Source organism: Vanellus vanellus (assembly GCF_965231255.1).
Source record: "Vanellus vanellus genome assembly, chromosome: 15".
Lineage (NCBI taxonomy): Eukaryota > Metazoa > Chordata > Aves > Charadriiformes > Charadriidae > Vanellus > Vanellus vanellus.
The window spans coordinates 7,444,380-7,586,856 of NC_138920.1; the positions used below are offsets into that span (position 1 = coordinate 7,444,380).

General features: G+C 48.9%; 5 protein-coding genes across 7 annotated transcripts; 2 read left to right on the top strand and 3 right to left on the bottom strand.

The window, feature by feature from the left end:
- Positions 1 to 9,681: 9,681 nt before the first annotated feature.
- On the top strand, positions 9,682 to 21,239 carry KCNS1 (potassium voltage-gated channel modifier subfamily S member 1; the record flags this gene model as incomplete). Its single annotated transcript, XM_082490947.1, has 3 exons — positions 9,682 to 9,714; positions 14,077 to 15,069; positions 20,784 to 21,239. 3 exons carry the CDS (start codon positions 9,682 to 9,684, stop codon positions 21,237 to 21,239), a joined length of 1,482 nt encoding a protein of 493 aa, XP_082347073.1.
- A 7,259-nt stretch (positions 21,240 to 28,498) lies between these two features.
- STK4 (serine/threonine kinase 4) lies at positions 28,499 to 77,100 on the bottom strand (the record flags this gene model as incomplete). Its single annotated transcript, XM_082490910.1, has 11 exons — positions 28,499 to 31,814; positions 52,313 to 52,470; positions 66,068 to 66,254; positions 68,560 to 68,688; positions 69,322 to 69,459; positions 70,022 to 70,189; positions 70,573 to 70,737; positions 71,303 to 71,417; positions 73,352 to 73,480; positions 74,326 to 74,406; positions 77,069 to 77,100. The coding sequence occupies 11 exons, from the start codon at positions 77,098 to 77,100 to the stop codon at positions 31,656 to 31,658; spliced, it is 1,461 nt and encodes a 486-aa protein (XP_082347036.1). The 3' UTR covers positions 28,499 to 31,655.
- Positions 77,101 to 77,358: 258 nt separating this feature from the next.
- On the top strand, positions 77,359 to 81,812 carry TOMM34 (translocase of outer mitochondrial membrane 34; the record flags this gene model as incomplete). Its single annotated transcript, XM_082491051.1, has 7 exons — positions 77,359 to 77,473; positions 77,561 to 77,660; positions 77,845 to 77,997; positions 78,619 to 78,779; positions 79,048 to 79,192; positions 79,836 to 79,962; positions 80,479 to 81,812. 7 exons carry the CDS (start codon positions 77,359 to 77,361, stop codon positions 80,575 to 80,577), a joined length of 900 nt encoding a protein of 299 aa, XP_082347177.1. The 3' UTR covers positions 80,578 to 81,812.
- Positions 81,813 to 85,298: 3,486 nt separating this feature from the next.
- PABPC1L (poly(A) binding protein cytoplasmic 1 like) lies at positions 85,299 to 96,221 on the bottom strand (the record flags this gene model as incomplete). 2 transcript variants are annotated; one of them, XM_082491157.1, is made up of 14 exons in its annotated part: positions 85,299 to 85,388; positions 86,232 to 86,362; positions 87,229 to 87,322; positions 87,781 to 87,920; positions 89,269 to 89,394; positions 89,690 to 89,780; positions 90,317 to 90,583; positions 91,498 to 91,593; positions 92,160 to 92,297; positions 92,549 to 92,643; positions 93,496 to 93,635; positions 94,410 to 94,525; positions 95,048 to 95,241; positions 96,029 to 96,221. In XM_082491157.1, 14 exons carry the CDS (start codon positions 96,219 to 96,221, stop codon positions 85,305 to 85,307), a joined length of 1,905 nt encoding a protein of 634 aa, XP_082347283.1. In that variant the 3' UTR covers positions 85,299 to 85,304. The 2 variants fall into 2 exon arrangements, with proteins under 2 accessions (XP_082347283.1, XP_082347282.1); XM_082491156.1 differs by having other exon boundaries at positions 89,269 to 89,397.
- Positions 96,222 to 100,146: 3,925 nt separating this feature from the next.
- On the bottom strand, positions 100,147 to 114,361 carry YWHAB (tyrosine 3-monooxygenase/tryptophan 5-monooxygenase activation protein beta). 2 transcript variants are annotated; one of them, XM_082491308.1, is made up of 6 exons: positions 114,258 to 114,361; positions 106,198 to 106,498; positions 105,064 to 105,187; positions 103,932 to 104,095; positions 102,517 to 102,612; positions 100,147 to 102,043 (listed from the first exon to the last, which is right to left on the bottom strand). In XM_082491308.1, exons 2-6 carry the CDS (start codon positions 106,489 to 106,491, stop codon positions 101,987 to 101,989), a joined length of 735 nt encoding a protein of 244 aa, XP_082347434.1. In that variant the 5' UTR covers positions 106,492 to 106,498; positions 114,258 to 114,361; the 3' UTR covers positions 100,147 to 101,986. The 2 variants fall into 2 exon arrangements, with proteins under 2 accessions (XP_082347434.1, XP_082347435.1); XM_082491309.1 differs by lacking the exon at positions 114,258 to 114,361 and adding an exon at positions 109,872 to 109,919.
- Positions 114,362 to 142,477: the final 28,116 nt, after the last annotated feature.

Genomic DNA, 142,477 nt, shown 5'->3' on the forward strand with positions numbered 1-142,477 from the left:
ACATGGGCAAAGGCTGCACACAAGGACCCAACTTTGGGTTAGAAACATCCATCATGGCACGTCACAGCAGCAGCACCATTGAAGGGCAGGAAACCATTCAGTCCCTTTTGCATGTAGCAGGTCTGGCTTTCTCCATCTTCACTCAGAACAGGGGTTTGGGGGTCAGTCCCTCTTGGACCCATCCAAAGGAGACGTCCAACGCTTCCTGACATCCCAGAGGGTGGAATTCAGAGGGGCTCTCCAGGGATCCATTGGAAATGCACTTAGATCCACTCAGAGATGGAGACAGGGCAGAGGATGGAGAAGGTCTCACCCACAGCACACCCCTTGCCTACATCAATATCTTTTTAATATTTTCTCAGTGCCTTCTCCCTGCATATTTTATGCTCTGGCTCAGGAGACACGGTGACCAGGATCTGAATACAGAACACTTTGGTGCTCAAGAGTGATGTGAGACCTTTTCAAGAGATGATTCAAACCAGTCTAATAAGAATTAATACAGCTTTGAAAACCTTTGAAAAGGGAAGGGTTATTTAACTAGCCTGGCCCAGGAGCGGGAAGCCGTAGTCCCAGCAGGATGCAGCAATCGCATCAAATCCAGAGGAGAAAATACCCCGGGCTGAGCAGATCCGCCTGGCAGCAGCTCTGCCCATGGTCGGCTGCTGCACACAGTCCTCATCTCCTCTGCAGAGAAGCAGCAGTATTTCAGATGGGAAAAGGAGTCAATACCATTCTGGTCCCCACCATAAAATAAATATATATACACCTCTGCAGAAAAATAAACCATCCTCACACTGCTGAAGGTCAACAGATGTATGAATTCACTCTGTGCTCTCTGCTGTGGGATTATTTATATAAACTCAGCTCCTCACCTGGACCAAGTCACCCTCCAGCCACAGGGAGAGGGTGGTCAGGGCCAGAGCTGTCTCACATCAGCTGATGTCCTCTAGCATTTTCCTTCTGAAGACACAGGGATGCCTTTTTCCTGCTCTGGAGTCCTGCCATGAGTGTGCCTCAGCTCTCCTGGCCAGGATGCACTGCTGACCTTTCCCAGTGCCCTCCCACCATCCCCAAATGCAGTGAGGGGCAACGCACAGCACCAGCTCCCACAGCACTGGGAGGGCAGAGAGAGGGAGCCAGGTCCCAGGCTGGCATGGCACAGGGAGGCTGCAGCTGCCACTGGGAAGCCTTTGGGACAGCCAGGGTGAAAGCTGTCCCTTCTGTCTGGCTCTGGCATGTCACCCCGGCTGTGCATTACCCCCAACCTCGGCGTGGTGGGGAGCCCCAGAGCCACGGGGTCTGGCAGAGGACAGGGCTGTGGTCCCAGGGATGCCAGAGCATCCCGCTGCAACTTCTCTCCTGCCTAAAGTGCCACCAAGCCTCGCAAGCAGCTTGGGACAAGGTCCTTCAATCTGGCACAGAAACCACGTTCTACACGATGGCCAAGAGGCAGCAGAGCTGTGCCCTGCTCAGCTGAGACACTTGGCTCCATCCCTCCCTTCATCCCACCAGGAATCCTCACCAGGCAGCTCTCCGCTTGCAGCTGCACACCCAGGAAGCCTGGCAGAAGCTGGCAGGACTCCCCTGAGCCGAGGAACCAAAAGGAAAGGAAGCCAAAATATCTCAAGGCGCTGGCAGCACCCTGGAGCTGGGGGAGACAGATCCCTGCATGCCAGCAGTCCCTTGTCCCCACGCAGAAAGAGGGCAAAAGATATAGAAAACTCTTTTCTCTGCCGTAAGCATGCGAGGGCTCAGCGGGAGGCTGGGCAGCGGTGCAGGCAGAGCTGGGGCTGCCCAGATGCCTCTCCCACACCCCCCAGTTCCCCGCTCCAGGGCCTGACCCACAGCCCCTCGGGCAGGCTGGTGTCTGCATGCAGCCAAGTAGGTGGGATGTTACGGAAATAACAGCTTTGGCAACGGCTGGCAAAGCACTCGAGGAGGATTCTCCCAGGAAACAGTGTGCAAAGAAGAAAGCACCAGCAGCGAGCGAAGCACCTCCCATGGGCACCTGCCCTGCAACAGCCCCCGCGCACCCACCGAACCGAGGCACCGGTCCCAACTCACAGCCAACACAGGCGCCCCGGGCAAGGTCAGGGTCATAAACCCACCATCACCCCCAAACCCACCAGCACAGGTGCCAGAGTACCTACACACCCCCTCCCAAATGGAGCCACTCACCTGCAGAAAGGCCCTTCCCACTAACACCAGTGCCTCCCCATAGCAAAGTACTGGGAGGGGGAGGGGGGGGCTATTTATGCGGTAGGGCAGCCCAGACGAGCTCCGGCTGCTCCCTGGCTCCAGCTGCAGTGGGGAAGCCATTTCCCAGCTCGTTTGGGTTCCGGCACCGGCTCTCTGTTAGTGCCAGCAGCGTCGCATGGGGGAATTCCTGCCTCTTCAGCCCTGCCTGTGCCAAGGCGCACACAGATGCTCCTTTCCCCGACAACTATGTAGGTTAATAACATGCAATGTGATTGCAAGACACAGGGAACCGCAAAGCTATATCAATATTTAGCTTTTACACATTTGGCTAATTAGAGAGCAACCTGTGATTCCCTCCGAAGAAGGCACGGATGCTTCGCCCCTCTCCCTCCCCTTCTGTACATTCCCTGTTCAGATGGGATAAACGTCAGCTCATTATTTCTGGAGTTCATTGGTCGCAAACGGTCTGTCCCAAAATGCTATTCCCAGGCACTGGATGTCAGAAATCATTATACTAAATAAAGCTTCATGAATGATTCATGAAGCTGGGTTTCACATTAGTCAGGGAGAGATGGGCAAAAGCAGCGCAGTATCGCAGACCGCTGTATCGTGTTCTTGCACAGACAGGCAAATGGAGAGGTTTGGACCTTCAAGGCAGGAATCAGAGATATAATGCAAATCAGAGAAACACCCTGGCCCAACATGATCAGAGCTTGACCAAGTGGAGGCCAAAAGCAGGCAATGGGCTGTTGCCCAAATACCTTTCTGCTTCAGGAGCTCCTGTGACTCGATCGTGTTAATGAGCCCAGGGCAGCCTGCTGCTGCTCCGAGCGTCCTCAGAGATGCACGACTGCTTTTCGCATTAGCCCCGGTCTCCAGCACGGGGCTGGGCCAGCGCTCGGGACTCACGTACTGACTCCCTGGCTCCGGGCACTATGGCCACTAAAAATAGAAAATTGTTTTCCTGAAATGTCATCGGGAGGCTCCTTCCTGTGGCCTGAATGCCACACAGCGTCCCAGCATGGGATGTCCACCTATGGGTATTTTCTTGGGATGCAAATACTTCTTCCACTCCTCCAAGACTTGGGAAAGAAGGTAGATGTGTCCTCTCTTTGTACCTGAATCTACCTCAAAAGGCAAACCCTGGATGCCGTAACTCAATCAAAGGGTGAGGGGAGCCTGCAGCACGGCAATGCTGCTGAAAGGAGCGATGAAGTGTGGGATCCTGTGTGCATTTTGCAGGAGCGAGCACCCGTGCCTCTCCCGGCCAGCCAGGCTCAGCCAGAGAGCTCTCCTCCTTGGCTCTGCCTCTGCTTCCCTGGATGCTCCTCTACTGCTTGTTCAAAGACTCCTGTTAAAAAAAAAACAACTAAAACTATAAAAATATGGCAAGAAGCAGCCAGGCCAGCTGTACGGCAGGAAAAATCCATAGCTGGCGTTGTAAAATCTGGGCTCTGACATGAAGAGCAGCATGTGAAGCATGCGATTCTCCACGCAGCAGCAGAGGAGTATCTATCAGGAGGCCGAGGAGCCGTCAGACACCCCTGCTCCCCCCGCTGCGGCTCTGCAGCCTTCCCGGGGCCGGCAGTGAGTCACCAGCCCCGAACCACGGCGGGGCTGATCTGCCACCGAGGGCACCCACCCGGGGGAGAGAGCGGGTCCCGTGCCCGCCTGGGATCCCAGAGCCACCCGTTCCCTGACGCTCCAGCACCTCCAGGGGCCGATCGCTGATCTGTCAGCCCCAAGTCCTCCTCCTTGGACCGAGGTGTCCTGCCCACGTAGGAGGGGGAGGCAGAGGTGGGATGAAGGAAGCCAGCAAGTCCCCCAGCATCCCTGAGAGACCTGAGACCCAACGACCCTCCGCCACCAGAGCCCCTCTCACCATCCCCCTGCACTGCCAAACTCTCCTGCAGGGAGCCCAAAAGACAGCATCCTTCCCAAGACAGGCGAGCCTCTGCCCCTCAGCTGATGCCCCATTAATCTCCAGCTGTAATTGTTTCTGCGCTCATAGCCTCGCCAGCACGGCAATGGGAGCCAGGAGCTCACCGAGACCCCCCAGCCGCTGGGGCACTTTCACCTGCAAAATAACAAGAATAGTGACAATTCATCAGCAATTTGCAGTTTCGCCTTGAAATTTCCAACTGCATCATCATAGCCAGGCAGGGACTAATGAGGCCCAAACCCAGTGGCCACTCTCCGACCTGTCTCTGGTGGAGAGGCAGAGCCCCAGGGCAGGTTTGCCATCCCTGCTCCTGCTGATGCCAGCCCCTCGCCTGTGTTTGCTACAGGATGAAAGTATCCGCAGGGTCAACTGTCTCAAGGAAACAGCATCTGTCTTTATCCCAACCCCCTTATTGCATGAAGAGACTAATTTCACACTTGTCTCCTCTTATCATCACTAAATTTATAAGTCAGTGCCATGTCCGGGGCAGCACAGGGGCAGGGGACAGATGTCCCTGCTCCATCCTGCCTGGCTGTGCCCGGCGGGGGTCAGGGGCCACCACGCACTCCCTCTGTGGCCGTGGCCATGGCAGTGCACATCTATCAAAAGCAAAGTGCAGGACAAGTGTCTGCACTCCACGAGCCATGGAGAGTCAAAGGCTCAGCTACACTCTTGGTTACTCACGTGGTTTGACCTGCAATATCGTAAGATTTAGTTACAATGAAGTTTGTGCTTCCAGCTTCACCTGTTTCTTTCCTGGTGGAGAAAGCAAACGGCGAGCTTGGGTATGATGATTAGTTGCTGTGGCTTTGTCTGTACCAGTAAATTCAACGTGCCTGGGCTGACTCTGGAGCCAAATGCAGGTGGCAGGGAACAGAGCAGGTCCTTGCTGTTAAGCCCTCTTCTAACCCCACACTGCCCGCCTGCTCGCAGCATCCCTGCCCGCAGTGGCTCCTAATCCTGCTGGGAACGGTCTGGAGAGAGCTGCCTGCCCCACGGGAAGCCCTGGCCCAAGATGCTCCAGCAGGTAAATGATGAGCATGGGAATGGCCTTTGGCTTTGTTGAATTCGATTTTGGGAATGTGTCTCAGGCAGTGGAACAGCTCGGGGCAGAGGCAGAGCGGAGGGAGTGGGTGCAGCGCAGGGCAGATTGCAAGCTGCTATAAGATGGAGGCAATGCATGTCCTCGGGGCACGCGGAATCCTTCCAGACAGTAAATCATTGCTCTGAAGTGCCTGACCTTACACTGCAGCATCTCCCTGCTCCCTCTCCAGAGGTTCACCATCTATATAAAAAATAGCCACTGCTGCATTAAGCCTCTCCAAATTTTCTCATGTTTTTGGTTACAGCTTCAGAGCCCAACCGCAAGCCAAGGTCTCCAGCAATGTGAATGTGAATATTCATTAATCTTGTCTGGCTTAGGCACCCAATGGGCTCAGTAAAACTCCAAGCCAAAAAAGTCGCAGGCTGCAGGGCTGTAGCCAGGCAATACTCCAAAAGCCTGTCCCGGGCCCACCGCAGACAGATGGCAACGCAGACACCTTACTGCAGGGGCTGGATGCCGTGGCTGCATCCAGGGGCTCTGCCACAGCCTTGGGGGAGGCTCAAACCTGAAGGAGGTGGGTTAAATAATCTCCTGGCGTGGAGCAGGCTAAGATCCCCCCATCAGCAGTGCCTACAGACACCCTGTGGCTCTGGGAGGAAGATGTGGGTGGTGGGGATGGGACGCCCAGAGCTGGTGGTCCCCATTCCCCTCCTCCTGCTCGGAGGATGCTGCAAGCATGACTGGGCTTTGCCTCCCTGCCACCCTGGGGGCTGGCTGTGGGGACAGGCAAGGCTGTGCGGGGACAGCCGATGGCAAAAAATGGGAAGGAGAAGCCCAAACTCCTCCAGGCAGAGCTATCCCCTCCCAGAGCTCAAGGGAAGCCGGGGGCGACAGACGCGCCAGCGAGCACAGAAACCACCAGGAAAAAAAAGAGGAAAAGGAAAGCCCAAATGCCTTTGCCACAGAGAAATGCAAGAGCAGGCTTTTGCGTCTGCCCTAATTTAGCTCTTTCCCTCTGGAAAGGACTATTTGTTAAATGCTTTGCGTTCGTGTCCCCAGCGTTAATCAGCCCCCGCCGGCAGCCGGCTCCACGGATCCCCCTGCGCTCGCAGGTGTGCCAGCGCTCGCCCCGCTCTATCCCACCCTCCCGCGTGGCAGGTACCCAGCAGCTCCCGCCTTTCACAACGGATGTCCGAGGGGCTGAAAAGCTCTTGAATGTTTTTCTTTTAATTAAAGGAGCTCTGCAGACATGTTATATTCATATATATTTTCCCCTATTTTTTAATTTATTGCTACATCAGCTATTAAAAAAAAAAAAAAAAGGCAGAAAGAAGAAAGGAAGGGAGCTGCCACAAGCTGAGCGCCTTTCGAGATGACTCACTGCAGTACTGAAATGGCTGCTGGCTTCAGACTCACCCTGCCTCTGCGATTTTCTTCCAGACTGCAGAAGAGACCACGCCAAGAGGTTTTGCCCCCCATCCCTACATGGAGGATTTGCCGTGTGGTTATTGACATAATCCCCCCGGGCTCCGGCGGGAGCAGACCTGCCTTCCCCAAGAGAGGAAGATGGAGGGAGACATGAAAGGAAGAGATGGCGAGGCGTTTCCAGCTGACCTGATTTTTCTGCCTGTTCCCGTCTCCACATCACTGCCAGTTAGTTGAGGAGTGGTGGTGGAGGCGCAGGGCTGGCCCATGCCACGGGGACCTGCAGCCTCCCCACGCGGCTGCAAACCCGGCTGTGCCGAGCAAGGACCCTACCGCCTCAGTCTGCTGGGAAAGAGCCTTAAAATGGGAGTCTCCCTTTCCTGCCATGGCTTGCCAGGGTCAGCATGAAGTCAGGCCAACAAGCTCTGGTCGGCTGATGGGGTAGTCCGGCCTTTCGCGTCTGGGTTTGTGAAGCAAAGGGAAAATTCACCTTGGGTACCACTGATGCTGCAGCCAAGTCCCCTCTGAAGGATGCTGTGATGCCAGCACAAGCCTACGCGGGGCTCTGCAGCCAGAAAGGTGAACTTTGCTCTCCTGCAGCCACTCCCAGACAGGACTTTGAGCTGCAGCAGGAGACATGGAGGGGAGACACCTCCGTACCTCCTCAGCCCCTCCCCAGGGTGATCCCCCCAGCCTGGGGGCATTACGGGCAGAGCCCTGGCACCTCCCTGCCTCGCTTCCCACTCACCCCTCAGCTCCTCTGCGCAGCCCAGGGAACACTCAGCCAACCTCCTGGTGCTGGAACAGCTGTTTTTTGAGGGGACAGGACTCAGGTCTGCCCTGTGGTGATGTGTAAATGATACCCTGGAGCAGAGACAAAGCGCTGGATGGAGCGGGCACCCTTTCGAGGCACAGCTCCTTCCCTGAAAAATGGCTGGCTGAGAAATATTTTCGGAAGGGAAAAGAAATATTCACCCTGATCACAGGATGCCAGTGACAGGCAGAGAAAACCCCATGCGGGAGCCAGCCCTCCTCCCACCCCGTGGGCTGCACCCCGCCGGGGCTCAGCACCCGCTGCCGGCTGGGCTGGGGGTGTCTGCTGCAAGTGCCTGGAGCAGACAAAGCTGGGTATGTTTATCTTGCAGCTTCCAGGGATGCTCAGCCATCCCTAATTGCCATAAAAATAAATGCTTTTTGCTTCATATCACAGAACAGAGGAATTTCCCTCAGGTTTTTTTTTTTTTTTCTCCTCGGTTTGCTTTTTTTTTTTTCTTTTCTGAGGCCTCCCTCAAAGTCGTCCCTTCCCCCTCCCTCCGCTGCCTCCTTCCCATGTAAACAAGCACACGGCACACATAGTCTGACACATCACACACATGGAAACATGCTGATGGCCCCGCAGCGGCGAGCGCTGCCTGGCGCAGGGACGGGGCTGGCAGCACACGCGGCCGCGGGAGGCGGGCGAGCGGGCAGGGGGAAGGATGCTCGCCACCAAGAAGAGCTCTCAGCCAGCCACATGCAAGCCTGGAGAAGGGTGAGCACCGGCAGGCTCCAGCCCCTTGGGCTGGAATCAGCAAGCCAACAGATGCGATGCGGAGGGTGGTGTGAAGTCTCGCCCCGTGCGAGCTGCCTGTCTGACACAGCTGCTCTGTGCCGGCTGCCGGAGCAATGAGCCATCGCTGCACGGACATGCAGCCCCGGCCGTCACCCCAGGAAGGTCTCCCATCCTCTCTTTCCCGTCTCCCTGCTCTGGCAGCTGACTTCTGGGGGAGTTGGTGTGCTTGCAGTGGTCCCCGGGCCGTGTGGGGATGGCCCCGGGTGCTGACAGCAGCTCGCTGACCTGAAATGCAGCATGTGCCATGCCTGGGACTCTGCCTTCACCCACCTCCCAACAAGCATTTAAAGAGACAACAGGCAGCTCAGCGAGCCAGGGGGGCTCATCCCTGGGGGATGGCCTCGTGCCCCACGCACCCCTAGTCCCAAGGAGGAAGATGGAGCTGCATCGCATGGAGGGTGACTGCGAGTGTAGAGGGGTATTGCCCGCCTGGCACAGGGTGGCACCGCTGCTGGGGACCTGCTTGGCCTGAACACCCACAGCTCGGGACAGCACGCTGCGCCCCACATCACTCCAGGGGCTCAGCCCCCCAAGGGCAGCACTCGTCACTTGGACGGCTTTGCGAAGAGCTGGGGTCGGCCAGGGACAGACGAGGCCCGTACCCCCACTGCGACTCCCACCAGCCGTCCCGCGGGCTCTCCCGGCTGCTAAGGGCGCTCCCAGCAGGTAAGGTGATCGGTGCGGGTGTACCCACGCCTGGCCCAGGTTTCCCATCCTCACTACCAAAAACCACTTGCCTTGCACCGGAGCTGCGCCAACCCGCCAGCCGGTTTTGCCAAAATCGGGTCTCCCGTGTTGTGGTCCAGGAGGGCTTTCCCCAGGGCAACGGGTGGGCTCCCCCCCGGGCACCCCCAGCCCTCTCCCCTGCACAGAGCTCTGGGGCAGCCCCCGGGGCCGCCCCAGAGGACCGGGAGGGACTGTGCTGCTCCAGCCCCATCGCAGCCTCCGGGGACCGGGGACCGGCCTCGCCTCCCGGCTCCCGCTCCGCGGCTGCGGGCGGGCGGGCCGGAGGGCGGCACCCCGGGAGGGGCGGCGGGCGGGACCCCCCCCTCCGGCCCCGCCGAGCTTCTGCCGCCGCCGCCGGCCCCGCAGGGCTCCGCGGCTCCGCGCCGGGCGCGCACGCTGCGGCGGGGGCGGCGCCGAGGCAGGTGAGCGGCGGCGCGGGGCCGGGCTCCGGTACCCGGGGTGCGGCAGGCACCGGCATCCCGGGGCGGGGCGGGGACCCGGGGCATCGGCATCCCGGGGCGCGGCGAGGACCGTGAGATCGGCAGCCCAGGGAAGAGCAGGGAGCGGGGCACAGGCATCCCGGGAACCCGGGGTACCTGCATCCCCGGGCACTGCAAGGATCGGCACCCTGGGGCGCGGCAGGCACCCGGGGCACCGGCATCCCGGGGTGAGAGGGCAACCGGAGCAGCGGCATGCGGGAGTGAGCAGGGACGGGGGCAGCGGCACGCCGGGATGAGCGGGGAAGCGAAGCACCGAGATCCTGGGATGAGCAGGGAGCCACCGTGCCGGCACCCGCACCCCGGGATGCTGCTGCGACCCGGGGCACAGGGATACTCCTTCCCATCCCTCTGCAGGCGGGTGTAGGGGAGTCCCTCTCCCCGAAACCTTCCCCCCACAGGGGGGTGCATCTCCCCCTCCCCAAGGAGGCGGGCAGGGCGCGGGGGTCCCCTCCGGAGAGCTGTGCCCCCACTGCCTGGGACCTGGGAGCGGGGGCTGGCACAGGGCAGAGCATCGTCTGCAGCAGGCGCTGGGCTGCCCGCTCGCAGTAAAAACCTGAGCTATTGGTAATCACCCCCTCCCGCACCCCGAAGCGAGCAGGGAGTCCCCCCGTCATCGGCATCCCCAGCCCTGGGCATTTCGGTGGCCTCTCAGCGTGCAGCAGCAGGTTATGCTCTGCCTTCAGGGAGCAGCCAGCAGCAGGAATCCCCCTTCCATGCTCCCCCCTGCCCGCCTGGCAAACCCCCCCACCGCCAAAGGAAGGGCTTGGTCCTGAGCATCTTCAGACCCATCGGTACAGGGACACTCAGTGATGGGGACGGAGCTCCACACGGGCACGTTTGGTTGTCCAGAAAGCAGGCGTCTCCCCAGTCCTGCCCCAGCGCATGGCTGATGGGGACAGCATCCTGCTGGAGCTGGGAGGTCAGCCAGCCCCACTGCCCCCCCAGGTAGTCAGCGGGGGACCCCCAGCCCTACCCCAGCCCCATGGGCATCCCGCACAGGACTTCCTCCAGCGGTTTGCAGCCACCAGCCCTGCACACCTGGGACGTGCTGGGTCACAAGCCCGGGGTGACAGGGTGTTTAGGACTGGGCTACAGGCAAAGGATGAAGGGTTTCCTCCTCCTCTACGCATTTCTAATGGCTCCTTTGAGACAAGCCACACGACTCCCCGCTGGGAAGCCTCGCTGAGCTGTAAGTACAGGGCTTTTTATTTGGACTGTTAATCTAAATCCATTGTACCTGGTTGGAAAAGCCCCTGTGTGCAATACTCCCTGCACTTGCTGCATCCTCTCTTGAATGTCTATTAGCATCTTCCTTCCCCCTCCCTTGGGTCCCCTCTGCCAGTTAGAATAAATATACATAACTTCCAATTGAAAGCCTTTAAGAAAAAAATACGTTGTCAAGGGAAACTCTTCTAGCATTTCTTACAGATATGCTTGATCTGTTTTTATATTTTTTACTGTCATAAATGCATATATCAGAGGGTTTTTTTCTCCACAAGATACATATTCATTTGAATGCCCAACACCCAGCTCACATTGGGCTTGTGTAATTCTAATGGTATCTCCTTAAAATAGCTTACAATATATTTCAAAATTCATCAGAAAGAAACTGGCTTTATCTGTTCTATTTTACCAATCATTTATGGAAATTTTGCTTTAACTAAAGGAAAATTTTGCAAATTCACATTATTCCAGACAGACACATTTGTATTCTCTGTCCATTGTGTTTTGAAGTAAGAAACACCCAACCTTCCCAACATCAGCTTCTGTTTCCCAGCAGATCCCCCTGCAAATGCAAGACGGGCACATGCTTTGACGATCCAACAGGGGAGATCACGCCAGGTCTTAGTTCAAACGTCAGTTTTGTTCTAAAGCTGAGCTTAGCTAGTCATGAAACGTGTAGGGAAAAGAGTTATAAAACTATTAATTGCTGCTTTAGATTCCTAGATGAAAGCTGTATGTGGGCAGAAATAATTTGCTCTATTCAGAAGCGAACACCAGAAAGGAGCATCTCAGACAGTTCGCGACCCTTCTCCTCACTCTGCTTCCTGTACAGAGGCGTGCGGGATCCTGACACCCACTTTTTTCTTTGGAGCTGGGAGAGAGGTGGGAGCCGGCGCCCTCCTGGCTTTTGGGGTTTGGCCCGTCTCACCCACAGCCGTGCGCTGGGGATGGTCCCGCTGAGCCACCCGGGCTGCCCCGTGCCCCGTGCCCCAGCCCAGCCCCAAAACCACCTTGCCTTCGATTTCAGTGACATTTGGCCTGGCCTCCCAGGGGGGCTGCTGTACGGGCAGGGTGCAGAGAGAGGCTGAGGATGGCTGTGGGGTAAGCTGGATCCCTCAGACCCACCCCCACGGCCCTCTGTGCGTGTGTGTGTGTGTGTGTGTGTGTGTGTGTTTGTAGCCTGACTGCATGAGCATCCTTCTGGAAGGAACCTGGATTAGTCATCCCCACCCCACAGATGGGCTGTGTGATGTCTTCCCTGGAAAAGATAATCTGTCACAGAAATTCCAATTTATCCCTGAAAAGGAGTGTTTATACCCCTTTTTCTCCCTTGCTTTTGTCTTAAGCATTCAAAAAGTTGATCCTTGATTAATTTTTTTTTCTCTCCCCTTTGAAAGGCAAGGCAATGAGTCCATTAAACTCTGAGGCTCATCGCAAACCAGTTGCTTCCTCCAGACGTGGTGTAATGGGAAGCACTGGCTTTGTGGTGCAAAGCCTGTGTCTTTAAGGAGCCCTGGCTCGGAGATGCAGTGGAGTTAGCAGATGCCTTTGCCAGGCACAAATCCGGCATTTGCTGCACCCACAGCCCTGCTCAGCTTAAAAACATACCTCTGGGGTTTATTTCTACCCATTACTCTGGTACCTGTTCCTCTCCAGCTCTGCTCCGACGTCCAGATATAGATGTGAAAATGTCCCCCGGGTCCCTCCCAGCCTGACAAACTGTTTATGCTGCGTTTCTCAGACACTGGAAAACATGCAGAGCCCTTCCCCTGCTGTGGTGTGTACCCCATAAACCCCATGAGATGTCCGGTGAGCAACGCAGGGCTGGGGTGCAATGGGGTCTGCAGGGGAACCGGGATTCCCCTGGGCGAGGGGGGACCTGCTGCTTGTCACTGACCTGGCCTTGGCCCTTGGTGGCTGCTGTTGGACCGGACTGTCCCGCGTGAGGTCTGGTGGCACCTTGGCATCACCGCAGGGGCTGCTGCAGCCTTTTCCCTCATCTCCCACCGCCTGATTGTGCCATCTGTCCATGCGTCACCTAAAAGTTTGAAAACTCCACTGGAAGACACAAGACAGAGAAGGTGAGGATTTTTTTTCTAACAAGCTGCCGGCTGATTAAAACCAGGGAGGGAAGCTTTGGGATGGGAGGCAGGCCAGTCTGGAGGTCACAAATGCCTCAGTGACTGCTGCAGCAAAAGCATCAGCGGCTGCAGAAGTCGCGTCGGTACCAGCAGTGGCCCTGAAGTGCAAACAGGGCTCAGGAGCAAGTCATGCCTAATAGCCAGATTTTTCCAAAGTAGCCAGTGTGTGGGGAAAAAAGTAATTCCTGAACCAAGACAGCAAATGCAGTGTCCCTCCTGAGGACACCCAACACCCCCGTGCCAGGAGGGAGGGGAGCGCGTGGGTACGGGGCTGCTCTGCGTGTTCCCGGGTGTTTTGATGAATAAGGTGGGTGGAGAGGTCTGATTTTAAGGTGATGCAGGAAGATGACAAACCTTTTTATTCTAAGCTTCTGGTCAAGACGAGGAAATGCGTTTGAAGGTGTGGGAATGCTTCTCTTTGATGCTTTAACTGCTGCTCCTTAGAAAATGGGATTTCTGCTGCACAGAAAAGCCCAGCTCCCTGAAAGTTTTAAAATCCTGAAACACAATAGAAATCAAAACTTTGGCATGTATTTTCCTACCAACGTACAGATTTTTAATTCAGAGTCATCAATGATTCTGAATCATGTTTTTGTTATGTTTCAACATCATAAAAATAATCTTAATATTTTACATGACAGAACACACAGGAGGAAACAAAGCAGGCAGATGAATTGTTTTGACACTTCTTCCACTGAAATTATCCCTAAAACTGACACCTTCTGTGAAAACACTTTGATTTTGGCAAAACTGCCTTTGCTGCTGGGAAGATTGCACCATCTAAGGACTTTTTGACCAGGTCTAATTAGCAAAGTAGGTAATCGGGCTACAAAGCTCTTTGGCAGAATCACTGTGGTGGTGATTGGATGAGATCTGTTTTTTCCTCGGGGGAGGCTCTTTGGGGGATAAATCCTCTCTTCAGTGACTGATTACCTGTTAGAACAAGGAAAGCCCTGTGGATGAGGTGCTGGAGGTGCGGTAAACTGTCTTCCGTAGGCCATTAGTAAAGGGAGAAACTTTAAGAGGTAAAAAAAATGCAAGGAAAAGTTTGACCTGGAAAAATCATTGGCTCCCCCCCTTTCGTACCACCAAAGAACAACTGCCCGAAGCTGTTTCCCTCCCCTCTGCCTGGTCCTCACTTTTCAAAATGCAGACTTCCCCCCTCACTTTCCTGGGGTGTTTCTGAGCCTCTCTCCCCCCAGGACCACCCCGATCGGGGGGAGCCCTGCGTCCCCTCCAGCCCCGCTGTGTCTCGCCCGCAGGTGGAACCAGCTCCCGCTCTGCTGATCATGGTCAACAAGACCTTAAATTACTGGGGTCCCAGTTTCGAGGAGGACGTTATCAACATCAATGTGGGGGGTCTGAGAAGGCGGCTCAGCTCCAGCGCCCTCTCCAAGTTCCCCGACACCCGCCTGGGACGCCTGCTCTCCTGCGACTCGGAGGAGTCCATCCTGCAGCTCTGCGATGACTACGATGTGAGTGCCAGGGAGTTCTACTTTGACCGAAACCCCGGGTTCTTCCTCTACGTGCTCCACTTCTACCAGACAGGGAAGCTGCACGTCATGGAGGAGCTGTGCGTCTTCTCCTTCTGCCAGGAGATCGAGTACTGGGGCATCAACGAGTTCTTCCTGGACTCCTGCTGCAGCTACCGCTACCACGAGCGCAAGCTGGAGAGCCGGCACCACAACTGGGACGAGGAGAGCGAGGTCAGCAGCGTGGACACGTCCCCTGATGAGATCTCTGACATCAACCATGACTTGCTGCGCTACAGCAGGCTGCGCTGTGGCAATGTGCGCAAACGCCTCTGGCTCACCATGGAGAACCCTGGCTACTCCATCCCCAGCAAGCTCTTCAGCTTCGTGTCCATCAGTGTGGTGCTGGTTTCCATAGCCACCATGTGCATCCATAGCATGCCTGAGTACCAGGAGGTGGATGAGAGCGGCAACATGCTCGATGAACCTGTCCTGCACAAGCTGGAGTATTTCTGCATCTCCTGGTTCACCTTTGAAGTGTCTTCCCGCCTCCTGCTCTCCCCCAACCCCAGGAAGTTCTTCAAGCATCCACTGAACCTGATTGACATTGTCTCGGTGTTGCCCTTCTACTTCACCCTCTTGGTGGACGTGACCATGGGCAGTGACTCAGAGCTGGGCAACCTGGGCAAGGTCGTGCAGGTGTTTCGGCTCATGAGGATATTCCGGGTGCTGAAGCTGGCTCGGCACTCCACCGGACTGAGGTCGCTGGGGGCCACCTTGAAGGTAATCTGGCTCTCTATCTCCTTTTCTACTCCTAGTCTCTGGGTAAGAAGGAGACCTCTGGTAGAGCCGGGGAATGTGGGCATTCCCATTCCCAGTGAGCTATCAGCTCTGGGTGGTGTCCGTGCTTGCAGTGGTGGGCTGGGTTGTTGGTTTGTGTGTCTGCTAAAGCAACCAAGTGTGGGGAGCTCTGCACGAGTCCTCTTTGTACACACACTCAGAGCAAACAGCAACTCACCCCATTGCTTGCAGACTTTGCTTCATGCAGAACTGGTGCTTCCAGGGAGTCAGCCATCCCTTCCCCAGCATGGTGAGCAAGCCCCATCACACTGTGTTGGAACAGACTCAGCCATGCATGGGTAGATAGTAATGTCCCACCAGAAGCAGGCTGGGGCCCACTTGGGCTTCAAGCGCCCTGCTGAGCAGGGACTGGGCCAGCCAGCAGCTGCTGGGTATGCCAGCCACAGCGTGTGTGGCTCGGAGCTGCTCCTGTCCCGCCTGGGAGAAGGGGGAGCCTCCTAAGGGCATGCATCCAACCCTTGGTGTCTGCCCATCCAGGGTCACATAGAGATCCTGGTCCAGATGAGCTGACACCTGGATGCTCCAGGGCATGACGAAATTGGGACCGGCACACGGTTAGCCACGAGTAGCGCAGAGCAGCAGTAGAAAAGCAAAGGGCTAGCTGCAGGGCCCGGGGCAACCAGCCCAAGGCAGGGGCCGTGCCCACAGCAGAGTCAGGGCTACCAGCAACTGCCCCTCAGCGTGATGGTAAAACTCGGGGAACGCATGCAGGGCTGGGGGAAGCTGGCCCCAGGGCCACATGGTCCTCAGGAGGAGGAGCTGGATGAGGAGATGGTGAGACAGTGAAGGACCAGGGTCCAGATATGCCGAGAGGTGGCACCTCTGCAAGTTTGGTAAGAGGAGGTCCTCATCCTGCATGGCATGCCCCAAGGCTGCGTTTCTCCAGATCCCCTCTGCAGCACCCCCAGCCTCCTTAGAGAGACCAAGAGCGGCTGGGACAGGAGTCAAAGCGTAAAGCTATCACGAAATCCTCACCAGGCCGGTGCTGCCGCCCAGACCTCCGTCACTGCAGCTCGGTTGTGCAGCACGGACCAGCCACGGGGCCCTGCGCAGCTCTCTGCTCTCCCTCACCGCCCCTCCCTCCTCTGTCCCCATCATACTCGGGGCTGTGTGCCCAAATCTGGGGAGGGTGAAACTGTCCCCTCACCTCCTGTGCTTACACAGAAAATCCAGCCTGATGCAGAGGCCAATTAAACACAGCCTTTAATTGTCTCTGATTCTTGGCGACCACATCAAGAGAAATCCAAAAGACAATCCTCGAGCCTGCCAGGACATAGCGTGACACATGCTCCTGATGCCCCACCACACACGGGGCTTGTGCTGGGCACAGGGTGATGGTCCCCAGGGCAAACATCTCCTCTCTTCTCCTCGTGGGACCGCCTCTGGTCCCCGCGTTCAAACCAAACGACTGCTTTTTCAAGCACTGCTCATGCAAATATCCCTGTGCTTTTTCTCCCTTCAAACAAACGGTGTGCCAAACAAGTGGCCAAGGAAAACAATCTTCATAACAGAGCTTGAAATTCAACCAAAGGGATGCTCTTCTCCCACCCGGCGCCTGGCAGGGGCCAGAGCTGCAGCTCCTGGTGCTGCTCCCTCTGAAGGGCCGTCGCAGGGCTGCAGCGGGCACAGCTGCGGCTGAGGACACCTCGTTTCTCACCGCTGCAGCGGTGGCAGGGCCGGGGTGTCCTCTGTCGGCAGGACTTGACCACCAGGGTTGGACCCATTCCCGTGGGTGAGCTGTGGAGAAAAGCAACCCTCAAGCGTGGCTGGGGATGATGAGGGGCAGCAGGAAAGGTCTTCTGGCAACTTCTGCTGTGAAGCAGGACCAGCCCAGCACTAATGCTGCAAAGCCCACAGAGCCTCCAAAAAAAAAAATGGGGGGGGGGGGGAAATTCCTGGCATCCTCAAAGCCTCCTGAAAACAGGGTCCAGGGAGGATTATTTGAAATGAAGAATCCCAAAGTCCTACCTGCAACATACTTCTGAACACTCACCTTGAGAGAACAATCAGACCTTGCGGAATTTAAATAAAATTGTACACGTGGGAAGGGCTCCCTGAGCCCTTTCCGTGCTCCATTTAAGCGTGAACAACACGTTGCAGCAGAGCAGGGACTGACGGGCTCATCTGCATGTCATTAGGCAGCAGACGAGATCCGGGGAGCCGGCAGCATCCCGGCTCCGGCCGCTGCCGAGCCGCTGATTCACCGAGTGACGTGCTGGAAAGTGCCGCTTCCCGGGGACTCCGGAGCCAGCTGTAAATGGGGATGAGCGAAGACACAAATCTGACGCAGCAGCTTGGCGTTGTGATTTACTGGGCACATAAATTACAACGTCTTGTTAATCATAATTTACTTCCTATTGCAAGAGCATAAAGCAGCAGCAGAGGAGTAAAGGCTGTTAACAGCCAGGAAGCGGGAGCGATGGCTCTGGCAAGCCGAGTAATTGTTCCCCTGCCACGAAAGTGCTAGCGGAGGGATTTCTGCCATTTGTGCATCATAAGCTCTGAACCGTCTTCAGATTGCTGGGGGCCTGATCCAGGGTCTATTTAATTTGAGGAGAGGCTTCCCAGGGGCTTCCCACATGTCTCTGCGCTTCCTCCCTGCCGTGCACGACATCCATTCCCATTATTGCAGCTTCCCAGATGCGGGTTTGGTGTCCGTCTCCCGCTGGCAGTCAATAGGTGTTAGGCACTGAGCGATTTAGGCGTCTACGGGGGTCTACAGGACTCGCTGTCTGTCCCCTTAAGGGCCTAAATACACAAATAGGTTGGAAGAGCCGGAGCTGCACGTCCCCAGACAGCAGACACATCGCCCTGCTGCTGCTGCCGCGGGCCGTCTCCGTGCTGGTATCTCCGGCCAGGCTCCAACCAGGCTCATTTCTCTTCTGTACTGGAGGAAAGCTGTTGGGGAAGGAGCCCACCCATGGCTGCCACAAGGGTGGGCAGACCTCCTCCCAGGGCAGGAGCCCAGAGACTGCTACCCCGTGGCTGTTTTGCTGGAGCCTTTTATTACCCAGCATCACCTCCCCGAAGGCTGCCTGCTTGCTAAGCCTGCATCTCACCCAAACCACAGCTAAAACTGCATCCCACCTGGACCCCAGCTAAGCCTGCATCCCACCCAAACCACAGCTAAAACTGCATCCCACCTGGACCCCAGCTAAGCCTGCATCCCACCCAAACCACAGCTAAAACTGTATCCCACCTGGACCCCAGCTAAGCCTGCATCCCACCCAAACCACAGCTAAAACTGCATCCCACCTGGACCCCAGCTAAGCCTGCATCCCACCCAAACCACAGCTAAAACTGCATCCCACCTGGACCCCAGCTAAGCCTGCATCCCGCCCAAACCACAGCTAAAACTGCATCCCACCTGGACCCCAGCTAAGCCTGCATCCCACCCAAACCACAGCTAAAACTGCATCCCACCTGGACCCCAGCTAAGCCTGCATCCCGCCCAAACCACAGCTGTGGCCACCGGATCCCGGATCAATGAGCGAACCACACGTTTTGAGGATAACTAGCTGCAAAAAGGTGGCAGCCAGAGCCTGGGGATCGGCTGGGGGATTCCTGGAGCCTCCCCTCTGCCCCAAGCCCTGACCCTGCGTGCAAATTAAAGCAGTGGGAGCTATGGAGCTGCCCGAATTCCCCGTTGCCTTCACCCTCCAACACATCCCAGGGCCATAACTGATAGTCTTTAAAAATGTATAAGGTTATTGTGCTCTGCTGCTCCCCGGCTGGGACGTACAGACGTGCTGTTAAGCTCCAGCCAGGAGCAAGCCTTTCATGGCCAAGCGGTACACCCTTGAAACTTCGTGGCTCTGAGCTGTTTGTCCTTCTCAAGGAACTCCCTCGGAGCTGGTACCGGGCATTTGCAGCCACAGGCGATGGTGGAGGAGGAGGATATTATTTCCCCTCGGTATTACCGGCATTAGCTGAGCAGCTTTTGCCAGCAGTCTAAGCAAAGTCGTCTCGCTCCCTGCCGTGAATCCACCTCCTTTATGTCTCGCCTTGACCGTGGAAGTTCTTTTCCCACGTCTTCTGCCGTTTGCTTTGCTCAAATGTTGTTTTGTTTAGTCATTATGTGGTCTCCGATAAAGCATTCTCTGGCTGTTAGCAGACTGGAAACCGCTCCCCATGATCAGAGCTCTGCTTTCCTCTCCCCCAAAGATGAAGAGCAAGCCGGCAGAGCAGTGGGCAGAAACATCCAAGAAATTCGCTTGTGACAATCAAAAAGCGGGTGGAGTAGCCGTGCTGTGGGGACGGCGGTGGCTTTGCCCCCGGCGGATGGGCAGCCTGGCCCTGCCAGTAAATGGGGGCTCCGCGGTCCCCCCCTGCTCGGCGAAGCTTTAGGAGCCGGCTGTGCCGGGGGTCCCCGTCCCCGCTGCCTGCAGGGCTCCCAGCTCACACCCCGCCAGCCGCGGGGCAGGGACAGGAGCTGGGCACTGGGTTTGGCCCAGCACTGGCCCATAGCGTTTTGCCTGGTCCCAGCTCAGCCTCCAGCAGTCCCCTTCCCAGCATCGCTGGCTGCCTGGTGCCCTAAGTGCCCGCTGCCTTTCCCCCCCACCCCGGGCTTTTGGCACAAATTTATACTTTGCTCAAAAATGAAGACTATCCAAAGAAAGATTACAACACAAATGTTTTAGTTTGAAACCAGAGAAACGATGGCTTCTTCAAGGAGCATTGCATGCCTCTGCCGTCGGTCTGTCCCCCCAGGTCCTGCGCGCCCACCTGGGAGGTTGAGTGTCCCATGGCCCCGTTCCCACCGGGGCTCCCAGACCCCTCAGGGTTGGGCTTGGCGAGCCGGGGGGGTGCAGCACCCTATGGGAGCGGGAGCTGAGACCAACCCACGCTGACGTTGGATGGATCCCCTGACTGACGAGGGCTGCTTGGGTTCGTGTCAGCTCTCAGGTTCACTGTGAGTCTCCCATGCAAAACCTGAAGGGAAATGTGATTATCTCAGAAACAGTAGTTTCTGCAAGAAAACTCCCCCCCGTGCATGTAACAAAGGGTTAAATGGATGCTGAAGCTGTAGATGGTGTGGGGTATAGGAGGGATCAGGTCGCTGGGGTTGTGGGGTCCCCGGCAGCCGGGGAGCGCGGGGCTGAGGAATTAGAGCCAAACCTGCAGCAGAGGCGCACGTCCTCCCTGCGAGCACATCGCCAGCGTCTCGGGAAAATACAAATCACTTCACTTAGAGGCTGCCCATTAGGTGGTTTCTGGGGACCTGCCAAGATAAAAGGAAAATGTGTCTCAATATTGTTAGCTGAGATCAGGTTGGAGCGAGGGCTGGAGGCAGGGGAGCAGCCTCTGCCTGGGGAGCACAGGTCCCCTTTCCCTCCCAGCACTGCCTCCCCCTCGCAGGCTGGCGGCGGGCAGAGGGGTGGCTGTGGGTGCCGGGGCTGATCGCCCGGCTGCCCTACTGGCTCCAGGTGTGGGTCACCCACGCGCCCCCCGACCCGCCTCAGCCCGGCCCCGCGGCGGGACGTCCCACGGCAGAGATGGACAGAGGCACCGAGATCCCCGGCGGAGGTGTGCAGGGAGTCTGCGTGCAGGGCCGTATTTGGGCTGCGGGATCCCAGTGTCCTGGCCGTGATGGGTGCGGTGGCGCCCACTGACCACCGCTCTGCTTTGCCTTCCAGCACAGCTACCGGGAGGTGGGGATCCTGCTGCTCTACCTGGCCGTGGGGGTCTCTGTCTTCTCCGGCGTGGCCTATACTGCTGAGAAGGAGGAAGATGTCGGCTTTGACACCATCCCGGCATGCTGGTGGTGGGGCACGGTCAGCATGACCACCGTGGGCTATGGTGACGTGGTGCCCGTCACCGTGGCAGGCAAGCTGGCCGCCTCGGGCTGCATCCTGGGGGGCATCCTGGTCGTGGCGCTGCCCATCACCATCATCTTCAACAAGTTCTCCCACTTCTACCGCAAGCAGAAGGCGCTGGAAGCGGCCGTGAGGAACAGCGGGAAGAAAGACCCCGAGGATGTGGAGAGCATCTCCAGCCGCGACCGAGACTCGGAGGCTCTGAGCGAGAGCTCTCTGGGCAGAGGCAGCCCTGACCGCCGCGGTCTGACCCCCAGCACCCACTCTGCACCCTGACCCCACCATACCGCGGCACCGGGGAGGGCATGGGACCCGCCGGCTCACCACGAGCACGGCACGGCTGTTGCACCGGGACACGGCGGAGGAGCCAAGCTCTCCCTGTCTTGCACCGCGCCTGGCATCGCCCCTGCCCTGCCAAGGACGGGGGGGTTGGAGGAGATGCCCAGCGGTTGCCGGCTGCTTCCAGCCCCCTTCCAGGACGCAGCGACCGGGTCCACCCGGACATGTCTCAGCCCTCACCCAGCGACGGCCCCGCTCCCCCGTGGCTGCAAACGGAGGCTGCGGTGCTGGACATACCCCTGCCAGAAAGGGAGAGAGAAAAAAAGAAATACAGGTTACCCCCAATCAGGCACTGCCCCGGCTGCGTGAAGGGGGATTTTCCTCTGCCCTGAGGTTTAGTGTTGTCCAGGGTGAGGTTAGATAGCTCCGGGGTGAGGCAGCCCCCAAGCAGGCTGGCTGCCCTCGCAGGTCCTGTGCCGGGTCAGCATCATCTCCAGCCCCAACCTTGTCCTACCCCCAGCTACCCCCAACTGTCTCGAAAGGCTCCGTTGCCCCACCAGCCAGAAGGGAGAGGGGGTTGGAAATGAGTCTGTACGGGAGGAGGTGTGGTGTCCAGCTCAGGGTGAGCCCCACTGTCCCCAGCCCCTGCAGTGGGACCGGCTGCACCTCACCTTCCTTCCGTCGCTGGTGGGGTTTAACCGCTCTCCTGTGCTGCCATGTCCGGGACCCCCAGGGGTCTGTGGTTGTGCCGGGAGCACTGTCCGTGCCGGGGGGACACCCGCTGGGGATGACGGGGCAAAAGGGGTCCTGTCCTCCGAGGCAGCAGCAGCTGGAGGGGATCAAGCTGGGGGAACCAAGGGGCCACCCCTGGCGGGGGTCTCCCCCCCAAGCCCTTCGCTCCATGGGGCTCCCATGCCACGGGGCACCTGGTTTGGAGGAGCGGCTGGTCTCTGCGGCCACTGGCACCCAGTCCCCGGGGCAGAGAGGAGGCAGAGTCCCTGCAAAGGGCTCTCAGGCAGCAGCCATGGGGGGATGCTCCCGGGCACGGAGAAGCTGCCGCTGCCGTTGCCGTCCGCTCGTGATTTCCACTGCGGGAAGAGCTGCCAGGGAGCCCAGGGGCTGCAGCAGCCCGTGCTGGGGTGGAGGAGATGACCAAGGCCAGCCGGGTTCGGTACATGTCCTGGTGCCCCGGCCACAACCCTCAGCCTGCCTTCGCTCCGCTGCCCCGTCCCTCCCTGCCTTGGGGCCAGGCAGGGGCAGGAGGGGGGACACACTGCCCCGGGCATCACCTCTGTCCCCGCAGGGAGCCGAGCTCCCCGGGTGCCAATGCCCTCCCCTTCCCTCTGCAGGGAAGGAGCACCCCCCGTGTCCGCGGGAGAGCCGGGGCGGGGGGGACCTCACAGGGCTCCTCGTCACCGCAGCCCCTGAGCACCTCATGGCCAGGCAGGGGGGTCCCCCCGGAGTGCCGGACCCCCTTCCCGCCCGGATCCCCAACCCGGCTGAGCACGCTGGGGCGGTGCCCCCAGCACAGCATTAATTCCCCATGGAGTTTTTCCTTGCCCCCCAGTTCTCTGTTTGGAAAACGTGCAGCTCCCTTGTGCGCAGAGGAATACACCCAGCGATGCCTCTTCCCGGCGGGAGAAACGTGCGCCCTGCAATCACCGAATGGGCTCAAATACGTTGATGGCTGCAGGATGGCCCCAGGCACCTGGGGTGTGGTGTTTGCTGCTGGTTGCCCTGGCTGGCTTTTGGTTGCCCTGGCTGGCTGTCGGTACAGCCACGGCTACAGGTGCTGGCTCTGCCTGTAGCCATCTGCTGATCATGGGGAACGAAAGGCAAACCAGCGGCAGTGCGGGTCCAGCCTTTCTGAACGCAGATGGGACTCAGGGAGGGATTCCCGGGGAACAGCGGTGTGGGATGGGAGGGTGCTCAAGCTCCTGGCATCATCGAGTCTTCCAGTATTGATGGTTTGTGGTCCGCTCTGTGCTCATCCTTACCGCGAGCAGGGACTGGTGAGCTCCATCGTCTGCTCCGACCAGCTCCCGCTGCACTGTTACTTGAATAAAGGAAGGAGTTTCCCCTTCTCTCCATAAATATTCCAGTAGCAAAGTGTATTAAAATGTGAAGACTAAATTACATGTACTAATTAGAAAGCATTATGCAAATAATTAAAAGAGCATGTAAATTAATTTTCTATCTATGCATGGGATGCATACTGTATATTTTATTAAAGACCCAAGTGACCCGCTTTGGAGGCTGGATTGCTGTTTCGCGCTGGCTCGGCGTGCCTGCGGTCCTATGGCATCAGCCGAGCCGGGTCAGCGGGTGGGTGGAAGCAGCCCCGGGGGAGCAGGAGCCGCCAGGCTGCTCCCGGAGCGCTTGCACGGCCCTGAGATCCAGCTCCAGCTCCAGCTCGGAGCACAGCGGAGCTCCCGCCTGGACAGCCCCCACCTCGTCCCTGCCTGGACTGCTGGTGTCACCCGAGCTGGAGCATTTTGGATAACCCATCTTCCAGGCATCCCCGGAGTGCGAGGGAATGGGTCGGAGCTGGCGGGCTCTGGGAAGAGCGGCGCAGGCATCGCAGCTGGGAGGGAGGGAAGCGCAGAGCGGCTTTCAGAAGGCGAGGAAAGGATCGCAATTAACATTGAAAACACAGGATGATTCCCAAAGCCAAGAGCTTGCCCCATCCAAGCATGGTGCGTTCCTCCATCCCATTCGTTACTCACCCATGAGATTTGGGAAGCAGGCAGGGAGGAGCAGAAATTTGCAGGAATGCACATGCTGTGACCAGCAGCACCACGGGACACGAGACCTGAGCCGCCGGCGGGAGCAAACCCCCGCTGGCAGCCCAGGAGCAGCCCAGGAGCAGCCACCAGCCATTATTTCCCATAATAGCCACTCTTGTTTTAACAAACTCGTTTTAACCCCAGGCTTGTGGGCCATGTTCTGGACTAAAAGTAGCAAAGTCTCCATTTTAAAAGAAAACATAGTTTAGGTAGCAAATGTTAATCGCTTAACTTGGTTAAACAAGGTTTTAGGCCCACCTTTGCCAGCAGAAGGCTGGAGGATGTGCGTGCGGGTTCCCTGGCGGCTCCCCAGCTGTTTCCCTGTTTCCCTCGCAGCTGTGGCTGTTACCACCGGCAGAGGACCAGTGCCTGGGGCGAGGAGGGGATACAGCGCACTGCAGCTCCACAGACCCGAGAGGAGCTGGTCCATCACACCAGCAGCAGCGTTCAGTCCCCCTTCATCCCTGCCACTTTCCTTAGCTCCAGGTATTAAAGCCAGGAGGGGTGAAGCCCACCCAGATGAATCCAGGCCAGCTTGTGCGGGCCAGCAGCTGCTCAAATACCGCAGCTGTGTTTATATCCCACCTCCTGGCATGGAGAACATCCCCTCGGCTTTAGTGGTCCTAATCACATCCAGCCTCTGCTGCTTTCCCTGCTGCAAAGGCAAAGCTCAGGCCGGCTTCCAGCACCCAGCCAGCAAAGTGGGACCGCGGTCATCAGCAGATGAGAGCTATCACTAATTAAGCTGCGTTATCACAGGTTGTCTCTGAACAACACCGCTTGTAGACTTAGAAATGTTCAGTAGCCCCTAGGTGACAGCTAGTCCTCATGCCTGGACTGCTGGTGTCACCCGAGCTGGAGCATTTTGGATAACCCATCTTCCAGGCATCCCCGGGGTGTGAGGGAATGGGTCGGAGCTGGTGGGCTCCGGGAAGAGCGGTGTAGGCATCGCAGCCGGGAGGGAGGGAAGGACCGCACTGCCCAGCACCAGGCTGCCTAAGGAAAGACCTTTGCAGCTGCGGAGGGTTTTAAGCCCCCAAGCAGGGGCTGAGCACACCAGGAGCAGCATCCCTAGCCAACCTCAGCAAGCCCAGCACCAATTTTCTCTCCGGAGAGGAGGTATCCCCCCCAGCACACCCAGCTACTTCCCGCGGTGGCGGCTCTTTGGGAGCTGGCTCTCCTGTGCTTCAGGGGGTGCAGTCTGTGCTCTGATGCTGCCTGGGCTCTATCCTCCTTTATCCTGAAGGCAGCATAAAAGGCTGAGCTCATTCCCGACGCTGTAAGTGGCCTCTGATGCTCTGAAACGAAGGGGGTGTCTGTGGGCTGCCCGTCTGTGGGGGACTGGCTGGGGAGGGGGGGACTTACTGCCGCTCTCCCTGCGTCAAGAGCATTCCTCTGCTAGATGCGATAGGAGGGGGGGATTAAAAACAGAGTTTAATCTTTATTCCTTTGAGATTTTTTCCATTTAAAAAAAAAAGCCTGCATGCTGCTAATCTTTCCAAGCCCGAAGCTCCCCCAGCTTGGGGGTGAAAAGCAAAGCAGGACCTCCCCTGAGCCCCCCCGCCGCCCGCCGAGGGGGACTGGTGCGCCGGAGCTCCAGGCTCGGGTTCGGGAAAGCCACGAAAGAGGTTTTCTTTTTTTAGCCTCCTGCTCTCTGTGAAGACATTAGGATTTGTATGGCTATGAGTAAGTGCACCAGGAAAATCCTCCCACTGCTGTGCAGGCAGATCTAGCAGAGCTGGAGCTGTGCAGAGCAGGGAAGAGCTGGGTGCGGGAAGGTGCCCAGCACCAGAGGAGTGGGTGATCGCAGCCCACGTTCGCATTAGCAAGACGCTTCTGTGCAGCGACGGGTTGCCAGGACCGGTCTGACTTACTATTTCTAAGGCAAGTAGGAAATTTTTGTTCTTTTGCTAATCCCTAATCAGTTTTCCTGAGAGCAACTGCGTTTTCATTTGGTACAGTGGGTAAATCAATTAAACACTTTATCAGGTTATTCCTACAAAAGCTGCTCTCCACACTCACAAAATGATTGATGAAAGAGTGACTCTTTTGCCTCCAGGGAATGGTGATTAAGGAGTGACCTTATTAAGCTATTTCATGCAGCTGAGAATTAGACAACTCTGCTCCAAAGAGACAAAGTAAACGTCATTACTTCTGTTCAAAACTTCTTTGCCAACTTCCAGACCCATTGACGGCCCTGAGCGTGGTCTGTGCACTCGGCTGGTTATGGGAAACCCAGGAGATTTTACAGGGCTTGGTCTGCAGGAAGACCGACTCCTCGCCAGCAGCGTTTCTGGGATCTGTCCTGCTCGTTGGCTCCTACAGCTCTGCTGATCTCGGCTCTGGGAGTCAAAGATCAGAGCCGACTGCTTGCGTATGCACCTGTTAAATCAGCATTGCTTGTAACTCCTGTACTCGCTGAACTGTGTATGGAAACCCGTAAAGACAAACAGTGCTCTAAATCAACTCTTTTTTAACAAAATTAAAACACTTTCTCCTGGCAGTAAGAAAGCCCCGTGGTCTGTATATACTCATGGATTCACGTCAGCCTTTCTCTCAACCATAGCTATTAACTTCGTTGTAAGAAACACGTGAACTCAAGGCTTTCATCCTCACCATTTGCGATGGCTGAATGAATAGCCTCGGAGGGGTGGAATTAAGTTAACCAACTATGCCTAGACAGGTCACACAGCTTCAGGTGCGCAGGGAAGCACAGCGCCGGCGGTGCGCGTTCGCAGCCAGACCTCGAATCTGGCGAGAGCAGCAGAGGGGGAAAACCGCCCCGCGCCTGTGTTTCAAGACCATCCCCTCTACCATCAACGAGTGATGGTCCAGAGCTTGTGAGCCTCTCGGGGCTGAGGAAAGGCCTCCCTACAGCTCAGCCGTCCCTGGGTTGCGCAGAGGGAAGTCTGCAAGAGGCTGCTCTGACCACCCTGGATGGGATTCAGGGACTCTGGGCTCCCTCTGCTTCCAGCGCTGTATTGATTTTAACAGCGACAGCCTAGAGGGGAGCAGAACAGACTGTGCTCCGTGGACGGAATTGAATTGTTTTAAAGTTTTTAAACAAGTTGGCTGTCTTCCTGGACTCTTAAATTAAAGGGCAATTAAGTCACTTTCAGTCTGGAAAGAGCTGATGGGTGTTTCCTGGTTTGACTCTTTAAAATTTTGCCAGAGGGATTAATGCAATGAAAAATTGTCAACTCTCAAGTCAGGGCTGTCAGCCAACACTCAAGGCATTTAGCTAAGCACATGTTCAGACTCTTTTGGCCTGTGGACAGGAGGAAATGGGACAAAACGAAGGCGTAGGAAAGAGTAGCTGGGCATAAAGGACACCAGCACAGCAACATCTGTACCTTCGTACTGATAAGCATTACGGGAGGAGAAAAACTGCTGGTGCTACTGCTCCATGGGAAGCTGACTTTTCCCCATGGTGGCAAAAAACCTGGCTAAACATCAGCCCCAGCTCTTGGCTGCTTGTCAGGCATTGGTTTTGTTAAGTTAACACAATTAATTGTGCAGCAGGCGCACTGTTCCCAGCATGAAGGGGGTGCAGGTGACCGCTGCCCTGGTACAGCTGCGGCGCTGCTGCTGCACCGGGAGTACGGCCCTCCCGTCGTGCTGGGGGTCCAAACAGGCTGGTAACGCTGCTGAGAATACGCAAGAGCTGCAGGCTTTCCCGCTTGCCAGAAATGCCCGCGGTCTCCCTCCCTTTGATTTCCACGCTCCTTTCTAACATTTAAAAGCTCAAATCTATTTTGTTTCTTCCGGGATTGCTAACCAAAGCTGACTCCTGAATGAATTCTGTCTCTGCTTCGGTTAGTCATCCCTTCAGGACAGATTTAGTAACTGCTCAGGGAAACCACGTAGAAGCCAACAGTTCACTGTTGGAAGGGAGCACCCACTCACTGTCAACTTCATCTTTTTCCGAGCTAGAAAGCTGAAAGTGCAGCAAGAATGAGGAGAGCGAGCCTCTAGCCTCACCTGTTGTGTAGGAAGATGGATAAATTGATGCGTACTTAGTCCCCAACCTGACTGCAGGCTCCGGAAAGTTGCTGCAGTGTGAAGTAACAGAGCAGAGACAGCAAGCATCCACAGCAGAGTCCACCCTCCCCATCTGCTGGAACGCTCCTTGGGGCCAACGACCCCATGGGACCGCAGCTCCAGGAAGGGCTGACAACACTCCTCGCTGTGGGCAAACAGTTGGAACTTCCACCGCATGTCCTTCGGAAGTGCCACCAAGCTGGCAGCACACGGACCTGCCCCTCAGGTGAAGCAAATCTCTCATTGAGGTGCAGAGTTAGTAATGGTTTAAAGCTCAAGAATTGTCTGTTTAAAAAAAAAAAAAATAAAATAAATAAATATGTATCTGACATGTTTATTGCTTGTGTTTATTAACGCTTGTATGCTCCTCCAGAATTTCACACAGTACTGGTTGACTGGAGGCACGTCATGTTAAAACTTGTCCTGATAAGCAGTAATACACCAGAGTATTTTAATGCATAAATATGAGTCACAACACCATCGCTTTCAGGTAAGGACAGTTTATTTGCCCCTTTGAACAAATAAGGCAAGATATTTGAGAAAGATCAGAGTCTCCTGTATCAAACTCAGAGGAATGCAATAAAAGTTACTATTTCATACATATACAAACTAACGACCCAACACTATTATATACAAACAGCCAGATCTTACAAAATAGCATTTCAAGTCAGCACTTTATGCCAGTGTTGCTAATTTCTTTGTTACAAAAAAAGTTAAAGCTACAAACTTCACATTTTTAAGTCTCACATGACTGACACCATCAGTATCTCTGGGGTTTAGAAGCAAAGATAATGGTTTGTCCAGAACACTTTCAGCAATGCTGATGGACCCAAGGAGCACACAAATGCAGCTTCACAATTAAGCAAGCTTTTTGCTTAAAAACTTTGTCGGAACAGCTTTCCCTTAAAGTACGAGCCTTGGTCTTAGCCTGGAGGACTCTGAAAAGCAAGCAGGTACTATGCTCCCAGACGCTCTACAAAGGGACCAAAAAGGGAATTAATTTCTCTAACAGATTGAAAATCAGTGAAGGAGAAAATAATTCCTCTGCATTATAGCTCCAAGTGCAAGAAACATCATCAAGTCTCAGCCACTGCAAGCATTTAAGAAAGGTTCAAAGACAGTTAAGCCATTGGACCAGTTTTACTTATTTTGGTTCATTTGCTGTATTTTAAGACAATCACATCAGCAAAGCAGAGTATTTCAAGAGTGCTTACATTCAATTACAGCAGTCACAGGTTGCATATTCCGTAAATAGACACCACCTTGTGGTGTTTCACCTAAAACTCGGGTTTTCTAATGCCCTCCAATCACTAGAAAGTTACCTACATACACAGTGCAGAGGTAAAACTACTCCCAGCAGAATCTGCTTGATCCACGCCGCACACAAGCAGTGCGCCATTTACCACGTCGCATATCCGCACGTCTGTCACACCAGAGAGGTGTTGGGCCAGATCCATCCCAGTGACTAATACAAGATCAACTCCTGACCAGAGAACTCCCTCCTAAGTTGCGGGAATTTCTTTGATGCAAAGGACGCTCGTGAATATTGCTCATAATAAACACATGTTTAGGGCAAAACGTATTGCACAGATTTCAGACGAGCACTGCGTGAGCCCTGATGTTCGCACAGCACTTCACCAGACCTCATCAGAGAGTCCGGACTAAGGGATTTTAGTCCATTAACAGCAACAAAGCTTTTAATTACTTGGTTTTCCTAATTCAAAACTTTCCCAATACTCGAGGCTATCAAACAGCCGGTTGTCCCAGGATATACTTTTATGTCGGCACCCTAGATACACCGCTCACCGCCTCCCTCGTCCCTTCGGGACAGCTGCTTTGCCGATCTCTGGAACAGCTGTGTTCGCACTGCATATCAAACTGAGAGAAACCGATGCAACCAGATCTGCAGAGGGGGTAAAAATGGCTTGGTTCCTTTCACAGCAACGGAGTATACCTGGTAACAGGAGCCGAGAGTCTGCTCCAAGGGGGGGGAAAAGAGCCTATGGAGGCGTGAAATGAGCACTTCACCTCTCTAGCAGCATTTGATTCAGGAGACACTGCTATTTAGTTAATTATCTAGGTGATGTACCGAGGCCTATTTCAGAAGAATGACATGGAAACTGTTCCCTCTATCAGAGCAAAACAAAAATAAATCGGTAGAAATATTTGCTCTGTCCAAATATTTCATCATAAGCTAAATAAATCTAAAACTATGTAATTCTGCTGTTACAGCCCACGGGGCAGAGGCATCGCTCGGTCTCTGCTCTGCACACTGGGCTCGCTTCTTCGCTGCTTCTGTTTTACTCTCCACTCTACCAGTGGGAGTTCATTGCACCATCCTCACAGCGATTGTACACGCTGGGGCATTTTTGTCGATTGATCTATATCGGGCAGGGACGGCAGGGAAATTTAAAGAAAGAACACAAGAGCATCCAGAGGGACTGGAAGAGACTGAATCTCTTCCACTGGGACATCAGTAATTGTCCTCTCATCCAGATCAACTCCGCCTTCACTCCACCACCATAAATGTGCATCTTTGCTAATTCAACAAAGTCTCTACTTTCAGTTCAACTTTTCTGATGTGCTAAACCTCGCAGAAATGTGAAGGATGGTGAAATTAAGTTTTTATTCAAGCATCTAAAGATGTAAATCTGAAATGAAGCCTATAAAAATCTCCACAGTTCGTGAAATACTTTAAGTCCTCTCAGACACAGCAGAAGTATCTAATTCCTGAGAGAGGTTCACACAGCTTCCACCCATTCGAACACTGTTTCCTTTTCCTGTACTCCACTGTCAGCAGGGTCTCCCTGAAGGACATTTCCAAAGAGACAGACGAAGGGGAATCGGATCATCGATTGGCTTTTGGTTTTAAGCCGGTGTGGATTTTAAATTGCAGAATGTAATTTCTGATGGAGGCACAACACGCTTTATCTACTCGTATTAATTTGTAAAGTACACAAAAAGAGGACAAAACTGAGGTCTTGAAGAAACCACACTTGCTTAAAGCACATAGTGTAAGGCATGGGGCTTGTTACAGGCTTTTTAAAAAGTGAGATTTAAGTTTCTTTCAAAAGGCTGGAACAGTTTGCACACGTTCTCACCTGCTCTCTTCAGTGACCTAAAACTTATCAGTACCTTAACAGTAGAAAGATACAATTAACAGCTTGAAATTGTGTCTGTGCATTCACAAAGAAAAACAAAAACCACAAAAGATGCAGCCATTAAATACCACAATGCATATTAACTTAAGACAAAACGGACTACTGAAAGTTCAACTGAAAAGAGAGTGAGCCAACTTTCATTAGCCTATTTCTATCCGTTCCTCTGATTTAAAAACAATCCCCCTAAAAACAGTAACAAAACTCCTTCGGAATAATGTTTTAAATATACGTCTAACATTAAAACATACCATCAGGATTTTCCACTTAATGGCATTCCTGAGTTCACAAAGGTGCTATGGAAAAATAAATGAGCAGAAGTATTGCCCTCTATCTTGCTAGCGTATTTCAATAGAAATCATTATGTTTAGTAGTCATAAAAGCAAGGAGCTGATTGTTTGAGGATGGAAGAATATTCTACCAGCGGCTCAGAAGTTCTGCTGCCGCCGCTTCTTGGCTTCAATGGCATCAAGGATCGGCTGCCGCTTTGACTGGTATTTCTGGCGGATTTCTTCAATCTCCTGCTCCATCATGGGGTCCAGAGCCGAGAGCCTCCTCTGAAGTTCATCCACACTCCAAGTCTTTAGCTAGCAGGGAATCAGAAGAAGAACAGACATTGGCATCAGTACAGCCACCATCCACGCATCTACCGCGATTTCGCTGCCCACCTGACGGTCACAACACCTCTTCCAGTAGGAGACGGTGGAAGAGTTCTGCTCCAGACTGCTGCTCTCGGTGAGACTGGCGTGAGCCTCAGGATACTGGGCTGCTTTTGCTCATTTTACAGATACACTGCATGCTCTGTTTAGTGACAGCACGAGTGTATAAAACAACCAGTGAAATGTCTCCCCCGTTGAATTGTTTTTCTAACGCTTCATTTTGCAAGCTTAGAAGAGAAATACTACATTGAGATGGAACAGAAGTGAAATTCTCTCCCCCTCCCCTTTCCTTGCAACTAAACTTCCTTCTGCTAAGTGACAAAAAGAGACAGAAGGGAACAGGAAAAAGAAAATCATTGACAAAAGTTGCATTTGAAAAAAAAGAACACCCAACATTTATGTACAATCAGGTTGAACCTCAGTCATGGGGAGGAATTCAGACTCCTCTAAGCCAGAAATCCCAGAAGACACACACACACACGAGGTCACTTTGGGTCGGCCTCATACTGATATAATATGCAAGTACAATTTGTATTTTACAGTACACGTGAAGATGTCAGGCCAGTCTGGACCAGCTTCCCTTCACTGAACTCCCTATCTGCCTGCCCTTCGTTTAATTGGCTCTCTTGTGCGTGCCAGTTTGCTGAGCACTGGCACAAAAGTTTTATTCCGTGATTAGAGATGCCAATTGTGCCCTGGGACAGTCTAGATCGTCCGCAGCTACACCCTTTACGTAATATTATAATATTACAACCTGTATAACAGACAGGACTTTAGGATAATGTTAAAAAATAACAGACACTGGAAGTGCTTCAGATGTTCAGCTTAAGCGCCAGTCCTTTTCCCATCCAAGACCGAGTGACCCCCAGAACCACACGGGAGACACTGTTTTACAGCCGCTGCAGCAGGACGGGAATGCCTATCTGCACCCTCTGCTTTCACTGACCATCTGCTCTGGATACGAAGAACACACAGCATAATTTGGGGTTTTTTTTTGTGAACAAAGTAGTTGAAAGTCTAAAAATTGACACAGATGTCACAATTAAGTGACATATCTTTAATTCAATTAAATGCAAGTGATTCTGCTGTCTTGCTTTAGCTGTTAATTAGTCGGCTATTGTGGTTATTCTTCAAGCCATTTCTGGAGCAAAACGCACAGTGAAATGCTTGCTGCCTGTTATAAAGCAACAACTGAATTACCGGCTGTTTAATGGCAGTTGTATAGTTTGCATCAGTCCTTAAAACGTATGTAAATACTAAAATACAGAAATCCTGGTCCTTCTTCCTGAGGTGGAAGAGATACCAGCCCCCAAACCACAAAGTCATCTGCTAGCTGATTTCTCACAAGGTCTTTTGAAATTCTTTAGTGTATTCTGCTGAAGATATTTCCTAGTTGCAGTTACAGGATCACAAATCCACTTTAATAATCCAGGCACACGCGAAACAAATCCTTTCTTGCAAGGGTATACTGTCTTTCGGCCTCTCCAATCAGGCAACTGTTCATTAGAAAGACAAAGCACTTCCTCCACAAAGATATACATTATTTATACACATTAATGCAACTTTACCAGACAGCAGTTTAAGTTGATGCATGGCACCAGTTGCCTTTCCACACTAATTTATTATGGAGTGGGTAATTATTCAACATTCCCCTTCCTCACAGTCCAGGAAATTGAACAGTCAAATAAAAATGCAAACATTAATTCAAGTACTGAACACATATACTAAGCATACACTATATCTCAGAGCAAACGGCTGTCACCTCTCCCAGAGCACCCAGTGCTAGTCTACTAAAAGAGAGTTTTGGAACAGATCTGAAATACCTTGCTGACGGCTTAAGCCAACTATTAGATGTCAGAAATTGTCCTAGGGCTGCAGTCTTCCATGGACGCCCTTTGAGCCTTCTCCACCATCCTCCCGAAGTGCTGGGTGCTGCTTATAGCCAGAAACAAATTGCCAGAGTTGGCCGAGCAGAGGGCAGAGCAGATTTACAGCAATGGTCTCTCCAGACCCTGAGCACGTGGCAGTGAGAAGAAAAAACTGTCCTATTAATGTCCTTAAATATGACCTAGCATCTGTGGATACCAACACGCAAAGTCCTCTGCTAACTGTAAGTGACTGCTTGTGAAGGGACGTAATGGCTTTGACAATTCCTGGGACTGTGTTTGTCAGGACAGATGGCTAACAGTATGGAAGATGCTTAGAGCACAGCTAAGTCTGGAGTGGGCAAAAGCCTACAGATATATATTAATATGAACAAATTGGGAAGTGGGATACCCGCGCAGACATGTAATGCAGAACAAAGCAGCTACTTCAGGAGACGGATCATGGGTTAAACAGAACGGGGATGGCGGGAGAAGGAAGAGAGGCAAGTCAATGCACTGCAAAAAATCTAAGAGCACAGAAACACAGCCCGTGCGTTGATGAGGATGAACTAATTACAGAGTTCTCATCTAGAATAACATCAGTGTGGCTGTGAATACCATGCTACTCCTAAAAGAGGCAGAGAAGCCAAAGGGCAACACTAGTAAAAGGTCCCAAACATGACTGTTCACCACTGATGAGCCAACGAGAGACTGACAAGCTTCCAGTGACTAACGAGAGCCCAGCAACAATGCAGTCCCAAGACACCCAGCTCTCTGCTCCCACCCTGCTTCACACCTGCGACACCACCAGCCCTGGGACCTGGGCTACTACTCCACTTGTCCTTCCACTTGCACACGCATCTTTAAAAGAAAAGAGAACTGCTTAAAATGTGATGGCCTCCATTTTACTTTGCTGTGTGGCACTTCACTGTGAGCCAACGCCACAAACAGACTTTCTCCCAGAAATGAAGTTTTTAAACTCTAGCATATCTGTCTCTGCAGCGGTAGACTCCTGGGATACTGACATTATTCTCTTAGAGAAACGCCAGAAGCAAAATAAGAAAAGAAGGACAAGGACAGAGCATCTCATGACAGACGGTTACTCAGGGTAAATCTCAGCGCTGAACAGCTGCAATTAGAGCGGGTTTTAGCCACGGGCTCAGTCCCGTTCCTCTCCTCACTTCTCCTCAGCAATGCTTCTGTTGTAAGAAGTCGTAAGTGTCTTTGTAAAAGCTATCTTGTTTTGTCCACAGCGATCAAATAGCTAAGACAAACTTTTAAAGGAAGGAATCTCATTTCAAATGTAAAGACTGATGTAAAATACTTGTTCTAAGGTTGGTCAAACACATCTATCAACAGGGAGAGGCGGCAGCGCAGCGAAACTGTTCAAGTAAGGTGGTATGTGCAGAAAGCTAATTTTTAACCATTTGATTAACAGTTGTATGTATACTCGAGGTTTTGAGAACGATCTTAACTCTGTAAGAATACCCAAGTGAAGACAAATGGCAGAGGTGCAAGTGGTCACCTGAAAGCCTCTCGCCCACGGCCATGCACGCTGTTGGGTGCCCGCAGGCTGCAGACACCACAGGCAGCAACATCTTGTTTTCATATGCTGTTGCTTTCTACTGTGCATTTCAGAAGGACATATAATTATATCCTTCAGAAGGACATAACCTACGGCCTTTCCATGCGTACGTAGTAATGATGGACAAACCAGGAGCAGATCATTTGATATACAATTTCTTCCTCAAGGAGAAGATTTGTAAGCTATTCATGACATCCCTTCGCCAGCATTTCAGACGGACTTGCCGGTAACTACTCCGCTGAACAATGTTCACCTCAGCAAACTGCTACTGAGTTACTGTCCTTTCAAATCAGCATTTTAAAAACAGGGGGAAAAAAATACCACTTGCATTTGCTTCAGTCAGGTACAGTGTCACTGCAACATGATATTCTACTGAATGTAAATGAATCTAAGCAGCAAAAGGAGAATAAATAAAGGCTCTCTGCAGACGGGTTAGACATAGCCACGGGTTCGATATTCAAGGGCACCATGGTCTGAAATTTATACCTATGCAGTTCTGTCCTGAGCAAGAGGCGGTCTAAAAACCTGCCATGGTATTTTTAAACAGACCATAGAGGATTTATGCTTCACACGAGATCTGCTGTAAAGCACAAAGCCTACAGAGTTAGCTCAGCCCCCTCCCTGTTCCCAAGAAAAACAAAAACTCAAATAGTGAAAACTTTTTGAATTAGAAGTCGATGCAGATGATTTATCTCAGTTCCCTCGGTACCCACAGTCCTTACACTGAAGAGCACCCATGCCTATTTTTCCTACAGCAGGGTCTGTAGCTTGACCAGTTTGGGACCTGGTATACTCCTCTGGTCCCTCAACGGCCCTTCAGCAGCACAAGGTCACCGCTGACTCGGACCAGTCTGCACTGCCGACATAAATACGATGTTGTCCGGTAATCCCCAAGTCACTTCAGCTATCATTCTTATTTGCTCTTCTACCAAAAACACTGCCAGCAAAAACCTCTTGCTGCATGAATTATGAGCATCAAAAGGAAACGAGCTGTTTCGCAGCAGCTTTTGCACATTTTTCCCCCAACAAAGAGTTTCGGCAGAGCACTAATTCACTGGCTGCACAGCAATCAAAAAATATTATCTTGGGGCAAGTGAAAAACATGTTCCTCCTGCAACTTTCTTTTTAATTGCTGACACTGAATCTGATCCATAGATTTAGCACAAAGCCTTTTCTTTGCATCTTTGCAACGTTTCATGCTATTGGGCTTTGGTTTTAAATACTGTCTTAGAAGTCCTAAAGCTTGTGCCAAACATGAACCCTCCATCTCCAAGGAGGGGATGCAGCTCTTCTACCATCACCTTTTAAACATGCAGATGGACCCTGACTTCTGGAACAAGATCAGAATATACATGATATCGGTGAGATGGGCTTACTTTCCTCATGGTGAAAGTACTTGAATAGTTTTGCAGAAGGAGGGTATTTTCAAGTCTTGATACTACAGCAAGTCCTATGAATAAAATTAGGAAGTTGTTCTTTGCTTCCTTAGCCCTCCAGTCATACCCCTCTACCATAATTTCTGCGAGTCTGAACACTTGTCTTCCACATGCTCACATGGAGTATTTTCTGAATATCCTCCCACCTTTACCACCAATAGCCCATGGCTTTTTAGAAAGGAAACACCCAGCTGCAGCAATTGGTCTGCCTTTAACCCAAATATACCAGGTGGCATTTACTGTTCAACATAACTTGATGTCAAACTTTTAAGTTTTAAATAGCCTTTAGAAAAACTGGCTTTAGCAATTATCACTTCATAAGGGGCAGTGGGAGTTTGAAGACTAAAATACAGAAGTAATAAAATTGCAGCTTCCCACGCTACACAGGGAAATAAATTCTTAGTGGAAAAGATATGAGCTAGATGGGAACTAAAGAAAAAAAAACAAATTAATTGTCTATTTAGCACAGCTTTTATTGTTATATCTTCTTTTTCTGCCCGGTTTTACACTGCAATCTAACAGTTCTTGACTGCATACCCAGTAATCAAAGCCCCCCCCAGAAACGCAAAAGATCTTGAATCATAGTAACAGGGAGCACAACTCATTTACTTGTGCGTATTTAGACAGGTAAAATTAAACATGGCTTGAAAAGGGTTTTTATCCAAACCAAGTTATCCACGCTACGCTAAACATTAAACACCAAACAGAAATTTGCTGCCAGAGATAAAGAAAAATATTACCACTGTAATACAGTAGCAACAGGCTACTTTGGAAAACCAAACCAAACCAAACCAAGAAAACAACCAACCGGGACTACAATTGCATGGAAGCACATCTGAGCCCCTCACAGGAGGCTATTGATTGTCACACTGGACACCAGAAGTGGCTACGTCTTAGAGATAAGTAGAAAAGAACTCCTACAAATAGTCTCTTAAGTGCTCAGGTGTCCTTTGGGAAGGGAGGCTCTCCACAGAAGAGACTAATTAAACTCTTGCTTCACTTGACCTTGGCTATCAGCAATGCTATCAAGATGCTTCTCTTCCGATAAAACCAAGGGCACACTCGTACTTCCTCTCAGGATCCTGCAGATCCGTTTGATGCACATCCACCTCAACTTCTGAACTTTTCTTCTATCACCTCCTCAAGCAGGGTTTTATTTTTGGAAGCCGATCACCCATTGGATGCCACTTGCTGCAACTATTTGTAGCAACCACCTCGCAGCGTAATTCAGCCTGCAGCGTGCCAGAGTGCATGGGTGCTATAGAAGACCACGAGCTAGGGAGAGGTGTCAGAACTCAAGGATCCATGAATGTGAGCTCTGACAAGTGTAAGAACTGAGATTATTCTGGAATTAGCCTTCTGTAACTTGAAAGACTGGTTAAACACGGTATCAATTAAATGCTCGTATCAAATATACTCTGAAAGAACAGATTACTGAATAGTACTATGCACTTTTTTTTAAACCAGCAAAAAAAGCATTCAATTTCTCTGGCCAAAATTAAATGTAGAGGGTGATTTCTCATGCTAAGCAGTGCTCCAGACTTTAGGTCTTGAAAACGGTGATATAAATTGGTGTTGGAATAGCATGCCATTTTTTTCCTTAGCATTTTTCCTGAAATGCTGGCTCAATACCACTTGGCATACTTTCAATCACTGATCTAAAAATTAAGTGCCTTGTTCTCATTTATGTTTCTAGCATAAGGAGGCCTCGATGTAATGTATGAGCAGGCATTAACTATTTATTCACTGTAAGCTGTCCAATGCAAGGGACACGAGAATCTAGGAACCTACGGGCACTTACCGCCCACTTTTCATCATGATTGTCAGGTCCCTACGACTTCACAAATCTGTCAAGGAGTCATGCTACAGAGGGGCTACTGTAAATCAGAACAAACCCCGGTGCCTACACAAACATGAATTATCTTGATTTTTCCCCCCCTTTTAGCTTTGGCATGTCAGTGAAGTTCCTCACTGTTATGAAAGCAGCGGATGAAATGCACTCACTGCGGGATTTCATGCAAGATTAAAAATACAGATATTAATCTTTCAAAGCATTTGAAAAATAAGTCTCAGCAGCACAAGCTTCTGCTTTTAATGCATCTTAATTATTTAGGCAATGTGCTAGCAAAACACATCATGGGCTGCCGCACCCAGCACAAGACAAAAAAGCACTGCCACTGGAAAGTGAACTTCCCAAAGAAAGTGAACAGGATCTGTCATCAGTGCACATCTGGAGACAGTTGTTTCAGGCCACCTCATCTGGACAGCAGATGACTTCCCACAAAGAAATAACACTCAAGTTTCAACTAGATCAGCACATGCTCTGGAGGCCAAGTCAACTTCAGCCGATGCAAGTCCAGCAGCTGAAACAGCAAAGGGAGTACAATCACAACATGGCTTTTTGTAGAGGAAAGGCAGACACGAAGACCCACTCAGCATTCGATCTATCTCTAGGTGAACTGGAAAAAGTATTTTAATAGAGAGTTACATCAGGGGAGCCCCAGGCCTTCTCAGATGACGTGTTTGGGCTGGCTCTACCTTACTTTCACAAATTTGGAGTTTTATGGCTACTGAAAGTGAAACATCTTACTGCTACAATGCCAGTGAGGATCCCAGTTACTTCCTATGTAGCTTGGCTTATTTGATTAAAACAAAGGTGTGTGATGCCAGGCCATTGTTTCTGTACTGTTCCTACAGAATTACTGCAAGGCAATACCTGCCATAGCCTCCTTCCTGCCCTGCTCCCTGCCAGACATAACGTGAAGACCACATCCAAACTGGAAACTTCCCTCTGTCCTGCATCTGCAGGAAGGACCGCTGCCAAGACCTCCCTTCTCAGCTCAGCATCCTGCTAGCTTAGCAAGGCTTCTCTCAAGCTGCCACACGACCACAGCCTGACGGGCTTCTTGGGAAGCTCCCCCTCCACTCATGGCATCACTACCACTTTGCTGACAGAACCTCACTCCCCAGTGGCTGCCGAAGCAAAAGGCTGCCTTTAGCAGGAGACAAGTCGAAAAGCCCAAGCTTCGTCAATACCGGCTTTCTGGCTGTTACCTGGATGGCAGCAGCATAAAGCTGTCACAGGGATTCAAGCGGAGGCCAGATTCCGGTCAGTCTGGAGGAACTCTGCCGTACCCTGGGGCCAGGCAGCCCCACCGCCTCCAGGCTGACCCACCGCAGCCGTGGCTCCTGCTGCGCCTTGTCTCGTCACCTGAGCCACGTAACACCCGAGAGCTCCTTGCTGGGAAGTCACTCGCACGCTCCCCCAGCCACCCCTCATTCCTCAGCTGATATACCCTACGATCATATTTGATTTTCTGATTCCAGGGGATCTAAAGGGTCTATATGAGAATGAAAGTATGTGTGTTGTATGCGCCAAGTCCCACTCCACGCTTAGGATTTGTCTCTTCCATAGCAAGAACTGCCATGATCCTATTACTCACCTATCTTTTATTTGAAGGTATATTTACACCCATACCGTGCGAACCTGCTGGTTCAGCAAGGACCTTCCTCAAGCATAACTTCAGTACCCAGTTCCCTTGACCACTATGGAAGAGACACACGTACATGCTTCAGACACACAACCGCTCCTTCGCCAGCCAAGAGGCATCTTTGCTTTCTCACCCTCCCCACAGTTTGGAAGTTTTGCCCTTTCCCCCCATTTCTCAAAAGCCTGTAAGAGCCGGGGGGCAGCTCTGCTGTTGGCAAGATGCCAGAAAATTCCCAATACAGAAACAACGTTGAGAGGGCTATCGCAAACACACAGATCTCCCTGGCTACTCTGGCTACGCAGCGATTATGCAGAGCAGTTACCCACAGAGCAGAGAAGATTGCACAACTGCGGGAACACCGCAGCCTGCATCAATAACGCTGGCATCCCCTAACCGCTCTTAGCCAAGAATTGCATGTTATCAATCCTTACTGTAATTCCTAAAAGGCTCAGGAAAGTTTTGGTGTGAGAGCCAGTACGTCCATATAACCTCTGCATACTGTTATCACCCTCGGTATTGTGTAGAAATTATATTAAGGAAGAAAACCCATCCAAAGCTCTACTCAATGATATGAGTGGTCATAAAAAAAAGAGGCTTTTTTAAAAAGACCAATGAATTTTAATCTTCTGAGTTCCCAGATTAAATTTCCTTTTTAGTCTCAGTATCAATTATGAGTATGAATAACCTTATTCACTTCCAAAATCATCCCAAGTACCACACACACTTAATCTAAACAAAGGAAATGACAAATTTTGTTGGTGTTATTCTGCAGCACTGAACTTCAAGAAGTCCAAACCTTAAAATCCTTTAGAGACTTAGAAAGTGGCTGACTAATCCTGTAACCACAGAGGCAAGTTATCTCACTGTTTTTTTTTCAGTAACTGAATTAGAAACCAAGCTAAAAGGTCAGCCTGTCTGGACAAGAAAAATTTAAAAAAAAAAAAAAAAAAAAGAGAGCAAAAAAGGAGCGTCACTTACTTATAAAAAAAGCTTGCCTGAGATTTGATTAAGGAAAACCACAGCAGAGGTGTTTTTTTTTTTTTTTTTTCCCTTCTCTAAGTGATTATGCTTTTAATTTTCTTAAGTAAGAGTACCAAAATACCTCTGGACACGCTAAAATAAATCATGTCATTGGGCTTTGAAGATCTGGCTAGCTGCACAAATCAACTGTAAAGTACACAGATGACCAACATGGGCTTTACACCACCACTCCCCCTCCCCCCCTTTCTTTTTTAAGAAAAGCAATCTGTCAGAAAATGCTGATTTCTTTAAACCAAATAAAATTTTCTACAAATCTGAGAGGCTTCACTAAGTTCTGCTAGGAAGGGTACGTGGGTCTGTCATGGAGCTTCCTTCCAACCTGACACACACTTTCCTCCTCTTTCCCTTGCTCTTAAGGGCTCCGCTCGCTTAAGGATTAACAATTGATTTACCAATTCAGGATCACTTATCCTGAATAGAGCAGAACTCCTGAAGAAGTAGAACTAAGCACACCTGAAGTAAGAGTGATTCCTTCATACAATATTGCTCAGGGTACTATTACCACGAAACACAAATGTAACTGAAGTGGTAACCAATTAGTTAACACTAAATCAGTACGTGAATATAGTCTTCGTTAATAATGTGGAGTGAGAAGTTTACTACTGGTATATTAGTATCATTAACTTATCTGAAGACTTCACAACTTAAATCTGCAATGGTAATCCATGGTAAGTAGCCATTATAGTTTTAAATAACCTTGGCCTATCTATCTTAACACTTAGAAGTATTAACCCTTATTCAACAAATGTTTTTAACTTGAGTCTTGGTCTCCCAATTTATTTCCAAATCCAGGAGAGCTGCTGAAGGGGGTTTGTTTCCAGAGGGACCACACCAGTTCCCTACCTCCTGTACCCAAAAGTGAGGCTCGTCGCAAAACCCCGGTCCAACGCAGCTCTGCCTCCCCTCCTTCACTAAGGGCAAGGAAGAAATAGCCGCAATTTGAAGGCAAGGAAGACTGGATAGTGAATTAAAAGATTCCTGAGGAAAGACTAAACTACAGAGACTTCCATGGCATTTTGAAAAATGAATAGCTGCATGACCGCAGGAGAGGCTGTTGCCTTTAAAATTAGCAACATATGTTTCCTATCTCAGAGACAAATATTTTTGGGGGACAGCCCCCCAGTAAACCACCTCCATAAAATCCACGTCGCATGAAGCTGCATGCCTCGCCAGGCAAGGTTTTCCCATGCGTTCACTATTACTTGGGCATTCATTTATAATGATCCCATGTGATGGCATGACACAAACCAAGACGGAATTAAGCACTTAATTTCTGAATAATATTCCTTTCAGACTATATCAGTCTTTACGTATCAAGCTACTCTTTCTCCCTCTTTCCTGAAGGTCAAAGCTTGAGTTTTGAAGCTATCTGGTCGCTGAGGTTATTGAAATAAGAGCTAAAGCAAACCTCCCAGGACAGCCTGGCCACTGGAAGCAGCCAGAACCAACTGTATCACCTTCTCTGCCTGAGCAAGACCTCAAACATGCCTCACACACGATGAAACTCCCCCCTGCAAAGCCTCCTGGTGAGGTAAGCACGGAGACATCCAGTAATTACATGCACCAAATAACACTGGCAATAAACAACGTCAAGATTTTTCTGCAAGTTTTATAGGAAATCAAGAAGAGGGTGCACAAAGGCAAACGCACCAGGTCCAGAAGTCAGAGCTGAGGTAACTTTGCTCCTCCACAGTACTTCATTTCAGGCACTTGTCCGGATGAGACCCTGCCCATGGGAAAGTATTCACAGAGGCTTGATGGAGACTTTATCCCCAGGCTTTTCCCTTATGCTCCAGAGACTCCGTCCTCCGAGAGGCAATCCAGAGCAGTTACATTAGGTTCCTGAAGCAGAGTCCCCAAAAGGAGCCCTTTTTGCTACAGATGAGAAAAACCTGGACAAGCTTGTCTTTTGAGCTACATTACCCTTTACAAACATTTGTACCCACAGATGAGTTGCAAGAAGATTTTAGAAGCATTTCAAATAGATCTCGTTTGAGCAGGAGTGTTCTTTCTCTAAGGGAGATGCTGTGCCAAGAACACACCCAGCCTTGAAAACAGATCTCAAGGCGTAACAAGGCTCAAACAGGTTTTCTAAAGAATTCAGTATGCTCAGAGATTTTTCCCAACGTCACACCTTCAATTATTAATTCCTCTTCCCTTTCTCCCCAAGCAGAAATGCACGTTGCAGCCTGACCTTAAACACAGAGCAGTAGTGGAACAAATCCCATGATCAAAGACCCTGGCTGAAGTTCTGTTAGTTATTCAGTTCATCCACAAAACTTTCAGTCAACGTCTCAGCTAAATGCTACAGTAGCAAAGGGGCCTCAAAGATAGTCCGGGATGTTGAATTTACAAGTCTGAATACTCTCATATAAAGTTGATTTCAGGTTACATTATTTCAGTCTCCATTAAGGGCTATGACCTAAGCAATTCGACACAAACAACAGCGGCTCATTTTGCTTCCCACTCACCGCAAGTTTCATTTAAAAGCCTTATGTCACAGAAGGCCTGCTATATACAAAAATATAGCAAAAATGAAAATTTGACAGCAAGTTGTGGCAGTAAGTGCTTTGCAATCAGCGTCAGTACGCACCAAAGTGAAAGCAGGTGGTGAACAATGACCCTGTTACCAAATGTAAGACAGCAGAAATCTATTCTCTTCCGCAACAGATAGAAGAGTCAAGCCACTGAACTACCTTTTTCCAATTTCAAATATTGCTAACAAATTTGAAAACCAAATGTGGTATCTTCTGGGTGGTTTTTTTTTTTTTGTTGTTGTTATAAAGGGAATTATGAAAGGTTTATAAAACCTACATACATAGAGCTTGCTGTAAATCACATTGGTGGTTTGAAGCAGCCGTGAATTCGATGAGGTTTGCAGTCAGGTTCAGAGTGTCTTCCTTATGCAAATGTTACAGAAGATTCAAGACCACTTAAACAATAAGAGATAAACAAGCTGTTCCTGGGCTTATTTTTAAAATGACTGTACGTTTGATTACAAGGTGACAAAATGAGCCATTTTTCCTTAATAAAGATGTCACTAGTTAAAAGTATTTGCTGGGAAGAACATACCAAATATGCAGAAAAGGTAATGCTTAAAACAAACACAAACAATTAGCAGAGCTTTAAAAACTCTTAGCAGATGGCTGAAGGGAAAAAAAAGGAAATCCATTTAAGGGACATCAATGTTATGAATCAAGGCAGGTGACATTTAAAACCAATGAATAAAACATCACAAAAACCTGTCTCTTTATAATTCATGCTTCACAGTGGAAAATACAGCTAGGTACTACACTTTAAGATCTCCCTCAATTAGCAGGAGATACCATGGGCTCTGGAAATTAATAGTTGTCTACTCTGGACTGTCTTCGGTTGTCAGAAAAATAGTCTTTTTATTAGAGTTTTTTGGTTTTCCCCCCAAAATTATGGTTCAATTGGAGAGCATTAAGATAAAAGCTTTATTTTAGATTCAGCACAGCACAAACAAGTTCACTTGTTTTCCAACTAGGAATCAGTGCCAGCTCCCCAGGACCCAGACAGTGTTATCTATCAGCCGTCCCAGATCTGGTGTTCTCTCTCAAACTGATGAATGCCCTAGCAAATAAGTTCCCTTTACGATCAAAGTAAGACTACTGGAAGAAATCAGTGCTTGAGAAGTAATTTTTATTCCAGCCACCACTGGGAAAAATGGAAGCTCATGACAGATGATGGGAAGAAACTTTTGGACAGAGAAATCCCCGAAGATTCACTCAAAGTGTTTGGTTTAGTCTTGGAAAGTGTTATTGAAAAAAGCTCAACTTTAACCAAACATTTTTTTTTCTTCTATGCAACACTATACATATTCAAATCAATTTTTGGAACAGTCAATCTTCATTCACCACACAAAGGTTGGAGTTACTTGCTCTCTTAGAAAAGAACGTATTGCAAGTTTCCTAATAATTCAATAGAAGTCTCGAAATTAATTGGTTCTCAAATAATCCCATTTAAATGACGTGTGAATGTGCACACTCCAATAAAGCTTTTTTTGCTCCTGTCCAAGTGGACAGACTTTCAAGAGTCTTAGTAACCAGCTCAGATTATTCACTTAAGTAATCTGGATGGGGGAAAGGAGGAACAGAAAGATTAGTGTAGAGGCCTGCATCCGACACCTTTGCCAAGCTGCTTAAAAGACAGAAGTAAAAAGAAGATAAAGCTCACAGGATCACAGTAGAGTCAGGAAACGCTATAAAATGATAAACTATAGAGTCAAACAATGGCAGCTTACCCATATAGTACAAGTGCTTTTTCTTCTAGCTTCTGCCTTATCCTTATCTCCTCAGCATGCCTTCTTCCTACTGCTAGAAAACACCCAAAGACCAGTTCCAACAGAATGACTGCCAATTATTTAGCCTGTCATCATTTTCAAAGCCTGCAACTGTACAGAAAATACTCCCAAGTTTTTAATCGATCGAACTTTTAGAAGGACAGACAAAAGGCAGTAAAGCTATAAAGCATCAATATTAGAGTGCTAATAAATGCTATCCAAATGAATGTTCAAGAGAAACCGAAGACATTGAATGTTCCAGGTACTGGTAGACAACAGGCTGTTCGCAAGACAAATGACACCTTCACAGACAGAATACAATAAACTACAGACTCTGGTCATTGTAAAGCAGAACGTGTTTACTGTTATTGATAAGCAATAAATCACTTGCCCTCTAACATTTCCTCCCTATAAATCACTCCCAATGAAAGAAACAGATGGTTCCAGTATGCAGCCATTCTTCACCACAGTCCTGAGCTGGGAGAAGAAATATACTGGGCTGAGTGATCTCCATTTTTAACGGTAGTCCTTCTACAGCAGCATAGGGGAAGCAGCAGGTCGATGCAAGAGGCATAACCCTGTGCGCCGTGAGATACCAGCTGCAGCTTTTGCAGACTCACGGCAGGGCTGGGCAGCATACAGAGCTGCAGCGCGCATCAGTCACCGTACCTCCCTGGTCTGGACTCCAGCCGGCAGCGATCCATCCTGGCTGGCATCCGTACCGCCTGGACCACACCTGATATGCATAAGTAGACACTGATCTGCAGGCACTGTCAGGCTGGTGTCTACCACCAGACTCAAAAATACAATATGATCCTGATGTGATTTGACTTGCTTTGAAAGAATTAAGCTTTCTATAAACTTTTCAGTAAGAACTTCAATCTCGCGCTATCACACCAATACCTAATTTCTCTAACTACACAGAAAAGGATTTGCGTTCATGATTTCACCGCAAACCAACAGCCATTTGTCCAACTGAACAAGCTGAAGACTCCATTAGACTAACACACTTTCCTCCTCTGCTGGTAAAGATACGAGAAGCTGTTTTACTTATTTATTTTAATTACTTTGTTTCCAATGTAATGTTTCAAACTACTAAGTAAAAGCACAGAAAGGAGGTTGTTAATACAAAACATTGTATCCCAGATGACAGCAGCATAACAAAACATAGCCTCAGTAAACAGAAAATTATATTTTTCTTTACTACTTCAAGAAAAAGAATTATACTGCCACCCAGGTAGGAGGAAGCCTCGCCTGTAAAAAAGAAAGATCTAAGCAGAAGCTGTTAAAAGCTCTGGCTAGAAGGAGCTTACAGACAGGCACAAAAAATCTCAAGGTTTCCTATCAAGTAAGTATAAATGGACATACAGTTATTCAAAGTTATTTACTCTTGCAGCGCAGATAATTCGAGAACTCCAAAAGATGCGAATATACTTTTAGAAATTGGACTATTAATATTTAAGTATTTTCTTGATGTTTTGCTCCAACAGTTTGCCAGACTATTGCTTTGTCTCTTAACTGAACAAAGTGCAATCGCAAGTGTGAAACACGTTTCTGCTGCTCACTCCTTCGCCCCACTGGCTGGGGGTGGGTGAACCATTCAGCTCCTACAGCCTGCAGCTCCAAGGAGCCCCTGGCAGGACCCGGTGTAAGGAAGAGGAACATTGTGTAGAGCAAGAGCTTCTAAACAAAACCAAAGACCACAGCAAGCGGTCTACAGACACCTTTGAAACAAAGACGCCTCATTTCAAAATTAGTGAATTTTAAAGAGCACAACCCATGGAGAAGTCGGGTATCGTCAGCAAGCTGTGGCCCAAGCAATTTGGAAGCAACAGGCCAGACAACTGCTTACTGGAGAGAGATCTGCAGCTGTGGGATCAAACCCAGCCCTTCCTCTGGCTCCTGTAACTCTGCAAAGTCCCTTCTCTGCCCATCTCTGCCTAGCAGATGGTGAGGTGGGGACAAGAACTGTTGCTTGTACATAAGGACTCTGACTGTGCAGCCCCGACAAAAGTGGCAGCTGATCAGAACCTGCATTCTCCCCCCTCCAATTACAGGCAATTAGTACCTCATGCTCATCCTTCCTCCTTCTGCCCCACAAAAATTTCAGAAACAACAGTTCTGCTGCTTGCAGGACAGTCTTCCCCAGCAGCAGAGAAACAGATGACGCTGTGCACTGAAAAGCAATAGAGTCTGGTTTGGAACTAGGGGAAAATCACACCACTCTTTCCTGTCCGACGAAATTCCCATCAGCAGCTGAGGAGACACTTCTCAAAGGGAGCTAAAGAGATGAGCTAGTGCAGAGAACAGCACTCACTCACAGCACGGAAACACAAGACCCGAAACACAGGTTCGCTCACGGCCGGCTGAAGCGTGGTGAACCTGCAAACAATGCCCGTGACAACAGCCATCTTCCACAGTCCTTCCACAGAAAGCTGAGAGATTTGCCGCGTCTACTCCTTCTACTTCTGCCAACATCGAGACTCTCAATGATGTACGCTAGTTTCATTTTTGTAAAGAAAAAAGTTCTGCTCCAAAGTTTTTCCGCTTCAGTGGGAGAACCTGTGAAGGCAGATCCTCTCCACTGAGCCAAGAAGTGAGGAGGACAGACCCAAACTACCGGCTGTTGGTAAGCGTTGCAATAGGAAAGGTCTGATTCACCAAGACTTGGCAGATGCAAGCAAAGCAAGGTCTTCCCAAATGAAGCAGGATACTTCTTAAGAGACATAAACCTTGTTTCTGAAAGTCAGCTTCCTTCCCAGAGCTGCAGCAGCAGGACGGAGATCGCCAGTGCAGAAAACGACTGCTGATGGCTGCAGTTCTCCACTGAGGTCCTGCAGGTGAACGGCAATGCTTTCCTTCAAAAGCACAGCAAGCACCTGGTGTTCTTCCAGGGACGCACAGATAACAAGGGCAGCTAAAGAGAACATAAAAGTGTCTGTACCAATTAAGCTCTTGACAGGCTGCCTTACACGGACCAGGAATGGTCAGCAGATAACACACAGGTGCCGGAATCAAAAAGGCCTTCGAGCAAACGGCTTCAACTCCTTGCGTAAAGCCTGTGAAAAGACCTGATGTCCTGCAGTCCTCTTGTTCTAGTGTCTTTTCAAAGTTCAGGTCCTATTGACTCCACATCCAAAACAAGCCCTTAGGATATTTAATTAGCATAGATCCACTGAGATATGAAAAATTATAAATTAGAGTTAAAGCAAAACCTAACCTCAACACTACAGGTATTAAAAAAAGACATCATGATGGCAAAATTAAAGATTGACAGGGGCTCTACTGCCACTCATTTTCGCCGGTGAAATCACACTCAGGAAATAAAAATAAAAAGATTTCAGTATTGTTATAGTTACCATAAGCGATGAATGGCTGGAACCTGCTAATTTTCTAACAAAATAGGCTTTCAATAAAGTGTTAGTGATATAAAACACAACATTCATGAGTGGATGATCCACAAATACATGCTACAATAAGTTTGGCAAGACTGATGGCCTTTCAAGCAGGGCCAGAATAAAAACCAAAGTGATCTCGCTTTAGCCTCAAGTGATACTGGAGTACTGACCTGCTCAGAGCAGTTAAAAGGCTGTTAAAATAGGAATAAGCAAAGGGTTTGTTGTGTCTAAGGGCAGGAAACACTGCACAATTAATTTTGCCATATGTTACCGTACTACTGAAAGAATAAGTGAAAAAATGTATGACATCGTCTAAACAAATCTTCTAGCATTATTAATTCAAGTCTGTGCAACAGTACGCGACTAATGTTCACTGGCAAAATTAAATTCAACTACAAAAATTCTGAGATCTGATTATGGCAATTAGGAATCCTACATGCAATGCAGCCTGCCCATTAACAGCCTACCCCTGCAGCATTTTTGTATTAGAGTTTGTTATACTCTTCCTGAAAGCAAGAATTTTTGCCCATTGTTAGTATTTTTTTCCCCCATGTTAAATAAATCATAATGTTCTTGAAAGCATTTTTCATAATCAAGCAGTGCTTCAATCTTTAGAGATCCTTGTTCACACATGAGTGGAAATAAACATTGACACCATCGGGCATTGACTAATCAGTTAATAGTAATTGCTACCTCAGAAATCCAAGGATGAAAATACACTGCTGGAAATACACTGCATTTATGCCATCTCAGACCACGACCAGGACATACTGCCAGAGCATCACACTGGGGAGGAATTGAGTTCGTCACCTTTTAGAGCAGGATCTCTGGGTTTTCAGCTCCGCAGTGGACGGGGCTGACTCGATCTAACCCTTATCCAACATGACATTGCATTGTGATATAAATAGTGTCTTACTTCCCTGCTTCAGAGGAACAACGTTAGTCAAGAAAAGGTCAAATGGTTTTGCCACAGGGGAAAAGAGCAAAAAATCTTTTGTAATTTAATATTGCCCTTTTTTTTTTGGAAGGCAGGAGACTCCAGGTGCTAGTCACACAGGAGGGAGAGGAATACAGAAGACAAGACACGGCATATTTATCTAGTCTGCAGTAGCACAAAGCAATAATATTTCAATCATTTCTTAAGGCCCAGGAGGAACTAGTATTCACCCAGCATCTCACTGATCTCATCTTTACTTGGAATCCTGCAAACTCTATAGGCAACGTCTGCTCAAACTTCGACAATGCAGAAGTAAGTTACAGCTGCAGGCAAGGCTAGGACAGATGTACTTGATACCCCTACTAGGGAATGTATATTTTTCTTACTCCACAATGCTTATTGCATCGATGCTTTCAATAAGTAAAGCATTAATAAACATGACTTTTACGTGTAGCTAGCCAACGATGTATTTTTAGCCAAACAGGAAAAATACCCAGTTTTAAGTCTTTGAATACATTACCCAACCTGAGGTTACTGCTACTAACCCTCAGATAAGCACTATAAATATAGCCCCATGTATTTCTTAAGGATGCTTTCAAGCATTTTTCTTATCCTACAGAAAAGAAAGTAGCTCTGTTACAAAATTTGCATTCAAGGCAGGCTGGTACATTCACACACAGTTGAACTAGAGAAATACATACAGCTGGGAAGCAAAATTTCTACAAATTACTACATGAAGGTGACCCAAAGCCCGATTTATTGCTAGCTTTTATTGCTTGCTTTTATTGCTTCCAGCGCACTGGTAATCTACGCACATGGCAATACTTCAGTACTAATGGAAATCAGTAAACAAGGTCACATGCGTGTCAAACAGTTGCTTTGCACATTCTAAAAATATTTGTAGGTCCTGTTTGCTAGAATGGCACCGACCTTTCCTTGTGTCATTCGCGCTGCCTGCGTCGCTCACTGGGTGTAGGCTGCACCTACAGCTGACGGTATGCAGGGTGGAATACATCCTACTCAGCGGAAATAAGGGGAATTGCTAAACTTGTTATCAACCAAATTAAGAAAGTAAAATAATTACAGCAAATTATCCCTCGGGCCATCTTCTGCAGACTACAAAAAACTTCTAGGATGCTCCAAAGCAGTCCATCTTTCCTGGGAAATACCACACATTGAAAAATAATTGTTTGTCATTAAATTAAATTACAGTACGTAAGGTGAATGAGATAAAGGGAGTATCTGACTCAGCTGGAATCGTGTTTGGCCCAGACCCTGTGATACACAGGCAGCCTGCAGGTTATTTTTGCAAAACACGTTTATGCAGTGACTTTAAGCCTTCAGGCTAAACATAACGTACGGCGAAGGGCTAGAAGAGAGAAAACGCAGCAGGTCCCCTCCGCTAGCCATTCTTTTCAGTCTAAATGAGAAAATCTCAGATGCAGCAGCAAAGACAACAAAATATATGTAACAGCAGTAGTCTACACAATCTGTACAAAGAGAATGAAAGGCTCCAGCTATTATTCCAGCGTTAAAGTAAAGCATCTCCCCCAGTCGTGACTAGCCAAGGGAGTTTGCTTCCCATGCTGCTTTGTGAAGGTGGAGTGAATCCCAGCAGCTACCGAATGCAGCGTGACAACCTGAACCATGGGCAGCACAAACCGACATCGTACAGGTGCACAACGCCCTTAAAGCAAAAAGTGCTGGCAGTGAAATATCATTGAAAGGAAATGCAGTGGAGGGAGCAAGCATCTTCTGGCATTTTGAACTCAAACCAGAAACTTTCTGTCTTCACAAAAAAAAAAAAAAAATATCAAATTTATGAGTAATAGATCTTTCTTTGGATTTCTGTAAAGTTCCTGAAAGTTCTGAGCACGTGAACTGTAGTTAGGAAGACTGAAGTTGAGGATTTGAAAGAGAAATGAAGACAAACTCGATGTTTATATAATAAAACAAAACCCAGTGCCAAACCTCGAGAAAAACAAGGAAATTCAATGGTTATAACACTGTTTTTTGTCAAACACCATACATTCAGGATTTGCATTTTCCAACTGCCATCTGGAACTCTATTGTTTTACTTTATGCATAATGGGGAAGTAAAGCAAAATCGCTTGTACCTTCATGTCCTCAGGCTTTTTTGTTCATTTGTTTGCTTTTAAACAAGGAAAATATACAGATAATGACTGGTTATGATTACCGAGAAATACCTAAAGAAAATGAGTTTTTCAAAATGCCCCATCCAAATGCATTAGCAATTAGAATCTCCTCAAGTTTCCATTAGTCTGTCAAAACACGAAATAACCTTATAGCAGCTCTGACTAAAACTCTTAAAGATTGTCACATTGATTGAATTTCAAAGTATAGACTTACAAAGTCGTAGTCTCCATCCTGCGGTACTTTCCAATCAGATGAATTTTTTGTCTGGCCAGACACATTCTTCCCAAAGCTATTGATTTGATTCTCCTTCTCCTTCTGCTCAAAATATTCAAGGAATGATGGTTTGGCTGGCTGCATCGTTTCATCCCTCCCTGGAAATATTAAAAATAAAAAAAATAGTTGTTTTGAAAAATATATTTTCGGTTACACTGCTTTACATCATGCCTAAAAGTGATTTTATTTTTTTAGCACACACTAAATCACGTAGTACTGCTAAAGCACTGTTTTTTTCAGCAGCTTTTCAAACATAAAGCTGACTGTACAGTGAGAAAACTGGAGAAGGGAAGCTCAAAGCCCGCCACACAAGTGATTACAACCCTGGAGGCCTTGGCCTCTAGACCTGCCATCCGTCCCGCAAAGCACACTACCCCGTGACCGAGCTTCGTGCACTGAATGCTAGAACTCAAACACTACCAACTAGAGAGGCTGGGCTTTTTGCATCCCAGCCAGGTTGCCAGGCACTGCAAAATATGCAAAGTTCCAAAACTAAACAGCATTGTTTTTACAAACAGAAACTCATCTTTATATTTATGAATGGAACAGTACAACAGTGAGGCTTCCAAAGACCACCTTTACCACATAATTATCACAACTACTTCTACCCAAGGTGAGTTATAAGTTCTATGTTTCTTGGGTAGAAAGGATTAATTAGTTTGCAGGGTTTCTTTTTTTCTTTTTATAAACAGTCAGTCAGTAAGTTTTCAAGTTTACTGCCCTAGTTGGTTTTTTTTGTAAGTTAATTCCTCTGAACATACTTTCTTAGTGGATTACTCAAATAACACAGAGATAGAGATTAACCATTCAATTCTAGACTGCACTTAAGAAACCTGGGGTAATAAGAAATAGGCAAGGGTACAAATAGAGACAGAGGAGTCAAAATAACTCCCTAAATGTGACTACTTTGATTTTTAAGAGCAGGCCTCGTAAGCCTCCCAAGCACCATTCTTAATAACAAAGAGTTTACCCATACTGATGGCAGAAGAAAGGATATAGCCAGGAGCACAACACTTTAGCACAACTGGATTTACATTATTCTCATTTGTCTAAAATATTCTTTAGAACCAGCAGAAGTTAACAGAAGAGGAAGAACACTGCTGATCCACTGGGCGCAATGAGCTAGTAAAACTACATTATCATCAGGTGCCCATGTATGTTGGGTGGTTGCTGGGATTAGGGAGGCGAGCACAATTGTATCCCTTCTTTTAGCCATCGCACCATCCGAATCCCTGCTTACATGATTTAAGTACCATTACATACAAATAAATCTAGCAATCCGTTCAGCAAACAGGTTTCCACCCCTGAAGGAAGAAACGCAGGGTCAGAAGTTCGCAGAACGAAGCAGAGCCCCAGTGCTGCTCGGGGAGCGAGGAGGTGGGCTCCAGGACCGAAGGCAGCTTCAGCTGCAGGGTGAGGACAGCGCAACGGGGAGGAAGCGACGAAAAATGAGAGGATGAAAATACTGATTCCTAGCAGAGACGGCATAAAAGCCAATGCAGGAATAAACGACAAAATTTAACTTCATGGCCAGTCAAGACCGAAAGACCTTCACTGTCTCCAAAGGAAGGTTTCTTTACTAATGCAACGGGCACCACATCAGATGCTGCCCAGGCTACTCACGCTCAACACTGGCTTGTCCTGTGAGTTCGTGCAGCTAATATCTTGTCAAGAGGCTCAACCTAAATGAAGAGGCAGGCTTGCACAGCAAACGTGCTTTAACAGGGCTGCACCGCAACATCATGACAGCGGCAAAGGCAGCTACAGACTACTCACAGCTTAACGCCAGCGTGCTGCTCTTATTGATAAAATGCCTCAAAGAAACCTGCGAGAATAATGGAAGTAAGCACTGTAACAATACCCAGTAAAATGGTTTTCTTCTGGTAAAATATGGTTCATCATACTTGAAACATATATTTTAGTCAATGCAGAAACCATCATTTTCAGAAAGCAGGGTTAGGACTAGGCTTAACAGAAAATGGCATCAGAATAGCCTAATTACAGACTGTGGAAATAAGTTTACTGTCCAATGCCATACATTTGAAATAAATATAATCTGTCAGGCAGGCAATCAACCAAAAGTTTAGAGCTTCAGACAAGCACACAGGGGACAGAGCCATGCTTTGATGGGTTGGTGGGGTCTGCGTAACGCAGAGACTCTCCTGCAGGAGTTTGTACAGAAGGCAAGCTAGCACAAGACAGTCCTCACTAAGGACGTTCAGCAGCGCCTTCCTCTTGAAGAAATATTAGCTATTCTGGAAACCCATTAAGATTCAATCACAGAATATTATTCTTCCACATAAAACTGCCATCCAGTGATCCAGAACTTCCCTGGCAGGCTCTGTCTGATCCTCAGACAAGCGTATGAATTCCTTGGTCGGCTATGAGATACTTTGGGAAGTTATTTGTCTATAGACGTGTTAAATACAGAACAAATTTCTGCAAAGTATGAGAAATCTTGGCAGGATATTTGGGTTGTGATACTGAGAGAAGGGTGGTTCTACACAGCCTGAAATGTCACGATGCATTTTGAAAAAGCACTGCACCGTTCTGCCTCTCCAGGGTCAGCTAAAAGCTCAAGCATGAACTGAAGTGCTTATACTTTTGCACTATGACAACTGGAGCAAAGACAAATTATTCTACCCCGGCAGTAGTTCCCCTTTAAAAAAAAAAACAAACCAAAACCAAACAACAAAACCCTCATCCTACAGAATTAGATCAAGAAAGACACCTTCAGACAGGCTGCATGAAGGTCAGTCAGGAAACACGTCTGCGAAGCGGAGAACAGATTTGCTGTTGGGAATAATTACTGAAATACAATAGCAATCCAATTACTGCTAAGTGATAAAACATTTATTTAGAATGAGGTAAATAAACCCCTTGTATTCTGCTGCAGTCCAGCCTGTCTGAAGCAGGAGGTGAGCTGTTATGGGCAATCATGGCAATGTTTAACACCAACAAATTTTGCTGAAATAGAGGAATTTGTAACTACGTAGGCTAATCTATACACAGCTTACTGACAGCCAGCCTAGGTCACTGTAATTTAGGCTTCCTAGGAAAAGAAAAAGAAAATCTAAATCAAGCACGTACTGTACATTTCAAAAACAATTGTTTGCAGCACAGGAGACTTTCAAAGCAAGTGTTTCACGCCAGTGACACTGGCTTATTCAGTTTGGGGTTTTTTGTTGTTTGTTTTTTTTTTTTTTTTATTAAAAAATGTTCACTCATACCAGAGCTTAATTCAATGTCATGTAAACTAATCATGCTCATTTCCCCACAACTTGTATTTTACCAAGAACTGCAATATTTGGAAACAACTAGTTACATCTAGTGAACAACCACAAGCCTTATTTAATAAAACATCTGTTTTCATGCAGAAATGAAACAGACAACGAAGGAAGCACTTGAAGTGGTGGTGGTAGTTTATAATCCTGAAGAGTACAACTGGATTTTCAGCCCCACCAGTACAAGTGATGGAAAACCTGGGTGGCTGCAGGGGAAGGCTGCCAGGACACCGAAGAGCTCCCTGCCACACTGGGAAGGTGGGAGGGCAGGGGGTTTGTTCAGTCAGCCTAGGGTGGGCAGGAGGAGCTCTAGCTGTGGTCTCCCACCACAACAGGCCATCAGAGCCCCACTCTCCCCAGCGAAAGGATGAGAGGAACGGTCTGAACTGCAGCACAGGCAACGCAGCTGAACGCAAGGAAGAAAGTTTTCACAACAGGGATGGTTGTGCAACAGTGCAGGGCTGGAGCAGCTGTGCAAGACCCTGAGTAACCGGATCTGACATTGCACTTGGTCCCAGCTATCACACAGGGAACCGGACTGATGACCTCCAGACGTCCCTGCCAAGCCGCTCTGAGGGCGGTGAGCCCCTGGCGCAGGGTGCCCAGAGAAGCTGTGGCTGCCCCATCCCTGGAGGTGTTCAAGGCCAGGTTGGACGGGGCTTGGAGCAACCTGGGCTGGGGGGAGGTGTCCCTGCCCATGGCGGGGGGGTTGGACTAGATGATCTTCAAGGTCCCTTCCAACCTAAACCATTCTATGATTCTGCAGCTCACGCTCTTCACACCCACTGTCGGACACCTCTAACCTTGCAGTCACCTTAGGCTTTTCAACTGCATGCAACATTTAGTCACCAATTTTAGTACTTTTCTACACATCAACATGTAACACTGCATCGTTATTTAGTGGTGGTTTGGTTTTTGTTTAAACTGATTAAAATAGAGATTGCAAACTGACAAACAAAAAAATGGAAAAAAGATAACATAAAATGAAAACCAGCTGGAATACAGATCTAAGATGTCTGAAATTTTAGTTGCTGCTATGATCTCAGTAGGGGTGTGTACGCAGCAAGACCGATAGAAACACTCCTGGAGACAGAAAGGCACTACACCAAATCAACTATCATTCCAGCACGACTGGATATCTTTTCGTCGATCCTGGCACTTAACAGCAGTGTCATCTTTCCAAAGACGATCTGCTATTAATTCAACACAAGAATCACACCACTATATCTTTAAGACTTTGATAACGGGCAGCTGAAGACAAAAATCGATCACTGCTATTTGCAGAAGCAGATGCTGCTGAAAGATGACACCGCACTAAATGTCTCTGTGCCAAAAAGCATTTAACTTCCTAGTTTTACAGGGTTAGACTAAAATATGAACATCTGACAGAAAGTGAGATCACAAGTGTGGCAGAGAAGAGCCAGAGAAGGTCACCCCACGGTGACAAGAAAGGTTTCTCCATGCATTTGTTTTTGGAACCTGAAGAGTTTCTTACAAGGATGAGCCACGAGAACTCCCCAGAGCCATTAATGGTCTACCATTTAGGTATGCAGTCATCTTTTTAGGAGTTGTATTAATTACGCAAATGGAACACCACAGCTCTGCTGGAGCCGGTCCAGCTGACTGCAGAATCGGAGGTTTGGGCTGGCTGTGCAGAGCCCCAGGCGCTGGCAGGACCGCTCGGCGTTCAGCCTGCCGTGCGGCGAAGAGCAGAAGCCCTCCGCAGAAAACTCACAAGTGCTGCCTGGTATAAAGTCATGTTTAGAAAAGTATAAGGACGTCAGTATTGTTGCGTGTGAGAACAGAAAAAGATGCGAAATTGCTGGGTCCAAAGGTAGAGAATGCTGTAAATTGTCAACAACAAATATCCCCTTAGATTTTGATTTTTAAAGGACTTGACTACCTTAGTAATAGCGTTACCCCTTCAGTACCGGAGAGCAACAGTGCAACTGCATGTGGGCCCACAGAAATTGGGACAGTCCTCACCCAAAGCACAACCAGTCCAGACAAGCCAAAAGACAGCTGACAGGTATAGGCAGGGCACTGCAAGAAGCCAGAGAGGCAACACCAGCAACAGCCAGTGGCCTCAGCATACTGGATCCTCTCCTCTGCTAGGCCAGAGCGAGGGCAAGTTTTAAGGAAAAACTTAAAGAATACGCTCCCTCCCCAAAACCATCACCTGTCTGAATACTTGAGGGAACAGAAGAGGTCAGTCTTGGTGGCTGACTGCAGCACACAGACCTCCTTACATCAAGCAAAAGACGACAAAGGCGTGGAGAGCCTTCAAGCCATTTGCATTTCCATATGATGCTGCAGAGAAAGCAGAATTATAAAGAAGAAATAGCACAGTCAATTAAGCCAGCAAGGGATTTACCTTTTTTTTTTTTTCCAGCAGTAAAGAATATCTGTGAAACCAGATCATTCAGTATCATCTAGTCCCAGAAATCAAAGCACTCATTTTGTTGATTTTGTCAAATTAGCTCTCACAATTGAAAATTTTCAGAAGCTCATGAGCTTCAAAGGACACCTTCAAAAGGAAAGTGAAATTTACAAAGTCCTCCTATCTACCGAACAAGCTTGCTGAGTAATGAAACCAGTATTTCTGTTTTTTCTCTAAAATTATTCTTCTTTATTCAAACTTGACAGCAGAAGAATCCCTGTTTTGTTGTTCTTTCTTCTTGAAAGAGATTGCTATTATCTACCTAGGGTGAATATTCTAGAGTCACAAAGCTTGTCATGAGAAACAGTAAGATAACCTCGGGAACACATTTTGTGTGCTCTTTACTCAACTCAGTTAATACTTAAAATATGTATTCTTGAACCTATGGTGAGAGATTTCCTCCCTTATATCACAAAAATCAGAGCTAGAGCTGTGGCTGGGAACAGTCAGGAGATCATGCTACAAATTCATCTACAAAGAAGGTAATGTAAATCAACAACAATGAAATGATCAGTTACGAAGTTAGCAGTATCAAACTAAACCATGATACTTGGTACACATGTATGTGTTTGTCAAGATTACACAAGGCTGCAATCTTTAGAAAGACAGCTGGTCTCAGCTCAGAAGAATACCTGTGTTCGTGAGAATGGGGTGTCAGGACCAACAAAACAAAAAATTTTTAAGTCGAACTGTGCTAGGGAAGTATCACGAATGCCCAGTACAAAGCCTGGGAAGAGGCACCCCTGTGAGCAGGAGCTCAAAACAGCTCTGCAGAGATGCAGTGAAGAGCCCTCACGTTAACGTTAAAGAAAGCAGAGCTATCACTGCCTTTAGCCAGCCGTAATGCCAGAAAGGATCCCCTGGGACAAGCAGCACCGTCTTCTGCTATCCTATACAAGATTATATAGTCCCTTTGGCAGAGGCATCAAGATCTATTGTATAGCAATTGGTTTGCTTTGTCTTTGCTGTTGACAGGCTTGCTGTTCTCCCAGAGTTATGAACCCTCTCATTTCCAGTCTGAAGTTTATGGGTAGCCAGAGTATATGCACTTGTTCTTGAGCAAGCCTCAGCTCTTCGCCATTCAAACCATCACCCTCCAGTATTCACTGTCCCTCCTTGCCCCCCCCCCCTTTTTTTTTTTATTTTTAAAGCATTCTTATATCCAATGACATCTTTCATTTTAGTGGTCTAAACAAGCATAGCTCTTTCACTGACTTCTCAGGTAACAGGCTTCGTCCCCAGCAGTCTCTGTGAGCTTCTGTCTGCTTTAGATTGAATTATGTAGTTTTAAGACTGAAAACGCACACATTTAGGATGCACAAAACAGTGCCTGACAATTATGTGCAAGCAACACTTCATTAATATTAAATTTCAAATGGAATTGCAGTTTTATTCATTTCAGGCTATTTCTTAGATATCACAGATGAACTTTAGCAGCTGAACAGCATAATTTGTACAGTATGAACAGGACTGAGTTGTTTTATGCAGCAGAGCAGAGATGCCAATTTATTCAACCAGAGCAAAAAGTGCTCCATCATTAATGAATTCACCCCATGGCAACACAAGCTGAGATTTCCTCACATTAAAAGCAGACCACATAACACTTCATATCTATCGAAGCTTATGAGGACGTGCCTTTCCATAATTATGGCCTATCTCAAACTAAATCAAAGCAGAACATGCCTGACAGGTCCTGCTATTAAGAAGGAGCTCCTAAATGACCATAAAAATCAGTGCTAGGTATCCCAACTAATCTCTTTTAATGACTGTAAGACATCAAAGTCATCTAAGGAAAAGAGTAGCAACGCTCGTCCAAAGCTGTGGTGTATATAATTGAGGACTCTTTCTGAAAGAGGAGGAAATCCTCGCAGTAATGAAAGCTGTTTAAGACCACGTTACCTCCTTTCGGATCTCTTTTACATAAAAAGTCAGAAAAGATTATAAATATAAAGCAGCTTTCTTCCTCCATCACAAATTTTCAGTGGACACCTACATCTTTCACCTCATTAGCTTGAATTGCTAATTTAGTCCAGCAACTACAGTACGTGACACAAGCAGTGAGACGTGAAGGTGCATCAGGAAAAAGGAGAACATTTCATATTCTGCATCATCTGGCTCAGGTTCTGATGAATCTTAATGAGAAACAACCTCATCGACAGAGCCGCGAGTCTTCAGGTCCAGCGCCCTGTGGGCAACAGCTCTGGCTCCCCGAATGGCATAAAACCACATCAGCATTTGCTAACACCCTTTCTATTCATAATCTGAAAACTCATTTGTCATCTTCATAACCCAAAAACTCATTACCTAGAGAGAACAGAAAACAACATGGCAATGTACTTTTTTTTTTTTTTGCTGAAGCTTGAAAATCTGCTGGTAACAATGAATTTGGTTTTAAACTTCTGCAATTAAGGAATTTATGAGTTTGTAGAGTTTTCCTCCTTCCTGCTCAGGAGGAAAGCCTTCTCCATGGTTTATTTTGATCCAGTAGGAAGTAAGTTTATTCTTAGAAGAGACAGGTAGGTTACAGTTTGCCTGTATGTGCAAATATATGCACGCATATGGGACAGAGATATACTTACTGAGTGACTTACTACTACTCTGTCTCTTCATTGAGTCTCCTGAAGCACACCGCCTCCTGTATGCTATTCAGGACTGTTAGTCATACTTCCCATCTTCCTCAAGACAATGCTTCTGTCCAGGAAAAAAAAAAGTCCCGCTACTTCCTATCCCCCACCATCAGAAATGCAGGGATGCTTAATAATAAAGTGTTAGGAAGAACAAGAACATCTCTCTCTCCAATTTCAATGTCTCTGAACACATAATCATTAACAGATGATGAACTTTGTCTTCGCATTAAGGCTTTGTCAAACATTCAAGACAACTGAAGGTGGACAACCATCCAACTTAGACCCCAGACTTAACTTGCCTTCATGCTGCAGTCTGCACAGAACCACTATTTCAACTGCTAACGCACTGCCCAGAAGTCCAATAGCCCACAACTATTCAAGCAGAATAAACAAAACCCACAGCAAAAACCCAGCAACAAAACCGGCAGCATATACAACTCCCATCGCTCAAAAATACTTGATATTCCTACAACAATACTTGATATTCTTAAACAAACTGTGCTGGCTGCTGTTTACGCCAAGTTTGCCAGCAAGGCTGCTATTAAGTCAAAAAGTAACACAGCTGGAAGACTTCTCTGTGAAGATTTATATTCTCTATACCTCAAGAGTGGCAGTATAATGCTTCTTACAGTTCGAGAAGAATTTAATCAATGTAGGTGTTTCTATAAACAGTGTGTTATTTAAATGCACAATGCTAGGAGTGTTTTATGGTCCGGTTATGCCTAAATGGACCAATTTATTTTAAACACAGAAATGTACCACTGAACATTAATAACACCAAGTAGTGGGAAGCTGCTACGAAGAGCTATTGTCTATGCAGAAAAACAGAGGCAAAACACAGTCAGTATCTTTTACATACACATGATGTAAATCCTGACAAACTGTGGAGCCATTCTCTACAGCCCCTGCGTTAGCTATTTGGGTAACACCCATCTGCATTGTTTGGGACAACTACTGATATTCCACCACCTATAGCTACCTCAGCTACATACCAGTAATACTTTATTCAATTATAATATTAATGCAATCACATAAACCTTCTGACATCCACATTCATTCTGCTGTCCACGTTACAGCTTTTACAGTCATTGCTTTATATGAAAAGTTACTCGTTAATTAGTGGAGACAAAAAGTTTCCCAAATCTTGGCAGTAGTACTTCTCTGGTTTAGGTTTAAGTGTCACCCACTGGATGTCTCACAAAGCCACCAAGACTAACAAGCTTACACTGAATCATTTTTCTAATAGGAAATTGCCAAGTTCACATCTCAGCTCATTTAATTTGCTAATGAAACCCAATCTCCCTCAAAAGGGGAAATATCTTTCTAAAAGGACACAACCAGGCTTAGCAGCGTGGGCATGGTAAAAGCGTAACAAAACCCAAACCACCCCTAACTTTATTATAAGAATCAAGCCTAGAATTTTTGATTTTAAACGTTCACAAACTGTTAAGAATTTTTACCTACGCATTACATTACCAAAGCAGAGGCAAGAGCATTATTAGAACTTCTGGTCTACCTCTGCTCCAGATGCGTTGCTGAATGTGTGCCACGTTAACAAAACCCCACGGCCACAATTCTTCCCCCTCTCCAGATCCCTCATTCATCTCGACCCAAACACCAGACAGCCCAGCTCACACCTCTGTTGGTACTACATTCTCCGCTATCAGTTTATTTGGTGCTCAAACAAGCAAGAGGCACTTTAACACAGAAAACAAGACAGATTCTAGTACTAGACAAACTAGATCCTGTTTCACTTGGATCTGATCATATTGCAACGTCCAACATGCTCATCTGCTTTATTACAAAATTATGTTTCACTCTTTAAATCGAAGAGACAAACTCATGCCAAGTTTCCACTATGGAAAGACCTACAGCAAATAAAGCAGAAAAAAGCAAAAAAAGAAAGGTAAAAAAAATGCTGCGCTATTTACTAGCACTATATAATCTCTCGTGGAAAAATTAAAAAAGATGATTTCAGACATATTCACAGTTCAAAAGTGATTCTAGCTCTCAAGCACAATGGAAATGTCTGTTATTATGAATGATTGTTCATCTGTAGTTCTTCAGCTACTTCCAAAGTTTTCCTGGAATAGTTTAATTGCAATCCATAAGTAATCTGTTAGCAATCGATTTATAAGTAAAAAGTGTCACAGCGCAATTTAGTATCTGCGGTTTCAGGCAATCACTTGAGTGCTTTCAAAATGCGTAACAGAATGTCATAGTGACATTTTTAATGCTGCCTGGATATATATATATATTGAGTGCACACAAAAAAAGCCAAGCAAATGAAAGAATTTCAGCAAACAGAATTATAGCTCAATTGACTACAAAACAAAACTCCCCCTACAATGTAAAATACCAGAATTTAAGAATGTTTTTCCTCTGAGGCTGAAAAGTTAAGAATTGATTTAGGCAAGAAGTTATTTGCTAGACTATTGGAAGTTGTTTGCTAGGATATTCAAAGACAATCCTGTCTAAAGCATCATATTTCAATGTCCTATAGCACTTTTTACATTAAAAAGAAATAAAACCAAGCCAAAAACTGGTGAAGAGACAGATTTTTTTTTTTTAAATTGGGAGGAAGGGCTAGACCACTAGCGCAGAAGCCTGTGGTTAAAAAGCCCCAACTACTAATCACTAATGCCACCCAAGAAAAAAATCAGAACCTTTTTATTGACTTAAAACAGGTTTTATTGCAAGTCATAACACAAGTTGCCAAGTGAAATATAGACTTCTTTAAAAATATGAATCAATGAAGCTTCTTCAAACTCAGTGGTTTCCGAGCAGGGTTATTGCATTTATGTTTAAGATTACCAAAGGAACTTGCTCCAGAGAGTTCTGCAGCAGGCTGATGAGCTTTACAGTTAAATTAATTTAACTGACTGTTAAGAGAGCATAAATATGGAAATGGCAAGCTGAAAAATGGAGCTACGGGCAATTCACATGAAGGGCAAGCTGCTCAAAGACACTGCCTTGCAGCGTGTCCAAGAAATACACAGAGAACTGCTTGGTGCGGCAGCAAGAATTTCAGCATTATGCTACTAGGGAAGGAGGAGAATAAGGTGTTAAGGAAAAGTTAAGTTTTAGTCTGGTACAATCATCTTCATTAACATCAGTTTTCTTGGAATCGAGGTTCAGGTTATTCCAGTGCAGCACAACCTGCCGCAGAGCCAGCGCTTAGCGCAGCTGGGTTTCGCCAGATACTGCTGCGCGAACCCCACCGACAGCAACACGGTCCCAGTGCCAACCACTGCCTGCCCCCCGGCCCCCCAAGCGCTGCCTCCAGAAGGCAGAGCTGCTCAAGCACTTCTGCCGCATGCTCGGCTTTGAATACCGTTACACAGCCACAGTTGGAGAATGGGGTTTTTAAGAAGTCTGAAGCCCAGGGGGGGTTAAAAGCAAAAACTCAACTTTCTAGTCACAGAGCTCTTAGAGTTTGTTCTGGAGCTCCCTCTTGAGGTTCGATACGACAGTATATTAAAGACATTGCAATATCCTCATAACCAATTCTACTCAAAATGAGACTACGTCCTTGCAAAAGAGATATTAGCAAAAGCATCTCCTCAAACCTCTGTACGCTTGTTTGTAGAGAGTGTTAGATGCTTTTGAGTTGCAATCTTAAAAAGACGGTGAGAAGATAAACACAGGAAGAGGCACTTTACTTGTACACCTTCGGGAGCCAGTGCAGGAGCACAGTATAGTAAAACCTCTGTTACTGTGAATCAGGAAACAGAATAGCTCACACTGATGATGAGAAGTTAACAGTGTTGTCTATTTGTAAAGAAACAGCAACTTCACTTGGTTTATTTAAGGCTGTTAACACGTCCCACTCTTTGGGTGACTTTCTAAGCTACTCTAAGCATCCCCCCATCTCCTTCCTAGAGCTACCCTGTTCCACAAAACCCGATGGCATCGCTCCATCGTCATTGTTGCCACAAGCTGCTACGTGAGCTGACACCTTTGGTGTTTTATGTGCTGAATCAGCATTTGCCAAAGTTTGCAAAACTCTTTAAACAGGTTCTGCTGAATTTCACTCTTGAAAATAGTATCTTTCTACAAGCTCTAGAGGGCCCCCACATGGAAGAAGCTTTCAACGCAGAAATTCCTGAGAAAAGAATTTTTTCAAGCTCCTGTTGAGCATTTTTTCCTCTCCCACGACAGCTAAAGGTTCAAAATCAGATGTCAAAGGAAGTCTTCGGAAGCAGGGCAAAAACCAAATGAACAAGCCTTGCCTATGATGGTCATATTTGACTACTGCTGTGCCCCCACTCAGCACTTTCCTCAGTCAAACAAGCATCCCTGCTGGCCAGCTGAGTCATCTCTGACTCCTTCTGCCTCAATACTGTCAAGACTACCCAAATCAGTGGGAATGGATTTCTGTGAGTATCCACAATTAGGAAAGGATTCTTTTTTTTCCTAGTCATACTATTCCAGGAAGGCTCTCCCATCTCTTTAATCAAAAAAACATTTTTAACCCTTTTCCAGCTCAGGCTGTGAGGTCTTCTGCAGACTATCAGGGATCAAAGTCGCATCATTTTAAATCTCACATCCTATGACAAGGCTTGTAGCTCTAGTAAGCTTTTCTATTTTACAGCAGAATGGATTTCAACTTAAATGTCTCAGAACAGCAACACACGGTTTATACAGTTGTCCTTAGCGATTAAAGTAACACTAAAGAAACACCAAGTCTGGAGAGATGCTAGCTCCTCCCACTGCGTGCCTTGCTGTGCCTGAAATGTGCAAGATACTTGTCATTTCATAGCTGCAGCCCTTGACTTGATGCATCAGTTCTGAAACAGACTTCTTGTTTCCAGATGCCAGGTTACAGACAGATCACCTTCTAAAGCAGCACAATTTTTTAACAACCCTTTGCTAGAGTCTCTCTCCTCTACATTCTGTGAAAAAGGCAAAGCAGACAAAAAAGAACCAACAAAAGACCCCATAACAGCTAGAATCAGATCTTATTCGATCAGCACAGAAGCTCATAGAAACTGTGCATAATTCATCAGCAATACCAAGAGCAAGACTAAAGAGAACGGCTTGAAACTTGGACCTAAAAAGGGTCTCTCTTCTCTACTGCCAGAGGGCATTGACCTAATTAAGTTTTAGCTCCCTATGACCAAAAGACATCACAGTAAGCTACCCAAAATATCAAAGCAGGTTGGGAATACACATCATTGCCCACAGTACATCATTTTCTTGGGGACATGGTTTAGAAGTGGTTTTGTCAGGGTAGGTTAATGGTTGGACTTGATGATCTTGAAGGTCCCTTCCAACCTCAACAATTCTATGATTCTATGATTCACAGTAAGTAATCTTCTAGAAGTTAAAGATGTTTTCTTACTTTTCATGGTGCCCTCCTCCTCTTCCTCTTCTGTGTTTATGACCATTGTACCCAACTGGGATTCCAAGGTGCCATCATGTTCTATCATTGTGTTGGCTCCATCACTCATCGTGTTGACAGCTCTTATGGTACCAGTTTCATCTCCACTTGCCCTCACCATGGTACCTGAATCGGTTTCATCTTCTTCCTGTACAAAGATGCCATAAGTACATTTTTAAGTCCCATGAAGAGTGTCTGTATTCAAGGACACTGACAAGTCTTACTAATTCAAAGCTTTTTACAAATAGACACAGAAGCCAACAACATTTTATTTTATGCACTTAGTTCTCTCCCTGTCATCTCTAAGCAGGTAATGAAAAGTCTTCATACTTTGCAGTCAGCTTGATAAATAAGAGAACAAATAAATAATCAGCAAAAGCTTCTCAATGCAACTTGTATATCATTTCTACTCTTACAGACAGGTCACCAGGTCAGAACACAATACTCAGTCATTAGTGTTTCTATTTATGTTGCTAGTTTTAACACTTGACCTAAAACCCTGCCTCACGTGTTACAGTTTACCGAGGAGTCATTAGTTATTAGACAGCAACAGGTCTAAGTCTGGAGTGCATGTGGCACACTGAAGAAAAATTATCACCCTGTGTTTTAGGAGTTTGTCTTTAACATTTAGGTATTTTTACTTGCTGTAAACTTCAGAAGCACTGAAGAAAAATGAACTGAATTTGCAAATCTTTAAAAAGGAATGAAATTATCAAAGTCCAGTCATCATTTTCAGATTAAAATTATTTCTTATCTTTCCATTTGTTAACAGGTACTAATATTATAGAAATTTGGATTATTGCTGTCAAGGCTTAAGAGACTGACTCTGTGAGAAAACACAAGCTCCTGAAACAAATTCTGGTAGGAAAACTTCCTGGCAGATAGTTATGTTAGCCAGAGGTAGTAGTTTCATTAGGTGGCGTGTGCTACACCAAGTACATATTGTGACTAGGATTTCATGAAGAACAAGGTCAAAGTTTCCACAATCTATTAAGTTTCTTGGAAATGTGGATCAGGTATCCAATGACAACAACAGAAGTCACTTCCTAGGTTTACAGTAGAGCTCCTAGGCATCTCGCCTTGGATGAGATGCTTATGTTTTGGTTATAACATAACATGCATGAAGTTCACAGTTCTTTATGTGTGACCACAGGCTTACTGATCTGTATTAGTGCTAGAGCAAAAACACACATCTTGCACATCAAACTGCAATACTCCATCTCAAATGTCATTGAAAGAAAGAAGTACACCCCTCTACTTCTAGTGTTTCATACATTTTACCTGTTCTGTCAAGGGTATCTATATAATTTACTTCCCAACCCCAAAACCAATAGCAAGAGAAGGAGAAAACTACATGTGATGTTAATGGAGGAAAATTAATTCTATGTGGATATGAGTGGGTGAGAGGAAGTAATAAATTTGTTAGCTACACATCATTTAACAAAGGACTACACCAGAAATTTCCACAGCACTTGGGAAGTGCTTGGGAACACTTATCTGCTAGCGCAAACAGAGTAGAGAAGATTCAGGAAAACACACACACACCAACAGAAACCACTCAACTTCATTACACAGACACCGTCTCTCAGCAGCGCGACTCCAGATCAGTCAGAAACGAAGGAGAGAGGGTAGGGACAATACTCGTAGAGTCAACATCACAGCAACATCCAATAAAGTTACTTCCAGACTGAACAAATAGGCAGTCCTAAGCTGGAAAGCTAGACGAACAAAGTCTTCAGCATAGATACTGTGGACCATGCTGTTCAAATCTAACCTCGAAGAGGACTCTGGCATACAATGCCTTTTGCTGCCCCTTTTCATTTATCCAGGTTGAAGCAGGCAGGCTCAAAAAAAACAGCCTTCAACATGCTTTCCGTATTCACATGCTGTAACCACTGAAACAAGGAGCCCGAACTGAAATTCACAGCAATCCCCTGAACACTCGTCATGCCCTCACCTCAGGTTTCTGTCGGTTGCTCTTGTGTAGTAGAAAGTTTCTATAAGGGGGGTTCTAAAGCACAATAATAGTAAAACAACATAACATACTTATATCACAGTGCATCACAGATTATATTATTATTTTATACTAGGAGAGCAGTCTAAGAACTGAATTGACAATGAAAAAATCTCATTACTGCATAAATAATATAAACCAACAGGGAAAACAAATCAAGTCTTTTGCACACACTACTCTGCAGGCTTATTCAATCACCAGTCTCTAGCTACACTGTAAGCTAAACAGTAAGCCATCCATGCTGGCTATCCCACTCAAATATAAAGACTAAGCAGAGACCAAGTGTCAGGTTAAGCAGTCATAAAGTACAAAAGTCAAGAACTAAGTCAAATCCACAGGCAATTGGACAAAATATTGCAAAACCAAAACTCAAAGGAGCTAAGCCTTATGAAAAGAGCAAAAGTTTGGACTTTGTACACTGCCACTATTAAATACTCACTGAATTTTCTTCATCATCTTGATCTAGTTCACGCTGTTGCGCCTCTTGACGTTTCAGCTTGATATCCATTGCTTCATTAATCAAGTCTCGCAGAATTGACACACCTTTGGCACTTTTAACAAACGGGTGCTGAGAAGTATTTTAAAAACAAATAAGCACTGCATCCGAATCAGAACATAACAGTAAAACACTGCTACTATGACTTACTTCCAATCAAAATTAAGGTTTAACTCAATACATTACTAAAATAAAAATCCAATACTTCCGTTTGGCCCAGGAGGGAGAACTTCCATCCTCCAAACATGGTCCAAAGGCACTACTGCTGTGAGACCTTGGGCTCATTCCCCTCCCACAACTCTACTAATTTCTTTCCTCAGCAGCTTAGCTGTCAAGAACCAATTACACAGATCACCACCATGCCTAGACCATTCTGAGCGCTCGCTTTCATTTAGCCTTCCCTTTTTAGTGTTTTAAGAGGCAGTATCTTGGCAGTGCTGGTGAGAATTCGAAAGTAAAAAAAAAACTCCAAAAGCAAACAAACAAAAAAACAAACCAGAGAGGACAAAGACAGGAAGTTGGACTTAAGAGAAGAACTGAAAAGCTGAAGTTGAGTGTAAGATTTTTTAAAATGAGATATTAAAAAGTAAAATCTGTAGTGAGCAGTAGCAACAAGAAATGAAATCAACATCACAACTGACACGCAGCACTGCCTACCCTAGCAAGCCTTCTCTAGAGCTTACGTTCTTGTAAGAAAAGGCAGACCTGCAGAAGCTGTGTTGCAGTGGCACGCTGCTCTGGGCTCTTAACAAGACACTGTTTTACAAAGTCCGTAAAATTGTCTGACCAGAGCTCTGGTTTCCGGAATGTTGGAGGTGGATTGGTAGGAATCATGAAAATTGCCTGAAAACAGAAGAATATTCCAGATTTCCAAAGAAAGTTTAAAGCTTTCCAGCAATACAACATAGATACATACTAACGTACACCAGTCCCAAAGAACGATAGGTGTTTCAGGTTTGCTGCTTCTGAAAAGTTTGTGCCAATGTTATACACAAATTTGCTCAAGCAGCAAGAAATCCAAGTTTTCTCACCAGGTACTTACACTTCTGTTTGAGCTACTACATGCCCCAAAAAGTGTGAATCTGCCATTTTTAAGTCTTAAAAATTTGTGCTTGCGTTAAAAAAAAATGCTTTGGATAATACAGGTGAAAATATGTTTCTTCACACCCATCACAGGGAGCTTCAGCTATGTCTTAACTAGACAAGGATTGCGATTTTCCTTCCCATGCAAATTCTCCTTCTCAAAGACCTGCTTTTCATTTAATCAACAGTACAAAGAAGTGATAGAAAACAAATCATTTACTCTAGATTAAAAGCAAGATGGTATGTTTATACATTATTCAGCCAGCTATAACAGCAAATCCTTTCCATACAGCAATACATTTTAAAAGGCCACAGTCCTTACCCTCATAGGGTGAATATCTGCGTATGGTGGCTTGCCCTCAGCCATTTCTATTGCAGTGATTCCCAGGGACCAGATGTCTGCAACACAATTATACCCAATTTCTTGAATCACTTCTGGAGCCATCCAAAATGGGGTCCCTATAACTGTGTTCCGCTTTGCCATGGTGTCCTGAGAAGAGCAGGATAAAAATCCAGACGATGGTAATCGTATTAGCCACAAACATTCATTAATGAATTATCACCCTAATTATCTTTCACTTGCACACACGCACATTATTAGATTCAGCAAGACTGGGATACGGAGTGCTGCAGAAGTAACAAATATCGTGAAGAAACCAGCAAATGCTATTGCAAACCATTACTCAGGTATAGCAGCTTCCACAAGGGAAGCTCTGCTCTAATGCATTGCTGTTTTAGTAACTCATTATGCTGATGTAAAGTGCTAAAAAGCAGTTTAGCACAATTTCCCAAAGTCTTCACAAGCATATTACACTCACATACAGGTTAAAAAAGATAAACTGAAGTGTACACAACCATCTTGGGCTTACTTACTGTAAGTTGTCCTGCCACTCCAAAATCTGCAAGTTTTGCATGTCCCTCTGTATTGAGCAATATATTTCCAGCCTTGATGTCCCTGTGTATTTTCCTCATAAAATGCAGGTATTCTAGTCCTTTCAGTGTTGATTGTACTATTGTAGCAATTTCCTCTTCTGTGAGCTAAGAAAAAAAAAAAAAAAAAAGTCACTGCCAACCTATCAGTTGCTGAGATGTAACACTATTGTGTTTCAGGCCATGTTTTCCTGAGATTCACTAATTACCATGTAATTGCCTTCACTAAAGGTTGCCATATTAACAGGAAATTAGTTAGCAACTTACAGCATTATCTAGTAGAATTAGATTACAACCAGCATACGTATACACACATACCATATTTTGCATACTAAAACACTTTCTCAACGATTAATTCTTAACCTGCAATAACCAAAGTAAGGCAAAGTAGAATCCGTTATTCAGAATCAGTCTGGGTTTTCAGGAAAGCCAACAAACCAAAATCTGCTCCACCGATTACATTATCCAGATAACCAAAACTCGATGAATGTAATCAGCTTTCCCATTTTCAGAGGAACAAAGGACCTGCATCTCAAGTCATGGCCAATGGTTGTGTCAGGCACTGAACCCCGAGAGAATTACCCCCAAATGCCAGCGCACAAACTACTCGTCCTCCTTGAGCTGCTGGACACCCATACTTCCCATTCATACATTCAAAGGAGAAATGACGTACAGTTTTATTTCGTAATCGAATAATATCAGACACAGATCCAGCGCCGCAGTATTCCATGACTATCCACAGGTCTGTGTTCTTAAAATAGCTGCCGTAATATTTCACCACATGAGGACTATGAAATGTGAAAAAAGCAGAAGAAAACCAAGGGTCAAATACCAGTAACCAGCATAACCAAATAACAAAAAACCCACTGTGGAGTCCCTAAGTATGTTTTAGAAATTCAGAGTTGAAGTGACACCGAAATCCTAATCAAAATTATTCCAAAACAACCTGAACTTGCATAGGGCTGCTGTAGTCCTGCCAAGCCTCTTCCTCACAGCAGTGCTCATCTGACCTGCCAGTAAGTCAGTTCAGAGAGTTAAACTGTCTGAAAAGAAATCCGACAGAAATAAGGAGTGATCAGCCTTCAGCTCCCTGAAGGCATTAGCTCCCTGAACCGCATTACAACAAGGTCAGTGCTATGGCAAGCAAGAAGGCAAGACACGGGAATGAGAAACAGACCATGGCAGTCCCTCGTAAAGCTGCTGCAGAGCGTTTGCAACCAAATGGAAACATTAAATAAGGTCCAAAGTTTGCTGGAAAATAGCTATAACGTTCATGACGAGGAACGTTCCCATGCTGGCACACGCACCTACCTGTTTCTACAATTTAGTCCAGGATGTATTTTAGGAATCCAGTACAACTTAAGACTGTCTCTCACGATCAGCTATCTGGCTGCCCAAAAAGCAAACAATCTATTAAAGTATATTGGTCAGAATAAGCATCTGTCCTCCAGAAAAGGTAAAGCAGAAAACTAACAGAAAGACTGTTCCTGATTTTATGGGAACAGAGCTAAGGAACAAAAGTGTGCTTAATCTATTCTCTGCTGAATATTTTCTAATGAAAAACTGTAAAACTAGCAAGTCGGTCTCACCGCACAGTGCCCCTTAATGCTTGCACAGCAAATGTGATGCTCCAGTTATTAACTCCCTCTGCTGTTCATAACTGTAAAGTCTCATTTTAGGCCTTACAATGTTAATATTTAATTTCTTTTTAAAAAAGAGACGCCTAGTAATGCTTTCCAAATTACACAGTAAGATTTTTCACTAATGAATTCTTTTAAAGTTTCATTTTGTTGTCTACCACCAGTCACCTTCATTTAGAGATAGTGAGAATGAAGTGTAATAGAGTGACTGGGACCATAATTTTATATTGCTAATGTAATTTATTTTAAATGGTTTTCCATGCCTGAAGTCCATCAAAGTAGTGTTTCTACAGGCTAGATTCCTAATACCAGACAAATTAGTGTATTTTAAACTTTCAGCCTAGGATGCACTTTAAGAGGAGGTCTTCTGCACCCACAAGCTCTTTATCAGCTAAGTCAGTACAACGTCTTTTCCCATAAGAAACATGCAGAGGCAACCCAGAGAGCCAACCATCAGCCCGCAGAGCTGCCAGCAAGTTATTCTGGGGATGCTCGGATCAGCAGACAGCTTGTACCGCACTAGAACCTGCACAGGCAGAAAACGGCAGGGAACGACAATTCTGCCACCCAAGCAGACGACAGCATGTAGATGAAGCACATGCAAGAGCAGCCATGCATTACAGGCTCTCATCCACGTGCCCCTTAAAAACAAACAAAACTCCCTCTTTTAACAGTTTTCTATGTCCATACCAAAACTTGTTTAGAAGTCATTACCCCTTTGGGAACTACTGTTCTAGCACACAATCAAGTTACCACTGTTCAACAAGTGATGGCACACGGGGAAAACCGCAGCAACTGCTCACACGCTTGGCTCTTTGCTGGCAGCAAGTGCAAGGTTATTCAACTTAGCTTCATGCTGTCTCGGTGGAAGCTAAATTTTTGTTGTCTTACCTTTGCTTGGGTTAACACTACCCAAATGGTCAGTTAACATGACTCAGTTGATATGAGGTAACTTGATCGTATAAGTCCAGCCTTTTAAAAAACATTTAAGGCAACATCATGGCTTTTATTTGATTAAATGCCAAGTCATACACAATACTTTTCTTTGCATACCAGTAATGGGTTTTTCAGTATACATTTACCTGTCACATTGCTGCATTATGGATATTTCCTTTATAATCTCTTGCAGGTCAGATTCCACAGGAACTTGTTTAATTGCAACAACTTGACCCGTTTCTTTATGAATGGCTTTGAACACACTGCCATAGGACCTACGAAACAAAATATTAAACAAACACTGAATACAATATAATTTTAAAAATGCAAATGTTATGGGTTTGCTTTTTGCAAGTGCAGACATCAGGTAAAAACTTAACTATCCTGCTAAAAATATTTTGTATTTTAATGTAAATAATCAGTCCACTAGCTTCTAAACACTACAATAATACAAGTAAGTCACAGCACACTGAGACAGTCAGAAATGAGCCAACCATCATTACACTGCCTGCAGCTTTGGAAGGGCCATTTACACAAATCCAAATACAATTTTCTTTTTTTCCAGCACACAGTACCAGCTGAGCACCAGTAAGAACTACAGCTCTGGTCAGAGAGGTTTGCTCATTCTTGTCAGATATTATCTGTCTCATTTCCAGCTTCTTTCCTTACAGCAGCCAGGCAGACTTACAACTCAGTTTTTTCAAATGAACTGCTTAAGAAGGCAAACATGTCACTCACTGCTGCTCTGCATTACCAAGTGGCACAATGCAACAAAACTTAATTTCCACCACACAGATCTTGCCCAAGAGGTACCAGGGATGAATGACAAAACCTCCCGAGTTTCCACAGAGCCCTATCAACTCCTTGTTGAAAAGTGCCAACCTGGTTTTAACGCCCCACTGCTGAGCCATAAGCTACTGTTTGGATTAAGCTATCTTACTCTTGGGAAACAAATTCTTTCTTCTGTTACTAACCAAACACTGTCACTATGTTAGTATGTAACTTTGCAGTAATATGATCATGACAAAAGTGAAAAATCAGAGATCACTGAACACGTCCCCATTACATAGATTTGTTCTCAGGGAAACATACATTGGGCACGTTGGAATAGAACACATACCCTTCTCCAAGCTTCTCCAATACATCAAATACTTCTTCAGGTTGTTTGGTTAAACTGTCTTCATCTAGCTTCTTCAGCTGCCTGTATACATAAGAATAGAGAAATCATTACATTTCATTTTATGGCAGTTTGGGCATTGTTGAAACAGAATAATAAACAGCACTGCTTAAACGTACACAAGGTAAAATAAATTGATAATGAAGTAAGTTTATTTCACCTGATCAGGAGACCTAATATTACTAGCATCCAAAAGCAAAAGAGGACTGGGAATTACAGAGAACAGAATTTGTCAGGCACACAAATCTACAGTTCCTCTTGGTGGAAATGCATCTCAGAATCTACACACTGGTGGTCAAATCCCAACGCAGCACTGCAGAGTCTTACAGCTATTGAATAATCTGCTAAGGTTCAATATCTCGAATGGAAGGATACGTACTAAAGCCATGCAAAAGGGAACATCATCTTCCCTGACACCTTACAGTATGCATGGAACACATTTGTTGGGAGAAAGGAGGCAATACTGATCCCACCTGTACATTTTTAACATCAGATCAGAAGTTCAGATTTTAACCTTGTGGGCCTGGACATATACTAGGAAAACTCTATCTGAGGAAAGAAAGAAAAAAAAAAAAAAAAAAAAAAAGAGAAAGGAAACGGCTATCTGACTCTCTCAGGATCTTAACACTGCTTCACTGCTTGGTCCAACCCACTTTTAAGTGCATTGCTAACACGTTATGTACCATGAATCTTCGCTTCGCCCCCAGTACAACTTTCAGGGACATTCTGTACACAATGCAATGAGATCAACCACATTTGTTTCAGTCCACCACTACCACACCGGAGAGCAGTTCACCAAGAAACCCCCTAAAATACCTGAGGACTACATAAAAATATAAGTTCTGAAAGCAAAGTATTTTACTGTCAAACAAACAGCATCCAACAGCCCACAAACACATGCTCTTTCATTTTCACATGAACTAAAAAATAACTAAAATAAATCTGAAACAACAACAAACACCACCACAAAAACCACTCAAACAAAAAAACCTCCAAACTCCCCATTCCAGCTCATACAAGTTTTTGAAACACAGAAACTTGTTAGTCTCGGAGTTTTCAGAACTTACTGGTCTGCCAGCGAGCAGTGTTTAAAATGAAACATGCATGGTCACCTGCAACTACAAACTACTACTGAAAGCTCTTACTATTGATGTTAAAGATGGTAACTCCAGACGCAGGCATGCTAATTTTGATATTAAGGATGTGGTGTGTGTGTCCCCAGTTTCCTCACAGAGTGAAAAACCACTCATTAATCCCTGACTATTATGCACAAAAGCCATACAGGAGAAACAGCTCACGCATGGAGTACATACAATGGCTTCCTGAAGCAAAGGAAACATTATAAAGAAGCAGACTCAGGAAGTGGTGAAATACTGAAAGCAGTCACTAGCTTCCCTGCAAAGATAAGTGTTAACCAACAGAACGTCACTTGTCCTTGTGAAAATGGGGAGCGAGGAAGGTGCGGGAAGAGGATAAAAGGGGAGGAAAAAAAAAATAAAATATGTATTGTGTGATCACACAAGCTGCCATTTCCAAGGAGCCCAAAAAGCAGCGACGCAAGAAGCAGAACCTTCTTGCTGAAGTTAAGACCTAAATGCTATTTAAAAAAAAAAAAAAAAAAAAAAGCAATTTTTCACATACCCAAACACAATAACCAGGCAACTACTGTGCTTCCATCAAACTACCTAATTTCTTCTATAACCCAGGAGCGCAGTTATCCTGCCCTGTCCAGTTGATCCAGTGCAGGCGCTGCTGTCAGACATGCTCTGCCTTTTTGCTGTATGTTTATACAGTACGGGTATATCAGCAACACAAACTCAATCTCGCTAAAGTTTTTTACTCAGATCCAATCTGAATCGCCTTCCAGTTAAACACTGGCATAAGCAATTACACAATAAATGCAGAGGGGTTGGTTTGTTTGTTTTGTTTTGTTTTTTTAAATAGAAGATACGTTGCTGGTTTGTTTAACAAAAAGACTGTCACTGAAGAGCAGAGCCGGCAGTTTCCTTTCGGCTGCCAAAAGGGCCCCAGCTGCAAACCACCGATAGCGTTCCGACAGACAGACACTTCGTTCAAACCTCCGCCACCCCGCTCCGCCGCAGCCTGCCGCTCTGAGGCCGGTGGCTCACGGCGGTCGCCCCGAAGTCCCTCGCCGAGCCGGGCTCGCTCCTCGCCACCGTGACCGGGCCCGGCGCGGGGCAGCAGGAAGGCAGACCGCACCGGGAGGTCACAAACCTGCACGGAACTCGCCCAAAGTGGGACGAGAGGAAAGAATAAGCTCCTGGGGGCTCTGTCACTCCACTGGTACGGGTCAGCACGCCTCTCGGTACAGCCACGTTAACCGGTGCGAGCTTCCACAGCCACTGGTATTTCAGTTTAAGCTATTCTCCACCACCTGAGCTCAAAACTGTCACAGCAAGGACCTGCCCGGTTCACCCCAGGGAGAAGCGACTAACGCCAGCGGCCCCGACCCTCCGCCAGCAGCTGCCGGCCCCGGAGAAGAGAAGGAGCAGAAGCTCAGCGCGCCGCCTACCTTTCTCCCGCCGCCTCAGGCCCCGCACCGACACCCGTCAGGCCCGGGACGCGCCGGCGAGAGGAAGGCCGCGGCGCGCACACTCACATGGCCCGACCGGACCGCAGCACCCCCAGTACCCACGGGGATACACCCCACCCCTCCCACTCTTACCGGCGCGGGTTCCGCAGCTGCACCGTCTCCATGGCGCTGCGGGGCGGCGGTCGGTCGGTCGGTCAGTCACCCCTCACTCCTCCATGGCAGCCCGCCGCGCCGCTCCGCCACTTCCGCCCGCCGCCGGAAGCCAGAGGGGAGTACCCGCCCCCGCCCCAGCGCCCCGCACGAGAGGGGTGTGGTCTGTACAGACACGCCCCGGAAGAGAGGGCGTGGCCTGTCCAGGCCCCGCCCCCTAGACCGGCAGAGTGGGGCGTGGCCTCTCCCGGCCCCGGCCCGGCGGCGGTGCGATGGCGGCGTCCCCCGGCGCCCTGCGTCGGGCCGGCAACGAGGAGTTCCGCCGCGGGCAGTACGCGCCGGCCGCCGCGCTCTACACCCGCGCCCTGGAGCTGCTGGAGGCCGCAGGTACGGCGCGTCCCGGGTCGGGTCGGGCCGGGCGGGCGGCGGGAGAACCGTGGGCCGAACCTCTCTCCCGCTTGTGTCCCGGCGTAGGTGACGCCGCCGCCGAGGAGCGGAGCGTGTTGCTCGCCAACCGCGCCGCCTGCCACCTCAAGGACGGCGCCTGCCACCTCTGCGTCGCCGACTGCAACGGGTGAGCGGCGGCGGGGGGCTCGTCCGCTCCCTACCCCGCCGTTGGGGTAGGGCGGGCGGCGCGGCAGGGGCCGCGTCAGCCTCGGAGCAACGGGGGCTGCGCCCTGACAGGGCTCCGCGGCCCTGCCCGAGGCCGCCCGCTCCCCCCAAACCTCCCCCGGGCCTCTCTTTCTCCTCTGCCGCAGCGCCCTGGAGCTGGTCCCCTTCGGGATCAAGCCCCTGCTCAGGCGGGCCGCCGCCTACGAGGCCCTGGAGAGGTACGGGCAGGCCTACGTGGACTACAAGACCGTGCTGCAGGTGGACTGCACCGTACAGGCGGCACACGACGGTGTCAACAGGTAACGCCGCGCCGTGCCCTGGGTGGGTAACGGCGAAAGGCTCGGGAATACGGCAGCGCGGTTGGCCGCGGCAGCGGGCCTCAGGCTGTGTCGGCAGCCGCACCTGAGGCCTCTGATGCTTCACACGAGGCCCGGCCGTGCTCCCGTTGTCCGCTGCCGCCCTCAGCTCCTTTCGAGGTGCTGGTTGAGGGTCGGGAAGGAATTCCCTGGGATTTCCTGCTTTGCTCAGTGCCTATTTTAAACCAAATACTAACCTACCATCTCCAGTGCCCTGTCCATAAAGACTCCCTATGCTGACTGGGTTTACAGACTGCTGTAGTCCTTTTCTCTTCCTGGAGCTGTCTGCTTCACTTCCTGGCTTGCCAGGCTGAGGAGGGACCCGCACATCACTCGCTTCCCCGAGCACTGACAGTCCCAGGCCTCGTCCTGTGGTACTTTTAGCTTTGCTGGCATGAAGAAGGTCCTTTCATTAGCATCCTGCCTGTAGCAGGAGCGTAGTTTAGGTGCATGTAAAGGGGTTAGTGGAGAGGTGCTATCCTCGGAACACGAGCCAGGTTAAAAAGTGACACTACTGGCTACTGCATGGTCCGTCCAGCCAACAGACAGGGCCGTCTCTTCCAGGATGACTAAAGCCCTGCTGGAGAAGGATGGCGTGAACTGGCGCCAGAAGCTCCCGCCAATCCCCACAGTCCCTGTTTCTGCCCAGACGAGGTGGAGCGTTCCTTCTGCCGGAACCCCTGGGGCAAACACTCCTCCTGCAACTGCACCGAGGGGAGAACCAGGTGAGAGCGTGCCCTTGGGCCGGGCACAGAGCCCAGTGGCTCAGAAGGGCGATGAACAAGGCAGCAGCCACACCTGCTTGGCGTGTCTGCAGCTGGGGGCTGAGGCCAGGAGAAACCAGGGCCTGGTTCTGCCGCAGCCTTTTTGGTTGATCCTGGATCCTTTGATGTCTCTGTGTCTCACCTCTGCTATGGGGATATTTACTTTCTGAGAGGCTGCACCGATCTTGTCAGTTTTATAGCATTCTGTATTCTTTCATGCTGTTTCCAGACCAGAGTGCTGCTGGCACAGAGAGAGCTCGAACTCTTAAGGAAGAAGGAAATGAACTTGTAAAGAAAGGAAACCATAAAAAAGCAGCCGAGAAGTACAGTGAGAGTTTACAGTTCAACCAGGAATGTACGACTTACACCAACAGGTACTATTCGGTTCTTTGCCCAAGTACTTCTTGGTCCTTTATAAAAGCTGCCGTGGTACTTCTGACAGAGCTGTCTAATGTTTGCTCCCAAACAAATGAATAAAACACATTTGCCCCAAGTGCAGTCTTCCCTGTAGTTTGTATAACCTTCTTTGATCAAGTACTGCAAAAACTCTTGGAGACACTCTGCTTAGGGCTGCTTAGAGTTTTCTCCCTTTACCGCTTGTCTGCCAGGACTGTGGTATTTTGAGCAGTGTCTGCTGCCCCATGAACCACAGATTGCAGACTGCTATACTTAACGACTCAAAGCACTTCTAAGGCAAGTGAAGCAAGCAGAGCATATTTTGGACTGGTATAGCTAGGAACCGGTGTCCTTGAAGTGCAGGTTCTTAGTTTTAGAGCAGGTTGCTCTAAAAATCCTCTTTTCCTTTTCCTAGCCTGAAAAACTGTTTTCTTTCTCCCCCCCCTTATAACTGAAACAAATTTGAGCTCAAGAAATAAGATTACTTACCATACGAGGATAAAGACTGTCCTTGGAGTCCAGCTTTGTGCTGCACAGGGGTTGGCTGACATTTGCTGTCTACGTCGCAGCAGTAGATGGTGCTTTTAGGCAAAGGTCTCTAACCAGGTGTCTGTGTTGCAGAGCGCTCTGTTACCTGGCTCTGAAGCAATACAAGGAAGCAGTACAGGACTGCACAGAAGCTCTGAGGTTAGATCCTAAAAACGTTAAGGCGCTCTACAGACGGGCTCAAGCACTTAAAGAACTGAAGGTAAGTCCAGAGTTTTTGAACAGTTTTAGGCTAGGACTAGAATTCTGTTCATGCATGATCAGGGCAAGAGATGCCCTTTAGAACTCATTTCTGTGCTAGACAGCACCTGCCATCGGGTAGCTGAGACCTGCGTGGACTGGGGGGATTTTCTTTCACATCACAATTTGCTGGTTGGATCTCATGAGTTTCTCAGCACTGTGTTGTGTTTCTGGAGATGCTGAAAGCACCTATATGTTGCATTGAGCTCTACCTTTTTTGCTCTGGTGAGAGGTCCTCTAGGCAGTACTGGAAGACTTAATGCATTGGTGTTGGACTCAGAAGCCACTTGAGTGGTGAAATTGTCTTCTCAGCCCTAGTTTAAGCATATTTTAGACCAGCTGCATTGATGTCAGTGTTTAAGCAATTATATAGAGGGAGTCCTGGGCTTAGTTGTGTTGAGGGGTAGTAATTCTGCAGCAGGAGCCTTAGACTGCGTTTTCAATGTACTAACACTTAAAAAAAATATTCTCCTTCTAGGATTACAAATCAAGTATTGCTGATATCAAGAGCTTGTTGAAAACTGAACCAAAGAACACAGCCGCACTGAGATTACTGCAAGAACTGAAGAGAGCCTAGGGTAACCAAGCAACGAGGAAAGCTTTGTTTTTCACTGCAGAAGAAAGCAGTTGATGTCTGATGTTGTTACAGGGACCAGTCTTAATGCAGGATCGGTATTGAAATGTATCTTCTGCTGCTCCTAAGATATAACAGGTTCTGTGCCAGCACAATGAATGTTAAGACACACAATCTGTATCAAACTCTATTACCTGGCTCTAAGATGATTCAAAGTTTTAATGCCCCTCTTTGAGAGGCTTATAGGTTAACTTCCTTGGTTGAAGTCAACTTGCCTGTAACTCTTGGCCTCAGGGACTCTTTCCATGTTGGCTAAGACGCATGTGAAGTGGCTGTTCTCTTTCTGAAGAGCTACAAACAGAGTTGGTTTTTTTTTTTTTTTTAGTCCTTATTCAGGTGACAGTTCTGCTGCATTTGTGCTGCTATTACTTAAGTAAGGTTGCTGCAGGAACTGCTACGTTGCCCTAGCACCATATACCATTCTTGTAACAGAGGCACAGTTACTTGCACGGGGCCGGGCTTGTTCCCTCTCCCCCTTGACACCTGCTGGCCCTCAGCTGAGTTTCTGCTGCTTGCTGTGGCTGGGAAGATGTTTGCAGTAGCAGCTTTCTTTTATTTTTAGTTATTCTGCACACTTAAGAAAACAGCAGCAAGTTAAGCTTGCCTTGTTACACTGTGCACTACTTTGAGATTCTGGGTGCTTGGGAATTTTACAGTTGTTTTTTGGGGTTTTTTTTTTTTTTTTTTTACAAACCACTTTAGCTCCTCTGTGCCTTTTGGAGCAGTTGCAACAGGGTGTTACAAGGAGGAAGATATGCAGTAACATCCCAGCTGAGGTCTGGCTTACTACTTCAATGCATGTTTATACTTTTTGATCTTATCTGGTATTGATGGCACTGACTTAAAATGGTAGGTAAAGAGATGTTTGGAGTTATTCTATGAACTGTTAAAACCAGTTCACATTAAAGCCATGTTTATTTTCATTTTAGAGCTGTGTTTTTTCTGTGATAGAGGGTATAGGGGAACTGGAACACTTTAACCACTTCATTTCATACTGTCCCCCCTTTCTTGTCAGAGGACTTCCAAAGCAAGGCACTGTACAGCAGCGCTTGAAGCTATCTGTCAGCTGGTGACAATACCTCAGGGTCTGTAACCATTGCTCAGCCTTGCGCACTGTGCGTGGGTAGAGTGCTTTAACTAGTCAGTGGGGCTGCTGAACAACGCTAGACCCGAGCCAAGTTACAGCACAGGCCAGGAGACACAAGTTAGCCTGTAAGTCAGGGTTCAAATACCTTTGTTTCCCACCTTACTTCTCCCCACAGTCAGCGTTTCAGGCAGGTACCTCACTGCACCAGATTTAGAAAGCAATCCCTCTAATGCCGTTAAATACAAAGATTTCTTACTTTAGCCTGATATTAAGTAGCTTTTTGTAGGTCCCAGGGCTGTACTCCATCAGCTGTAATGGGCCTGGACTTGAAGCAACTCATCCCTGAGGGGCACAGATTGCTCCATTCACTCCACTCCCACTTCCGAGTGCCACAGCTCCATTGATCCTGCAAGGAGCACTTGCCTGAGCCCTGGGCAAGTAAGTATGATGGATTTCAGGGTGGGGAAGCAGAGGCCAGCCGCACACGGATAAGCAGAGGAACGTCACAGAACACAGGAGGAAGTCTGGCTTCACTTAGTTAAGAGCTATCCTTTTCAGAGCCCTGCTGTTATCTGGAGTGGCAGATACCTGCCCTGTTCAGCCACAATTCATTACACCACCTCTAAGCAGCAGCATTCACCATCTCTTTCCCCGCTCAGTAACAGCGATGCATTTTTGTACTTTAAGACTTTCCCCGGCAATACCACCAGGTAGACAAAGAGCAAGCGCAGCAATAAGACACACTAACCCAAGCCCAGGGTCGCTTCTGCTCCTGTCTCCCCTTCTGTCCCAGCTGGTGGTGCAGGACCCTTCCCGAGTGTGCAAAGGCGCTGGGGAGCGCTTGTCAGCAGTGCACCTGCATGCACCTCTTTCCAAAGCCACAGCGACTATTCCCAACTGGAGACTCCAGATTCACGTTTGCATTGCTACTCCTGCCTCAATTCCCTAAAGCCTCAGACTTCCCTGAGGAGTTCAGGAGGGAACTACTCCCCAGGGGAGCTACTCTGAAAACTTTCCAGTGTCCTCCAGTACACATGGGGATCCAAGCTCCACCTTCACCTTTACTGATAAACACGTTAAAGACCCTGGTCTTCATTCATGCCCTTTCTTGGGCTTTGCTGATGTCCCTGCGTTCCCTGGCCCCGCTCTGAATTCCCTGTAGCTTTACAACTGTCTTCTCAAGCCGAGACGTCTGGCACTGTAGGTGGTGTCACAGGCACACCTGAACTTGCCTGTTACACCTGAAAAAGAGGTTGCAGACAAACTAGCCAACAGCTGAATGAAGTTTACCTTACCTTACAGTTCCATTCCAGCTACTTATATGCATTATACACGTGCAGATATACATTTTTCCTATAGAGACAAAGCATAAAAGCTTCCAGCCAGTTACACTTTGGGAGAAATACCAACTTAAATGAAGGTCCTGTATATTAAGTGGATTAGAGTCCTTTATAAGCATCTCACTGAGAAGGAGATATTTAAATAGTGCACAGCTCAGGCTGAAGCACCTACTATGAGGAAAAGAAATATTTAAGGAGGTCAGAGGAAGAATTGGAAAAAAAAAAAAAAAGGCAAGAAAAAGGAATGACAAAAAGCCCCAGGGAAGAGTCCCAGCTGAGCAGAACAGACACCAGGCAAGAGCAAATGTGTAAGCGATTCTATTAAAATGCTGGAAGGAAAACAAGAGGTAGGAGGGATGACTCGGCAGCGAGCTGAAGCGAGAGTATGATACAGCGCAGAAGGCAGAACGAGATGGCAACACCAGCACACGAGGGGGACAGAAAGAAGGTAGGTGGTGCTGATGGAGGTGTGCTCCTGTCCGCTCAAGGAACTGGTCAAGTAAGGTCAATGCTTCACCAGTACCAAGTACCAAGGAGCCTCTGGGGAATGAAATTCCTTTCCTAAATAGGAAGAGCAGAGCATTAAGGCCAGGGTGATGACAGTGACGTGCTGTGGGAGAGGCGCAGAGGGTAGAACACAGTAACAATGGGTCCCAGCTACTCCTGCAAGCAGGGAGCATCCCAGTGGGACACAATGCGGTTATGAATGTTTTCAGGCCCATCAGCGACTCCTCAAAACCCCTGGTCGGGAACACACATTGGAGAAGCAGCTTTTGCTTTACAGCTACTCCATAATATCTCAAAAGCTGAGTCTTGCGCACCACAGCATGCACACATGGCCTGGTGACCAGCAGAAGACATTGGGTGCCAGTGCTCCTGCAGGCATACAAGGCCCATTACAAAAAGGGGAACCACAGGAAGATGATAACTTTTAAAAGGAATTAAAAAATGGCTAGCTAGAAAGGATAACATCCAGGTAGATGATGTGCAATTTGCTTAAAACCATCCCCCTAGATAGTTGGACAGGATCAGGAGAGCCCGTTGGTTGGGAATTTGTTCGTTTAATCCTATATGTCCCTTCCTGTCAGCTCTCAGGACTGCTGCCCCACCAGCAGCACAAGCTTCAAACGCTAATTACAGCAGCCTGACCTGGGTCCATCCCTCCACTTGCATGAAACAGAGAAAAAGTATTTGCTTTCTTTGTGCAAAGGGAACTAACCCATGCTGTGGGGGTGGAAGCATCAGTTCTTTATTAGTGTCAGCTACAGGAACAAATAAAACTACAGAACCCAATAAATTCACTAAAAGTGATGATTCATCAGCACTTGTCATTTCCTGGGCAACCGAACCAGGCTGGGTTCCACGCTATATTTCACAAGATGCTTTCAGTAGCAAGAAGAGAATTAACAAGGGTGGTTTTTTACAGGTGCAGGAGGAAGCGATTCTGCAAGGTTTACAATACACACAAAAAAAATTGGATGGGGGCATTGAAGACAAGCCAGGGTCACTGTACAGGCACAATTCCCAAAGCACGGTGGGGTTGCTGCTGCTGTTCTCCAAAGGCAGTGTTCACAGGGCTCGCTCTCAGTCCTGAAGTCTACCAAAAAAAAAAAAAAAAAAAAACCAAAAAACAAAGAACCCACATATGCAATTTGCAACTGCTAAAGGAACAATTTCATCCAGACAAGAATTCACCTGAACTTGGATTAACACACAGTCTCCTTGCGATCACAAGTCAAGAAAATACTATCTTCAAAGGGGTACGGGAGAGTCTGAACTGCTCGTGAAGGGGTCTGTCCCACCCTCAGCAGCAGAGCCAGCTCTCCTGGTTAAGCCCCCACAGGACCACCAATATTTTATAGGGCATCGACTGACACAGTTCTGAAAAAAAAAAAAAACCAACAAACCTCTGGGACATCCCAGGAAAGGTTGTGCCAGTCCCCACTAGACCTACAGAAAAGCAAGGTCCTGTCCTGTCTTCCGTTCTGGTTGCACAGTTATTGCCCTCATGACCATAGGAATACCCATGCATAACCATGTCTCTGCAGTACAATTAAGTCCGGAAAACGGAGGATACAAATTAAGAAGTGGAATATTACAGTCAAAGATACTTACATTGCTTATCAAGCTACGCTTGGTCTGGACAAGAACCCCAAGCCCCAGTTTCAGGGTCAGAAACCGGAGACACTGAGGACACCACGCACACACCGACACTTGCGACGGGTCCCTGCACCTACCCGGAGTCACGGCAGGAACACCGCGGCGCTGCTCTTGTGCGAGGTCTCGGTGGCCTGGTGTGCCTGGAGAACGGCGACCGCTTCCTCAATCTTATGACAGAGAGCACAAGGGGGGGGGGAGAGGAGGGGGGAAGAAGTTGAGTGGCTCCAGTGTAGGAGCGCACTGCACAAGGAACGCAGTATTCCCGCTCCCAATCTGGTCTCCGCACAGACCCACTTCCAAGAAGTAAAGGACTTTACTAATAATTATAAAATCCAAGTCTGCTGCTTCTGCAGGAAACTGATCAGCCCCCAAACCCCTCCTGTCTCTTCCCTAGGGAAACACTGGGGCATCTCTCCTTTTCTACAGCAGTCAGAACTTGCCAGAGAGAAACCAGACTTCTCCGTGGGTGAAGCTGCCTGACGCCACCCAGCAGAGCCCAGGCTTCTTCCAAAAACATCAATGAAAGGGTGAAGGTGATCCTGTCTCCGAGGAGCAACGAGGAGAGGCAGCGAATTCACTGCAACTGTTTTGATGGGAACCAAAGCCAAATATTCACCAGGATTAAGGAGGAAGCTGACAAAATGCTGTGGAGAGGCAGCGTTTATCTGGTTTCTATTCTCAGAACAGAGCACCTCCCTATCCCCTTCCAGAGAGTGACACCCACCCTGCTTCTCCCCTCTCACTTCCCTGCCACCTCCGAACCACCCTCGGAACTTGACCCGTGCTTTCGGGGAGCTGCTCAGAGCCGCTCCTTTTGCTGCAGGCGTTCAGGCACTGGGTGCGGTGCCATCAACCGGGGCCCTTTCTGCACATTTTTCACTGTAAAAAAGCAGCTACTTGCTGCTACCAGTGCCCTTGGCCCATCTTCTGGGCCATGGCCACCTTCCCTTGCAGCAGCAGGTCATCAGCCCTTTGGGATGAGATTCGTTTGGGCACCGACTGCCTCCTACCTTGGAGCGCAGGGAGTCGGGGGACTCCAGGAGGAGGAGCAGCTCGGAGTTGTCTATCTCCAGCAGCATCCCAGTGATCTTGCCGGCCAGCGAGGGATGCATCGCATGGATCAGAGGGTAGAGGCGCTCACCTACTCCAGACACCAGAGAGGACATCAGCACTGTGCAAGACCTCCCGTATTTTCAACCCCAGTGCAAGCCCTCCTGCCCTCCCAGCTGTGTCCTCCCAACTGAGGAGGGACACAAGGGTGGGGATGGAGGTGGAAAAAGCACTGCTCACCAGCAAACCTACTCCAGGCATCACAGCAACGGTGTTCGCAGGCAAAATGCTCCCAGTCCCACACCACTGGGAGAATTAGCCCTACCTACGGGGCATGTTTACCAGGAAGGAAAGTCATACAAGGAAACCGATGTGGAAGAGGAAAGCCACCTCTGACTGGCCAAGTTCAACGCTAACTGCCCTCCTCCTGCCATCCCATCTTCCAGCACACAGGTTATTTCACTGCCAGATTCCCCACCACGGTTCTGCCAGGGTGCCGTGGCCCTGTGCACATGCCTCCCTCTTCCCTCCCCAAATTACTCTGCTCCCAGCCCTCTCGGTCAGAGCTGACGCTATCCCCTACGGCCACCAAGCCATTCATCGGCACCCGAGAGCGGCGATGCAGGACGGCTCAGGGTTCAAGGGAATCACAAACGCCCTGGTGCAGCCCGGCAGCACGGGCAGGACGGAGCTGCCTCTCCTGCGGAGCTTCGCCAGATGCCATCTCACTGCCAGGCAGCTAATATAGACAGGGAGAGGCTCTGCTGCTTCCATACCCTTCCAACACAGCCCGGATTATTTCTTGTTAGAGTAGCGTAATATCAGAGTAAGCCCACAAAGGCTTACAGCTTTTCCTAGCAGCGAAGTTTTCCCTGGTGCGTGCAAGTCCGCGCGCCCTGGCTTGCGCCCATGGCCCCGCAGCTGGACCAGCTCCAGCAGAGCAACCGTGACACCCACCTATCATTTGCTTCTGCTCCTGAGGAGGGGCTGCTGCAAGCATGGATGCCGTCAGCGGCTCCTGCCCCTGGACATGAACAGCAGGTTCTCCCACCTGGAGGAAAATAAATAATAATAAAAAAAAAAAACCACACACACAAAAAAACCCACCACAAAACGAAAACGCAACAACAAAAAAACCCCCACCACAAAACAGAGAAGAGCATCAGTCCGAAATGCTGGAAGCGATGCAGGAGCTACCTGGCTTGCAGGAACAGTGCTGGTCCCCAAACCCAGTGGGGCATTTCACCCTTCTGAGCTGCTGACACAGACCCCGGCATTGCCCGCTTGTATCCAAATACCGGCTTCCGGGAAAGCCGGAGACAGGCATCGCAGTTGAGTGGCTACTGGATCCGTAGCCCGTTGCCCCGGCAGCCCCTGGGGAAGGTTCCCATTACACCAGCCATAAACAGAGCCAGGGGGCTGCCCGGGGCCAGCAGCCGCGCTAACCCAGAGTGGGACCAGGACTGACGCGTGGTACGATGGCCGCACCAAAGCCCGCAGAGTGGTTACCTGCGGAGCTGCCACGGGTGGCATGTGCCCCATCGGCTGGACGTTCCTGACGGCTGAGGAGTACTTGTACTGCGGGGCACCCCGCGGCAGCGTGGGGGAGGAGGGCACCCGAGCACTGACCGTCTGTGTCCCGATGTTGGCTGCAATGGCGACAGGAACATTTTTAAGGAGGAGCCCATTAAACACGTGCCTGCACTGGGGAGGTTGAAGCCAGAAGGGCACTGTGCTCAACCGGAGGGTCCGAAAAATCCCCCCACAGGCTCAAAACAGCCCCCAGGTCAAAGGCAGCTTCCCCGGGACAGGCAGGGCACTGCCATCCTGCCCGCTGGGCTGGGGCTGTCTGGTTTTGCGCAGAGGGCAGGAGAGCTGGCAGAGGCACCTACGCCTCGTTGTCTCTCCTCCAGAAATGCCCGTCTGCATCAGCAGCGGGAGGACGGGCACAGCACCGGGGAGGGTGGGCTGCAAAATCAAGTGCCCCCCGTCCACCCTGGGTCCTCTCCTGTAGGCAGGCATGGACAGAGGGACCAGAGGGTGAGGGCAAACATAGAGGGGACAAACCAGAGCCAGCCCTCCGGGTCCCCTGCTCGTTTCAGGGATGAGAGACTCAGCGCCAAGGACTACCTTGGGCTAAACTGCACAAAGCCATGAGGGTTGTAAATAGACACTGCCCCACCAGATGGTCCCACATTTTGGGGGATCTCAGACCTTCACCCGCTCACAGGGTGAGCAACTTCCACCCTGGACTACTTCTGGCTCTCCTCTGCCCATCCATGGAGGAGCCTCAGAGGGGGCTACACTGCAAACCCTGGCAAGCATCTTCCTCTTCCTCACTCACACAAAAAGCAGAGGGGTGATGGGACAGACACAGGGTTGACTCACTCTCATGGTGAGGAATGCTCTGGGCACCACAGCTCGGTCACCACCCCGCCAGCCCTGCAGGAGCATGGCTGGATTGTGCTGGCAAGGCAGAGGGGACATCCTGGGATGCAGGGACAGCCCCAGAACAGCCAGGCACTGGGGATGCCAGCGAGGGCTGGTTCTTGTGCTGGAGCTCCAAACACCTCTAACATGAGTGTGTTTTACTGGAGGGTTGGCCTTGGCAGTGCTTCAGCCAGAGCCCACAAGAACCTCTGCTTCTGCCTAAGAGGTCCTTTCCCAACCTCCACCTCAGTTGAGCCCAGGGTGTCATGGCCGCATCATCATCAGCTTTAATGAATGCATTCAAGGCGCAGCAGCCAACAAGACCAATCTGCACATCAGAGACCTGTCCCATTACCTGAAAAACCACAACCTTCCCCAAAAGTTACACGCTTATTTACTACAGGCACTGTTCCATTCCCATCACATCTGAGGGCACCATCTGGACTACTCCACGAGCAATCCCACAAACCGATCCATCTTTGGAGGCAGACCCAAGCTGGCAGCAAGCACCCTTGCCAATGCCCGGCCACTATGGTGATGTCTGAGCTGGGCCCTTCCCCCACTCACCCACTCTCTGGGCCTGGGAGGGCACACGGGGCACCTGGGTGGAAGCCTGTCTCATGGTGCTGATGTTGGACAGCAGGCGCCGGGGCGGCGCGGCAGCCCTCAGGATGGGGGTAGCTGCAGGATACGCTGCTGTAGAGATGGAGCACGATTAATAAAGCTTCTTGGTGGCAAAGGTGTGGAAGGAGATGCGGGGGATATTGACCACAGCTGGGGAAAGCTCAGGAGCACCTCACCTCTGGGGTCAACCCCAACGGCTCATCCCCCAGTGCCCATCACCGTGACCCCTGCACCAAACCCCCGCACACTTCTCCGAGCAACAGCCCCCCGTGGTCACATGCTTCGTGCCGCTTTTAGAGACCCTCAGTCCCTAACGGAGCCCAGCTCACACCGAGGACCCCTGGGGAGAGGCAGGCTGACTCACGGGGAGGCCGGGAGGGCTGCGCACTCCAGCGAGTGGCAGGACGGACTGGGACAACTGGGCTGGGGCTGTAGAAGGTGGCTCTGGTTTGTGGCTAGGAAAGGAGAACATGTTATCCAGGGTGACTTGGGAGCTGAGCCAGATCTAACGCAGAGCATCTCAGTGGCTGCCATGCACAGACAGACAAGCCAGAACCACACTCTGCAGCGTGCCGGAGCACTTTACAGACCAAACCCCAGTCCTGCTGCCCGTGTGTCCTCCAGCAGCTCCGCTAATCTCCTCCCCACCAGCTCTCGCGCCTCTGTAACCCTTCTCCCTCCCTTCCTTTCATCAGGGGACTCCTTCTCCATGCTCACAGCCTCCCACCAAACTCCTCCTCGATTCCCTCCTCCAAGAAGTCGGTGGCTACTAAATCCCCAGCCCGTTGCCTGGAGCACCCGCAGCCCACCAGCATTTTGGCAAGCCCTGTGGCATACGCAGCAGCTCGGCACCGATCCCACACTGGTGTGCGCTCGGGTCTGCACAAACTGGAGATACAGGAGCTCCTCTGCCCGACTGCCACCCCCCTCCTCCAGCCCAGGGCAAACTGGGGTCCCCGTGCGAGGCTGCCACTCAGGAATGGGGACTCACCTGGGGGATGGGGGGTAGGAAGTAGCCCGGAGGGGGCTGGAAGGAGCCCAGGAGAGGGCCAGGCAGTGCCCTCATGGTGGCTAATCTCTGCATGTACTGGTTGGTGAGGATTGCTTTCCGCTCCTCTTTCCTTTGAGCGAGCGCGACGTAGAGAGGTTTGGTGCTGACGATCCGCCCATTCATTTCCGTCACGGCCTTGGTAGCCTCTTCTGGGGAGGAAAAACATACAAACCCAAACCCTTTGCTGTGGCCACCCTCTGTCATCACCTAAAATTGGATTAGAACAAGACAGCTAAGTCCACAGATCGCTGCAGCACCCGCGAAGCGCAGCACGGTGGGGGTGGGGGGGGGGTGTGCATGGGACTTGCGGGCACCCCAATGCAGCCCCCACACCCAGGGTGGGACGGATGGGGCTGTGCCCGTGGGGCTCCACGGAGAGGTGTCTCCAGGGAAGGGGAGGATTTGCTCAGGCAAAACCAGTAGGTTTGGGAAATGAAGATGGCAGAGTCTGGGCAAGCCCAAGATCTGCAGCCTGTGGTCTTCCAGGGGGGCTGTGCCCCAGCACCACAGGGCCCACAGGCCAGTAACGCTCTGGTGCTTAATGCCACAGGAGCCAGCAGGGGCTGGGGGTCAGTGGGACACTGTGCGCTGCCCGAGGGCCAGGCAGCATCTGTCCCCAGCAGCTGGCAGGTTACGGGTATCTGACCTCAAAGCCAGACCATCCCTCCGCACCCACCGCCTTCGAGAGAAGCTTGGCACCCGCCCTGGTGGCAAGACTGACACTTTCAGTGTTTTTTCCAAAAGGCAAACCATCAGCCGGTCAGCCAGGCAGAGCCTGCTCTCCCCAGAGCGAGGTGGCTTTCGGGTCATTTCCATTTGTACCAGTGTCACATTGGTTCCAAACCACAGAGTGGCCGTGCAATATTCAGAATGATGTGGCTTTAAGGACCCATACTCTACCCCTCACCAGAGCCAGGGTCACTCAGCAAAGCTACAAGCTATTTGCCGAATCAATAAGCTCCTCAGGACAGCGGGGGGTACAAGTGGCATGTCCTTCAGACTTGGCTTGAGATACAAGCCATCAGCAGGGAACCGTAACTCATCAGGATGATAATCCCAATCCACTTCCAAGGGCTGAGCGCACTGGCCAGCTGGCCCCAGCAACAGCCCCGGTCCCTCACCTTGGCACTGGTGATGGTGCCATAGGGAGAGAATTCCTTCCTCAGCCTCTCGTCGTCTATCCCGTCATCCAGGTTCTTCACATACAGGTTGACCCCCTGCAAATGGGCAGAAAAGCGACTTAGCCTCCTCCCAAACGCGCAGCGAGCCCCCAAAGCTTACAGTGGTTTTTCAAGCTGGGTGCAAGCTTCACCAGCAGCTCAGCCAGAGCACGTGGACCCAAATGTGTCCACTCCAGAGCTGCTGCAGGACCGGTGGCATGCAGAGGAGCCAGGATCAGGCATGTGCTCCACTTGCAGGAGAGACATCCCGAGTGAAGAGAGTACCCAGACCACTGCTGTAAAGCTGCTCCAAAACCTCAGGAAGCCGCCTCATTTCCAGACTAATATTTTAGTTTCTGGAAAAGAGCAGACCCGTTTGTTCACCTGCCAACACCATCCTGGGTTTAGACATCTCTCCTCTTTCCTGATACTACTTCCCAGGACGTTACCAGGCAGTGACTGGAGCCCTGTGTCCATCTTCTTTAATTGCAGAAGGGAGCCAGCCCACTGATCTGCTCTGGAGAGCCCTGTGCTGTCCCCAAGCCGAGGACATTCCTGAATGCCCATGGTGGGCATGTCCCCAGTGCAGACCTGCAGGATGGAGCATCCCGCTCTGCCCTTACCTGGTACCTGCTCACTCGCTCCTGCTTGATCTGCTCAAATTTCCGCTTCAGCTCGCTCTGGCGCTCCAGCCGCTTCTGGGCTCGGCCCACGTACACCATCCGCCCGTTGATCTCCTTCCCGTTCATGTCAGCCACCGCCTGCCAGCAGAGGGAAGGGCTCTGAGTGCTGCAGGAAGCCAACGGCTCTACTCTTCACCCACCACCCCGGTCCATCCCTACAGTGAGCAGAGACCCCCTTGGCGAGAGCAGGGCAGCAGCTCTGCTCCCCTTTGCCGGGTCCTGCCCATCCAGCCACCCCTGGTGAGGTTCCTCCCCAAGGAGAGGTGGGAACATCAGCAGGCGACAAGCACGGGGCTGAGGCAGCAGATGGGTGGTGAGGAGCCTCTTGCCTTCTGGGCTTCTTCGTGCTTCTCGAAGTTGACAAACCCGAAGCCCTTCGAGCGGCCAGTGTTGTCCATCATGACTTTGACGCTTAGCGTCTTTCCTGCAAGAGGAAAGGAAAGTATCCGTGTGAAGAAGCGTGCCCACCGCGGGGGAACTGCCGGCACGCAGCACCGTGCTCAGGAGCCACCGTGAGAAGCTGGTCCAGCAAGGAGACCAGGCGGCCGTGGCAGCATGGAAGAACCAACGGGAGGACAGACAGCAGGATCCCCGCTGCGAGGCAGGAATGGGAGGCTGCACGTGTCAGCGAGTGCAATCCATCCCAACCTGGATGCTTCCCTCATCACCGTTGGCTCTGTGGTTTCTCCAGCCGGTGCACTGAGTTCCTTTGGCCAGAATTTCTCATCTCCTTCATATATGAATGCACATATTGGGTTTGTACAAAGGGTATTCACCAATTACTTGAGCTAACACTGGGTGAGCATGGACAGTATGGTCCGTGGGTCGGCACAACACTAAATACTGGAGGATGCCTTTTGCAACAGAAATGGACCAAACTGGAAAAGCCACTTGTGCTTTAAAATCAGACTCAGCGTCTCTTATTCCCAGGGGTCCTATAATGAGACAGCATGCTGGTTTCAAGACAATTTAAGAAACTAACAAAAAAAAAAAAAGCTCCACTTTTGTTCCCTGAGAAAGTAAAAATCTTTTTTTTTTTTTTTTTTCTTTCTTTCTTTCAGGATAGCACCTAATACAAGTTACCTTCCATCACTGCAGGAAAGTGCATGTGATAAGCCACTGCGGTTCTTTAGTGACGTGGTGTTTAAGCAAGCTGGATCCCATCAAGAGAAAGGGCTCGGTATTTCAACCAATCAGTCCCCCCAGCTTTCTTTGCAGTTGCCCCAGCTCCAGTTTATCAGACATGAGGACTTTTTGCTTCAACAACTTTACTCACCAAACTTGGAGAATATTTCTCGCAGTCTATCATCATCCATGTCATCCCCAAAGTTTTTGATGTAGACATTGGTGAACTCCATCGCCCGAGCCCCAAACTCGGCCTCACGCTCTTTGCGGGATTTGAAGTGGCCAACAAAGCTGCAGGAAGCAAGAAAAGGGACATGAAACCCTCCGCATCTTCTGCGGAGGGAAGATGGACACAGGCACATCTGTCTCAATCCAGGCCAAGAGAGATCCCGTCACCCGAGGCCGTGCTTTGCTCACCCGTAAACCCACCATGTTGTTTCACATCTGACAACTTGGTGTCATTCCACTTGGGTTCCCCATCCAGACTGCACTTGGCACTATGAAACAGGAAGAGTGGTAACACAGGGGGCAACTGGGGGTGTCAACTCAGGAGACCCCAAAAGACCCCAAGGAATGCCACCAAGTGCCAGCTCTCTTCCTCCAAGGTACCCCCAAGCCCCTTGGGCAGCCACTTGCCTTTGCGGAGACAGAGACATAGAGAATAAGGTGATGCAATGTAAGCAGAGAGCTGAAGAACAACAAAACCTCTTCCTGCCCCGATTATCTGACGCTGACAGCCGAGAGGGAGGACCAGCCCTGCTTTGCGGGCACTCCTTACACCGCCTCAGCAACAAAACACAGGCCGGGGTTGGACTCTTTCCCCAGCGTTAGGAACAGCTCCAAACCATTATCGCACTTCCACCAGCATCGACCACGAGTGACTCACTGCCCCGGAGAGCAGCGGAGCCGCCGTGCCCAGTGAGGACGGCCGGGAAGAGAGGAGAGAGCGCAGCCGGAGGTGGCAGCCCCAGCGGGGCAGGCGCTCGCTCCCGAGCGTGCACCAGGGCGAGGGAGGAGCAGAGCCAAGCGCAGAGCGGAGGAGACACTCTCCTCTCCGGCACTTACACCTTCCGGTCGTTGAGCAACATCCCATTCATGGTCTCGATGGCACGAGTCGCTGCCTCGTGAGTCTCAAAGTGAACAAAGCCATAGCCGCGGGATCCATTTTCATCACAAACCACCTACAATTGCAGGGCAAAGAGGAGGGGAAAAAAAAAAAACCCAAACCTAAACCCAGAGACACTGCTTTTCCCCACACTTGCACAAGTCAGTCACAGGAAAACCTCCCCCTCATTCTCCAGGGGCATTTGTCCTCCCAGATGTCCCGCTCCCGCAGCGGCTGAGCTGTGTTTGGGTGCTGGCAGCAGGTCAGGGAGCCGGGCGAGCCCCGGGACAGACACACCACGCTTTATATGACGCCCAAGAACTTGTGGCTCACCAAGACCCGAGTGCCATCGCTGCACTGAGCTCAGAGAGGACAACACACAACATCTCTGTGCAAGGGTTGGGAAGAAGGAGAGCAGGGAGAAAAGTCCCTATTCCCAGGGGAAACACAACAGAGCCCTTTGGCTTCAAAGCAAGTGGGAATTTAGAGGAAACTTTGTAGGAATTGACACAAGAAAGCGAATTTCAGGTGGCTGCAGCACACTGCCAAGGACATGGGGCAGCTCTGCAGCAAGCCCTTTCCTGCAGGACCCACGTACCTTGCACGACAGGATGTTTCCGAAGGCAGAGAACGTGTCGTACAAGGCTTTGTTATCAATGGAGTCATCCAGGTTCTTGATGAAGACATTTCCAACCCCCGACTTCCTGAGCCCGGGGTCCCGCTGCGACCACATGATGCGGATGGGACGGCCTTTGATCACTTCAAAGTTCATGGTGTCCAGGGCTCGCTCAGCTGGCAAGGAAGCCAAGACAGGGGGAAGAGAGGAGTGTAACAGAGACAGATCCCCTCCACATCCTACAGCAGCTGAGACGGGCACAGGAATCAATGATACTGTTGGACAGGAGCTCGTTAACCTAAATGAGACGGGCAGCGCTGCCTCCCAGGGCGGCAGGGCCAAGCAGGGGCTGCTATTGTCCCCTCCCCCCACAACACTCCTGCCTCTTTAATTATTTTATTCCCCCCCCCCAAAGCACATCCAACTCCCACGGGATCATCCATTTCACTGCAAGCTCCAGTTTGGCAGGTGCCCAACTCATTTATCCAGTAAGGATTTTGGTCTCCAGGGCAACTAACCCAACACCTTCCCATCACCGCTGCCTTGCTCCAGCATGAAACGCCTGTTGGGTACCGCACCATGCGGTGCTGTATCACCGTGATGCCCGCCAGGAGAGGGGCCTCGCTTACCCGTGCTGCGAGCCAGCGGGCGGCTGGCCACTCTGGGGAAGGGCAGAAGGGGTTTTGGTGCCCTTCTCCATAAGCTCATGGAAGGCGGAGACTCTTGCAAATCACCCTCCTCCCCCTAGAAGCCCAAAGTTCAGCCAGAGCAGAGCCGGGAGTGGGATGGGTCACCATCTGAGAGCAGATTGGCATCAGTTACAAACAAACCCAACACGAGAAGCATATTGCTGAAGCCTCAACAGCTGATGCACCCACTCACACCCACTTTTCTACCACCTACCCCTTCTTCTCTCGCACTGCCCCAAGCCCTCGTTAGAAGGCTGCATTACAGGGAGCTTACCATCCACAGGCTGCTGGAAGTTTATGTAGGCATAGCCCAGTGATCGGCGCGTGGCAACATCCCGACAGACTCGGATGGACATGATGGGCCCAGCAGGTGAGAACTTCTCGTAGAGCATGGCTTCAGTCACGTCTGGGTGGAGGTCTCCCACATAGAGAGAGGCTAACGGATAGCCAGGGCCACTAGCGTTCATGGTCAACCACAAAGCTCAGCTGTAGAGGAAGACAGACCCGAGGCTGCAGGGCACAGATTTCGATTTCGGCTCACACGCAGCAACCACAGACCCACGCTGGGGCTTGCCCCACTGCACCAGTGCCAGCCATGCCCTTCCCACCAGCAGCGGTAGGACCAGGAATGCCCCAAGGGTGCTGCAGTTCCCACATTTTTCAGGGACATTTCAATGCTGGTGCAAAAGCTGAGCTGGGGTAATCTGCACACGTCAGAGTCCCCGCAAACCTGGGGAGTGGCCAGAGGGACACAACACACTGCACACACTGATTTGTTCCTTTCAACCCTCAAAACCCAAGAGAAATAAAATGGAGTTTAATTCCTCGGAAGGTAAACAGGCCTTCCCCACCAGATAATTCCATTTGAATTCCTCCTAGATGGCTCCCTCCCGCCGGCTGCTCAGCCAGAGTAAAACTGCTGCGGGTTCGCTTTGATGCCACAGAGCTGCGCTGCCAGGGGAGCAGCTTCCCACGAGCAGCCCCGCACTGCTGCGGCCAGCGCTCCCCACGACCATCTCCACCTCTAATTAGGCAAACACAGTTTTTTAGCCAGCCCTTCCCAGAGCAACAAGCCTCAGCTTGCTGACGAGGCCCCCAAAGTGGGAAAAGTGATGCTCAGTCTCCCACTGTTTTCAGTTGGGTGTAAAGTTGCGTGTGAAGATGTCAGTTGCTGCTGGAGACCTCTGAGGTACTGCTCAGAAAAACAGAAATGCAGCTTCTGCTCTAAAAGTTTAAAAGCCCATCGTAGGGGCTCTTACCTTAAAGCTCAGAAGACCTAAGATGCTTGTTAAGATACCCTGTGTATGCCCAAAACAAGTGCATACACATAGGAGAGGTGCGTTAAGCAACCGCTCGGTCAAGAGCGGGTCACCATCGAGGGCAGAACATGGAAGAATCATAGAATTAGTGAGGTTGGAAGGGACCTTCAAGATCATCAAGTCCAACCATTAACCTACCCTGACAAAAACACCACCACTCCTAAACCATGTCCCTAAGCACCTCATCTACCCATCAGCTCTGCGAGACGGCTCTACGACTCCCACAACCGAGAGCATCGAACCGGCTGGGCTGGAAGGGACTTTAAGACCCTCAAGTCCGACCATGAACCAAGACGCGCCTCCCCGAGGTCCTCACGGCAACGCAACCCCGGGCGGAGCGAGCAGACACGGCGTTCCCCCGCAGGGGGAAGGGAGCGGCGCACACCGGGGCGGCGCGGAGGGGGCGGAGAGCCGTCCCGGAGCCCGGCGGGGAGCCCGCGGGGATGCGGCGCTGCCCCACCGCCGCCGAGCCCGGCCCGCCACCGGGCGGACCGGCAGAGGAGCGGGCTGCTCGCCCTGCCCTGCCCTGCCCTGCCCGGCCCCGCTCCGCCCCGACGGCGGGGACCACCGGCCATCCCCGCTCCGCTCACCGACACCCCCCTCCCCGCCCCGGGGAGAAGCCGCCACCGGCGGACCCCGGCCCCGCACTCACGCCGAGCGCTCCGGCGGGCAGCGCAGCACCGCTCCGGCTGCCGGTACCGGCCGCCTCTTCCCGCGGCGGCCCCGGGGGCGGGACGGACCCTCCCCGCCCTCCGCCAGCTGCGGCCCGGCCCGGCACCGCCCCGAGCGGGGCGGGCATCCCCCGCGGGCTGGGCTGGGCTGGGCTGGGCTGGGCTGGCCAGCGGTAGCCCCCAGCCCCGCGGAGCTAGCGGGTCTAGGCAGAGGGCCAGCGGTTCCGCCTCCTAATTTTTGGCAACGGCAGCCGGGGCAGCCGCCTGCCGAACTCTGGTCGCTTCAAACGAACGGCGCTGCCTTTTGCCCTTGAGCGCTGCCGGCGCTGTGTGTCCCACCCACCCATTTTCTAGGAAATCACCCGCAATTTCTGGTAGGTAATTCCCTGAAGTGAAGAAATCCACGCAGCAGAGGGTAAGATACACGCAGCTCGGTACAAACCCTTCGTCGTTCAACACTTACTCACTCCCAAACTCCCCAGCAAGCTCCCTCAACGCCCATCGGAGACCCACGGGATGCAGGACCCGGCCTCTGCCACCACCTTTTGTCTGAATGACACACGGGTGTGGTCACCCACAGATCACACCATCACGTGCTGGACATAATGGTATGTGTATGGGGGGTGATGGTTTGTCATTAAACAGCTTGCTGTGCTGCAGGAACGCTGGGTGACAACGCGCAGGAGCCTGGGGCAGCAGGCAGGGCAGGTCCACCAGCAAGGTCCCCGGCAGGGCTGTGTCTGTAGGGCTGTGTGGGCCTGAAGCCACCAGCACCTCCAGCTTTCAGCCAGACCCATTCCTCATGTCCATGCTCCCTCTGCTTCCAGGCTTTCAAGCGGGAAAGCTCGTGCAGCAGGACAAGGGTCTCATGTTGACTTCAGCTGAATGGATCTGCTGCATTTTGGGGGGAGGGGGGGAAAAAAAGCAGCGATTTTTCTGCTGCCACAGAGTCCTTGAATGCTGCTCAGGAGACCCTCAGCTTCTCACATACCAGCCTGCTCTGGGCAGCACACGCCATACAGCACCCCGATCCCACACAGTTAAAGCCAAACTAATGCAAGGGTGATTGCTCAGTTTGGAAGGGTCAGCTGCAGTGCACATCAGGAGAAACCTGACCTTCCCAAAAGCCTTCTGGGGGTTTCCCACACTGAACCGCCTCCTCCAGAGGTCAGACGGGCATCAGTGCATCAGGAGAAGCCACAGCAGCACCAATTAGATCAGTTTTAACACATAGAGTACACCCAGACTATTATTGTGGCTGGGCAGCTGGAGTGCTGTTTCCCCAGAAGATATAATTACTCACAAAATTAAGATGTTCCCTTCACTGCTGCAGACCAGTCTCCTAGGCTCATTAGTTCCCTCAAAAGAGACAGTAAGGATGGGAGATGTTATCTGCAAGAACTGAGGCAGGACAAGAGCTCTATGAACAGGAGCAGCTAGCAGGACCCGGGATTTTTTCTTCTTGGAGCTGACAATGTCACCAGCATGAGTCAGAGTGGGAGTGAGCGTGCACTACAAAATCATTTAAGAGCAGGTATGTCTATAAAGGCTGAAGAAAATGACAAAGTCACAATAATTACAGATCTAAACAGAGGGACCACCACTTAAATCCATGGCACAGGACAGATTAGGGCTCGATCAGCAGCCAGTTAGATTTTGGGGTAACATCTTTGCAGTGGTCGATCAAAAGAAGCCGAGAAACACTCTCCACTGAACAGAGTTCTGTATCATCTCACCGTGAGAGCGAGAGGCTCCAAGAGCAGGAACAGCACTTGCTTCGGCCTCAACCAACCTCCTCGGTGTTTTTAGACTGACTGGTATCAACAAGCCTGGCTATTGCCACCCGTCTCTTCAAGTGCTTTATTTCCAGGACAACATGTCCACCTCAATGGGCATTCGCACCCCCAGAAGCGCTTTTGCAGCACCAGCTGAGAGGAGCGGCGTTACCTGGGGCGTAGGCAGGTTGTCATTCACTGATGGATCCAGCAGAAGAGCTAACCCCGCGCCCACAAGTGTGCATTTAAATGATTTCCTAAGGAAAAGCCTTAAGATGTAACCAACAGACTTTTCTCATGTACGCTGTGTTCACCCATACAATGTGCAATGACTCATGGCCACGTTAAATAGATATTTATAGCTGCATTTCTTTTAAGTTCTGCAATGACAATATATTGTAAGTATGACCTCAACACAAGTGAAGAGCAGCAGTGTTCTCTACTACAAATCTGGGAGGGGGTGGGGGGAAGTCTCTCTGCAAAGGAATGAGCAATTAAGTATTTGTACCATTTGGAAACCATGAATCAACTCACACGATCCAAGATTTGTGCATTTAATAGAAGTGGTGATTTTACTACCACAAGTTTTTTGCCACTAGTACGGCAAAGATAACAGACACAAACAACTGATAAAATTTTTTTTTATTATTCACTTTTGAATTCTTTTACACTTTCCTGATTATTTCGTGTAAGGTGAAACTAGAACTGTTTAAAAGACATACACAAATCTAGTACATCAATAACCAGGTATTTCTTTTTGCTATACTATTCTCACAACCACGTGTGTGCTAGGCAATATAACCGTCACAGAAGCAAACTTTAGGCAGAATACTGGTCAGTAAAAACAAAGCGAAAAGAGCTACCAGATATACAGACAGGCTCGGTTCCACATTCACTACTGCATTTATCAAGCGCCAAGTATTAACTGCACAATTTGTTCAGCTAGTAGAGGGGAGTTTTAAAATCAGTGCATGAAATTCTCTCCAGCAGACAGATGGACAGACGAACAGATGAATCCTATACCTAAGTGGAATGTGAAGGTAGGGGGATGATACCGCGAGACTGATAGGTGACTATTCCTAATCTTTTCCACTGCATTATTCACGCAACTCTTATTAGGTTTTATTTAATGGGACATGTTTGAAACATAACTAGGTGAGGACGTTTGGAGCTCAAATATCACAAGTTACAAGCGTTGCAAACGTGTAGGCCTGCATTCCAGTACAATAAGTGGGAAATCCTGAATATTTGAGCCAGATCCCGGTACTACCAAAAAAATGGCAGCCAAGAGCTGAAGACTGCAAGAGCGCTGGCAGCTCTCAAACATCCAAGAAAGAAACCTGTCCTCGAGCAGGCTCAGGTCTCACCCACCATCCTGACATCACCCACAATCAAAGAAAGGATGACGCGTACGTGGGAGTCCTGAATTGCTTTAATGGAGTTTAAACAGGTGAGAGGGTCGAGGATGAACAGAGTCCAATGGGAGAAAAATTTCTAGAAAGTGAACTTAAAGATGGCTCAGTGGGTTACTTAAGTCGTTTACAGGATAAATTCAAAATAGGAATACCATGGAGATTTTGATTCACCTAAGAGTAAAGTAATGCAAAAGTGGCAGATCGCTTCATGGTATCATCCAAACTAATAAGGCCATTCAAAAAATTGAATCTTCTCCTATTGCAAGTCCATGGTAGCGAACCAAGAATTCTCACTACTGAAGAATATCTAAGGTATAATTAGGTACGTTATTGCTGTGGGAAGGGGCTTAGTCATGCACGTTGTATGAGCATGAAAGCACTTTTAGAAGTCAAATCCCAGTTATCTGCCAGTGTAAAGAGTTTGGAAATCAAGCTGCTAACTCCCCCGTTACCCTCCTCCCCAAAACAAACCCCATCCCCAGAAAGACAGGATTGACAAAAGTGAGTTTTTGACTGAAAGCGGTGCCTCAGACTCGGTTACAAATGTCTACAGAGTGTGCCTGTTAAACTAACCCATAGCAGTGTTACTAACTGGAATGCCATACATCGGACTGTTTTCCTTCCATGCCCCAAGTGTCACAATAGAATCTCTATAACTTTCTGTACAACTTTACAACAGAATTGTACTTCGACTATTTTGGTGCCAAATTAAGCTCGCCAGAGTTACATAATTGATGTCTACTTTTCTACCAATAAGAGTTTTGTAAAGTCAATTGCAATCACAAAACCCATAATCACAGTGTTCAGTTAAAAATATAAACACGGTAATCATAACTGTAAATGTTCATAATAGGAAAGTTCGGAATGCCATTATAATAACCGACCTCCGCTTTAAGTACACAAAACACCAACCAACCGTTTTTACCCCACAGACAGTTTTTGCTACGTTGAGGTTGTGAAAGTCGATGTACTATTCTTTTTGCTTGTCGCACAAAGGGATATATGTGTAGGATACAGGGTGACATTGAACATATAGTGAAGCGTGACAGCCATTAGTTCTCTCCCTCCCCAGCGTCCCCTTCATCTCCCTGGTTTTCCGACGTCCATAGCTGTAAGAAAATACAAACGCATGTTTATGCTGAAAGCACACAGTTAATTACAATTGTCAGGAAAGGGAAGACAGCACAATTAGCAGTAGCTGTGCAATTTTCTCAGCTAAGAGCAATACAGACCTGAACTTCACAGTACCGCTAAATAATAATGATCTAGAAGACAGACGCGATTACAAGCAATAAGCCAGCAAAAGCTTGCAGGCTCAACACAAGGACAAGCTGGCTGTTGAGAACTTACAAACTGCACTTTCTGTTACAGAAAAGCTGAGTTTGTTACAATGGTTAACAAGCGACTTCTGGTTTAAACAAGCAAATCTAACTGCTCTGGTTACAAAAAGCACTGCAGTTAAGACATGTGGTTAATGCTTCAGAAAAGGCTTTTAACAGCACAGAACTACCTTAGTCTTCAGAGTCCAGCAGCCTAAGGAAGTAACAGCGCACAGTGCAGCGGTTTGCCCCATGGTACTTACAGTGAGGTTGTCCCTAAGCAGCTGCATGATCAGAGTGCTGTCTTTGTAAGACTCTTCATTCAGCGTGTCCAGCTCTGCTATTGCTTCATCAAACGCCTAAAAATATGTAAGACAGCACTTTCACACTCTGCTCTCTGAATTCACTTCTGCTTACACAGAGCTCACTAATTTGCCACGTTACTATTCAAATTCTGTGACAAAAGCATCCGGTATTTTTCTTTTCCACCAAGAGAAGAAACGTAAACCAAAGCGAGCACCAGAACACTAGACACCAGCGGGAAAACATAAGTCTTCAGGGAGGTCCAGATGAAAGCCCAGAACAACTTTACTACCATGGCAATACCAAGGACTGAAGAGGCAAGCGCACTCTCTGTCATACTGAAGACAGACTCGCACAGCTTGCAGTTGGGTTTCCAAGAACACCACTTAAAAGCAATACTTTCATTAAAAATTAAGGTCTCACTGGTCTAAATTGGCAGTAAAAGACAAAGGTACCATTAAATTGATATATAAATATAGTACATGAGTAAGTAAGAAAGAAAATGGAAGACAAATTTTTTTTGATGGCGGAGTGGGAGGTTTTGTATTTCTTTTCAAACCAGCATAGGAAATCAGATTAGAGACTAATAAAGCCTTTCTCCCCATCAATCAGTTACACATGAAAACCCATGCTGCAAGTTTGAGAGCTATGAATAAGTGCAAATTCTTCATTCAGGTTCCATGCAGCTGTAAGCATATTAACTAAAAAAGCAGGAACAGCAGCAGCATTGTACACAGCAAAACATCACTTTTGTTACAAAATATTATTGAAGTGCATATTAATACAAAGATTCACATAATGCAATATTCTTTGAGTTACCAGACAATTTTCAGACACAAAAAGCTCTCTTTAGAAGGCTCTAATCCTATTTTAGGGAGAAGGAGGCTAAGAAAAAAAAAGTGACTAGCTATTTGCTTGGTACAACCCATCACACAAGCTCTTTTTGGAGAGGCGGGCACACACACGCAGGTACACAACAATATTTAGAGCTACAACCATAGTCACAAAGACAACACTTCCTGTATTTGCTAAGTGTTCAAATTTCAAGTAAATATTTCACTTCAGAAGGGCTAAATTAATCCAGGTGTTTTCAAAATTGACAAAAGCGCATTTTAAGAAAATTACATGGACATAAGAAGAGGCACTTCGTCTCCCCTTTCACTGGATCAACTGCACTAGCAAATTAGCTTTTCTTAAAGCTAAGATAGTCTGGCTAACTTACCTGAAAATAGACGATGATGACAATAGTTTAAAGATGAGAGCATTTTTAAGGAATTTGATATACAAAAGCATGATCATCTACAAAGTGCTGCTGCAACCATGTAATTATCTCCTTAGCGTCCACAAAAATCAGTAATATGAAGAGTCTGCTTACCGTCTTTGCCAGATTACAAGCTTTCTCAGGAGAATTTAGTATCTCATAGTAGAAGACAGAGAAATTTAGAGCCAAACCAAGTCGAATGGGGTGTGTTGGCTGCATCTCTTTCTTGCTAATTTCAAATGCCTCCTGGTAAGCTTGCTGAGAGTTTGCTACCGTTGCTGCAAGAAGCAATTACAATCATATTAATGCACAGTACACCACTGTACTTCACAGGGAAAACTATAATACTCTTGGGAAACTATTATATTCTTAGTCTAGACTATTGTGCCACCAGAAATTCAGTTGCATATGCACAGACACTGGTTTCAATGTTTTTAGATGGAAAAGCCTACCACTGGCTGAGCTATTGAGGCAGAAATATTTGTTCAGATAAAGCTCTGAGACACAGAAATTAAGTTCAACGTTTTAACAGAGACTTAAAATGAAACTTATTCAAAATGAATTCCAACCAGTCTGAGTACATACAAGCTCTACCAAAGTCAAAACGTAATGTGATTAAACACTCACTTCCAGCCTAGCTGAAGAAGCAGTAGTTCTGAATAAATAAATCCAGACAAAACCATATGGGGAAGAAGAGGTACCTAAACTACCTATTTAAACTTAAGGAAGCATTTAGCAGGTAGGTAGTGAACTTTCTATTTCACTTTGGGGTTTCGGAGGAAAGACAACAGTCCCTTCCGGGCTAATGGGTAATAACAAACTCCAGAATGGCATCAAACTAAGTTTGCAAGACATGGACTACATCAGGCACTCACCAGGAATTCAGGCATAGCTCAGCATTACTTTAACATTTCAGGATTCATTGGCTTAGGACCCAGTAACCCAGTATCCCATATTTGTGTGCAGAAAGCTTGCAAACAGTGAAGACTCGTGAGCTAAATTTCTAGTTTAAACAAGAGATGATAGGAACAAAGCATTTTCCATGAGAAAAAAAAACACATTCTCCAGGAAAAGGATTTTACACTGCCAAATACACTTAAGTGATTTGCACCGCACCTGTCTTCAATACTACAGAGCAGTAGCAAAAAGAAATAAATACTTCATGTTAGGGAAAAAGAACACAAGTGTTTTTTATACTTTATTCTGCTCGGCCATCAGCAGAATGAGAGATTTCATCTCTACTTACTTTGTTTATTGTCCCCAGATGCCACCTCTGAGAGGTATCTGTAGTAATCGCCTTTCATTTTCAAATAGAAGACCTTGCTCTCTGGCTGCGTGGCATTGACAATAAGGTATTTATCCAGGAGTTCCTGAGAAAGGAAACCACTTTTTTTTTTTTCCAAGTTACAAAAATAATGCCTGACACAGAGCCTTCATTACAATGGTAAGCATGAACTGTTAAAACACATTAACAATGACTTATACTAATACTCATGCATTAATGACTTTTCCCACTGTTGTCTAAACTCAGAAAAAGAGAGACACTACTTGCAACCTAATCCCTGGAAAGCAGGAAACTTGCTATGTTGAGGCTATCCACAATTCACTCCTGCAGAATCTAATGGCTATCAGGGCTTGAGACTGCAAAGATTTTCCCTGAAATAAACTGATACAAACCTATGTCCACAACCAAGATAATTAAAAGCAGCAGCCTGGCATTAGCACAAGACTGGTCACTTCTGCTGCCACAAACTTGAATTCTATATAGAGCAGTGAAATTACCCAAAACCAACTGATTCTATCTGCAGCTCCAGCTGAAAAGCTGAATAGCGGCACAGTCAGCACACGTGCATTCAGAAAGAGATGCAAAGACTGACAGTACCGACAGCAACTGCTCCCGACTGATCTTTAGCAAACAGAACAGCAATAAAAAGAATCCCTCTGTCTAAGTGAAAGAAATAGCAAAACCAGCTTTGGAGAAGTACACACCTTCTCCATCCGAAAAAAGTACTAAATAAGCCTCAGGATGTCAGCATTCATTAACAAAAAAATTTAAATGGTAGGCCTTTTAGTAGGACTCACGACAGTGCCCCAGATCTAAATTTGTTTTCACGGTGACCCCTAGCCAGTAGCTAGGGTTCTTCAACATTGCCTTGTTTCCTTCTTTATATTTAAAAAAAAATAAATGCTCTTTTATAAAAAATTCCCTAGGAAGCAAACTAGATTACTTAGGAGCTAGAATCGGACCCAAGTATGTGCCTATGCAAAATTATTCCCCCTCTAAGGTGCTGCAGTGTCTACAGCACTAGTAAGATTCCTTAAGCCTCTCTGAAGAATGCTGCAGTACTAACTACTGTTATTTTTGCTGTTGGATTATTACCAGAACATCATTGCAGATATCCTGCAATTCAGCCTCAATTTTCTCACGATATTCTCTTCCCATCTGCTGTTTCTTCTCATTCCTCTCTGTTTTCTGTTCAATGCTGGAAATTACACGCCAGGACGAGCGACGGGCACCAACCACATTCTTGTAGGCAACTGAGAGTAGATTCCTTTCTTCATTGGACAGTTCGTGTCCTTGCTCAGTGACAGCCTTCATAGCAGCAGCCATGTCATCGTAACGCTCAGCCTGTTCAGCCAGTTTGGCTTTCTGTACCAACTCACTTTTATCCATGGCTCTCCTGTAATTAGTGGGGGATAAAAATAGAGAGAAATGTCTCTTGATTGTCTGCACTGTGGAAGTTAATGTTGAAGGGTGAAGCAGAACTCACAGTCACTAATAAGCAGGAAATCTATCAATTCTAATAAAGTGCTATGAAGGGTTTCTTTTTAAGAATTTATTTGACCTTTTGCCAAATACGTGTAATTTCTATGCGTATGTGGCTAATCACAAACCTGAAGACACATAAACGTTATTCTTCAAAATGCAGCAAAATTCATATTAGCATTAAGCACAGCATAGCAGTATGTTCCCTGTGTTAATCTCTCCCCTTTTCTATACTGGCCACAGCTCAGCCTGGGACACTGCATGGTCCGTCTCAGAAACCACCACTTTTGGTTGTTTCTTGGTAGTTTTTGGGTTTGTTTTTTTTTTTTTCTTTTTTCATTTGTTTCCCCCACCCCCACCCCCCCCGCAGCAACTACTTTGGAGCATTGAAGCACTGGACAGCTCCTCCTGACACTGAAGATTTTTTGCACACTACAGGAGATGTTTCTGTGGGTTTAAATAAACCACACCCAATAAAGCTGTTGTAGTTGGCACCTATGGAAAGTACATTTATACTGTTCTGCCAAAAAACTGGTTTGGTTTTGGTTGTTTTTTTTTTTTTTTTTTTTATGCATATAATATATATATATATAAAATAGACAATTCTAGACAGCTAGGATGGCTGCAGTCTCAGGTTTTTAAAACCTTCTAAATAACCCAAAACTCAAATGGGATGTGGCCCATGTGATCATGGTCACTACTGCAAAACTAGTTGCTTATATGGAAACAACTTGTTTATCATTTCTGATAATGCAGTTTAGCAACTGAAGCCAAGAAAAACACATCACATGAGCACAAGGTCCCTGAAGAGCTTAAGCAACGAAAAATGCAGTTAGTAAGGAATGTGTCAGTGAGGCAGCTTGTGTTGCTTACTTCTACAAGACAATGCTAACATGTAGTTAATTCGGCCATTGAGCTACCAACCTTATACTCAGCCACCTAGGGCCAGGTTCACAGGAGAACTTAAACAAGTTTCTTTGCCTTTATCAAAGTAAGTGGATCTCAGTACCTCATAAACTCCCAGAGGCCCCAGATTCATCTGTAAAATTTCTCCAGGTGCATAGGTTCACTTTTGGACAGACCCAGAACTTTTATTCTTGGCAGTACTGAGCAATAACGTTCCTCTCCTACTCCCTAAATCCTAATCAGGACTCTCACTGTCCAGATAAGGAGTTTTCAGGCTGAGACCCAACAGCCTAAAAACAACTTCTAAAAGAACAATAAAAAGCAAACAAGAACCATAAGTTCACAAATGTCTGTCATTGGTTTCTGTTCATTAGACAAATATCTACAGCCCTATTAGAAAGAACCAACAGGCTGAAAGCAATTGCTGCAGCCTTCTCTCTTTGAAGATCCCAGTCTGACAGGCTCCTGATGGAGAATGTCTCACACACACTGCTCATCTTGTATTTTAATCCAAGTTATCACCCATTACACTATTATACAGCAAAACCGGTCCCCTATACTAAATCCTCAACCAGCACAATGAGATGCAGACCCAAATTCCCATCATGTGTATGAGCAGTTTCAGAGTTTCCCACTGCCAAGGATGGAGTCCTAACTACAAAATTATTTTGAGATGAGCATATTCAATCCCTCCAGCTGGAGATACTCCACTTCAGCAAAAAAAAAGTATCACCCAAGATATCAAGCCAAACATTGCTATTTCACATGAAAGCTCTTAAAAGTAAACCCAGCGACAACATGTCCTACCTGCTATGTATTTTCAAGTCACTTTTGTTCCTGCTTGTGGTTGATCCTTTGTAGATGTAGCCTAATGCATTCATCCACGAAAGGCACACAAGTAAGGATATGCCATGCTAAAACCAGCCTCCTGGAAAGAGACCTCTTGCAGACTTGTAAGTAAAGGTGGGCTGCAGTTCAGTTCCATCTCAAATACTGCGATAAACTAGTGGATTCTGGCACCTATTAAAAGGTGACACACAGACTTCAGATCGAAGCCCTCAATAAGACAGACTGACTGTGGGTAGTAGTGTGACAAGTTCTTGTAAGGCATGATTAATCTGGCTCTCTCTTCCCCAAGAAGCTTTTACCACAGGGATATGCTACATTAGCATTGACATCTGCAGACCTACCAAAAGGGTAGTTCCTCAGGATGGAAAGGGATAAATGGGATTTGTGATGCGCATTCTTTTCTCCCTGCTCTGAAGTGTATCATAGTACTGATGCATAACAAGCCTAGAAATCATCAGATCATTGAGAAAACCCATCCCAACTTTTCACTGTTCAGTCTATCAAACCTCATAAACCATTCCCTTAACTCAGCACTAAATTTAGACTCTGTGCTTAACACAGGAAGTAATTTGTGAGTGGCATTTCTCTACCCACGCACTAAAATGTGAATATGAACAAAGTACACCTGAAGAGTGCTTTTTAAGTTACAAGAGCTGATTTTAAGTAATAGGGCATTTAAACAAAACAGTTTCAGAGCAGTTCTAGTTTTCTCACAGTCTCAACAGCTTCTAGAAGCATTTCTATTGCAACTGTTTTATCTTCTCCTCTTCTTCTTATGGAATGTGATTATTATGTAGAAAAAGCCTGCTTGTTGAAGTCGAGAGGCAAGTAGCTCCAACAGAGTTTACATTTGCTATTGAAAGGTCAGTTTTATCTTTGATCTGCAGTTTGCCAATAGTGGTCTAATTTGTAGACAAGTAATCCCTGCAGAATTTTTTAATGTTTACAAACAATATAGTTTAGTTTAGAGATGGTGCAGAGTTTGTTTTATCAAGCTCACTGACATATTTATGTTTAGATGCAAGTCAGTTCACAGCAGTCAATGGGTTCATATAAGGCCACATGAGGGAACTGCAAGGGCATAAAGACCTAGTGGACAAAAGAAATCCAGAAACCAGTTTAACTTATCAATTATACAGGCGAAATACCAGCACAAAGCATTAGAATGTTGTTTCTCACCAAACAACTTTCCTCAGTCATGTAACTAATTTATGCACATCTTAAATGTAACTCAAACTGATTACTGAAGATGGAGTTCCTCAGAACTTCAGTGGCTTAGTTCTGACATAAAAATTCAGTATACAAGGGCTTGAGTTGTGTAATTAATGCATCTTAATATCTGTACTGTTAGTAGGTTTGCTATGAAACACAAAGTATTATTCAATAACATGGATTTAACAGACCTTAAATGCAGGAAGAAAATCACTGCCCACACCAAAATCAGCAATCGACAGTAAGCCTACCATTATTTTGTTCACAAGGTGCTGCATAAAGGAACACTTAAAATCCTTATTTGATTCTCCATTGCTTACCTTGTTAGAAGCTTGGAGAGAGCTTTGCAGAGCTATGCTGGCTTGAGCTCCAAAAGAGGGAAGTGTTTGCCAGAAGGAAAAAAGATACAAGGAAAGGAGTGATGTTTGAAAAGGCAAAGAAGCAACTATCAGTTAAAACTGGTCCCTCCCATAGAGGAGATGAAAGCCACACTCTAACAATGGATCAGTGTGCCACAGTCTGAAACAAGCAAAGCCTACAGCTAAAAATACTCCTAGGCCACAAACAGAAGCCATCTAACAAAGGTTACCTGCAGCTAGGAGCAAAACACACAAAGGTGACGAACAGGAGGCCGACAGGAATGGTCTATTCTAGCACTAACGAAGCCATGCCATGTCGGCAAGGGGGAAAGACAGAGGATGGAAAAAGGAGCGGAGACGTGCAGATCACAGCCATGGAGGAGGCCTGACAGTTGCCCGTTCTAAGCAGAAGATTCTTACATCACATGCGTTAATACATTTCAAATTCTTAAGACTTTGTCTTAAGAATCTGTCAAATCACAACTTAGTAGCCCTCCAAAAAGAAGTGGCTGGACACTATTTACCATGAGGAATGCCAACCACTAGCCAGCAGTTGCAGCCAATAGTACCAGCTGCCAGGAATTTGAATCACCCTAAATCCCACACTCAAAACATATTTTTTTTTATTATTATTTTTATTTGTCTACCTCCCATACAGCCCAAGTTTTTCAAGCTCTCTTACAAATGTAGAATAGCATGTATACAGGTACTAAAAGTCCTTGCTTCCCACTCCCAGAAAAGCTTTACGCCTGTGTAGACAAGACTCTGAAACGTATTACAAAGCATCAGAAGTAGAGAATCAAAGGTCAGAAACTGTAAAACACATCTGTTTGTAACTGCCTTGCTACTTTTAGTGGAAGATGCAGTAAGAAGGGGATGGTGCAACCACCCCGGGAACAGCACCTGAAGTCAGTAGTATGCCCACAGATCTTTCAAGAGTGGATGGACACAGAGACCTGGAGGGTTACAGCTCAGTTAACAGCTGAGGAGTAAAACATACAGATAATGTTCTTCAGAAGACTGCAGGAGCTTGAGAACTGTATCTTACTGCTTAGCAGTTACTACATCTGCTTCATAGCCTTTATGGTTTCCAATCTCAATGAGCTGTTTAGGACAAAGCCAAAACAGATCAGAAGTAACTGTGTTTAAAGTCTGCAGAAATCAAATGAAAACTGACGCTGAAAAAAAATCTGGCTTATATAACATATTGAACTGACAAGACAATACTAATAAGCCTACGTTGGCCTGAAGTCTGCTGCTCTCGATGACCTGTTCTTCTGATGCTAATTAAGTCATTGATTTTTGTGTACTGTTTCTCTCTTTATAGCAAGCATTAGAATCTGTCAGACAAACACTTCCACTTTGTAAAAAAAAATTGGTGAGAAAGCAGTGTGGTTACTGGTGTGACGTGCTGGTCCCTAATGAATCAGGTAGAGATGGAGGTTAATAGATCTGCATGTTTCACTGGGAGAAATGAATGTAAAACCTGATTTGGTGAAATGGGATGCAACCATACTTCTCAGTCACAAATTCTGTAAGTCCACTCAAATTATAACAGAAAAAGCAGCAGACTGGTACAGAATTTGTGGTTCAATCTTCCAACTATACGTGAACATACCTTATTTGATTTCTGGATGGGCAATTCATCCCAAAATTAAACATTCACATGAGGTAAAATTACAGGCCTATAATTACAGAGAGTAAGAGCTTTGGAGATACTATTTCTAAAACAAACGGAAAATCCTTCTCCAAAATTCAGGTACACACATGCTGACACAAGTATCTGCATTATGCTGATGGCATTCACTGTCAAGTAGGCATCGCTAGATGTTCTTTATCGGAAAGGAATCAACTCTCTTTAAACGCAGTGCAAGGAACCTTCCTTGCTTTATTGCAGTATTAGGCATTTGACTTCATTAGTTGCGTTTCTCTATTTTGCTTCCCTCAAAGGCTACCATGTATTGTTAAATAACTGATCAGAAAATGAACATGTCTGACAAGATCTGAACAGTGAAACCTTCCACAACTGTCAAAAGCAAGTTCAGTAAAATATACTGTAAATATAATCAGGGAAAAAGGAAAATGACTTCATAGTTGTGATATTCTTGCTGACCTTGTGCAGCACATAACTTTAGCCTCCTCTGCATCTCCTGATTAACCGTATGCCCTGGCCTTCAGCTCAAATCTTTATGCAAATGTTCAGATAAAATTAACATTCTATAAAGCCATGCCTACTCTGGCCATCTTCTGCTTCCTAAAACCGACCAATATAATTTTTGAATAAAACTACATTCAACGGTATTCAATCTCAATAGACAACTATGAAATTTCTGTGATAAGTACCAATAGCGTGTATAGGGACACTGCTACTGCATGGACAACTTAAATTTAATGACAGCAGCCTTGTTCTTAATGTCATTTAAACGAGGGGCTGCAGGCTGAAAAGCACTGCATTACTACATACCTATGGCAGTTCGCACAGGACAGCTGCAGGTGGAGACAAGCACGCAGTCCTAAAGTACAATATACTTACATGGTAACACCTTTTTGTTTCAACTAGCAGATTTGTTTTTGGCTACAGTCCAGGTGGAAATAGTGAGTTATCCCAAAAAATCTTCCCCCAGGCATAAAGTTCATGCCAAACTAATGTGTTCATATCACGGGTAAATCACTTTTGTTAATAATAAACTGAGAGCATTTATATTACAGGGTGGGGCAAAAAGTGTGGCCATATAAAAGACACACTACTATAACGCCTAGTCTTACTGGGATGTATTAGGATACCAGACAGATTAGAGTGCTAGCTTTTTACCTCATTATTCAAATCATTATTTACTTAACTCCTCCTCATCTGAGTTTATTCACATGCAGCACAAAAAGCTGCATACTGGCAAAGGCCTGCTTAGAAAAAAAAAAAAAAAAAAAGACTCAACATCAAAATAGCAGAGATCAGAACATGCGGTACTGACATAATGAGGTTGAGAAAACTGCACTAGGCCCATCTGTGCAATGAGTCTAGCACTTTATCGGTACCGATTTAATAAACAAAATATTATACAGGGGGTATTTTTCAGTCCTTTATATTAAAGAGTGAAAAAGGCATTAGCATTCTCGTTTTCTTTTCCAGACCAGTTTATGTCTTATTATTATCACTTTAAAATAAAAGCAAGCTTTTATTTTCATAAAGAAAGATTAAAATTTGACCGAGGTGTCCTACAGCAGTGAATGTGTAAGGACACAAATATTGCTACAGCCACTGAAGTTACAAAACGTTACAAATGTTCTCAAACTCTCTGATATTTTTATGTAGGAATTTAGCTTTTATGGTGCTGCATGATGTGCAATTTGTCTTCCTACCACTAGAAAAGTTATTTTAACTATTAACAAGGAATTTAGCTGAAAGCAACAGATTTATATTGTGATCTTTGCACTAGATGCATTTTCGCTCCCATATGCTAACAAGGGGACTGTATGCCGGGGGACACAGGGACATTCGATCATCCCAATTAACATCTGATTATACATACCTCAAATAAAACCTACGGTTGTTAGTTTGGGGTTACTGCCCAGCCTTCTTGTAGACTGGGGCTGGCTTGAAGCAACCTTCTTTCCCTCTGGAGTCCTCCCTAAACACATCTCTATTCCCAAACGGACACAAATGAACAAAACTGGAAAAATAATAATAAAATCATTTTGGTTCATTCTAAAGCGTTCACGGGATTGCTCTAATCGCCTCTGGTCATCCTAGGTGAGCAGGCTCAGACCGACCGGCTCCGAAACGGCCCGCGGGGAGGGCCCAGCGCTTCGCCTGGGCACGGAGCTCCTGCTCTGGTGAACTGGGGTGCGACTGGGGGGGGAGGGTGGGGGTGTGTGTGAAGGCCTGGGGACGAGGCGGGCTGTGACTGGTACCGGCCCTGCCGCGGCGGGGCTCGCCTGCCTTCCTCCCCGGGGAGCCCTTCACGGTACAGGTGTGCGCGGCCGGCCTCGCCCTCCGGGGGAGCCAGTGACTCACTGCGGGCGGGGCAGAGCCGGGCGCCGGGGGAGGAGGCGGCGCCGCCCGCCCAGGCTCCGCAGCGGCAGCCGAGGGAGGGTCACACCGTTACTCGGAACGGGGAGGAGGGAGGCAGGACCCTCCCGCGCCGCTCCGGAGGCAGCCCCCGCGGCCTGCTGCGGCCTCCGACGCCCCTCCCCGCCGCGGGGCTGCGCCGGCCGGGGGGGAGGGGAATGGGGGGGGTAGGCCGGGGAGGCCTCCCCCGCACGCTCCCGCGGGGCCCCAGCGACGGGGGAAGAAGAAGGGATGCGGGGGGGAGCCCGGGCGGCGGGCGGAGAATGGCCCGGGACCCTCACCTGGCGGAGACGGCGGCGCGGCGGCCTGGATCCCGGCGGGCGAAGCGACTCGGAGCGCGGCGGCCGCTCGGCGCACGCACACACACCCTGCGGCGCTGCGGCCCCGCTTCCGGCGCCGCCGACACGCCCCTTCCGGCGCCAGGGGGCGCCACCGCCCCTCCCGCCTCCCTATTGGGCCGGCGGGCGCCAGACGGCTCTCGGTTGCTATAGCGACGGAAGGGGGGGGCGGGCCGGGGGGAGGTCGGGCGCGCGTCGCGGCCATCACCTCAGCCCCCTCCGTCTCCGCAGCCCCCTCAGCCGCCGCCATCCCGCCGCGGGCGGGCCCGGCTCCGTCGCCCAGCGCCCGGCAGAGGGAGCTGGGCCAGGCCGCAGGGAGGGCGGCTCTGTGTCCTCAGGGCGGTGGTCCCGCAGGGAGCCTGAGGTGGCCGAGGGCCTGGCGGACCCGGAGGCCCCTGCCTGCTGCATGAACCCACCGCGGGCTGCAGAGGAGGCAGGGCCTGCTTAGTCTGTCATACCTTGGCACCTTTTAAACTGTGAGGTCTTTGTCTCGTTTGAGCTGGTTTCACACGTGTAGGGCCATCCCTGGTGCATCTCTGGTCAATGCCGGCTGCCATGAAGAGGTGGGTGGGTTTCCAGGGGGAAGAGCTGCTCTGGCTGGGAAGTGCAGCAACTTCTTGAGCAACAAGAAGAGTGCATTTTTGGTTTTCTTGCCATTTCTTGCAACTGATCTCTGGTTGAACCTCATGACAAGGGACACCTCTGCAGACCACAAACGGGTGCCGTTCTGCACTGCATCATATCAGTAAAAGTTCACAAATGCTTTGAATTACAAGGTCACCTTTAAACACTGCCTTAGTAGTGTCTCCTCCCTACAATTTAAATTGCATGTTTTCACTGAAAAAACAAGATCCTTATCAGCTAGGTAAGTTTTATGCAACTGTAATAAATGACGTTTACTAGAGAAATGGAGAGAGCGAGCATTTTTGGGGCATGAGGGAAAGTCTAGCTTGGTCTCCAAGAAGGAATCCAAGGAAAAGCGTTCAATTTTATAATGCATGTAATTCTTTTGGATAAGAAGTGACTGAACACACAGTCCCCTCGTTCCCAAGTCTCCAGTTTACAGCAGCACCGCTTGTCAAAGCCTTATTATTGGGGCTGAAAGGCAGCCTGCTCAATTAGTATCCTGGAGCCTGATTTTCTCTTATACTTTCAGATACAATCCTGATCCTGTCAAAGTCACTGTCAGATTCCTTTTCGGTGATGGAAGGACTTCATTAGTTTCCTGCTTAGTCTTGGTCCAAAGGTTAATTACTTTGGAAAGTCAGGAGGAAAATTACTTGGCACCCACAAGTCATCTTAAGCTGCAAACATTGATTCAGCTAGATCAGTTATTGTCATCTTTCTCTCTTGTTTTTTTTTTTTTTTTCTTTTCTAGGCTAAACTTATTTTTTCCCCTGGTCTTCTCCACAGCCCCTATTTTCCGCGTTTCTGTGTGAGCCATTCCCAGTGTTCTTGCTGAGGCCTTGTGAGTGCTGATTCATGGCAGAATTACTTATACTCAGCACTCTTTTCATGTATATCCTCGTATAATCCTTGGTTTGTAGAAGTGTACAGTTGACGCCTGTTTGTTTAGCTGTCCGCTGTAGCTCCCTCAACCTTCTCATCCTGCTGCCTACTCTGGCTTGTCACTGCCCTGCCCACATTGTCACGGCTCAAGCTGCCCACCTCCCTTCACGCTGCTCCTCCAATTTGTCCAGATCGAATTCCAACCATCACTTCTGAAGTGCTTGCTGGTAATCCTTCTTAGCTGGTATTTTTGGACCATGCATCCTCCATCGCACTATCCAGGCAGAGCAACTCAGCACTGTGTAGCCACAGAGGTGAAATGACCACCCTCTGCTTTCACAGAGCATGCTGCTGCTCCTGCAGCTGGGTCCCCGTCAGGCCAGAGGCCATCAAGAGACAATTCTGTTAGTACCAGAGGTCATTCTTCCCGAAAGCTCATCTTACCCCGAGGCCTTCCTAGTGTAATAAGTAATTTGGCAAAAATTTTGCTTCAGCTAAAATGAATGTGTGCTCGCTATGGCTTCAGCTAAGAGGGGTGTGCGCTTGCTATGTGTTTGGAAAAGGGATAGTGTTAAATAGGATATCAGACGAAAGCAACAGTTAGAACTACCGAAAATTTGCAGAACAAAGGGTGGTGTAGTTAGCTAAGATAACCACAGGAGTGTAAAGAATGAAGAAGCCACAAGAAGGACATGGTGATAAAGACTTCAAGCCTCCCTCCAACGACTACCAGGAAGACCCCTGAAGAAGCATAACGCCTGCACCGCTAGAAGGGAGGGGGCGTGCTCAGGGGTGGGTTGCATTCCAAGAACTCATTGATTATGTAATTAAGGGTGGGTTGTGTTCCGAAAATTCATTGATTATGCAAATTATGTTCCAAGAAGAAACATGAATAAGTATAAGGAATACAAAATAAAAACAAGCGTTTGTAAAGGAAAAATGAGCCACAGGAGGAGAAATCCCCTGTGTAACTCCCAGCGCTGTAATAAATATTCTTTGCTCCACCGAATTTGCCCCAGACTAAAATTCAATACAGTGAGCGCGTTTCTCACACTAGTCCTCGAAGCCTGGTTTGGTGGGAGAGATAAGCAATGCATCCTGCCGTTTCTCCAGGCACAGAAGGGTGAAGGCTGGAACGAACACCAAACCTCAGCTCTGAAACATGTTGCAACAGCAGCAAGTCTTCCGAAGTGTCACCTTTCAGAGGAGGAAGCGCAGGTCGGCTTGAGGCGGCTCAAAGGATCTGGGACAGGAGATCCAAAACTTTGTGAAAGAACAGCCTTTATCTCGGGGACAGACTTGATCCATGAACAAACGAGCCCAGCACAGAGACCAACCTGCCTGGCGCTCTGGTAGAAAACATAACAGGCTTCACCTTTAGAAGAAGCCTCTCTGCAGACCGCTGAGGTGCGCGAGGACAGTTAGTTCCCGTCTTTTGCAGCTGCTTTCACTACGGAGAGAGGGTTTCAGTCTTCAAAATGCTCCGCTAGCGTTAATTTGCTTCACATCAGTAATAGTTCACGAAGAAGCGGAACAACTTCGTTGACAAAGATGGGCTGTGGCCGGGCGAGGAGGGCCGGGTCCGCTCCCTCTGCGAGCAGCAGCACTGAAGTTGTTCCCAGCAGACGCACGAGTGCTTGAGCCGCCTCCGTTGCTGCTCTCAGCAGCGAGGTACCTGCCCTCGGGTCTCCGGCTTCTTGCACAAGAAAAGCGCACCTGAGATTTGTAGCAAAATGTTGTATTTAAATTGATAAAAATTAATTCAGAAATAAAATCCTGATGAGCTGCTCAATTTTTTTAATTATTTTTTTTTCCGGTCATTTTTGTTGAAAGCAATAGATGTCAGATGGTGCGGATACCAGAAGCAAACAGTTGATGGCACTGCATGATCACTGTCCCTGCAATTGATGTCTCCCTGGCTACCCAACAGTCTTCCTCTGAATGAAAACGGAAAGTGTTACACGTGATGCTGTAGGAAAAACACTCACAAAATTTAATCGTTACCTACTAAGTAGATTTTATTTCTTGCCTCTTCTTTTACTCATTTTCTCTATCTTCTGCTCTATGTATGAGAGTCCGCAGCCTGGACGATTCAGTTGTTCTTGAGCTGAGGTCTCACAGGTCACTAAATAATGTATTAGGTGATGGATCCCAAAAGGAATTAGCGTAGTGGTTTGTGGCAGCTACCGTGGGTGCCCTTCTGGAACTGGTAGCCAGGATGTCCAGCACAAGTCTGGTCAGTATATTAAGAATTTCATCATTTGTCAGTGCTGGTTGCTGGTGCTGCTGTGTATGTGGTGGAGATGGGAAGGAAGGAGGCTTGTAAGGAAGCAACATGGAGCATAAAAAAGGAAATCAATCAGTATTTTTTTCATTAATATCTCTGCAATAGGAAATTTAAAAAGCCCCAAGGGAAGAGTTTCTACATTTCTTGTCTATCTTGTGTTTTCTCCCTACATAAACTGCTTGTCCCATTACAGACAGCTGCGATGAAGTCAAAACTAGAATTAGGTTAGTTAGAATTAAATTTACAACCAAACAGGGATCAGGGATAAACATCTTGCATACGACAGAATTAATATTAGCATTATTATTAACTTTAATTAAAGCAATGTTTAAAGCAAAGAGCAGTAGGTTTTCCTCATGGTCCCTGCCAGCTAAATGCTAGACTAAATAATACTTTTTTTGGGCATCTTTCAGTTCTTCCTTCTGTCCAAGGAATGCAAGTGGTTTAGTACAGCTTTTCTATTAAATGCAATTTGGACTGAAGTCAACAGGCTGTTTTAATTTGAAGGTGTTTAAAGGTCTGAAGGTGACTTTAGAGAACACAGTTAAGAGCACAATTGCAAAGCAGCATAAAAGAAGAAACTATGAGAGCATGAAAATATAAATGACCGAAACAGTGTAAAATGGTATGATGGGAAATATGGGTCGAACAAATGTCTTGGATGGGATAGGAATTCAGTTCCAGGCATGCAATTTTGGCAGTAGTGTTCCAAACAAAGAATGCTATTTCTGGGCAAATGCACTGAACTCTGGGTCATGAATTAAACACAGGTAATTTATGTTCTGCTCAGAAATAGCAGCAGTGCAAAAACCAAGCAGAAATGGGACAGAATATATTGCTGTAAATTTTGTAGCTGTTGAGACCTGTAGAGTTGTGTACATCTGATGCCAGGTAATGCCTAAAAAAAGATTCCAGCCAAGGATCACATAGCAAACCCTTCAAAGCTGCCAACTCAACGACCTTAAGGAAATCCAGTTTCAAAGCAGCGTGTTAAGAGAGGTTTGAAGAGGTAACCTCCCAAGCCCTGATCTTTATTTATTAGCTGTTTCTGATGAGCCCTAAAGAAAGGCAAATGTCTTGATATTTTGAAATTACATGGCAAGCATTCATTTTGTAGGAAACTCTGATCTTTAGGAAATACCAATACTATTCCATTTCCTGATTTCTCATTCTTTTTCTCTCTTGGTATTTAATACCAGTCTGCTGGGCAGATCTTCCAAGCCAGCGTCGGTTCCAAGACTTGGCTGCCTGGGGCTCACAGAGCTCCAGCTTCCTCACGACCAGCTGTCTTCCAGGTGCCTTTGAAGCGTGATTTCTGCTAGAAAAGTAGCTATGGAGGAAATATACCTCCATGTTGAAATGAGAGTTAGGTCTGTTAAAATTCTGATAATATTTCCCTCCTCAGCAGGGGCAGGTCAGCTGGACTTCTTCACGGGGAGATGCAGCCAAGGGAGAAACCTCCATTTGGCAGGAGGATGGATCTCTTTGGGGTTTGATGAGATCAACTTAGACAAGTCTGGGCCCCTTATGGCAAAAATGGGAGAAACCTCTCCCTAGTAGGGAGAGTGGTGGAGCTCCTTCTTTGGTATAAAGCCCGGGGGAGCTTGGTGTGATGTTTTCTCTGAATGTCTCTGGGGATAGGCAGCTTCTTTCATGGCAATATGTATCTGTTTCAGGCCACACTTCAAAGTTGAGCCCTTTCTTTGGTGTTTTCTTTGCTCCTTTTAAATAGAAACTATCTGAAGGCTTAAAAATTGGAAGTTAAAGAACTACGCAAGCTGCCTAGAGCTCTGAAGAGTTTCTTTATAATTAGAATAAATGCATGAAATATTTAGCCTTCATCCGGTGCAAACCCTGACTTCCAAAAAAGAATTTACAGCATAGGCTGGAGTTTTGTCTGCTCCTAAATAGACAACAATGTCCCTCCTTCCATTTCTGCCCCAGATCTCAAATTCCAGTGTGAGAGGAATCAATTGCAGGAAATGACCATTCCTCTACTTGTGCACATGACTCTCAAAAACTTCATCTTTCTCAGAGAAGTCAGGGAGAGAGCTCTGAAGTATCATGTCTGCAACTGGATTTCTGTTCTTTATTCTGGTTCATGGTTCAGATCATCTTTTTCTTAATAAGCACCTACTACTAGACCAACAGTCCACAGCTTCCAAGGAAATGCTTACCAGCAGTCAGAGCTGGAAAATAATTCAGAGGATGGCATAGGTCTGATAAAAGGATTAATAAATCACAGCACCGAGAGCTGTGAGCTCGGTTTTGTCCGACACTGACACTAAGGATTATTTTGTATATTCAATGCTCTTAATTTCTTTTTCTCCCCAGAAGTTCGGTGTGCAGCTCTGGGATAGGCTTTCTAGAGCTTTCTCAAACGAACCGAACTAGATTTCTCCATAATTTATATTTAAACTCTGCTCCTTAGAGCAGACTCTTGTATTTGAGGTATGCTGATTGGACTGATAAACACAGAGGCTGTGGGGTGACACCTTTTCTCACTTCCATCATGGCAAAAGTAGAATATTTTTGCAGAATGAAATTGCGAACAGTTCCAACCTAGCTCTGCTATTCTGCTTTTCTTGGAATTGTTCCGTCTGTTTCTCTGAAAATGAAAGTCTGTTTTTACTCCTGCCACCTGCTATTTCCATATGAAAAAGCTGTTTTGTTACAATGAAGGTACCATTTCTCCCAAGGGCAAACTAAGGACATTTCATCACACTGATCTTCCTGAAATTTCAGTAACCAAATTCAATATGTTACTAGAATTTATCTACTTTTTCACAGAGCGGTAAAGCGTTTCAGGGAAATCTCAAGTTCTGTCTGTGGGTATTTACAAAACAAAATGTCATCTCGCTGTTGAACTGTAAGACAGTCTCATCTGGCAAAAGAAGAAAGAGAATCCAAAACCAAGGTTCACTTTCGCTTTGAGGTTTATCTAGTGACAGCATTTGGAACCCGGGGTATGATTTCCAAGCACAGACCATATTTTTATCCCAGGCACAAGTGAAGAACACTGTGACCAAAAAGTTTTTTCTTGGCAGCTTCTTGATGAGAACAACGGTGGGACAGTTGAGGGGGCCTCAGGTTTGTCTTCTGTGCAAGGCAGCTTTTTGCAGATTCACGCTTTTTAAGAAACAATTTAAACTGCCCTTTGGCTGCAGAAGAAATTCTCCAAATGAGCCATTTGTGACACCCACCTTTTAATGAACCCCTTGACATCGTGAGCACTGTTCTCCCAACAGTATGGGTTAATCCCACTTTCCAGGAGGAGACCAAGAAAAAAGTCAGTGGGGCTGATCACGGGCCACCCGAGTTTCCTCGGCAGGATTCCCAGGTGAGAATCAGGGAAAATAAATCCTCTTCGTGTTTGTATAGATGAAACAATTATGACCCAGCAGAGAGTGTACTCTGGAGAACACAGGACACTCGGGAGTTTCGTACGCCGTTGGTTTGGTGTTGTGGGCCTGGATGCCGCGCAGGAGATACCCAAGAGGCTGCCCAAAGGCTGCGGCGGGGGCAGGAGCCGGTGGGGCTGCTGGGGGTGATCTGCCGGACTTTCAGCTATGCTTCAGGTCGCCTGTTTGGAGCAGTGCAGACACGAACATGAAATCAGAAAAGATTGCCACACACAGTTACATAGCTCCTTTCAGCGCTGTATTGTTTCTCCTGGTGGCCTGGCAGTCCCCTGGGTTGAGATACACTGTTTCCTCTGCTCAGGGGGAATAGGTGTCATCAGGGAGGAAAAGGAGTAGGCTGCATTGAAGGCTGAAGAGAAGACATAGCTGAATTTTTGCTCAAATTCCCCGAAAGCCACCAACTGTCACTAGATCTCTGGCCAGGACGCTACAGCTGGTCTGAGACTTTCCAGGTTCAGAAAAAACACACTAGGAGTGTTGCTTCTGTTTTGACTCCTTTAGGTTCTTGCCTAAGGTGAATCCTGCAGGAATAAGGATTGGGGCCCATAACAGCTTGAGGCTGTCTTGAAAATCCCAGCTGAGACTTCCCTATTCATATTAAAGATCTGCCTGGTTCTGTAAAACATCTTTATTTCAGGCCTGATTCATTTATCAAATATTCACAGATCAGGCAGAGGCCAGGACAATATATGGGAACGTGTTAATACATTTACCCTTGGATTGCCAAAACAGTATCTAATTATCTATGTTAATGCCAGCTGCCTTGGAACACAAAAAGCCCTTAATAAAGAAGCAACTGTGGTAAAGAAACGATGAAATGAAAATAGCAGAAGATGGCTCCCCGAGCTGGGCGAGTTGGAGATGCAAAGGGATAACAAAACCACCATAAAGGCACACCTAAACATTTTGCAAACACAAACGTATCAAGGAATGAAGTCATCTGTAGTTGTAGCTCCAGGAACTGAGGCAGTGTGTGTCTTTTTGTTTTAGACGGGTTTCCTGCCAGATTTCTTGCAGGAAGCATTGCAGAATTGCCGGGAGCCCTGCAACTGCAAGTGCTACCAGCCACTAGGTGTCCCAGAGCTACGCTCAAACCCGCGACCCATCAGCTGCAGAGACAGAGGAATGGCAAACCCGGCGGTGCGAGAGAGAGAATATCTTTTAGCAGACTAACTGATCGAGCTGGAAAACCAAGATATGAGCTTTAGAGCACGTATACCCTTCTTTAGGTCTTGTAGTCTTAGTGCTATCGTAGCTGTGATGGGGCGAGGAAATAAAGAACCGGGACAGATGGATCTGAAGAAGGGCTTCATTTACTATTACCTTAACTCGGGGTATAGCAACACCACTACCACAACAGGAGAGCAAAGTGAGATGGGAAGGCCAACATTTCAGCGTTTATAAGCTCCTCAGTGTAACAATATGGAAGAGCAGAAGAAAGAAGTATTTCTGCTCTTGTCAAGCTAGCGTAACCATGCCATCGGCCTGTGGTGGGTCATATAAAGGTGCAACGTCGAGTTGCTTTTCTTTTCCTCTTCCTCATTTGTGGCTTAGTGGCTTTGCTCAGCAAGCTGCAACAATGCAAGGTTTTATACGCACATACACCTTTCTGTGCCCACTGTTTTTCCCTTCATTTTGTTGCTTTGCCATAATGTTCAGCGGGTTTTCTGATTCTGCATGCAACCCAGGAGAAAGCTGTGAACCGCTCACTAACAGGGAAGAAACAGACAGTGGCTCAAGCGTGGGTTGTGGTCCCTCCCACAAAAGTGTTATAGAAACACACACCTTTCCAACATCCCACTACCAACAAGGCCTCCTTCAGCCCACGTTTAACCTCCTGTACACTCCCATTCTTCCCTAGCTCTTCTCCCCTGAGCAGTCTTTATGATCATTGATGCCTTGAGCCCATATCTCTGCTTGGATGAAGCCTTCTGCTATGCTGGTGTATCGTGTTAGCGCTCCCTTATTTCTCTTCTCCATTTTTTCCTGCCCGTGGGCTATGCCGTTGCACGGTACCTCTGATACAACCCACGTGAAACGGCTTTGCTGGACACGGACGGCGCATCAGGACTGAGAGAGCACAGCAGGTCCTTCCTCTCTGGGGTCTGCCAGACAGGCGGCACGGGTACCTTGGGATTGCTCTGAATGTATCTCTAACACAGCGTTGGGATTTTGGCGTGCTCAGAAACCCTGGGGAAAAAGCCTCAAAAACCCACTTCTCTGCTTCCTGCTCTAAGAACACTCCTACACACAAACACTCTGATTTTCTTCTGATTATTAGGGGAACCACGAAGGCTGTGGTCCTGTGACGTACCTGAACCTGCCTCTTCCCTGGATCTTCTGGACTCGCTTGCCACTCAGCTGCTATTTCTTCTCTGTCAGAGCAGTAATTCAATAATACATACCAGGAACCAGCCAACATGTCGAATAAGGGAACAGGAGCAATTTAATGTGATTCATGATCAGTCACAACTAAGCAACAAAGCTAATTTTTTGGCATTCATTCCTGGGAGTAAGGATTCAAGAAAAAAAAAAAACAACATATTCTTGATTAGATTTCAAGCAAGTAAAGGAGTCTGCAACCTACCCACAGACTGAAAGGAAGGCAAATTAATCCAGGGCATCATTTTTCGTAAGCTACCCGCTGCACTGCTGGATGAGGAGGGAGAAAGGGTTGTGTCCTAGCACCGTGGTGCTGCTGCTTGCCTCCTCCCAACCATTCCTGCCAGAACTTATAAAAAAATTCAGGAGACGAGGCTGGATGTGGTAGTATAAGGTTCTTGAAGTACTCTGATCTCTTGCTTCCTTCCTCTTCAGTACATCAGCTACTAAGCAGGGTGAGGTAGAAATGGGTTTCTAAAGGGGTTTTGGAGGCAAGAGGGTTGCACAGGGGCATCTGCTCTCCATTCTGGTGCAGAATGAGTGGTGTCATTTGTGCTCGGCAGGTCCTGAGGATGAATGAGAGAGGACTAATGAGAACATCAGGGAGAAACCATCTATTAATGCTTCCCTTGGTAGGAGAATCCATCATGTCCTTCTCCTGTTCCTTCTACCCTACTTACAACTCAGTGGCACTGGGTGACATTTTTTAGCTTAGTCATTTTATCAAGCCTGTGAGATAAATCACTGCCCAGTGAGGGAAATGAGCTCAGCAACATTTATAACAGTGTGGGGTCTCATGAAATCTTAATTTAATGACCTTTGAGTAAGAACAGCGGCAAATCTACACCACTGTCAGGGGACCATATCCTGTCCCGCCTGGGAAATGGACTTAATCAGATCCTGTCATTTGCATCTCTGCTCTGAGCCTGTACTGCAAACGGGCCCAGGCCTCAAACGTTCCTCTCATTTAGTCTAATGAAAGTGCACAGAGAGCTCATTTCTGCAGCCAAAGCTACAGACGGAGGGATAAAGCCTTTTTCCCGGGGCGCGGGCAGTGCTGGTGAAGGAGCCGGCAGTCGTCAGGACTGCCAGGATGCTGCATGCTCTGACGCCGTCTGCAAGCAGGCAGGGAGAGGAGCAGGACAGGCTGCAGTCCTGCTCTTCTGCGGCTTGTCTGTGACCACAGGAGCCACCAAACAGGACCTGTTGCAGCATTAGCAAACCCCAGTCACCCGACAAAGCTGTCATTTCGCACCTCGGTCCTGGGGAAGCCCCGTGGTAGGCGGGAAGGCAGCCCAGCCTCCACCTCTGCATGATGCGACAGCCCCTCGCAGTGCCTAGGAACCTCCCGTGGGCACGTAGAGCACCGCGGTCAGTGGCATTAATGCAGACAATGATTGTAATAGATCAGGACCGTGTCCTGGGAACCGCACCCCGAAAGCCCAGCAGCGGCAAGTTTACACTGCAGCCGCACAGATGTTGTAACCAGAAGGCAGCAAGAAAAGGCATAGGGCGGTTTACTTGAGCAGGTGAGCTCAGACCGCCCGGGCTGTGGCACTCTTCCAGTCTTTAGAGGACTGGTGTTACTGTCCTTTGTAATACGTTCCTTTATATGCCCACGTCTTCTTTTTATGGCCATACCTCTGTGGTCTTCCCTGCACGTATATCTAAACAATGGAAGAAATCAGAAGAAACACCAAAGAAGCTGTGATGCCACCATTCCCATGATCGTCATTATTTGTCATCTGCCATCAGTTATGGCTTGCTTGCACTGGGTGTTATCCAAAAACACGGGAATAAGATATTCCTCACCAGAGGGAACACACAGTGCAGTTTAGGCTGTGATGCAGCACATGGGGGTGGTCCAGACTGGCAGGGGAACATCTCTCCCTGGTCGGTTGTGTGGCTTTTGCTGTGGTGGCAGATTCCCGTGGTCCTGGGCAGACGGCAGCCCCACCGACCGACGAGTCGGTGAGGAAGCAAAGACAAAGCGTTTGATGCCGTCTTTGCCTGGTGACAGGGAGAGGAGCACTCCTCAGAAGCGGAGAGCTGGCTTTGCCAGAAAGCCGAACTCCTGGGAGGTGGGACGCGGCTGTCAGGAAGCCTGGCCAAATGTCTCAGAGAGCTTGTGACGTGGCACTGCCTCGCCATCACACGCACACCATCTGCCACCCGCCGTCCCCAAGCACAGCCTGAGCGCGGAGCTGCTCTGCAAAGCAAGGCTGCAAATTAGCTCAAGGAGAAGGAGGCCAGTAACGAATGCCACCCCACGCAGGGGTATCGAGGGCGGTCTGTGAAGAGCGGCAGGCGAACTGCACAGCATCCTGCAAGCACCGAGCCCCGAGCGTCTCCCACGGTTGAAGCCAAGGGCTGCTCAGTCTGGCCGGCACCCGGCACCCAGCCTTCACACAACCCCCATCTCCCTGGGGCAAAACGGCTTCATCTTCTGAGGCTTTCTCACTGCTGAAGGTTTGAAGAAACCTCCAAAAGGAGAGCAGGCAGGCAGGGCTGTGCCCTGGCTCACGGTAACACGATTAACGCCGAGCTGTGGTGGTGCGGTGGAGCACGTGCACACATGACCCCTCGCAGCTCGGTTAGCTCCAGCCGGTTGGGAGCACGGCCCTCCTGCCAGCGAGGGATCTGTGAAACTGGTGGCTCCTCTGCCGATGTGGCTCATCTCCTGCAGCCCATACACCCCCGGCTGCCCCACGAGATGCCTGCAGGACCGAGTCCGCCTTCCATCCGTAACATCACCGGGAGATACAGGCGGGTCCCTCCCACGGGTGCATAAGAACACTTGGCATTGGTGTTTGTTTCCTATAGGGCCACTCTGCCACATATGGTCTATTGCCTTCTGCACTGCCCAGGACAACTCCCCCGGCGCTAGAGAAATTTGCCATTTTAAGAGAAAGCAGTTATCGATGAACACTAAGGGTGCCAGATTTTGCTCTCCCCCACCCTCTCCCTTCTCTCTCCCAATTTTCTTGCTGTCAGAGACAGCCATCTGCTCTGCCTGCCCCGGGGCTCAGCCCTTGGGATAATAATATTGCCGAGCAGTCCTGAGCCCAGGGAAGCCGTGAGCCAGCAGAGTCTGCAAGCACCAGGATGAAGAAGCCTCTTGGGAACTGAGTGAGAAAACAGCAGGCCCACCCTCATCATCCTCTTGGAGCACTCCCTTCGCTTGGGAGGCTGAGACCAGCAGCGGAGCGAAGCTGCTCTGGGTTATCGCTGCTGCGCACGGAGCAAACCTGCGCCAGGCATCTCTCTCGATTCCCAGGCTGCTTGGCACCCGTCTACCACCCAGCTCCAATTCAGAGACTTTGCAAAAAAATAGGATGCCAATCTTTTGAAATGCTTACTAGTGACTTCCTTCCCGGGAAGCAAAACGCGGCTTTATAATGCAGCCCTTATTCTGTAGTGTTTTACAGGAATCAGATGCAGCCCGGCAGCACCGCGACAACTTCAGCGAAGCCCGGAGCCGTGCTGCAGCCAGCAGAAGCAGGGCAGAAGGAGCTGGCAGCTGCAGGATTGCCCCTTGCCTGACCCTCTGCGAACTGGGACTCAAGTGCAGCTGCCTGAGGCTGATAACATATTGCACTGCGCTGTGTGCGCACCACAAAGCAGAAGGCGCTGCGCCCCGTTGAGCCCTTCTGATCGAGAAGCCGGACTGGCAAGCCCAGCCTGGCTGGCAAAATCGGTTCTTTCCTGCCCCAGGGCAGGGGGAGCTGGACAGGCTCTGCAGCCCTCAGGTAGCCCGGGCAGAGGTGGCTTCTTGCGGCATAGGGTTGAGTTCCACCATCCAGGACTTTTCCCTCCACCCTCAGGAAACAGGACTGCGCTCCACTTTTTCTCTAAGAACTTCTTTCTCCCTGCAGTGCCGCAAGCCTTTAGCTAATGAGACATCCCTGCTCTAGAAACTCAGAAGAAGAGAGCAAATTGTTGCCAACTTTCCACGAGGTTCCTTTCCAGGGAGTCCAATAAAGCACAAGAATAGATCTGCTCTGCTAGAAAGTAGGACTTTTTCCTCCCTAGAGCTTGTTCTTACTGCCACGGAGCGCGCTGCAGCGTGGTGGTCCACCCGCGCCCAGGAGCGCCGTGGGAACAAGCCCGGGGGCCGGTGGAGGATCCCCAGCTCCGGCTCAGCAGAGCTCCCGGGGCGCAGGCAAAGGGCTCTCGATGCTGCTGCTCTGTTCATGATCTCCTGGTGGGTTTTAAAGCGGGGCGGACAGGCGTTAACTCCATTTCTCTCACCCTCCTGCCAGGGGTGTGCTGCGAGTGCTGGAGATCGCTTCTGGAAACAGCCTAAACAGGAGGGAAAGTTTATAGCAAACAAGAAGAAGTGACATGGTGTGGGCCACAATCAGCCTTTTAAAGAGGGACCTGGGCAGCTGGGGACTTTCCCAGCTAATAATCCCGGCTGAATGGGGTCCTGCTGAGGTGGGATAGGGATAGTGCTGCAGCTCCGCACCTGTACAGGGCACTGTGTCTGGCCCAGGCGGTCCTACAGCCACTTGGGCTCCCCGGGGAAGGCATCTACAGCATCCCATGTTTACAAAACACCCGCTTCATGTTGGAGCTGGACACGCCGGGATGACTGCCTTTGCCAGGGAACTAGGCTGGCGCGCGGTGACAGGCTGCCCGCAGCACTGCACAGGCGTGCAGGACAGGAACTCAAGGAGAACAAATATCCTGTTCAAATACCAGAAGACAGCGTGTAATTACCTGAGCTGGGAGCCAGCCAGGACTCCAGGACTAACACTGCCGCAAGAGCAAAAGAGCTGAAAAGTGGGAGGGAGGGGGGAGGTGGGTACCAAAGAACCAGGTGCAGAATTTGACTAATTTGACTCTTTTTTTCAGGAAGGCAACAGCACAGCATCTCTGCACTCTGCCCCTTGCTGGGGCTTTGCTCCAGCATGGATGGAGAGAGACGCGGTCCCCTGCGTGCCCGGAGTACTCCATTGTCCCCAGTACCCCACTGCCCTCCCGCCCTGCGGAGCTGGGGGCCCTGCCTAGGGGATGCTGCAGCCCAGGTACTCCTCGTGCCATCCTTGTGACCTCGCCATAGCCCCTCTCGCCAGAGCCCACAGGAGCTCCACTGGCCTCTTTGCACTTTTTGTAGCCCATACCAGTCCCAAGGTAAGATTTTGCAGCCACACCTGAACGCTGCTGGAACGGCACCCAAGGACGAGAGCCCAACCCAGCCCCTGAGCCTGGTGAGGAAGGTGTGGATGGGTTGGAGCAGTCACCATGAAATACTCTGGGGATGGAGCAGGGAGCTGTAAGCTTCAGCTGGTGGTAAGAACCCACTGTCCCGGGAGCAGCGTCGGGAAAACAGCGCCCAGGGCTGCCGTGCTGGCAGAGACTGACCCACGGTGGTTTCAGCACACATCTGTGACTTTCTCGGAGCTGGATGGAACCTGCTGAGTTCAGACTTCTCCAGACTCTTCCGGGCCGTCAAGCACCGGGTCAGGCTGTGCTCTTTAACTCAATAGCTGGCAGCCGCGGGCCTGATGCTGGGCTGAGGTGTGCATCGGGACAGGGGCACTGCAGGTCTCTGAACCAGGAGGGAAACCTCTGTGCGCTCTGAGGGAGGCAGTGCTGGAGCCGTTGCTGAGGAGCTTTCTCAAATTGGGCCAAGCTCTCCTGGCTCGATTTTGCGCCCTTATTGAAGGAATCTGGATGCACCCAGGGCGATGATGCGACATTTTCTCAGGACTCCACTGGGTTCCCTTGGCTGGCTCATGCCAGGCTTCAGTCCCCCAATCTCTACTGACGGAGGCTTGATTTTTGAAAGAGCAGCAGTTACATGGCTGGGGAGATTGGACCTAGAATGAGGGGCTGACCTGGTATGACTGACGTTGAAGTGCAATCAGCCTGGTGGACCAGGCTTCTTCACGGAGGAGACCTTCCCCCCACAGGCCCTGGTCCCACCACCTATAGATGCTTTTCCAAAGGGCTCTTTCTGCTTGATGCTCCTGGACCTGATCTACAACCCCCTTGGCCCTGTGGAGCCACTGGCTTTGGCTGAGATGTGGGACCAGAGCCATGGCTGGGGGAGGACGCAGTGCCCGGGGCGGGCAGGCAGCTGGCATCAGGGGACGGTGTTAGGATCCAGGCACCGACCCTCCGCCATGAACTTCTGGGTCTCTCCTGGGCTCTCGCAGCTGGTGTTGAACTGATTCAAAGGCCAACCCCGTCTCGGGAGCTGTGTTTCGGTGTCCTCTGGAGCGCCGGGCTATGCAGTTCCCTCTGCGGAGACGCGAGCAGCCTGTGCCATCTCCCCCTTCCCATCCCTATCACTGTGTATCCCATCACACTTTTCAAGAACAATTTTTCTCCTTAACCACCAGCCCCAAGTTTGAAAGTTAATTGGGGCTGGTGAGGTATAAATAGACGCTGGACCAGATGGAAACTCTGTCGTGATTTATAGCTAGCTGAGCCATCACATGTTCCACTTGTACTCTGAGCAAGGGCACTATTAATTATGACAGTGCCCAGGCAGATCGCATGGGAGGTTACGACAATGATATTCAAGCTGAGGACTTAAATATAACCTGGCTGTGACGTTTTGCTGAGTAAGCGGAGAGGACCTGCCTGTTGCAGCGGCACAGTTTTCAGGGTGTTTCTCCAGCGAGCCCCAGGGAAGCAGGTGGTTTGGAGAGCTTTGGGTGGACAAAACCAACATAACTGGTCCTTCGCAGCAACTGTTCCTTTGTAGGCTCCTGCTTTTGTCCAGGCAAAGTACAATAAAGCCGAGGGATATTTTCTCCGTGCTGAGGCTGTGTTTTCTCACTGTTCCTCAGCAGCTGCTTTGAGAAGAGCCCATGTTACAGGCACCTTCTCGCTCATGCAGACAAAATCTCCTGTTCCAAATGGGGAATTAGGATTGAGCTTCACCCAAAAGGCTTCTCTTACAGTCATTTCCCATCCCTGTGCCTCTGCCTGGGGCCCCAGCAATGTGCTTCTGGATCCTGAATCAGTCCTCAGAGGAGGGAAAAGGCTCCTGTGTGAGACCCCAGGAAAGGGAGGACTGGGATAAAGGAGCAGGAGATGATGGAGGCCCAGCCCTGGCTGTGGCCGCCCTCTCCTGCCAGCTGCCCCGGCTGCACAAGGCAAAGTAAGCCCTGGGAAGGGACCACTGCGCGTTCCTGGCCTGTGGAAGCCCATAAAAGAGAAAAGGCGGTGTGAGCATCCCACCCCCTGAGCCCTGTACCCCGCACTCCACAGCTCCAGCTGGACATGGACCATCGTCCCACCGGTCCGGAGCGCATGTGTCAGCCCAAGGGGCTGCAGTGCAGGCTGACGGAGCGGGGAGAGGGACGGCTCCTTTCCGGTGTTTTCAGGGGGGTTATAAGGATCAAAGGACTTGCGGGAGGTCACCTGGGAGAGTCTGGGGCTGCGCCAGGTCTCCTGAGTTCAGGCCTCTTTTCATCACTGCCTGTTTCTCCTTGTAGCCCACATTTAAAACGTCTATTCAGTTATCCATTGTGAATTGGGATTTTGCTAATTACTGGAAGAAAATGAAGCCCAGGGCAAGGGGGGTGACTATTCCTGCTTTCTCCCGAGCCCCTTCTGCCTGAGGAACATGTTCCCCATCGTTCATGCAGCAGTCAGTTCAAGAGCAGTTTGCAGATGTCCTGATTTTTTCTGGGACCTGCTGCTCAGTGGTAAAATGAGAACATGAGCCACAGCCTCCTCTTGCTTTTAGAAAGCATCGACCTCCCGCATTCCCCGCACTGCGCAGCTTTCAAAATACATACAAGTGTCACACAGTACTGTCAGATGCAAAGAAATCTTTACGAAAGCTTCCTTGGGAACTCTTTGCATCACAAACTGAATGAGATGTGCAATTACAGAGCCATGATTTAAGAACTTAAAACCCAGCTAAGCTCGATAGAAGGTATCAGACTTACAAACAATATGTAGGGAGAATTTAATCTTGCGGGGACTGCAGTTATTTGAGGGGAGAGATTGTGTTTGGGATTAAGAGTCAAATTACTGCACAAGTTTTTATTAAATCTTTATTTTTTCAGCCATACCTTATTATGGCTCTTTTGGGACAGGAGCTTGGTTTTATGATGGGCATAAATCCAGAAAAATAGTTCTGATTCCCTGAAATAGGCAAAACATGAACAAAATGGATTTGGACCTTATCTGGGCTGCTGACTACTTAAAGCTCGCACACGAGCATTTCATTAAGGCATGCGATTTTCCAGAAAGCACCAAAAGGAGGCAAAAAAAAAATCTCATTTCTCTAGTATCCCTAAAAACCCAAAGAAGCCCTGAGCACATACACGCACCCCGTGCTTGGAGCCCTCCCTTTCCACCTGCACTCACGCTGGGAAGCGCATGTCTGGGCATCTCTATTTTGACTTGATCCCAGTATTAATGCACTGCAGAAACATTCACCTGGGGAAGCAAGCTCCTCCTTAGCTTAGAGCTCAGGGGACCAAAGCCCAGCTCCTCCCATGGACTGCCAGGTGGGCATTAATGCGCTTTGCAGGGCTCTGCCTGTGCCCGGATGGCCACAACCCCATCTGGACATGTGTGGTGGCTTCGTGGCAGCGAGGGGAGGTGGGGAGCAGGGGGCTCAGGGGCTGCCGGGGGCTCACGCCCGCGGCTGGATCCACAGATATCCATCTTCCACCTGACAAATTCATCCAAACACACCAGCATCACGTCTGGGTGTGCACCAGACATATCTGTGCAAGAGGCGTGTTTGATTTGGAGTTAGCATCATCGCTGTAGCGGAGAGGGCAGGAGCTGGGACAAACACTTTTCCCCCTTGATGCCTCAGATTTAGGTGGCTTTATGGAGCTGGCAGCCGACACCGGGACTGAATGGAGCTGGTTGTCCCCAGCAACAGCGTGGCATCCCTCTCCCGAGGTGTGGTGGGTAATATCATGTTATTAGAACAACACTGCCTGCAAAAATACTTGGGGAAGCAAAAATGGGCAGTGCTGGCCCGTGTCCCCGTGCAGCAGCTCCCCGCAGCTTGTCCTTAGTGCCAGTCATGGGGGTGCGAGTACCCGTCCTGCCGGATGATGTTTAACGAACCTCTTCATGTCTCTGCACCTCTGTATGTGGGGTGACAAATGCAAAGTGCTTTGAGATCCTCTGTGGGAAAGAATTCGCTCCTATCGCCAGACCTGAGCATGTGAGCATTGTTTTATCCACCGGGAATGCAGGTTTATGCCAGGCGAACATGGATATGGATCGCAGGTCATTAAACGAACCACGGAGGCCAGGAGTTGGGAAGAGGAAGGAGGAGTCTGGGACAGGGAGCGAAATACTAAGCACACACTTTCTGAGGGGTTTGTGGGTCATATCCGTGGCACCAGAAACACTTCAGCCTCCGCTGCAAAGAAATGCATTTGCCGGCGTTCAGGCTCCCCGCTAGCCCAGTTGCCGGCCGAGGAGCAAAGCTAGTCCAGAGCCCGTGTGGTGTCTGCTGCGGTGGGGGAAAGAGGGCTGTGTGTCTGCGCCTGAGCCGTGCCACCTCCCCGCGGGCACGGCTCCTGTGCCACCTCCCCGCGGGCACGGCTCCCGTGCCGGCTGCCGGGACCCCGCTGGGGCCGGGTGCTGTCACGGCTGACACAGTGGCAGGAGAAGGGATCTATCTGTTCCCTGTCGCCTCTCGCTGCCGTGCTGCCGGCTCACCCGCTGCTCTTTAACGGGTCACTCGCCCCGACTCCGTTTGCTGCTTTGCCCTTTCCAGCCCAGCGCAATTGCTTTATTCCTGCTGGGATTCGCATGGTTTCCCAAATTGGGTCAGTCTGAGCAATTCCAGCTTGTGCCAGGTGCCAAAGACCTTTTCCCCTTTGCACTTTGCTTTGGGAGAGGCGGAGGGAAAGCCGGGGCAGCAGCGTGCGCTGACGCGACGTGGGCAGCAGGGAGCTGCACCTGCCGAGAGCATCAGGGGCACCATGGCTGGGTGCATTAAACACTATTCGAGGAGTAGGGTGGTAATATACTGCTATGAAAGTGCTCTCCTTGTCCTTGTCACCGTGCCTGTGGTCACCTGCCACTACAGACTGATCCAGGCAAAGTCCCCTTTCTGTCAAACAGCTCGGCAAACGCTGGCTGCTACTCCCGGGCCGGCCGGGCTCGCCCGCAGCATCCTCCCGGGGCCAGCACCCTCCTCCCTGCCCACCGCCCGCTGCTCTGCCTGGGCAGCGGGAAAGCAACGGGCAGGGGAATAGTCATCTAGTTCAGGGAAACATTCCGTTCAGGGCTGGCTCCTCATTAGGGAGAGGTCTGATTCTCTCGGCAGGACGAGCGCTTCTAATTTATGGTGAGAGAGGGAAGTAATTTGATGTTTTCTGGCGGCCGCACTCTTCGATCAGCCATAACTGAATTCCGGTTGTGCGGAGCGCTGGCTCTGCGTGGGGGGAGCTGCGGACGAGGCTCCCCATCGGGAAATGGCCCTGCCGGGGCTGGAGCCAGGCTCTCCATCGGGACAGAGCAGGATCGGTGCTAGCTCCCACGTACCCGACGCTGTTTCCCCGGCACTGCTGTACGATGCAGCACCGGACCAGCTCGCGCACCTCGCTGACACCCCCGGCTCCCCATGCCCTCCCGGGAGGGAAAACTCTCTGTGCACACTGCTGTGTCCTCTGTGCTTCACACACAACTCCTGCCACAGCACACACTTCGCACAAGCTCCAGGTCAGCAGCAGACAGGGAAAAGCGAGGGCCCTTCCCTCCGGGCAGCACCGTCCCCGCCGCGGGGCTGCTTCCCCCTCCCCGAGCCACCGGCTCCTTCCCCAGTGACCCTGGCTCACTCCCACTGCGGTTCCTGCCGTTCTGGGTGATTAATTCAGTGTGAGTAATTTTGGAGCAGATGATCTCATTCACGTGGTTCCTGCTATTTCTCCGGCAGAGCGGAGGGAAGAGGGAGAGGAGAGGAGAGGAGAGGAGAGGAGAGGAGAGGAGAGGAGAGGAGAGGAGAGGAGAGGAGAGGAGAGGAGAGGAGAGGAGAGGAGAGGAGAGGAGAGGAGAGGAGAGGAGAGGAGAGGAGAGGAGAGGAGAGGAGAGGAGAGGAGAGGAGAGGAGAGGAGAGGAGAAGAACACGATGTCCATGAGAGCCGTCCCTCCGTGCTCGGGAAGCCCAGCAGCAGCCTGCAGACCACTTAGTGCTACAGGCAGAGCATAAGGGAATTTGCTGGTGAATTGGTTTCTCTCAATAGAGGGCAATTTAATCATTTAGGCTGATAAGGGCTCAATTATGGGTTTTCAACAAGGCTAGCGTTTGGGGCAGCAAGTGGCCGCCGTGGCCGAGGAGCAGCCTGGCTTGCTGGGCTCCTGGGGGCTGGGGGAGGTCCCCGAAATGGGACATGGCACTGGATGGCTGAGCCATCGGGGACTGCCAAGCTCTGCCCCTGCCAGGGGACAGGGAGGCTTTGTGAGGGGTTGCAGGGACTCACCGCAGTCCCCCCCTTTGCCAGTGGAAAAGCCCAGTGGATTTAGCACCCTCCAACTGCCTGCTAAGACAGTCAGAGACATTAAAGAAATCTGTGGGCCTGCGTTTGGATGGATGGGACCTGCATGGAGGTGGCCGCCCTCTCGTGGGTCCCTGTGTGATGGGACAGCCATCAGCCAGGAGAGCGAGGGCAGCAGCACTGCCCTGTCCCGGGCTGCACTGCGAGGAAACTGGAGTGAACCCTTTGAAATGAGATGAGATTAGCAAAGCAGCTGAATTATTCTAAGCTAATAAAGTACCTGGTCCAGATGGCTCCCACCATGAATACTATTAAAGAGTAAAACTCAGGGTAAATTAGGAGATTTGAGGCTAAGGCTTTTAATTCATGTGCAGAAGATGCTTTGTGGGGTGGGGAGCAGCCCCCTGCTCCGTGGCTGCCTCCAGGGGCAGAGATCTGGTGCGTCCTCGCAGCCCTGGACACATGACTATGTGCTCCTTCTCACCCAATTTCTGCTGTCTTTCTCTTGGAAACTGATGCTGGCCGCTCTCGTTGCCTACTGGCACCACCAGGCTTGGAGCCGTGGAGGTATTTTCCTGCCACACGCGTGCCCACACAAACTCCAGCTGCTTGGGATCTGTTTGCAGAATTATCTCCCTCCCATGAGAGTGGTCTGAGCCCCCAGACACCTCCGTGCTGGGCCCCTCCCGCTGTCTGATGGGAGCCCACACTAAGGCTCTCTACTAAGAGAGGAGGCAACAGGAGTTTGCTCCTGAATTTTGGTGCTTGAAATAAGCCATAAGCAGCAATGAGACCTGCGCTGTGCTTGCCTTGCGAAGGGCTGAGCTGCAGCCCCAAATGCAGAGGCGCTCTGCGGGAGGCGGCATTTAAGGGTCAGCGGTAACGGCAGTGTGTCAGGTACTGTCCATCCCTCCCTCGCCCCGGGGAATGGATGCCCGAGGCAGTAAGTGAGATATTGATGCAGAGCACGGGCAGAGGCAGCCCTGAGCCGGAGCTGAGCCGGAGGGAGTGTGGCAGTGCTAACTGGGGTCCAAAGCGCCGGGTATGTCCATGCCAGGCAGAGGAGGGTGAAAGCTCGTGACATGGGCTTGATACCTGGGGCAGCAGCTCAGGGCAGGGAAGCAGAGCAGGCAGGACCCGGCGGGTGCTTAGAGGCACAGAATTTCCTTCCCACTGTGATGTTTGGCTGAGGATGGACATTTAAAGCACATCCTTATTCCAACAGGGAGAGGGAGAAGCTACAGCAGGGAAAAAAGAGCTGGTTTTGCTCTGACCATAGCGATTGGTGTGACTTTTTTAATTGCTCTGATGAGATATATAAGCTTGTTATTTGTTTTAATTAATGTGAAGGAAGCTGTCAGAGTGCCAGAAAGTGGCAAGAGAGGGGGAGCAGGGAGGGGAGATGGGGACATTTGGAATTGAAGCATCCTATTAATATCCCCGCTGTCGTATGAAAGGTCATTAATGAACCAAAGAAAAATAAGCAGGGAGGGAAACAGGAGAACCAAATCCCTCTCTCTGCCTCCTGCTATCCACGCTGCCACCGGGACACCTTCCAAGCCCTGCTGAAGCCCTGCTGCCCCTTGTCCCGTGCCTTACTCTACGGTCTTTAAGCTGCTGGAGGGGGAGCCGGGCTCCCGTCGCCGCTGGATGGGGCGGGAGGGCTTCAGGGAAGATGAGAGCTGGTGCCGCACGACACTGACACGAGGCTGCTCAAAACTGCACCCATGTGCTGACACCCAGAACATCCCCTCCTGCCTTTGCCCCAGGACCTCACCCGGGCTCAGCCTCGGACCTGCAGTGCCGCGTTGAGCAGCAAGGGTGCAAATGCCCTGCCGAAGGCATCAACACCCAGCCCTGGAGGGATGTTTGACAGGGAGAGGTGCTGCAACAGGCAGTAAAAACTCCCTTGGTTTATTTATCTCATTTTTTCTGCTCTTTTGGAGGTTAACGTGACCAGTGTGTGTTCCCAGCCCTGCGCTGAAGCTGTGCTTGCCCAGAAATTGATTTGCCACGCTTGAGATGGACGAAAACAAAGATTAAATTTAAGCTATTTGTTCAGTATCTCAGTTACGCAATTGGACATCGTAGATTAGGGAAGGTGACCTCCTGTAGCATGGGGGGGGGGGGGGGGATTTACTAACATGTTTGAGCAAATATTACACTTCCTGGGATCCAGCACAGGATGGAGGAGAAAAGGGTACGAGCCCGGCTGCCCTGCCTGCCTGCACGGGTGCCTAAACCCTGGTGATTTCTCTTCCCGCAGAGCCTCCGAGTGGAGGACCCAGGATCTCCAAAGCAGGGGCCAGCCTTGCCTCCTCCTGCAAGGAGGAAAGGGGGAAACAGAAAGGAAGATGAATAGGAGGGGAAGGGGGCAATGAGGTTTGCAGGATCTCCACCACCTGCTAAGCCTGACCAGCCCCAGGAGATGGAGGGTTGTGTTCTGGTCACCGTCTCCCACACTTCTGGCTCCTGAGAGCTTTGCGGTGTCAGTGGAGCCAGGGCTTTGGGCTCCGGCTTGCTGCAGGGAGGCTCGTCCCGAGGGCTGTGGCAGTGGGCAGGGGGCAGGCAGAGGAGAGGATGCCACACTAGAGACCATGGGAAGGTTCGTTCGCTCAGGCGGCCATTAATGGACCAGCAATTTAAAATTTAAATCTGTGTGCTTAAAAAAGAAAAGAAGGGAAAGAAGCTGGGGCGAGAAGTGGTGTTTGCATTGCAAACTGTCACTGTCTCTGTTTGTGCAAAGGCTTTTGACTGACAGCAAAGTTTGTCAGAGGCATCTGACGTCAGAGCTCTGCGCAGCGAGGTGTCGGAGTGACAGCTTGCCAACGGCAACAGCAGCATCAGCCGCCTCTGGGTAGCTCTGAGCTCTCCTCCTCCTCCTCACCAGGGTTTCAGAGCAGACGAGCTGCCCTGGCACCGACCTGCCCATGAAACTCCTGGAAGCAGGAGGAAAGGAAAGATGCTTTCATGCTTACTGGATGCCACATGTCTACGGAGCTGTGGTACCTCCGTGATGGAGGCATCCTGGCACAGACACGGCAAGGTGCCCAGAGCCACCTCTCCTGCAGCCCTGACCTCCCGCGGGGCCATGCCAGCCGCCCGGTGGGGTCTGCCGGAGGGCAGGAGAGCGATGGAGGGGAGCTGGGATGCCACCAGGAGGGATGCAGCAGGGCAGACTCCAGCCCGGAACCTCCCACGTGTAGTGCAAACACCTCCAAACCTCCCCCGGGGATTTTTCCCAACAAAGTGCTCCACGGCCCCTTCTCTGGCTTCTTGCTGAAAATTCACGAGTGTGCTAAGTGCCAGACTGCAACACTAACCACCTCCTGGGCCTTCCCCCTCTCCCTGCCGGCTTCTGTGCCACCTCCGACATGACCTGGACGTATAAAGGGCTCTGCCTGAAGCAAACCAGGCAAATCAGTGGGAGACAAAATCAGTTATTGCCTGCTTTGACACTGAAACGGTAGGTCTGGCAGCGGCAGGGCAAGGTCGGGGCAGAGCGGAGGACAGAGGAGGAGGGGCGAAGGCAGCACAAATGGCTCATGTTTGCTCTCTTGATGTGAGATCTTGCAAATGGAAATGATTCGCCAGGAGAGCATCTGTTCCTCAGGCAGGGGCTGTACCACTGCAGGCATCCTCCAGAGGCAGCGCTGGCCCTTTGTGCGAATAAATAAATCAATAAACGCAGTGGCTCCAGCAAAGGATTTGGCCGTCCAGGCTTGGGAACACCTGAGCCATCCGGGATAATCACCCGTCGCTGTGGACCGATGGGTTTTGTGAGCTCTGAGAGACCTGTTTGCGGCTGAATTGGTTTAGTCCATCTGTTTAATGCTGTGCTAGCTGGGAAATTGTTTCTCTCCTTTGGCTTCAAATGATGAATTGTTGCCTGAAAGATTATCCTTTGTTTATCTCTCTTTGTTCCAGTGACCCCCTTTGCTGCCTCTCCTCTCACCTCCTCTCGGGTGCCGCAGGGGCGAGGGCAGAGGGAGCAGGAGATGTGGTGATTCCCAGCCCCGAATATCAGACTGTTCACCTTTCCTCCGAGCTGTCCCGTGCCCTGCTGAAACCCTGCCTCCATCCAGCTCACAGCTTCTCCAAAACACAGAGTCTGGCACTCCTGGGACTAGAAAGAAGCACGAGAAATACGCACTAGCTGGAACGAGAATGGTGGGGAAGAGAAGGACCAACCTTCCCATCTCACCCCCTCCTGCCCTTCACCTCCTGCCCTATTCCCCTCCACTTCCACGGAGAGGGCTGTGCGTGCCTGGGGACGGGCTGTGGAGGCATCACCCTCTTGTTGAGGGGCAGAGGGACATCCTGGGATGGAGGGACACACGGATGCTCCACCCTGGCTTGGCTCGGCCAGACTCCGGTGGGACTGAGCCAGGCTTCTGGCACATTCAGCTGCTGCTGGCGGGGCTGGCGCCGGGCGAGAGGAGCTGGGCTTGGAACTGGCTGTGAGACCCTGCGTGGGTGCTCCCCCCTTCACTCCGGCACCCCGAGCCCCAGCACTACGGGCACCCGAATGCCCCCAGGGTGAGGCCACCTCCGCGGCTCTGCTCAGATGATTTCCTCTGTTTTCCCTGCGTCCAACAGAATGGTCTCTAGAGGAGGAATTTGCCAGCTTGGTTTGTGGTTTAGATAATTTCCTTTAGAAATAATCCTTGAGCTGTAACTCTCTTAAGAGGGCCAAATATTTTCTCTCTGGAATTTGGCGTGGCTTGCTGCTCTGTCGATGCAGTGTGTGAGAATGTTCAATGCCCTAAGCCAGCTGGGTCCCCTACCCTAAATCGATAGGAGCGGTGTCCCCAAGCCCCAAAACTGCCTGTGAGAAGCTCCTATTTCATTTGGGTGTTTCTGAGAACTGGAGCCCAAATTCCTCTCCGTTCCCTTGTCAACGTGGACCCACCGCTTGGGAACCAGGATTTCATGCAAATGAATTCATGGAGGAAATGGAGCTGTTGTTACAAAAACGAGCTGAATCTCACTGAGGAAACTTTGCAGCATAAGCCCAGCTCAGCCCAAGAACCAGAATAAAGCAATGAAGTGACAGGATGGATTCATCCGTAATTTGGTTAGAGCTGGGGTGGGAAATCTGCAGAAGGTCACAGTGACACTAAGTGTCTTGTATTAAACCCAGCTCAAGTTTTCATGTCTCGGTAAAAGAGACGGAGCATCTATAACTAGTAGCAGGTTATTTTTGGCATCCCAACCTATTTTGTAGCTCCCAGGAGGACAAAACCGCTTCTCTTTGACTTTGCAAAGCCTGGATTTCTTTTTGTGTCTGCAGGATGCTGGGATCTGCATTTAAATTCTTCTGCCGCTGCCTGTCTTAACAAAAACTCACAGGTCCAGGCAATTACTGTTCTTGCTTGCTTTGCACAGAGCAAAGAGCCCACAACCTAGACGAGGGCTGCATTGTTCAAGCTGCTGTTCAAAATAACAATGCGAAAGGGTGTCATAGCCCTAAAAAGCCTACATTTTCAGCAGACACAGTGGTCCAAGGGGTCACCCGGTCACTGCCTTTGTTACAAGGCACTGGGCCAGAGACTTTTGCTTGAGGTCACTTGGAAAGTCAGTAGCAGAGGCAGGTACCAGAGCCAGGCCATCCGTGATTTCCATGGACCCGTCATCAGACAGGTTTCCCCGATGGTCCCTCTTCCTTAGCATGCCCCTTCCCGAGCCCCGGATGCACCCACACCGTTTTCCCACACTTCCAAAGGCTGTTTGTCGGATGGGTGCCACATCTCCAGTTCTGCAACACACCGTGTGACATCTGGTCTGCCTTCCCCCTGCTTCTCCCAAACGGAGATAGCCGGAAAAATATTTCAGCCAGCATACGCGGACCCATCAAAATCAAAGTACTTCACAAAATTGACTGCATTTCACTGGAATTTTGTTTTGAAATGAAACAAACAAACAAAAAGATCTGGCAGCATCAAAACATCTTGTTTCAGCGTTTTCAGGAGAAAGAAAACCTTCCTGTTCTATTCTGAAAAGGCTTTTCACTGCTGGGATTGTTTCAGAAAATAGCGAAATCAAGCAGAAAGCAAATTAAAAAATCAAAGTCTTTTGGAGATGGATCCAGTTTCCAGATTTTGCTCCGATTGGCAGCCAAGGGGGCAGTGCCGCTCTGGGCATCCCACCGGGTACAGCGCTGGCACAGCACTGCTCACCTCTGGCTCCCTGTGTCTGCACTGGGGGGACAGCGGAAGAGTGGGGAGGTGACCAGGGCTAGCTAAAACCCGGGAAAACCAGGCAAAATCAGGGAAACCCCACTATCCATGAGGAAATGCTCCTCCTCTCATCAAGGACCAACCTCCAGAATAAAGCTGTGCACCAAAGAGGGACAAAGAGGAGTTGTGATGTGACAGGAGCAGATGTCTTAGATGTGTTCATACAACCCCTGCCTCTGTCTCCTGTGTGAGGAAGAACCGGGCAGGTTCTTCCATCGCATCAATGCCCATAACACCCACGCCACGTACCCGGGGACAGGAGCGCTCCCGCACTGCCTGTGCCAGGGCCCCATCCCAGCAAGGTGGGGACAACAGGGCTGAGTGCTGCAGCACCCTGCGGCTCCCCCAGCACCCCGGTGATGGGAGCAAACCCCACAGGGCTGGGGTACAGCTCACAGGGTGCGCAGGTTTCTGCTGCAAAGTTTATTACAGGAGAGTTTTCCAGGAATTCAGGGCTCTGTGCTTAATCCTAGTATTCAATTACCCAAGCATCTCACCTCTTCATGTGTCAGTATTCCACGTTTCCTTCAAAAACTTGGATGTATAAGGCCACTCTGACTCTCGCTGGCATTGTGGCAAGTGGCCTTGATAGGGAGTAGAGCCCCCGGCACAGGGAAGCTGGGCAGATACGTGCAGAGCCGTCCCCTGCGGACTGAGGGGGAGTACCTCCTCCAGAATCCACCCAGGGCTCCAGCAGCCAGTGCGTTTTGCCTTGAAAAGCAAAATTTGCTCCAGTAAGGGATCCGCCCCGGGGCAGCGACGCATCTGCCGGAGAAAGAGCCCTTCTGTGCTGAAGTTAACGGCGGAGCAGTCGGTGGCGCAGGGGTGATGCACGGGAACCGGGGCACAGTCAGTGCACCAGCCCCAGGAAACACGAGGTTGG

Bases quoted from the DNA above. Each gene is read 5' to 3' on its own strand.
- YWHAB (XM_082491308.1), bottom strand. From the start codon at position 106,491: ATGGATAAAAGTGAGTTGGTACAGAAAGCCAAACTGGCTGAACAGGCT. The intron at 104,096-105,063 runs GTAAGTAGAGAT...TGCTTCTTGCAG, and splicing joins ATCTGGGGACAATAAACAAA to CAACGGTAGCAAACTCTCAG. The intron at 102,613-103,931 runs GTAAGCAGACTC...ACATATTTTTAG, and splicing joins CTTGTAATCTGGCAAAGACG to GCGTTTGATGAAGCAATAGC.